The sequence below is a fragment of the Pseudorasbora parva genome, chromosome 17 (assembly GCF_024679245.1).
Source record: "Pseudorasbora parva isolate DD20220531a chromosome 17, ASM2467924v1, whole genome shotgun sequence".
In the NCBI taxonomy this organism is placed as follows: domain Eukaryota; kingdom Metazoa; phylum Chordata; class Actinopteri; order Cypriniformes; family Gobionidae; genus Pseudorasbora; species Pseudorasbora parva.
The window spans coordinates 4420616-4564794 of NC_090188.1; the positions used below are offsets into that span (position 1 = coordinate 4420616).

The window sequence follows — 144179 nt, forward strand, 5'->3', positions numbered from 1 at the left end:
GGTAATTAACAGATGGTTACCGAGTAGATCGTTCTCTGGGATGCGTTTTCATGAAAATCGAATGTAAAGAATTGTATCTCTAAAAACAATTAGCTTATAACACTAGTCTATGGGGCACAGAGTAGTGAAATTAAATCTCTAGTTAATACCACTAACAAGGCTCAAAATAGCCTCACACTAACACGGTAGCATAATGAGGGTCCATACATGCAAACCAAAGCATTAAGAACGTTGTAAGTGTACAAATAGTTTAATAAGAAGATACTTTATAAACATAGGGCATTACGCGTTCACGGTCAGGCGCCATCTTGGAAAACAGTCGATCCACGAGCACTGTTCTAAGTGAGCTGGTCGATAGGAATTAAGTTTGGGAAATGTAATAACATGGACATTTTTATTTTTATTTATTTATTTATTTTCTCTGTTGCGTTCAGTGTTTTCTTCCGGAAACAACGGACCATATGAGATTCCAAGTCACAGTTCATCACTTAGCAGAGCTCTCGTGGCTCGCTGAGTCGAGACTGTTTTCCAAGATGGCGCCTGACCGTGAACGCGTAATGCCCTGGGTTTATAAAGTATCTTCTTATTAAACTGTTTGTACTCTTACAAAGTTCTCAATGCTTCGGTTTGCATGTTGGGACCCTCATTATGCTACCGTGTTAGTGTAAGGCTATTTTGAGCCTTGTTAGTGGTATTAACTAGCGATTTAAAATCACTACCCTGTCGGAGTCAGTTAAAAAACGATACAAATGTGTGACAATTCAGTAGGGCTGGGCGATATGGCAAAAAAAAAAATCCCAGATTTTTTGCCAAAAAATTCGATTTACGATTGTAATCGATTTTTTCCCCCCTCCTACTTAAAATCAATCTGCATGACAAAGAAATTGTTCAAAACAAGTTTTAACTTTATTATATTTAGGTAAAATATTTGCGGCTTGGTAGAGTTCCTACCTGGGGTGCAAAACTTTCAGCATGTGAATAACCCAGACCATTCCACAGTATAAACGGGCACCATATTTTTTGCAATATACAGTATACATATCACAGGTTTATTAATTGATATGCAGATCAAATTAACTTTTATTAACAACAGTAATGTGCAAAAAAAGTATAGGGAATCCTTTCTTTCACAAGACCCCTTTAAACTTTTAGTTTTACAAACCATCACATTAAAAATAGCATATTTTGGATATTTAGAGCTTTGAAGTGCTGGAAATAAGTGCAGTAAGTGTACAAATAATGTACGAAACCATTGGAAAGTGCTTGAATTTCAATCTCAAAAGGTTGTACGAATTTTGAGATAAATAATGACAACAACATTAAATCCATGTGGTTTTACTACAGTAAATCAAGGTGAATGTTGGTGATTTGTGACTGAAACCCCTGACCTTCACTCAGCTCTGATTGATCTGATATCTGTGGTTCATAAGAGAATTCAGCGCCGAACGCTTCCACTAGATCACAGTAGCGATGTTATTAATTCTGTGGTGAATTCAAACGCTCTCTCACTGGATCTCCAGCGCTGTGTATCGTGTCTGTCATGAGATCGGCCCATGTATGAGCTTGCGCTGCATCCGTTGTCCGCGCAGCTCAAATGAGCGCAGCTCCGTTCAGACTTCAAACACACTTTACAGCGGGGTATTGTTAATTGTTCTGTGAAAAACTGAACCAGTGACACTGTATGTTGTTAGACGCTATCCTTGTTGCTTATGTATCTCTGTGGCACTGGCAAACGCGCGGGGGAGGGCTGAGCCATTACGGAAGCCCAGAGGGAGCGTCGGCGGATTTTAAAGAGAAAACCGACAAACAATAAACTACAAACTCAAATTAATCGATAAAATCGATTTATCGCCCAGCCCTACGATTCAGGTTTTGGTTGAGATGTTAAACGAATCGCGATTTAAACAGCAGGGACGCCATATGTGGCTCTCACTTTTATGTGGATATGAGTGACTTCACTTTACAGGCACGATAACAACGAGCAAGATGTAGCTAGCGTTACAGACTATGCTGGCACACTGGTGTGACGAAGAGTGAAATAAACTAATGTTTTCAGTTCATTCATATGGAAGTGTGTGCAAGCACCGTCAAAAAGAAGCATGGCGACAGCGAAGCGCGTAGTTTATATTGACTCATTCAAATCGGTGATAAGGCGACATTTTGACTTCACCTTCCGACGACTAATAAATCACCACAGTGAGAGGCTCCAGTCACCTCCGTCTGCATGTAAAAAGATAATAGGCCAAACCACACTGACCGACGGATCACAACAAGGTGCATCAGTGTTCACAGAGAAAGATAGTAAGATAATAAATGAATTCCAGACCCTTGTATCGCGAAAACGTGTATCGCGATTCGTTTAACATCTCGACCAAAACTGAATCGAAACACATTTGTAACAATTTTCAACCGACTTCATCAAGAGAAAGACCAGCGCGAGGATGTATTTCACAGACTGTAGAAGAAATCTGTGCTGTTGCAGAACCAGTTGTATTTATTTTATTGTCTCTTTCTCTAAATGTGTACATTGATTTTATTTTCAATAACTTGTTGATTATTATGGCATATTTATCTGAATGTGTTCGGTTTTTCTAAAGCGAGTGTAACAATACAAATTATTATTAAAATCTTGCTTTTATAACAATGTTAAACCCCTGTCACTGTTGTAATTAAACTTGACCGCAGGACGACGGTGAAGCAGCTGAAAAAACCTTGTCCCAAGAAAACATCAAATATAATTTTACAAAGAAATATGCATAATTTTGTCTGAGAAATAAACAGACACTTTTATTTTATTTTATTTGTCTTAAAACTCATTTTGTACAAAAAAAAATTAATTGTGAGAAAATAGAATCGTGAAATTATTATCATGTAGTGTTGCCAAAAGTACAGATCGCGATACCAAATCGGTTCTGAAATTTAACAAATTAGCTGTACAGTTGAGCTGTAGTCGTAAACACCTCTGATTGGCCATTGTGCTCACATGCTTATCGGATGTGTGCCTGTGATTGGCTACAATGATCAACGCACGGTTTGAAAGCGCAAGCAGACTTCGACCAGCGAACCGGTAGGCTGATATACGCCTGCTTTCAAACACTCTGTGAAAGCGCTCTGTGAAAAGCGTCATTGATGTATATTTACAGCATGTTTGTGAAGCGCTGGTCAAGAAATTACAGATATATTGATGAGCGTGTGAGCACAATGACTAGTCAGAGGTGTTTATGATTCCGCTTGACAGCGCTCAAAGCGTCACGTTTTTTTACATTTCAGTACAGATTTGGTATTGCGTCTGTACTTTTGACAACAATCCGGTTTTTAATGCTGACCTCACGCGGCAGCGCTTCCGGGTCCAAACGCTCTATCTTACACCACAAGAAAAACTACAAATGGTGCTAATATACACACATAATGTGGTGTAATACTACAAAAAAGTTATAATCATAACCTTTTTTTCCATACCAAAATTCCAGATGGCCAGACAAGTGATTTATCTTTTATAAATCGTTATATTAATGTCTGTAACGCTGTGACCATAGAGACTGTTGTGTAGACTAAGTATTTAAAATGTTTAACTTTTTTAAATGTTTGATGTTTAATATGAAAAAATAGCGGTCATAAACGGCGTCGATGGCATTCTCAAATGAAATGAGTTGAGGCTTGGCCCAAGAAAGGCGTTCCTGCGTCATGACTTAACAAGCAGATAGCATTGTGAATCATATTCGTATCACATCGTGAGTTGAGTGAATCATTACATCCCTATCATATGTGAACTTCAGCTCTGAAATTTGATGGCTTTGATTTTACCCAGGCCTGCAGCACCCCTCTCAGAAACTGAAGCTTTCGCGCGTCGATCGCCCCTCGGTGACCGGTCCCAGTATATCTGCCCCTGTGTTTTCTAATGGAAGCGAGGCAAACAAAACAATAAAATTACACCTCAAATATTTCCCCCCCAAAGTTAGTTTATGCCATTGAAGGCAGTTATCATCACAATGTGTTCATTTTAAAAATAAGTTTAGTTTTAGTTAGTTATTTGATGCTATGAAAGGGGGGGGGGGTGTGACGTCATGATTGACAGCTGAGATCGACGTCTTCTCTAAATGAAGTTGTCACTGAGGCACTAACAGACTTTTTTCGGGATTTTTAGTAGCAGATTGGAGCTTTAGCTTTTATTTCTACATTTCCATTACTGTTTATTTCACACCAACATAATTAATTGTTCTGCATCTGTGAGAGTGTGGGAGGGCTTTTGATATCGTGACTGCACTTCCTGCTCTACTTCCTGCTCTCTACACTGAAAAAAATGACTTTGTGGTATTGTAAAATCTATTACATTAATTCATGTAATTTATACATTGTAAAATCAAGATTAAGTTGGATCTATATATCTTATGTAAAATGTACACAATTTATTAATGTAATAAATTAACTGAGAAGAAAGAGTACATTTTACTATATATTTACAAATAGTATTTAATGTTTTATAGTCAGAGCACATTCACCTAAAAATACTAAGTAAATTTTAATCTGAAAAGCAAAGTGTGTTTGAATCTGCCCGCCCGTTTTTGTTGTTGCTCAAAAAGATCCCGGTTCAGAGGCAGAGATGGTTTGGGATGTCGCTTTTACATGGCTGACTTATTCTCGGTAAGTTCTGACCTTTCTATTTTAGATTTGTGATAACGATGTACTTCGTTTTGATGGTTTGATTATTGCATAGACGTTACGGTTTAAAATTGACTAAAAGTGAGTTTTAATCACAATAACGGTAGCTAAAGCTAAAGCATTATCCACTTCTATAAAGTTGAGACTGGTGTTTAGTCAAAGATAGAGGGGATTAAATGTAGTTAGCCACGTTCTTGTAGATAAAGTCACCCTGTCTGGTTAACTTCAAAATAATTTAATGTTAGCTGGCCATGATTAAGTGCTGGCTGCCTGTGTGTGTGTCCTCTAGCTAATGTTAGCATTTTTTTAAAGTGTCTAAGTTAGTTGTTTTTATATCCACTGAAAATTTCACAGCAATTATTATATCAAAGCATAAGTTAGTGTGCACTCTGCACTAAAGAAGGAAAGTTTGGATGGCAGGTGAACTCTGATACCAAATAAGCATTGATGTATAACGTTAGCAACAAGTGCATGAATGTCAGCAATTCTATTTTAGTGAGCTAACGACATGAAGGTCTGGTCACCTTTTTAATGAAAATAAAATGTAATGTTATAAATGTAATTCTATTTCTTAAATGGAATTGTGTTCTTTCTTTCTTACAAACTGTATGCAGGAGGACAGTCGCAGTGTTGCCGCTGAACATATCCTTAAGATGGTCGTCCATGGAGCTGATCGAGAGGATCCAGTCGATGAATGAGCATTAAGGAAAAGTGACCATTCTGTTTCAGCTGGACTATGCATGTGCTCGTCATTAAAGGGTTAAGTTAGTTCAGTTCAGTCAAAAATGAAATGTCTGTCATTAACTCCTCTCCCTAATGTCGCTCCACACCCGTAAGACCTCCGTTCATCTTCACACACAGTTTAAGATATTTAATATTTAGTCCGAGAGCGTATGCAAGTGTATGCACACTATACTGTCCATGTCCAGAAAGGGAATAAAAACATCATCACAGTAGTCCATATGAGACATCAGTGGGTTAATTAGAGTCTCTTGAAGCATCCAAAATACATTTGGGTCCAAAAATAACAAAAACTACGACTTTATTCAGCATTGGCTTCTCTTCACCGTTTGAATCTTTATTTGAGGATTGAACACAAACACGGAAGAGAAGACAATGCTGAATAAAGTCGTAGTTTTTGTTATTTTTGGACTCAAATGTGATACATTTCATATTTGGCTGAACTAACCCTTTAATGTTAGTTATGCCACTGTTGGCTGCTGATGTTTAGTTGAACCATACATGGTTAATTCTACAGTTATTGTAAATTATAATGAATGTACCTTAACTACTTAATCAGTTGATGTGAACATTACTGATTTAATGGTTAATTGTAAATTTTGACATAATAAACTGTTCAACTTTATTGTATTTATGTGTGATTTGTGATACATGTATTTGATGCAGAGAAAATTATTACATTTATTTGGTTTAAAATAGCAACATTTACATAATAATAGTGAGTAATATAAATTAATTCAACTAAGTAATTCAAAATGTCAAATGGACAAACATTATAAAATCTACTTAATTACTTCATAAGAGTAAATAATACAGATTTATAACATTTTCACAATAGTTATGCTCCTTTTAAAATTAAATTTACTTGATTACTTTTAATAAATACAACATGCGAAGTTAAATATAATTAAGTAACATTTACTTAATGTCTTTGCAAATGTTACATTTATAGTTAAGTACATTTTACTTAATATTGGCAAGTAAGTTGTACTTGATATCGCAGCAGTAAATTTTACTTAGAAAAACTGAGTGCAAATTGTTACAAAGATTTTATCAAGTAAATCTTACAAGTTGTTTTTATCAGTGTACTGCACAACTCCGGTCCCAAAATCACTACTGCGCAGACTCGGTCCCAAGATCTCAGCGCCGTGCAGGCCGCCTGAAAGCTTTAACTCGGGCAAGCGGGTTTTTCCATATTTTTTTACGGATTTATGGTTTTACCATATCAATTCAAGTTTGAGGAAGTGCAGCATAGTGGATTTGCTTTTGAAGCGTCGACATGAATACAAGCTAAGCCAAACTCTTCCAGTCTCAGCTACAACTACAGTGTTTGAGGGCGGGGCAAAGCAGACGTCACGGGCAACCAAAGAAGACCATAGGCTGGCATTATGCAAATTTAAAACGAACCTATGTAGGTTTCGTGCAGGAAATAAAACTGGAATTACTTACGACTCGGCTGTTCAGAATCGATTCTCTCTTTTAGGTGACAATAACTTTAATTGTTGTGCAACACCTAAATTTTGCAGACATTCACAAATGGCTATATTGCACACTGCATGAATAGTAATAATAAAAAAATAAAAAATAAAAGCATAATAGGGGCAGTTTAACCAGGCAAATCTGCAACCAAACCACTTTTCATGGAAATAAGCATTCTGATCTATCTCTATGAAATAAAATAGAATATGTCTATGAAGTATAAAGGCTTTCCAGGTGGTTTTCATCCTCAGAGACATGAACATCTAGGAAGGATTTTCACCTGTCCGTGCACCCCACATATTATGATTGATACGGCTATAAAGAAAATGTGTTTATTAACCTTGACACTGCACCGCACAAGGACTCGGCTGTGTAACTTGTCTAATCAAATGTGCAATTATCTGACCATAATCGGATACACGCTGGCTGTTCAGAAGACAGAGAAAACACTCATACTGAAGTCATTTGAGTGGCACAGCACAAAGACTCCTGTATTAATATCTACACTGTTCACTATAGCACTTCTGATGATTTCTTTGTTAGAGCAGAATCAAAAAAGACAGCTCATTATTAACTAAGAGGCTGCTTTTCCTTCCCTTACAAAGACATACCATATAATGGTAGAGTATTGGTTTCAGATAATATGATACTTTGATATCACACAAAAAATTAATTTACATAGTGCATGTAAAATACCATGAAATCACCATGGTAAATGTTCAAAATCATATGGTTTGCATTACAGGCATTTTTTTACAAAAGTAAGTGCTATGGATAAAAGCCTAGAGCAGGGGTTTTTATACCATGCCACAGACCCACAAATATGATCATCCTTGTGCAAGCGTGTTATTCAAAAACCTAAAACATAATCAAATATCATGCGCAATTAAGTATGATTTAATATCAAGTATCAAGTATACAGTCTGTCATTTGTCACTCAAGCACCACCATACATTAAAAAAACAAACAAACTTCTAATTCTGATACATGAATGGGTAACGTGGTACATATTTTCACTTCAATTGTGAACATTTGACAATCCCATCCTCGTGCAACTGGACTGTTGATCCATAATATCATTCAAGAGCCCTCTAGTGGATTTCTGACAGCCTGTGTTTAAAATCAACTTTATTTTGACTGCATTTGTGTTATTTAAAACACAATCCATGAACCTGGTAACTCCACAGTCCATGATAAACACAATATACAAAATGACAAAGTGCATGTGTCTGATGCATGCTTATCTTCACCTGAGTTCTCAGTAGAGAGCATAATAGACAGCAATGAGAACCTCCCGAACAGAAGGACTTTCTGAGTACCTACTGAGTTGTCAATCAAACTTGTCAATCGTTGACAACAACGAACGCGCCCAAAACGACCAAACCTGCTGCACGCGACTATGACGCCTAGACAGCTCACTAGGCTATAAGTCATAAAGTAAGGGTTTATAGGACCAGAACTGAAACATATTTACTGAACTTAAAGAAATTAAATCACTGTAGTTTTTCAACGGACGCTATTCTCACAAAAATCACAACACGACGTAACGTTAAGTGAGTGAGTAACGGCACAAGTGAGCCTACCTTCAGCATTCCGAGTAGAAGAAAGTCCCATAATGTTTAGATAAACACCAGTCTAATTCCTTTAAAATACAAAGCCAGTGATTTGATTATATTCCATACAGAAACACTCGGATGTTGTCGGAGCGGTTGGTACCTTCACCCTCCACTCACTCAATCCAAAATACTGCCGTTTGTTCGTTCGCGTGAAGCCGGTCTGTGGCCCCGCCTACCGCGGCAGGTGATTGGTCGAGCTGTTGCCAAACTCCGCCCACGCACTTGTTCACAGAGTGGGCAAGAATATATATGTACTGTAAATAGACTGTAAATAGACTGAAAGTATTTCAGATATCTTTATAGTTTTCACGCCAGGTCCTTTAAAATGAGATTGTTTGCTGTTTGGGTATTTAAGGATGAAATATTCTTGGATATCAGTTTAATAACAACCATGAACTGAACCTGGAGTAATAGGGACCCCAACTGGAAGACTGAGGTAAAATATTCTGTACAGATTCTCGTCTTTGTCCCAAATTAAAGTGCAGTGCTTGAATTAGTTACCAGTCAACAGGTTGTAAACATTACTATTTTTAACATATTCTCTTCTTTGTCTTAAATACAAATTCGTATTTTGAAACAAACCAAATTGAGAGTACAGTGCTTGAATCAACAGTTTGTTTTAACATATAACAAAATATAACAAATAAAAATTACTTAAATGATCTCTGAAGGATCATGTGCCCTTGATGACCCTTGAAGACTGGAGTAATCATGCTGAAAATTCAGCTTTGATCGTAGAAATAAATTATATTTGAAAGTATATTTAAATTGAAACTATTAATTATATTTTTCTGTATATATATATATTCTTTTATTTATAAAGCAGATTTTTTATGCAACCAAGGTTGCCCAAAGTGCTGTGCATTAATGCTAATCAAAAAACACAAAAATAATAACAATAATAATCTAACAAACAATACAACATGGGGAACATTTTTTAAAAACAACCACATACCTAAAAATGTATAACCCGTGGAATTAAACATGACATGTTTTTGTGCACATTTCAAGAATTGTAGAATTTACAATTAAAAATGTAGGAAATGAATAATTAGATTAACTGTACATTTCACCATATATTGAAATGCAAAAAAGACTAAATAAATAACGATTCACACTGACGACAGGTCTATGTGTATCTGCATTAAAGCCTAGGCTACTTTTCATGCAATATTATTAATAATGAATGGAACATTTCTAATAGGGTTGTTCTGTGGTGGTTGTTGTTTTTGTTTTTGTTGGATATGTTCCATCAGAATAAGTAATATATATAGGCTTTAATAGCATTTTACTTCTGAACAAAACACTACAATATTATTTCAAAAACCAACTACATCTCCCAGAATTCCACGGTGGCAGTGACGTATCAATCCTGAGACGATGTCGTTGCTAGGAGATGCGACGCTCTCAAACTCGCACACTCGCTTCCTGGACCAGTTTCATCTCCGTTAAAGATAACCCCGGCCTTTAAAATGTCTGTTTATATATGAATACGTATAGGAAGGAACATGTCAGCGCAAGAAACTCTCTTCTCGCTGGAACTGGTGATTGATTACATACGCTTTGATGGATCACGTGGCAATGTTTTGGTGCCTGCAGTAGGTGTCCGCTTCTTAGATTTCCCCACACTGCTCATTTACCAATCAGGACAAGAGGATCTCTCATCTAAACCAGGTCATGCTGACCTGTGTCTGTCACCTGAGGCTTTATCTCATAAGCATCTCTTCCATAAAGGCAAATCCTGTCTTTTTAAGATGAGTTTAGACTCGTTGCACGTCCATCTGCTGAACACTCCTCTCTATGCAATGGTGTTGGATGTCAAAGATGAGATTCCCAAACTTATAGGAAGCTCCTTGATATCCCTGGCTAAAGCGGTGGAGAGGATTAAACTAGATGTGGATAAACATGGCATTAGCACTCCAACCGCACATGGAGAGAGACTGTTCACACAAATCTGCAATCTGATGGGAAGCAGCATCGGTGCCATTTCTCTGGCTTATAAGATTGTAAGTCTGGGAGCGAATTTAATTCCTCATATCCCAGTTAGCAGCGTCTGTGAAGTCGCCGTGACCCGTGGAGAAGGTGAACAGCAAAAGTCAGTGGATGCAAAATATAAAAGTGTGGTGTGTAGTGAAAAAGAGGAGATGCCACCAAAAGTGTGTGAGGACCGAATGAGCCTTGATGGACAGTCAGCAGATGTAGTGATATCAGAAGCGAAGCAGTCGGGGCTTTCAGCTTTCACTCAAACCGAGCAGAGTGTCCTGTGGTCTGAAGATGTGCAGGAATACACCGCATTCTGCCCTCCGCCTCTGTTTTACAGCTCCGGCCTGAAGAGCCAACAGGAGAGGAAAAGTATGAAGTTTACTATACTCTATTATATTTGATAAATGGGTTAAATTATCAACATGATCCAGGTACCACAGACATGTCTTTGATTAAGCCCCAGTTCGATAATTAGGACATGTAAGCTTTTATAAACGTGCCCTAGGAAAAAAACATTACTGGTGTGCATCTTGAGACAAAACAATGGCACTGATATATTTTAAGATATTCCAGTGCAAGGTGCTTTCAGTTTAGGCTCTAAGGGTTAGTTCACTCAAAAAATTACAGTTATATCATAACTTATTGACCCTCAAGCCATCCTAGGTGTATATGACTTTCTGTTTTTAGGCAAACACTATCAGAGTTATATTAATGTAATATTAATGTAACGCTACCAAAGACTTTATATAGAGTTCGAAAGTTCACTCCGATTGCTTATGAATAGGAGAAAGTGTAATGCCCAATATGGAGAATAAGCCCCGCCTTCTAAATGAAAGAGCCAATCGTTGATTAGTAAAGTCATCGCATCACCACAGCTGCAGTTGGAAGCTCTGGTTGCCATAGAAACAGGTGCTGAGATGCGCTTTATGACTGCATATGTGCATTAGCTTTGTTCAGGCTGAAAAATTTTGGGGGGGGGGGTTGTCATGATTCAAGCTTTTAGAAACAAAATGCATGAGACAGTTGTCAGATTTCATTGGTGATTTCAAATATGAAATTAAATCGTAAACTTGGCGAACAGTTTTGGAGAATTTGATGTTAATTCATTTAAACTAGGAGCTGCTCTGGCATTCGAAATGAGACGCAGCCTTTGGCACTACTACATCCTACGCCATACGTCGCTTCAGGTCACTATTATAGTTTAGTAAGTTATAATTATGGAAATTTTCTTAGATAAACACATGGCTTTGCTTCAGAAGGCCTTAATTCACCCCCTAGAGCCGTATGGATTACTTTTATGATGGATGGATGTGCTTTTTTGGGCTTCAAAATCTCAGGCTCCATTCACTGCCATTATAAAAGCTTGGTAGAGCCAGGATATATTTTTTTATATATAACTCCAATTGTGTTCTGCCGAATAGAAGAATGTCATTTACACCTAGGATGGCTTGAGGGGAAGTAAATCATGGGATAATTTTCATTTTTGGTGAACTATCCCTTTAAGTCTTGTCTGTGAAACTGGGTGCAAAAAAAAACAAAGTAAATGATCTCTGATTGATTATTTTTAAGCAAGCAAAAGCATTTTAGTTTAATTGTAAAAGTGTTCAGGTCATGGTACGTGTCTATTAACACTTAGGCTTACTTGATTTTTAAAATGTGTAAATACATCATTATTTATCATGTGAGAATTAAATATGATGGTACAATTACATTAAATTGAATAATTCTAGCACTTTTTAATTGAAAAGTTGATTAATAATTGTTCAATTATCTTAAAAAAGGCTTAACATTATTTTTGAGTGTATGTTTTAAAACTACAGCGTTTTGATCATAAAACTAAGCATTTAAATATCATCTTAAGACATTATTGGCAGATATAGAGTGATGACCGATATTTATATGCGTTTTATGGAAGTATCTGCTACTGTTATAAAGATCTCACTTTATAATCATCAGTATTTCATCTTTTGGCTATATAAATATCAGCACCGAATTGCAACCCGAATTTTTGTTTAGTTTGGGCCTCTTTTCCTGCCATAGTCTCACTATATCATATCATACTATATCGGAAAAAAAAGTCTCTGAATTTAAATAGGCAAATGCTTAAGAGTCAATGACTGGATTATTATCCCAGTGATTATTATGTTTCTAGTATGTTATATGTTTGACAACAGTTCTTCTGACCCTAATTGATGGAGTGTGTAGCTTTTCATTTCTTTAACATGTAGGAATACGCATAATGGCATATTCCAGGATGACAATGTCAAGATTCATCAGGCTGTGAAAGTATGGTTTGGGAGGGAGATGAAGAATCATTTTCACACGTGAATCGCCATGTGTGTAAATGGTGGAATGATAACATGGTGGAAAGAACATCACAACATTTATTTCCATCAAGAGGTGCCTCAAGATCTTGTATTGCCAATGGAAGAGTCCAGACCTCTGTAAAGTCTCCTCCATCACATCCCAAAGACTGTCAGTGAATTTAAGCTCTGGACTCAGAGGAGACAATTCATTGTGAAAATGATTCTCATCTCTCTCTAGGGCTGTTTCGAATGCCATTTTTTGAGCTTCGAAGCTTAGGTGGCAATCAATATCGAATATTCGAAGCTTCGGTGGGTGGGGCTAAATATATAATAATAGTGTAAGGTTTGCATTTGTATCATCTTTCACGACTTCACGTTCACTCTTCGGCATCGTAAATGTGTTGCGGCAGACCCAGTGGAGTGCAGTGTGTTTGGTCCAGTGCAGTGTTGTACCTGTGGATGTACCTATAAACAAATTATTATTAGCCTGTGCTGCTGTATGTTTTTAAATAGTGTCGTATTTGCAATTAGCCTATTTATCATAGCAAATTAAGCGCATAAAAGCAGTATTTATTTATTTTTTGCCACGTGCTACTTACAGAACTCAGGTGATTTTTCAAACTTGTGGTGCTGTTGTGGTAGGCCAGTTTCAAATCGCATATTTGACACACTACCTTTGTCTTGTCATCCTCACTTAATTTAAAGTGCTCCCAAACAGCTGAGGTCTTGGGCATTTTGTACCTATTCAGTATGAGATGAAATAAATCACTACGTTCGCCAACGGGTGGTTCAAGCATGAGTGAGAATGAGTCCGCGACGGAAGTCACGTGTTAAAAAAAAAAAGAATATTCGAATCTCAAAACTGAAAATCGAATGCCACCTCACCGAACGAATATTCGATTATTCTAGTACAGCCCTATCTCTCTCCCAAACCATTCTTTCACAGCCTGAGCCTGATGAATCTTGACATTGTCATCCTGGAATATGGCCATGATGTGTCTTCCTACATGTTTAAGAAATGAAAAGCTAGACATCAATTGGGGATAGCATAATAATCACTGCAATAATGATCAAATCATTGACTCTTAAGCATTTGCCTATTTAAATCCAAACAGAGACTTTTTTGGGGGGCGGGCAGTGTATATGAGCCATAAAAGCTGGGTGCATCCAATACAATTTTTGCATTTTTCTGACTATTATTTCATTTGTCAGACTTTACAAGGTTTCATGCAGCAATGGAGAGTCTTAATCTAGAGGATTCAGAAGATGGAAATAATGAATCATCTGCCATGCATGAGTTTCCAGAGATAACAGCTGGAGAGACGGACAGATCGAGAAAGTTGACTTCAACTCCAAAGTCACAGCATGAAGAGATGGATTCAGCTCCGCTTGGGAACGTTATCAGGCAGTTACCACTGCTCAATGCTTTACTAGTTGAACTATCACATATTCAGGGACAGATGCCTCAGCAGCCGCTATCCATTCATCCGAACCTGGCGTGGCTGTACACACCAGCACAGGATCTGTCAGCGCATGAGGATCAGAAAACAATCAAAGCTAGTCCCGAAAAGAGATCTGGCAAATGCAAGAGAAAGTTATTGAAGAGTGCAAGTGGTGCGAAGAAAAATGAACCTAAGAGGACTCTTAAATACGGCTTGACAAAGACGTTTTGTCTCAGACTCAAGATGGTCCAACCAGGTCTAACCAAACGACACAAATGCATCGAATACCAGACCATAAAACAGGACCAGCCAACGAGACCGGCGTCGTCTGACCGGAAACGTCTTCGGAAGTCGGTTTACAGAGGTGTCTACTTAGATGAAACTTTTAAAACATCAGTTAGCAGTTCTGAAATAGATCCAACTGCAACAAGACCAAGTTCAAACGAAAGTCTTGCGAAACATGTTGCATCCTTCACAGAGACGACTTTGACTGAGCGAGACAAAAAAGTAAAAATTAATATTCCAAGTGCTCTGAGTGACCCGAGTGAGCAGATCTCAGGTTTGAACGATCCTGGTGTCCAGAGTTTTAAAGAAAGCAGCAGGGAAGATAGTCGAGCAAGCAGCCGTCCTCACACGAGCAATGGCTCTTTAGAACAAGAAGAGTATCAGGATGACTTCACGAGCCTCAACACGACTGACGGATACTCACCTGACCCGCTCAGCAGTCCAGAGCCAAACAGACGTCAAACAAACAGTGCTTCGAGTGCTTCAAGTGCTTCCGGTCAAATTAAAGATCTTCCTGTTCCTGTCAAAGCAGAGAAGTCTCCACAGCGTTCTCTCAAAGCCACACATGTGATCCGACCACGTCTGCAGACCTCGGCTCTGAGTCTGTCTTCAGACGACCGCGAGGATGAGATGGAGTCCTCTGGGAGCGGCAGATACGCGAGGTCAGGGTCGCAGAGCAGTGGGCCAAACGCTCCATCTGTCCTGAGGACGTTCGGAAGATCACAGAGCTTTGACAGTGACTCTGGTGGTAAGGGCATGACAAAGGACTCAGATAATAATAACCCGGTGCTAAACCCCATATCAGACGCTGAAGAGGAACGGGACAAACTGGGCTCTCTGGGACTGGACAGGAATTGCCATCACATTTCAGAACTGGTCTTCAACAAACTTCCAGGATACACACTGTGATTAGACCAGAAAACAGCAAACATCGTTTTTATTACTCAATGCAATATGAATAATATGTTGTTACATACTGTTCAAATACAGCTTTTGATTAGATACGGCAATAATGGTTTTATTATTAATTTATATATTTTTCAGCATTTATTGCAAATTCACAACGAGTTTGACAGCAATAAACACAGCTGTTTCTAAAGCCGAACCGTGAATAGACCTACATTAGTACATGATTGATGAACCAGTGCCAAGACATTTAAGATGGATGAAATGAGAATGTGGATTATATTGAATGAATATTTGTTTTAAATGAGATGCTTCATGGTTTTTATATAAAAATGATGCCCTGTATGCTTTAATATTAAAGCACAACAGCAATGTTGTATTTGATAAATATATTAGTACTGTCAAATCAATTAATCATAGTGAAACATAAAAGTTTGCTTTAATAAAATGACTGTGTGTGCATATATATATATATATATAGAGAGGCATCAGGCATAACATTATGACCACCTTCCTAATATTGTGTTGTTCCCCCTTTTGCTGCCAAAACAGCCCTGACCCGTCGAGGCATGGACTCCACTAGACCCCTGAAGGTGTGCTGTGGTATCTGTAGAGAAGTTTGTCCATTTAAGGCTACAGTAGAAACATGACGGCGCAAAATGGCGATTTCACTGTAAGGGGACCCGCAGTGTATGTAGATTGAAACAGCTCATTCTAAGGTAATACAAATATAACGGTTCATAATGTAAGGTCTTTATACTCGACTGAAAACATAGTTATGGATTATATTTCATTTCTGTCAAAAGACCCTCTTAACTATTACACACTGAATCTTTAAGTCCTGTGAGTTGTGAGGTGGGGCCTCCATGGATCAGACTTGTTTGTTCAGCACATCCCACAGATGCTCGTTTGGATTGAGATCTGGGGAATTTGGAGGTCAAGTCAACGCCTCAAACTAGTTGTTGTGCTCCTCAAACCATTCCTGAAGCATTTGTGCTTTGTGTCAGGAGCATTATCCTGCTGGAAGAGCCACAGCCACCAGAATACCGTTTCCATGAAAGGCTGAACATGGTCTCAGCAATGCTTAGGTAGGTGGAGCGTGTCAAAGTAACATCCACATGGATGGAGGACCCAAGGTTTCCCAGCAGAACATTGCCCAAAGCATCACACTGCCTCCGCCGGCTCGCCTTCTTCCCATAGTGCATCCTGGGGCCATGTGTTCCCCAGGTAGGACACACACACACACCCGGCCATCCACATGATGAAAAAGATAAACGTACACCACACACACACATATATAATTATATAAACATAAACTTATATGCAATTAATCTTGATTAATCGGTTTGACAGCACTAATAAATATACATTATACATATACTGTAGATTTATTTTTAGTTTTTTTTTACAGCCTGCACAACAGGATTGGACTGTAGAGCAGGCTGTAAAATAAAATAAAAAATCTACAGTATCCACATTCTCTATTCTATAACTCGAAATAAGATCACAATTCAAGTTAAACTGATTTGATTTTGTTTGGGTTTTTTAACAGCATGAATTTTTAAATATAAAATACAAAGTGCAGATAATCAGATAAACCAAACCTTAAATTAATATAGTATTTAATTTTGTAAACAGAATACATATAATGCATGATTTCTCCTTTTCTTTCATACCTCTTTCAGAATATATGCTTTCAGAGTATAATAAATCTGGCTTTTTGTCATAAAAATAACAATGATTTAATGTTCCTCGTGGTAAAGAAATAAATTATTGCACAAGATACTTTTTTTTCCCTTTATTTTATTGATTGCAAACAGTAGAGATGACATTAATGATATACAATGTTGTATAGAATACACACAATGTATCAACATGTTCAATGTAATCAGAACATACAGGAGAGAAAGAAAGAAAAATGAATAAATAAAGGAAAAATAGGAGAAGATAGAAAAAAAGATAAAACATACACATTATTTTATACATCAGTTAGAGTGTGTTAAATTAAAGTCATTACGAATTGAAGTCATTTTACTTGCTTATTTACTCAGGATGAAATAGTTTTAAGGTACATTTTAAATTCTTTAAAAAAATTATAAACAATAAAAATTGGTTTGTTGTTGGTGAATTAACATTTATGGATACATAATTTGCCAAGAAATTAAATTGATAATAAAGCAAGCTTTGTTTTTAGTGTGGTCAGAGACTAGTCAAAGTCTCCAAAAATATTTTTTCCTCATTTATAAACTCGAGTCTCGAGCATGGTCTCGAGCGGGTGACTCCCTCTGCGCATGCGTCAAAGTCATGCTGCCGGAAGTAGCTTTCATATGGTATGAGCGTACATGTGTAGGATCCTGAACTAAAGCCACTAAAGCAGCAAAAATCATCTGTAAATGATGAAGCACGTGTTCCTGACTGGCGTTCCCGGTAAAATGCATCATACACTTACCAAGTAAACACAAAAGTTGTGCATCTTGTTCTGCGTGCTATGGAAAAGTGAATATACGCGAATGTAATACTAATTCACACTTATAGAGCATGATTTTAGAGATAAGGACTCGTTTTGAATGTTTTTTAAATATGAATACTGTTATTATTAGTACAAACCTGGCACTTACCTGACTACAGCCCCTCTGAGCTTTGATTTTGAAGTCAGAACTTTTGAAAGAATTACCACGGTACAGTAATGATATGCAAATTTAATATTTAATATCAATTTAACATGCAATTATTTATATTGATATTAATCAATCACAGCATTCTGATCACTGAACCAAGCAACCAATTTCATGCATTAGTGTGCTAGAATATAATTTCACAGCATTTTCCTTCTTACATAAAATAGTTTCTAATCAATATTTAATCAATCAATTAATATGTGCTTGTAGTAATTTATCTGTTAAATAGCCATGCAGCAAGATCATTTACAACAGAGCCCCTAAGGGGACATGGTGGAGGGAAAAAATATGAGATGGGAGGAAAAATAAGTCTTTTAAGTCAAAAGCATTGCCATATCATTTTTCAGACTGAACTCATGAAATGTATGACAAGCCAATTCGTATGCCATTTTGGCGTGCTATCAAGACGCATAATCGCTTTTTGGCCTCCCTTGACTTACATTACCTTGCGATTGCGTGTTAATTTAAACACACACATACACGCACACATGCTGTGTTTTTGTGAATTGTGGGGACTTTCCATAGGTGTAATGAATTTTACACCGTACAAACTGTACATTCCATCCCCCTACACTGCCCCTAAACCCACACACACACACACACACACACACACACTCTGCCCCTAAACCTACCCATCACAAGAAACATTCTACATTTTTACATTTTCACATCATTTAGTATGTTTATAAATCCATTTACATTGTGGAGACACACATACACACACACACAATGGTTCGTTTCGACGTAGACATTCACGCGAATCACACAGCGTAGACATACACGCAGATAGTTCAAAATGCATACAGATAACACGCCACTTGGCTTTAGAAAGTGGCGTGTATGTTTATGTAAAGTCATGTCATGTTGCATTTTTTCTCCCATCTCATATTTGTTTTCTTCACCATGTCCCCTTAGGGCAGCGATCTCCAATCTCGGTCCTGAGGGCCGCTGTCCTGCAGAGTTTAGCTCCAACCCCAATCAAACACACCTGAACCAGCTGATCAATGGGTGCATTTACATGCACATTCTTAAGCCGATTATGCCTAATACTACGTCATGTAAACGCAGTAACCCGTTTTCTTTTATCGGAGTAAGGTCATAAACGGCGTAAGCATAAACCGGTCAGAACAGGTAGTTTTTTGCCTCTCACCCTGATTTCGCGCGGCATGTAAACACATAACCTGCGTTCTGTCGGCTTATTGAATTGCACCTATGTGTGATAGGTGACAAAAACACAAACTTAGAGCAGATTAAAACGCATCCAGACTAGGCATGTGCCGATATCAATTTTTCATGCTGCGATTAATTGATGACGTTTTATCACGATATACGATATTATCACGATATTTAAATAAGTTGCAAAAAAAAGTGTTGCCATAGCATAACAGCTTTAAGAACTATTTTTGTAAGAACAAAAATAACTGAATGTTTAAATACAATAATGTACCAAAAATATATACAGCTCTGGAAAAAAATTAAGAGACCCCTCATTGAGAAATTAATGTTAAGTGGTCTCTTGTTTTTTTCCAGAGCTGTAAAAGTACAATTTTCAAGATTAAATTGCAAAAGAATTAGGCTATAAAGAACAACAGGTAGGCTTACAAATTACAATAAGGTCTCATTATTTAATGCGTTAACTTAGATTGAGCAATAGCTACATTTGGTACAGAAAGTGTAATGTTTTTGTTAATGTTAGTTAAGAAATACTGATCATTGTTAGTTTTATCTTAGGTCCATTAAAAAAGTTATTTTGATTTTGATTTTAATGTTATTAAACAGTAACTAAGAAATGAACATAGAATGATTAATTCTTTATAAGTATTTTTCAATGAATTAACATGTTAACTAATGAAGTCGTATCTCAAAGTTATATTGAACAATAACAAATAATTAGAACAGTTCTAATTATTAGGGTTGTAGTCCAGATTAAAACATAAAAATGTTTAAATTTGAAAATAAATAGCCTATTAAGTCTTTTAGTATTAAGTATTTGGTGCTGTGATGAACAACATTGAAGGCGTTTCTCAATGTCAAGGAAGGATCCTCGGAAGCCAGAATTCTAAGGATGCCACGTCATCGACATCCGACGAAGGACTGTTCCAATGTCGAGGATCCTCGAATTTCAACCAAGGACTGAGTCCTTCGTTCGAAAAATATGTCATATACAGAAAAGGATGCATATGAGTAGCCTTCGCGCACTTCGCGTTCTCAAATCACCCACAATCCTATGCGCGCAGCTTCGCTATCTTCTGACGTTCCCGGAGTCGGAGCGTGAACGGGGCAAATGCTTGTATCGGAGTTTGTAGATGGGAAGGAAGGAGGCGGGAACCGGCGAACGTTCAACAACTTTATTATAAATAATAAACAAAACGAAAGTAACACGGGGAAAACCCTCACGGGCGACTGCCCGCACACACATAATAAAACATAAACAAACCATAACATAAACTCCAGGCCTAGTCCTCTCTCGTCTTCCACGCTCCACATTTATACTCCAATCACTTTGCCGCGAGACCGGTGTGGCGGCGATCAGCTGCCGCTCATTATCACTCCATCAGCCGGCTCTCACGGTCCCTCACCTCGCTGATTGCCACAATGCTTTTATTTACGTGACCAAACATGTGTTATAACCGTAGTAAATATACGTAAAGTTTAACGTTTAAATGCCAGTACAAATTACTACTGTATTGATATAAAAATATATACAAATAACGTTACACATAATGTTATTGATGGCCAACGGACCTTTTCACTGACGTAATGACGCAATGACGTGCACTTGCTAGCCTGTTCCATTTGCGTGTTCTTCGAATCCTAATGAGGAGCCTCGCCTAGCCTCTGAAGGAAGTGACTTGGAAGGATCAGTCCTTCCAAGGAAGCATCCTTGACATTGAGAAACACCTTGAGATTACGAAAACGAATGGCTGTTTTAAAAACTACACGCGTTTTTTTGTTTGTTTGCTGGTTTCCGGGGTAACCGTGGCATTCTGCAGTTCATCAGCGCCCTCTGCTGTCACTGAGCGGCACTTCAGCAGCGCGTCTCCTTCACCGGTTCAGTCATGTGCAAACATTGGGCTTGTTTATATCTGAGCGCGTCCCTTTGACGCAGAATACAGCAGTGTTGAGCATTTATACGGTTGATGGGCAAAGTATTCTTGAGTGCATTATAAAAAAATTATAAATTGTTAATAAATTATTATTTACGATATTTTTAAGTGCCCACGATAACAATATCGTGCATATTCATTATCGTGATAAATCGCCTTATCGAAAATCGGCACATGTCTAATCCAGACCGAGCGAGCTAGTGTTTTACATGAAATAAGGACATACCGGTATATCACAAATGCAGACTCTTTTAAGACCCAGAAAATTGTAAAGATGTGTTCTCATCTCATGCAGCAGAAGTAGAAGAGGTTCAGACAAAACGCTGCATCTGTAACTGCATGATGTCACTACATGGAAATAACCCAGTTTATTAATAAAGTCACGTAAACGCGGTTTACTTGCGTTGTCAGTTTACTGGTTTGCATGTAAATGCACCCAATGTCTTACTAACTAGGGCCTTGTTGAAACAGTAAAGAGCTGGTTCAGGTGTGTTTATTTGGGGCTGGAGCTAAACTCTGCAGGACAGCGGCCCTCCAGGACCGAGATTGGAGATCCCTGCTTTAGAGGCTCTGTAATTTACAGTCAGATGGTCATTATCACCAAATAAATCCATTCAAGGTGATTAGCCCAGAATGAAGTGTTTTTCTGTACCAGGTGTGGGCAAGACGACTCTGGTGAAGAAAGTGTGTGAGGCGATGGCGTCCGCCGCGGTCTCTGTCAGTGGCTTCTACACAGAGGAGGTCCGAGAGAGAGGCAGGAGAGCAGGCTTTGATGTGGTCACACTCACAGGGGATCGAGGACGTCTGTCCAGGCTCAGGTATCGTCTCTGTCTCTCCATCAGCTGCTCTTTTGTTTTAGTGCTGTCAGATCCTCTAACACACACACACACTCTCTGTTTGATCCCAGCACTGAATCGGCCGCAGGTGGACGTGAATACAGGGTCGGACAGTACGTGGTCGATCTTCAGTCGTTTGAGAGTCTCACGCTCCCTCTTTTCAGAAACGTATGTATGGCTTGATGATATAAACGTATGTATGGCTTGATGATATAAACACCCTACATACTAATGGGCTCATAATTTAGTGGATTTTCTTATCTAAACTGATGCATGATATTCAGTCTTGCTCAAAAGTTTACACTCCCCTTGCAGAATCTGTGAAAAAATTGCATGTTATGTTTTATTTATTTATAAGATATTTTACATAAAAGATGTTTACATATAGTCCACAAGACAAAAAAATAGCTGATTTTATAAAAATGAACCTGTTTAAAGGTTTACATACCCTTGATTCTCAATACTGTGTGTCGTTCCCTGATGATCCACGGCTGTGTGTGTGTGGTGATGGTTGTTCTTGAGTCTCTTGTTTGTCCCGATCAGTTAAACTGCCAAACGTCCTTCAGAAAAATCCTTCAGCTCCTGCAATTTCTTCAGGTTTCCAGGATCTTGTGCATATTTGAACCCTCTCCAGCAGTGACTGTATGATTTTGAGATCCATCTTTCCACACATTTCTTTACAAGATTGAACATTTTTAAAATGGGCGATTATAAAGTGGGTCCGTTGTGTTTGAGTCCCTCAATCGTAAGTGTGAAAAGATGGATCTCAAAATCATACAGACACTGCTGGAGAGGGTTCAAATGTGCAAATGCTGGAAAACTGAAGAGTTTGCAGGAGCTGGAGGATTTTTCTGAAGAACGTTTGGCAGTTTAACTGATCAGGACAAACAAGACACTCAAGAACAACCATCACAAAACACACACACACACACACACACACACAGCCGTGGATCAACGACACACAGTATAGAGAATCAAGGGTATGTAAACTTTTGAACAGGTTCATTTGAATAAATTCAGCTTTTTTTGTCTTGTGGACTGTATATAAGCCTCTTTTATGTAAAATATCTTGTTCAGGACAGTTCTAAATACAAGAAATACATAAAAAAAACTTCCATAAAAATGCACTTTCCATAATCTCTCTTATTTTGTTAAAATGATTCCCATTTTATAGATTCTGAAAGGGGTGTGTAAAATTAAGACTGTACAAATAGTTACAAAGAAACTGCATGTAACATTACATTTTTGTGAAATTTGTCTGAAAAAGTCCCTGACCTGACTTTGAATCTTTGCCGTCTTTTAAATAAAAAAAAGTGGGTGTGGGGGCTTTTGAGGTCCAAAAAAGCACCATAAAAGGAGTCCATACAACTTCTGTGCCATATCCAGAGTGTGCTGAAACCACACAATAGACCTTAATCATCATACATCATACCGTTAAGACCCTATTCCTCGTCTGGGATCGTGCAGAGCCTCTGAAGCCCTTCTTTTACATTTAAAATAACCAAATCAACTGCAGTGATTTGGACCTTAAACCAACATTTTGGTTGCAACTGAAAACCAATTATGTGAAAAATCCTGGAATGTTTTACTCAGAATCTTTTTTCGACTGAAGAAAGTAAGACATGAACATCTTGGATGAGATGGGGGTGAGTAAAATATCAGGACATTTTCATTTTGAAGTGAACTAATTAAACCTTTAATTGCGCAAAGACCTCTAATATGTCAAAAGATCATTCTGTCATGGCCTCTTTAAGTTCTTGTTCATTGGAAGCGTGTGATAGGAAAATGTATGAGTCAGTCATTTCAGGTTTGAACTTCCATATCTTCACCACTATGCTACCATCATACACAAACACATATTTCATCAGACTGTGAGCCATAGTCATGCATTCCTGACCGACACATTTAGTGTGTCTGGAGCCAGAGCCTTCATGTTCATCATGCCAGTTAGCGTAGGATGAGCCGTGTACGAGCCCTGGAACCTCTGAATGAACTTCAGTGTTATTTTAGTATCATTATGACAGCATTTATTTTATTAATATTTTGAATTGGTTTTTATTTTATATTTTACATTTTAATTTAAGTTTTAGTAATTAGGTTTTGCATTTTTAATATTTTTTATGATGTCTACATGATTTGTAATAGTTTTAGGGTAAGAGAAGAGTAGTTTAAATGAGAAATATATTTGATTTCAGTTAACATTTATTTTATTTTAAATAACGGAAATGTTTTTTTTATGGTTTTAATTTTAGTTAATTATAATAACCCTGCACTATATAAAAAAAGTTGCCTTAAATTAAGTACAGTCCACTTGGATGTTTAGGTTGTTTCAACCTAAATTACATCAAACTGACTTAATGAGTATTAAAATAAGTTATGCAATTTTCAACTGATTTTTGTGAGTACAATCAGTGTAAAAACATGTTGTCATAATTTATTGATCATATCACGACTGTGTGATGCATAATAGAAGTAATACCACTAGTTATTAACACCATGAAACGTTATGAATAAAGAATAATTCTGGCATTTCAAATATGACAAACCCATCATGCATATTAATATTAACTCTATATGAAGATGGAATTGTGAAAGTGAAAGTTGTGGAGGATGGGAACTTTATAACACAAATAATACATTTCTTTTATGATCATAATGTTTTCTGGAGCTTGGTGGCCACCGGTCACGGTCTGGTTGAAAATCATAACGGTTTGGAACAACATAAGGGTTACTAAATAAGTGCCGCTGTAAAAAGACATGCAGAAAGTTTGTTAAACATGTTGAGATTTGAGTTTCATTATCCGGTGTCCTTATCAAACAGATGTGTGAGGGACGCGAGAGGGTGTTTGTCATCGATGAGATCGGAAAGATGGAGCTGTTCAGTCAGGCGTTTATCCGTGCGGTGAGACAGACTCTGGACGGCTCCAGCTGTTCAATCCTGGGCACCATCCCTGTTCCTAAAGGAAAACCTCTCACGCTGGTGGAGGAAGTGCGCAGCAGACAGGACGTCAAGATATTTATGGTAAAAATATGTTCACTGGAATTTTCCATGCAAACATCCTTGGCACCTTTCATTTACATGCAACACTTAGAGTGATACTGCAGATGAAAAAAAGAGACAAAAAATACCTATGGTTCGTTCTTGTTCTTTTCCTTCTTAAAAGATTTTATATGACCTTAAGGTTCAGTCAAAAAACATTTCGGCCTATTTTGTTTAGGATTTATGTATTTGATTTGCATATACAATTTTCATCCCTTTGAATTACACACTATGTAACTTTTGGCCCTCTGGTTAAAAAAACTAAATTGCATGCATTTGTGGAAGAACAGTTTTGGTTGAGCTTCGACTGCAGATAAAATGAGCCCTCACAATAGATAATGCTTTAAAATGAACTGTTAGAGAACTTCATGACAATTTATCTGTTCAATAAAATACTTTACTTATCTGTTGAGTTATAAAAATGTCATCCCCATAGCCCTATTTGGATGTAATTGTGTCTTGTGGGGTCGTAAGGTATTTTCATCTTTGACAGGGGCTTGTCTGTGATTTTATTGCCGTCTGAATCCAGAATGTCAGTGTTTTTCTTCCTCCAAGAGGAGGGAGGCGTGGAGGGAGAAAAACACTGACATTCTGGATTCAGATGGTAAAAATCCATCTGCGTAAAAATCTCCAGCCGAATGACCTCCTGTTTTCTGACAAACACCAAGGTCGTGTGGTGATTTAATTGCCATCAGAATCCACATCTCTGAGTTTTCAAGAATATATCACTTGTATTCCCTGTTTATATCCTTTTTGACCCCTGCAGAGCACCGTTGGGCATCTGTAATTTGGATGCATTTTAAAGAGCTAGACTTATTACTGAAATTCTGGCAAGTATTTAAGAGAAATAGATTTCACCACCGCTCAAACAATTAAAAGAAGAAAAGCATGTAAACATTTGAAATGGGCCAATATTACAGCAGTTATTATACATGTTAAAATAACCTAAGCATTATGTTTACCTGATGTATATAAGAGGCTGTATTCCACTCATTTCCATGTGAAATTTAATGACATCCTTTATTTTGAGATGAAATACAAGACAGAAAATATGTCTTATTCTTATTTGTAACAAGCATATGACATTTTATTTACAGCAGACAATCATGTTATTGAGCACATGAGCAGTGTTCCCAGGTGCGCAGTATCACAAAACTCGTTACTTCACCATTAATAAATGGCCAATGCATCCCAATGCACGAATTATCAAGCCAATGTTGATTCTTGTTTTATTACGAACTCTGTTGCACTCTCTTCTCCAGCAGACTCGTCTCTGTTCTGCTTTATATAAAGTCCCCATGAAATCAAAGTACATTTTTTTGGCTTTTAGTATAAATATGCTTGCCTTATTACTGTTATGCCTTAATGTTGTCTGTAAGCTCCAAAACAATGACAAAATTTAGAAGATATAAGCATTCAAAACTTCTCTCACCTCTCACAATGATTTTGATGGCATCACTGCACTTCAGTTTCTCATCAGATTTTCTGTCCAATCAAATGCTCTCTAGAATGGAGGAGATTAGGAGGAAACTGCGGCTTTACTGAAAGCTCAGCGAGAGCTGTTGAGGTGACATAAACAAAACACTATTGGCCATTTTAAAAAAATGTGTGGAGCTGTTCGATATGTACCGCCCTGTCTTCTTGTATCGGTGGAAATTACATCAACATGCTGAATAAGGCTCTGCGTTTCAAGGCACTTCTGTGGGACTTTAAAACTGGTGATTCTCTGGAGGTTGGAGATCTAGCTGCGCCCTGTCAACTTTCTCACTTGTTGCGATAACAAACCTCTGCCACTTTCACACCAGACACGCGGCATAGCTTTATGCCATTTACTCTATTTACGGATATGACAAGACCCGATCGGGCGAGTGTTACAGTTTCCCGCAAAAACCATCCCGACAGGTCTAAAATATACACTCGTATAATAGGCTTACCATAGTGGATCAGGGTAAGACAAAACCTGTTTTGTAGGAAGGATTGATGTAAATTTTGAACAGAAAAAAAAGTTACATAGTGTATCGTTAATGTAATGCATATTTGCCAGTCTGAAATATTTCATAGCACGCATAAGTCAATCAATCAACTTTATTTATATAGCGCTTTTACAATCACAATTGTGTCAAAGCAGCTTCACAGTGTCAAACAGGACAAAGTCTTACATTTACGTCAATGTTTATTTTCATCACCAAAAGTGGAACGCACAAAGTTCTTCAAAAGATATATTATGCATGCTGGCCTATACAAAAAGGAAAATGGAAGCATGGCTTTCCTCCGCGAGTCATCGCCTGTGTCTAGACCAGTTGGTGATGAATCCAGGCGTGTCTGAACCCCAGTGCAGGTTTACATGTGTTGTGCTGAAATGATCATTGATAACACAGATTCCTTTACATTGCTTATTGTTTGGTCTGTAAGGAATCTGTGCCCACATCAACAGAAGCTTCGCAGAAATCAAACGTTCATTGTTCATCAAATTCTAAGCATTCCACAATTCCTTGAGTTTATTTATTCAGTGTTTTGAGAAAAGTATTTAAAGGGGCAAACATCTTTTTACCTTTAAACAAAGAACGAACAAAAGCCTCGAGTATATCAGAGCTTTGAATGTCCACACTATCCACCCTAAATAGTATGTGAGATTAGAATAAGTGTCCCAAGGCATATTTTGTTGAAAAGAGTATGTCAAAAGTCCCCAGATGGTCTACTGTTTCCAGTAGATTTTCGTAGTGTGGATCTGTGCACACGCTAACTAATACTGCCCATAACCCATTGCGCTTTGGAGGAGGATTTGGTTCAGAAATCCAAACATGAGTAAAAAGTGTTTAAAAAAAACATGGCGAATATGACCAACCAACGGTGAGAGGTTTAGATAAAGATTTAAGTGATAAATCAAAGTTGAACCTACTAAAAAAATAGATAATTTTATGTTATCCGTGTTAAATTTCATCTGTAATAGCAATGTGGACTTTTATAAAGATTAGTTTGGCCATTAACTTTTAAATGCATCGTTATGCATTAATATGAGAAGTACTTCATGTGTAGATCAATGTGCTAAAAAAACAATTCTCTCCAATATGAAATTAACAGGCCCATTTACATTGACAGGATGCGACAGAGAGCAAACACATAACATAATAGTATGATGCAATTAGGGCTGGGTTTCGATTCAAATTTCAAGAATCGATTCGATTCCGATTCTCAAGATCTTGAATCGATTATCATTATATAATTCGATCCGATCTGATCTGATCTTCGAGATTTAGATAAGTGTTTTTGAAGAAAGCATTTTTTCCAGCTGTAACCTGAATTACAGGACTGTAGTTATGCAACATATTGATACTATTATTATAGACATTCAACTGCAAATTAATGGAGTATTGATGGTCTTAAAGAACAATCCCCCTTCCAGGCTGCTCTAGTCAGCAAACGCGCACAGTCGAGCTGTGATGTCGCGCGCTGTCATGACAACGCAGCCATTACAACTTCCTTGGCAGTAAGAGCGCGCTGCAGTGAGAACCAAGGGGATAATCTAGCGCTTGGAAAGCGTTCCACCTCTAGGGGCGGCCATTGCTAACCAAGCCATCACCTGCTGTTAGCATCCCATTGACTCCCATTCATTTTTGCGTCAGTTAGACAGTGAATAACTTTACATCTGAGACGTTTAAAGACTCCATTTGTCCATTGTTTATTTCTAAAGAAACACGACAATGCATAAAAGGCTCCATTACCTTGTATCTTACACTATCGCCCCGCAGAAGCTGTTTTTGTAAAAATAGGCTAACGATTGCGTCATAACCAACGCGACTCTGTCGCACAGTTGAGAAATTACTGTATAGACCTGAGGAGACGTTCGCAGGCAATCTTTTACTGTCTATGAGACAGTCGGGGGGACGTGGAGACATAAAGTCTGATAAAGTCAAGGGGGAAGAATGGAGAGAAGCCCATAGTGAGCCAAAAGCAACGGGAGAAAATATTTAAACAACGGGATTCAGATTTTACTTTCCACAACTACTAGAAGACCTACAGCTGTCCGACAGGAGGCTCACGTCACATCTACGTCGTCAAGCTCAGTCTGAGCCTGCGCAGTTCGCTCAGCCATCAGAAAATGAGTGGTCCTTTACTGACATCACTTTCGGCCGTTGAAGTCAATGGGATAGCTCTGTCCATTTCTTTTACTGTCTATGGTGAGAACGGCTGTGTTCTTCAGCACGGTGACAGCGGTATAACGTTAGGCCGTGTGTCCACCAAGGCGTTTTTAGCCAGCTGAAAACGCTAGGCGCTCAGCTGAAAACGCCTCGCTGTGAGCGCTTGAGAGCGTTTTGGCAGGCAGCGTTTTTTCTCCTCAGTTGGACTTGCTTGTTGTTATGATATGGAAAATCCGCGGAGGTCTTTCTAATTTCACAGGTAGTTTGTTCCTGTATTGATTCTATATAAAATTGCAGATACAATGTAAAGTATTTGCTCTAGCATTTTTTTTAAATCATTTTGTTTCGTTATTATTGCTTGTTGTCATCTGATGACGACACACAGAATGTGGAAGTTGGTCTGTTGTATTTGTCCCGCCCCTCCTCCACTGTGATTGGACGGCTGGGTGAAAAGTGACAGTGATGAGCGCTGCGTTTTACTCAAAGTTGAACATGCTTCAACTCTCGGCGACCAGTAAAACTCGCTGGGCGCTCAGCGCGTGAGCGTGAAATACTCTCTCAGCGCCTCGGTGCGCTCCAGGCGTTCTAAAAACGCGGCGCTATCATTGAAAACAATTGAAAACGCCAGCCAGGATTCTCTGTCCGCGGCGGTTCTGGAGTTTTCAAAGCTGCCATGTTCGTTGTGTTAATGTCCTTCCACCTCGCGCGCATGCGTGAATTCAATGACGCGGCAAATTAAAATTCAATGTAGGCCTATTATTAAATCGATCCTCTGAGTTACGGATCGATCTTTAGAAATTAATATGAAAATCGATTCAGAATTGGTGAATCGATTTTTTCAACACAGCCCTAGATGCAATAGCATGTCCCAAAGCTTGTCTACTCCTTTTCTTCACAAAGAGTTCATACTTCTAGAGCGTAGTATAAGTAGGTGAATTGAGACATAGCAGTTCAGTTTTTTTTGTTTATTACGTGTGCACGAGTGTGAGCATGAGCATTACGTTTCTCGCTGCAGTTCACTTAACAGGCCACCGGTGTCATTAATAACAAGTGTTTCTGAATTTTACATATAGCACCTTTAAATTATTAAACAGTTCTACTTTCACTTTATAATGCTGTCTGCCACCCATATATTCAATAAAGACCTGACATTTTGTTTTATAGATCGCTTCTGCAGAATTCTACAGACAACAAGCAAAAAAGACATCATTTTTATTTTTAAAATGTAATTTTTCAATTTCCAAGCTTGGAAAAGTCTGATATATATGCTTTTCTCTTTTAGAGTGTAAACTCTATGAAATGCTATTTAAGTCTTATTAAAAATCACAAACTGGGGAAAATCATGGAAACTTGAGCTGGGAACAGTTCAGCCCTTATTTTTGCTCATTTTATAATTGCTCATCTTTTCCTTTCTCGTTTTCTTTAAAAAAAAAGAAGTGAAATTCCAGTTAAGCTCTGCTGTCTGTTTTTCCTCCCACAGGTCACAAAGGAAAACCGAGACACGATCTTTGATGACATTGTGTCTGCTGTACAAGAGTGCCTGAAGTAAATGAGGAGGAGGAACTGATAACTACTGAGAATATATTTCACAAGTCATTTTTATTTGTTAGTCAAACCAGCCCTTCGAGCGCTCCATTCTTTCAATATAGTGCAGTGTGTCACGGGTGTTAAATACATGCATGTGAATGAGCATCTCTCTCTCAAACACGTCTCATAATGGATCGACCTCTGCATTATTGATTGGGAGCAAGTGCACTGGAGGAATTGAGCGTGAGAGCCACGGATACTGTGGATGAAGACGAGATGATGCCCCTGTGAACATTCATCAGGATAGAGAGGCCACTAAGCGCCGACCTTTCCTCTTGCAGAGACGTGCACTTCCTGTATCTACGGTTCCCATTAAACAGGAAAATAAATGAATATTTGCGAGGACAACACCGTCAGGCTTCCAGATGTTTTATTTATTAAAAGAACTCCTCATAATTCCTTGAATATTGAAACGTGTGCCTTAAAAAAAAAAGTCTGTCGTTTTAAGAACACAGAAGGACAAATTTTACTTTTATGATTTTTGGAAATAGGAAAATACTTAGTTGTTATTCACTAAACCTTCCTATGTGCAAAATTAAATTTCAGAGCTACAACTCTTGAAAGAATAACATAAATATTGATGGAATGACACCATAAATTTGGCTTTTCCTCACATTAAGCTTTAATATGACTTGTAGTCAAATGAACTAATTATATGTTTTTTTGTTTGTTTTTTTGACAATCTCTGGTCAATATATGCTTTTGCCGAGCAATTCTGTGTTAAATAGAAGAAAGATGGACAGGTTTTGAATGATTAAAAAGTAGATTACAGAAATTTCTTTTTTTTCATGAACATAGAACATTTCTTAAATGCAAAAAGTGTTGACAGTAATGCATACAGTAAAAAATTAAGAGCAAAAATCACGTTCAGCATGATCACATAACCAATGCAATGCTATTAATCTAACCACAACAACTATGTTAAATATATTTAGGCATACTGACGTTACTGTTGGATAATGCTAAATAAAAAATGATCACAGATGACCAATGCAACTATTCAACCTCAACAGCCCCCACACAACATTATAATTTATATCACATTAAGCACTGTATTTAAAATAAAAAGAAGGAATTTAGCCAGGTTGTGTGCTTGTGTTCAATCAAATAAAAATTTAATCTACCATTGCATTAACATTAATTAGTGAAGATGTCCTCTTACATATGCTGCGATCAGACCTTGTCTTCAAACAAGACTCGACTGCTTTTGTCGGCACATAAATATAATTGTGAGTATTTGCAGGACTGAGGTCTAGAGATGAACGGGCCAAGGGTCAGTTGGTCAGTTGCTTTTCCAAAAGCAAAGGAAGGAGAAAAGGGACGCTGCCAGCCGAGATGTGCGTCACAGACGATTCTGTGCCAGTTTCATCTCTGCATTGACGTCCAGCATCAGACTCAGGTCTGACTCATGAATCATCTGGTGAAGTCTGTTTTAGTGTGTATACACATCAAAATTCCTAGTTTTTGCTCTTATAGTTTTCAACTAGCATGTAAGGGGTCACAAAAAATTCAAAATTGAAACTGACATGACATTCACAGCCTATTTTGGTTTCTGTGCTGTATCAGTTAGATCCCGAGTCCAATTAATGACAGTAAAGATTTTTTAGATTTTCGTATAAATGACAGACAAGTTTGATTTTCATCGATATTTAAGGAACACTGGACATAAAGGTGGTTGTGTTGCTTTTTAAAGTCACCATTAAAATCAAAATTCTCTCATGTATTGCAGGCAGGATTTATTATAAATGATTTATCTGTGCACATCATTTTGTTAAATTCATATGTCTCGTAATCTTTAAAGGTGCACTATGTAGTATTTTTGCATTAAAATATCCAAAAACCACTAGGCCAGTGTTATATATTTTGTTCAGTTGAGTACCTACAATATCCCAGATGTTTCCAACTATTTGTAAATTGTGAGAAAATTTCTATTTTAACTAAGGACAGGGACGTTTCAGCATAGCGTCTGAGGGAGTCGCCTGTCAATCGCGTCATATCTGCGTTACCCTCGGCTTCCGGTTTTATTTGGCAGGAGCGCTTTACTCTTAGCAGTGTGAACAAGTGAACGCACAGAGTAACATCATAACATCATTTTAAACACACTTAAATGTATCTAATATGATAAACAAAGCTGCATTACCTCATAATCATAACCGGAAGAGTGGATCAGTGCAGGCGCCCGGCGACTGTGTCCCGTCCCGTCATAATAAAAGTCCCCCCGCTCACACTTTGCGTCATCAAACTACACATTTGTTTTGAATAGGCGCCCTCCAGTGGACGAAAAGTTGCATAGTGCACCTTTAAAGAAAATAACTTCCCCTTGCTCCTGTAGTGACATCTCTTCTTTTCTCTGATGATGATGGTGGGGCAACTCCTGACCTGTCACTCACATCAGATCCACCAATAGCAAACCACGACCATCCAACCATCCAATCAATTCCAATCATCCATCAATTCCCCATGGACAAAAATCAACCCCCGCTCAACATTTTTCTTGTTCTAGAAGCCGTTTAACTCATATATAGTCACAATAGGGTAAAAAAGACTTCAATTTCATGCTGACTTTAAAAGCGATGTTTCAACACTTTTTAGAGGGCCGTTCACAGAAGACGCATTCTTGAGTTACTCGCGACAGATATGCGACTAAAATAGGCAGTGAAAATGTTTCTTGTTCGAGAAGCCATTTAATTTGGATATAGTCACAATGTACGTCATTCATTGCTTACGTTGCACAAGTGCCCAATACTGGCAGAGCCCTTGAAATGCGTTTAAATGTAAAGTCCTAAGCCCTTGATCACTTGGAATCCGCAATGGCACTGATTTATTATTCATCATTTGTTTCCTGAAGTGTATATGTTGAGGGTCTGTCCAAATAAACTTCCCACGCCCACTTGAAGTTGAACGCACTTCAAAATGGCAACGGGGAAGTGTTTAGGGAAGTTCGCGAGTACATGTCTAAAAGTGGAGTTAAACGCAGCCCAGGTCATTTGAAGGTGAAGGGCTGCAGAAGGCCAGACAGATTGAGATGAGGCTTGTGCAGAGTTGTGGCTGTCAGGGGACTGGTGAGGGTCACCCCGTTGCTATTCTCTTCAAGGCAGTGCCAATCGCCTGGAGCGGCAGCACAGATGGATTATATAACAGTGTGAGGTGGGCCTTGCCAACGCCTGTCCCGTACCTCACACACTGTGACGGCCATCTCTGCCAGAGACCACTGACCCAATATGCATCTGTGTTTTTCCCTTTATCTAGCCCTGCGATCTCTCTTGACGCCAATACGGAAGTAATGTAAACTGCAATTCATCGACTGGCCTGGGACAGGCTTCAGAAGGAGCAGAATCTCATTGAGCCCCATGTTAAAATTTCAGTAGAAAAAAACATGTTTACAGCCTGGTACAAATTGTGGTTTTGGTCTATACGGCTAATTTTGTCCTTCATGACAACTGTGAGGGGGGTGAATTTTTTTATAACTCATTCGTTTACGTTATATAAAGCCTTAAAATTCTGCATAATTAAGGGCGTGGTTACTTTGAGTGACAGGTAGATAGACATTTATCCGCTGTCTATAGCCATTAGGTCACTTAAGCTCCGCCCACATCCCACCTCTTTGCCCATTTTCTGTTATCTGGGAGTGACACGCGATGACTCGCTCTCAAGATGGCGACACCCAGCTCGTCTCTACAATTCAGAACGGCTTATTGGAATCCATGGGTGACGTCACGGACACCACCTCCATATTTTTTTACAGTCTATGATCTAACCTCATGTCTTCTTGCATAACAAACCAGTGAATAACAGGTGCCATGGGAAATAGATTTAACCATGAATAAAGGAACATGTTTCACATGAAAGGGCAATAACATTTTGTTAAGTAGACAAATAAAGACTAATTTTCCAAATTAAGACTATATCTTTACTAATATTAGACTATATCAAGCTGATATATCAAGTGAGAGGTTTTTTGCATGTTGCCATGTGATTGCTAGGACGTTTAAGGGCTGTGTCCAGGGTGTTGCTGGGGTATTTTGGGTGTCTGCATTGCTAGGATGTTGCTATGCAGTTTCTAAGACACTCTGAAGGGCTGTTATTGTGTTGCTATGTGATTGCTTAGAAGTTTTAGGAGGTTTCCAGGGTGTTGTTATGCAGTTCATATGGTATTTTGGGTGGATGCATTGCTAGGACATTGCTATGCAGTTTGGTAGGGTGTTTTGTGTGGTTTCCAGGGTGTTGCTATGCAGTTGCTAGGATATTTTGGGTGGCTGCATTGCTATGCTGTTGCTAAGGAATTCTGGGGGGCTGTTAGTGTGTTGCTATGTGATAGCTGGGTTATGTATTCTAAGTGGTTGCATTGCATTGATGTTTCTGCTAATTAAAATAAAATGGCAAAATAATTCCACATTTCTATGACATTCTGGTCTCTAGAATCTGTCACTCCTTCAATATAGGCTAAGTAAGATCTGTTTAATGGTCTGATTGCTTAGAAAAGTAATCGCATTATATTTAAGGAAATATTAGACTACTAAGTTTAAACTGCATAAACGTTGACTCATTCTCTTTTAGTTGGACTAATAGCATTTAACACCAGAGCATCATTACACTCAATGATTTGGTATACTGTTTTTTTATTCATTTTCCTCTAAAATTGCTTTCAGTGCCGTTCCCCTGTGTGCACTTTAGATGAGTTTAGCCTCAGCGAAAATGGACAAAAGCAATTTCTAGAAGTCTACTTTATCTTAGCTTGCAGAACAGCCTTGGTCAAAACCATGAGCGTCTGCCCATAAGAGCCCCTCCATCCGGTGCCAACACATACAGATGGTGAGGAGTGTGTGTACGTGTGTATTTCTGCACTCACTGACAGAGCATCAACACAAAGCCTTACTGAATAAGCATGTTTGGACGCCTTCGAATCGGCTTTCATTTCCATATCGCTGACATGCATTCAGAGAGGGCAGACGCTAAATGTCTAACCCCTCCCTGAATGAAGCCGGGGGGGGTTTTCAAAATCTCGGGTTTTTAGAAAATAGCGAGGGTGCTTTTGTGAGCACCCTTTTAATATATTATAGTGTATAACAAGCTTCCTCATTGAGATGAATTACAACAGACAGGCGTGCTGCCAATTAACCACTGGCTCAGAATACAACAAATGAGAGATGCACTCTGAACAAAGCAGAATAAAGAGTGAGACGGCAGCATATATTAGTCTGAGATAATGAATTAGTAAATGCATAAAAGATAGACTTCGGAAATTAAAGCCAGCACAATATTTAGTACAAAAGAGTGGGGTCTTGAAATATGTAGATAAGTGAAAGTCTTAATGTTAATGATAATTAAAATAAAAGAATTGTATTTGTATGCAATATACAGTGTGTACACAATATATTAGACATCCAAAAATGATTTATAATGCAATGTATTTGAAGGCTTTTCATTTAACATTTAAGGGCTTCTTTTTTTAAAATAGCTTTTTTTTAGTTTAACAAATAGTAAATGCAGTTCATTTGTTCATTTATTGACAGCTCATATACGGGCAAAACTGCTTATTACTTATATCATAGTTACACAATTAACCTTGTTTGCGTGTTGAAATTATTTCTGATTAGTTAAATTATAATTCAGTTTATAAAAAAAAAAAGCTTGACAGAACAAATAAAAGGCACAACTGCTCATCAGGAGCCATATTCACAAAACATTTTATTTTACCACTAAGTTCTCCTAAATCCCAGTAAAAGTTCTTAGTTAAGAGTTCACAAAGCTGCTGGGAGCTACTTTAACTTAGGAACAGAGAAGTCTTAAAGGTCTCATGGCATGGATTTTTTATTATTATTTTGTAATGTTTCCTGAGGTGTACTTCTATTGTAAGTATGGTTTTTATATTAAAAAATAATTGACGCAACAGCCACAATATATAATTGCATATTATATATATTTTTTCTACAATTAATACATTTGTTTGCATAACCTTTAACCTGAGAGCAGAACAAAAGTACAGGCCCGACCACAAGAGCAGATCTTCCCAGTAAAAGCGCTGCGAGGCGAGCCGTGATCTAAACACACGTGTAGAGTTTCACCTTTGAAGACACGGATCAAAGCCGCTGAGGAAGACCACGGTAACGAGATATAAAAGCACAGATCACTGGAGACCGAACACAACCACAAACACTCGATACCAGTCACCGGTTCATGGGCAACACACTCTCACGGCTATTCAGAAAAACAGTTTAATAGTTTGATGCGATAAACCATCATGGTGCCGCTTGTGAGAAGATCTCTCAATATATTACAGGAGTGGGGGCTACGCACAACAACCTTCCCTATTCTGTAAAACAGGTTGTGGTCTTTTGTATGTGCGTCATTAAATATAAAGCCATTTTACTCAAGATGCCTTCAGAGCAGTGACTCATGAAGTTTCCTGTTGCTCAAACAGAGAACGGTTGCAACACCAAAATCATGGGTTCAAATGACTAGAAAATCATAACTGAAAAAATGTCCACTTAGATTAAAAGTATCTGCCAAATGCATGAATGTGAAATGATGTGTTATAATCAACAGAATTGAGACAAATGCTCCACTTTAACAGAATCCTTATGAAACGTTTGCTTCAGTAAAGAGCTCTTGTTTCTCAGCATTCATTTGACAACACATCCTTAGTTTCCTAAGACGGGATATCGTATTCCAGCCTCCTCGTATGAATCAGTGAATAATGAGAGAGGTCGTGACCTCTGAGGCTACTGACCACTGATGACAATAACAAGAGAGATGGTCAGAACTCAGAAACGGCCCTCGGGGACACATTTAGACAGAGTTTCCCATGACATCGGGTCAAACCCTTCAGCTCGCGCTCAGAGTAAAGAACAAATTACATTAACGAGAGGAATCTGTTGGCCATGCATAAGATTTAACTCATCACCACCAAGATGCTTTGCTTATACCACTAGAAATATAGCATGAAATACTACTGTATATATTTTCATTCAACCACGTTGGTTAATGATGTCAGGTAGTGGAGTAATAATAACGTTTAATGAATCCGTTTGAGATTGAATAAATGCTAGATTTTGTTGCTATAAGTCACAGACATGCCATCTGAGGACGAATTCTCATTTTTGGATTCTCAGATGGTGGTCTTGTGGGTTAAACCACTGAACTGACACGCAGAAGGTGGCAGGTTCGATCCCAGCAGTGTGTCCTTGCTCAAGGACTCCATGTTGCTCCAGGGGGATTGTCCCAGTAATAAGTGTACTGTAAGTCACTTTGGATAAAAGTATCTGCCAAATGGATAAATATAAATAAATATATTTCCAGATTCAATCACAGGCTCGTTCTTACATACTAGAGCACGTAAACACTTCAAAAATGGCACTTTAAATCTCTTGACAAAACTAAGACATAAATTAAATTTTGTATATTTTAAATAAAAGATATAGATTGCACTCAAGAAAGATTTGCTCAAAATAAGGATTTATTAAGTCCACATGCACACAAAAAACGATATGCTTGAACTGCAGGTCTAGAGATGTTCAGACACTCAGCTTTACGATGCTGTTTGCAAATGTTTGTTGGAATAGTTTTGGAAAACACAGACTCGTTGAAATATGCGGATAACGACAGAACTATTTTTTATTGTTTTGAAAGAAGTCTCAGTCTCATTAAAGCTGTAGAGTACAGTAAAGTACAGTAAAAAAAAAGCAATATTGTGAAATATTATTACAATTTTAAAATAAATTTCTATGTGAATATTAAAACAATTTATTGCTGTGATCAAAGCTGAATTGATCATCATTACTCCAGTCTTCAGAGTCACTAACCTGACAAGCCAGACCCACATCAAGATGTTTGGTCTGGAAACTCACCATTGACAGCTCAATCTGTGGGGCGGATAAACGGTTGTCTTTCAAACTCCCTCTGCACGCGATAGGATAGCGCTACACCAACCAGAGCAACGAATGTGAAGCAGAGCTTGTTGATTAAACATTCGCCGTATCCGGTCGGCTAAACTCCGAACACATCTTCCCTTTTTAAGAATGACTTCAGTGCCGTTCTTTGTTCTTTTCTCAGAGAAAAGCTTAACTCTAAGTCTTCCAGAGTCGCAGTCAAAGCTGATTCAAAAGACCGCCGTTCGGCAGTTTCTGTGTTTACTAGAAGCATGAGCGGAACTGCTCAGTGTTCCCGTTTCATATTTTTGTGGAATTTCAAAATATATTAAAACAGAAAACAGCTATTTTAAATTGTTCACAATATTACGGGTTTTTGTCCCTTATGTTGTGTTTAGGTCATTTTGACCCAGAATGGATTTTCTTTTTTTTCGTTAATGTTAATGAATTGGACTAAAACTTAATGACTTTGCTCACACAGATTACAACTACCTCCCAATTTTTTGGGGATAATGTTTGTAATTTTGTGGGATTTTTTCCAAACTTTGTTTCACTTTTGAAACGGACTGATTGTAGGGCTAATTGATCTGAGCTGATATTGGTCAAAAATGACATGCATGTATGTTCATGTTCACATATGAACACGTGTGCAGTAGGCTACTCGCAAAGATAACGGCCTCTGACCTGCGCATGCGTGGACACCCCCCCCCCCCACACACACACACACACACACACCCCCACACACTATTTTGAGTATTTAGGTTATTTTTCATAGATGAACTTTATCCTCATCAGTGAGGCCTACAACCAATCAGTTTCAAGAATAAATACAAAATCTGTCCTTTTTGAAAGAAAAGTTTTACTTAAAGCTAATTGAACAAGCGATTTACAAGCAATTTTTAAGAACAAAAAAGTGTTATGTTTTCAACACGAGAATAAATGTATTCTTTCAAATACATTTTTATTTGCTTTTAATTGTCCTTGTTTTTATTTTAATTCTTACACATGGCATTCTTATATCTTATGTTCTCACTATTATAATTAATTTCTATGTAGAGCACTTTTAATTACCACGGTGTATGAAATGTGCTATACAAATAAACTTGCCTTGCTTTCAAAAACGCTTTCATAAACTCTTAATAATTCTGGTAGTGTATATAGAATATTCCATTTAATTTAAAGGAAGTGTATGTAAGATTGTGGCCAAAACTGGTACTGCAATCACTGTCAAATGACTGTAGAGCGGTGTATCCCCCTCCCCCTCCCCCTGACTCGAGGTTGCCAGATTGGCTGCAGGATCAGCAGGAGCGTTTGTAGATCTGCAGCTGTGGTAACTAGAGCAGATCTGGCAACCCGGATTCAGAAACACTACTGATTTCGTGATTGATCGATAGGTGGAGGGCGGAGCTTCAGGCCAAAACACAACATGTCAACATCAGTTGAGCGCTGCAACAACAACTTTTAAATGACAATATCCCGGACTACTGTTGTCAGTTATAGAAGTGTTATGTCTAGTGACATATCAGGGCCATTTTATGATTCATTGAAACATTTTTTACATACAGTTCCTTTATAATTATAAGTGTTTCTTTGGTTCAGGCAACGATATAGACTATTGAGAATGGGAGACGCCTGTTAGCGCACATTGATTTCTTCTTTCTTGTCCCATAGTCAAGTGAGTTTGACCTGTGACGTGATCAAGTGTTGACAGCGGGACAGGCTACAGGAGCGGGTCATGACCTCTGTAAAATGGGCAGTGGAGGTGACATGCCCCTCTGCCCTTTCATTGACCGGGTACTCTCCAATTCAGCCCTTCTGATGACCGGCAGAGAAAGCCTCGATTGTTGGCTTTCATCAGTGTAATTGACTTGTGGCCACCAGTCAATGGGCTTTTTAACCCGCTCTGCTCATTTATCAACATCATGGAGTAAAAGTGACAGCAGGACCGTCAGAATGAGACTGATGGCCCCAGACTTTTGGACCTATGACATTTACATATTGATGTTTGCCCTAAAATTCCTTGAGAGAAATAAAAATCAATAGTTGCCACACAGTCAGAGCTTTAGCAGCTCAGACAGATTCACTCCATTTTCTGTATTTGATCTTTGAGATCTCATTTGTGATTTTCTTTCCTGTGGGATGTTTTTAATGACCACAGACGAATGTTTTTAGTGAAAAGTCCTTGAAACTAGAGAGTTTTTCATTCTTCATTGATTCATCATGAGCACCAGGGATCAAGCTGGGGTGAGATGTGAACGGACAGGAAAATAGCAGAAATGCTCAACTTTGCTCAGTGTAAACGACTGACTCATTGAAATAATGAGTCTTTGACAGAAAAGTGGGTTTAATTAATGCCCTCTCCCCTCTCGCTGATGTCACATACAGCCATACACAGGAATAAATTACAATACAAAATAGCTATTGTAAAAGTATCATCTTGCTGTTTTTACTGTATTTTTGATCAAATAAATGCAACCAAGGCATTTCTAGGCACGCAGAGGTTTTCTAAGTGGTTCTAAGAACACAGAACATTCATAAATTTGGTTCCCAAAAAAATACCCAACTGGGAAACATATGGCACTGTCAATAAGACATCAATAAGAGCTGGGTGAAAGCCACAACTTTTAAAAATGACCTAATGCTTTTTTTTATGCTTTGTGTGACCTATATTTAGCCTTTGTCTTTTTTACTCTATCAGAACCAAGTAAAAAAAAGTCACACATGACTAAAATACTGAATTTTGTATTGCATGTAGTAGGCTTATGGCAGGCCGTTTTAACATTAAATCCTTAAAATGTACCACTATCTATTTTCATTCTACTATTCTACTTTTTTTTTTTTTTTTTAGATACGAGTATGTATTCCATAAAGTGCTAGTACAAATTTATTAGACACTAGTACTTATTTCTTAGATGCTAGTATCTTTTTTAATTGTATCTAGAAACATTTCTTATCTTACTAGATAAGACTGCTCACAGCTGCTTTTTTACTTGTCTTATGTTATGACTAGTCAGAATGGCCATGTTACCATTTGAAATAAAATAGTACCTAATAAATAGGTACTAGTATCTAATGAATAAGTTCTAGTATCTATAAAATCACTACTAGTTTATTGTAATAAGTACTAGTTTCTAAAAGATAAGTAGTACCTAATGAATAACTTCTAGTATCTAATAAATATGTACTAGTCACAATTGGAATCCATACTAGTCAGAACTGAATAGTTGATATCTAAATGACAAATCCCCATAGAAAGTCAATTTGCAAAAATGTAAAATGTGTTTACAAAAGAATAGTTACTATTCACTATCAAAATAAGTACTAGTATCTAATGAATAAGTACTAATATCTAAAAATAAGTAATGCATTAATAAGTAGCCTACTAGAATCTAATAAATAAGTAACTATTAGTACCAATAGGCAATCTAACGAATAAGTACCAGTATATAAAAAAATAAGAATTAGTATCTAATGAATAACTACTAGTATATTTTTAAAAAGGTATCAGGACTATCTAAATATTATGCACTAGACTAGTACTTAAATAATAATCACTAGTAGCTAACGAATAAGTACTACTTAATGGAATAGATACTAATTAGTTTTAAGCATTACATGTTAAAACGGCTTGCCATAGTAGGCCTACATTGGGGCCACTGCTGAATGATGCTACACGGTCCATTAGAAAAATCTGTCCATCCCTTTGCACTTGGCACATTTCGAGTACTTAATGCATTCTAATCCGACATTGACCATGTGGTGAAAGCCATTGTTTGAGCACTTTCACCCCCCGCTGTCAGCACTCTCAATTGAATCGGATTTACCACGGATCCTCTTTTGTTTTGTATCTTTTCGCGGTTCATCTCGAGTGCCGACTGCACCGTCTCTTATCATTTCAACATGAAATACTCACCAATTATGTATGCGCAGACTCTTTGAACGCTTAAAGGGATTGCAGGGGCATCCAGCTTCCAGCCATAACAGCTTTTCATATGCATACGCACGAGCGAGGCATCGACCTCTGAGGGTTTGGGCTTGAGCCGGAAGGCTCAGATCTCCTCCGCTGTTTTAATGATTATTGTGGAGGATTTCTAAGTGTTTGTTTGTAGTTGCCGTATCAGCGCTTTTGAAATCTCCATCGGAGAGGGAAGGAGGAGGGTGTGTTGAATCGGAGGTGATTGTGCCCAGTGGATCGTTAAAACAGGCATCAAACAAACATCTCGTTTCCTTCACAATGAGAGAAGCTGCGGACTCTGATTTATCCAAGAGACAAGGGGAAATGTCCTTTCTTTGCCTATAGGAGCACATTTTACAAATATATGCGATCATATATTGTCAGTCAGATAAACACTCCCTCTCCACTACTGGCCTCTCTCTCATACAGAGATACAGATCTAGCAAACAGGCCTACTGTTATTGGGGTTGACACCTTGCGTGTGGCAAAATTAGGTGCACCCATTCTGTTTTGCAACAAAATGCCATAATGCAAAAAAAAAAAACTCATTCAAATTGCTGCAATGACATTATTTTCTTACAATGCTTTTTAGGGATGCACCATATCTGTATCGGCCGATATATGTCATGTTATTGTTATTGGGTCAGTAAGACAATTTTGCCGATATATTAAAGCTGATGAATAATGGATTATTTCCTTCAGCTGAGACACTTCAGATGCGCACTGTTCATCATGATAGTTTTCAATTGCGTAAAATATGACTGGAATCACTTCAAAAAGGAAAATATATGCAACATGTGCAGCGCAAATCTATCATATAGGATTCATAAAGTTACGAGAGCGTTTTTTTAACTGTGTTTTTATGGTGAGACTTTTGTTTTTGTTATCAAATTTATGTTATAAAAAATTGGATTTAGATTTATTGGTTATTGGCTTTCAAATATAAATAATTATCGTATGGCCAAAATGTTCATATCAGTGTCACAATTATGTTCTGTTTTGTCATCACCTACATTTACATTTACATGTATGCATTTAGCAGACGCTTTTATCCAAAGCGACTTACAACTCAGGAGAACAGGAAGCGATCCGTCAAGAAGAGGCAACGAAACACAAAAAGTGCCCTAAATACCACGATTTGTACACTACTCAGAGTAGCAAAGACCAGAAAAGGGAAGAAGAAAGGAGAAATAGAGGAGGAAAGAGTTTTTTTTTTTTTATGTAAGATTAAGTGCTCGTGGAAGATCACCTATGCTTGTTTGTCTCTGTTTAGTTTGCTATCACCACCTGTATCTTAATCGTTACGTCCTTCACCCTGTGTATTTAAACTCCCTGTTCTTTTCAGTCCCTCGTCGGTTATTGTTTGTACACGTGTGATTTCACGTCTGTCGTGAAGATGCTGTCCTTGTGAATTAAAGACTGTGGTATCCTCCTCTACTGCGTTGTGCGCTTTCTACAGACTCAACTTGTGACAATCAGTGCATGCCTTTTTTTTCTACACAAACATATCAGAATAGTCCTAGAATTTTTTCCACAGTAAAATGTTTGAAATTATGCATTACATGTTTCAAATTGTGTACAAATGTTCATAAACACCCAGGCGACACAGTTGACCCAGACTGTAAAAACACTTCTTCCTATAAAGAAGTACAGGACACACTGCATTAGTTTAAACACAGAAAGCAACACTAGAATAAGTGAATCAAATGTTTAGTTTGGAAACACACGTGTTAAAGGTATCGTTTGCCAAAAATAATTAAAGTGAATGACAGAATTTTCATTTTTGGGTGAACTAACCCTGCACAACCACACAGAACTCAAACAACACAGAAGAACATGACAAATAATATGTGCCAAAACCTAATAAAAGATAAACAATGACTGGACAGATAGAAACTAAATTACAATCCAGGGCAAAAACAGACCATACATGAAGTGAAAGCACATCAGACCACCTCAACTGGAATGTGGTGGGAAAACTCAACACATTAGATATCAAGAGTCTCATATCAGTAGATTCATCATGGCAGCATGTCCACAGCAAACTTCACTCATTAATGCACATTTAAAACAACAATGGCAAACAATGAACTTTTGGCATGGGAAAAGGGAAGAATTCATCCATAAATGAAACTCAACTCACCCTATGGATGTTGCAAACTCAAATATCTCACTCTCTTGCGTTCCCTTTCTGCAGAATATTCAGTCTGGATGGACACTTTCCTGCAGAGTTTCTCCAACCTTAATTAAACACACCTGAACCAGGCAATTAAAGGATTAGTTCACTTCTAAAGGCGGGCGTACACTGTGCGAATTCGGACACTCGGAAGGTCGTGAGATATTGCAGACGCTACGAGTCATTTAATTTGATCATCGCATCAAATCAGCTGGTACACGGCACGACTGTTTGCACCGCGAGCCGGCCGCGATCACACGAGTTTTCATGTAACACAGACACCGGACTCCGGAGCTTTCAATGTTGCTGCTATAGCTTTAGATACAAAAAATAAAGAAAAAAGGTGTGAAAATGATTTGTTGAAAAGCAAAGAACAGCCATTCCTTTTAACCGAAACAACCAGAGGGAGAGAGAAGAGTGCACGTGAGAGAGAAAGTGTGTGTGTGTTTGTGTGTGTGTGAGTGAACGCAGTAGGCTATGTGGCAGCCACTGAGCTAATAATAGTCATATAGATTGAGCGTGTGACGTGCTTGTGCATGATTTGGCAATAGGGGACAGTCATGCTGGTAAAAATCGGGCCGACTCGCCGAACTTTTTAAACATGTTTAAAAATTATCGTAAGGTCGGGAGGTGCTCTTAACGTGCTCGGCTCGTCTCGTATTTCCTCTCACAAGGTGCGAGCCGCGACGATAAGAGCATCCATGTCCACCGATGTCCACGCGATTTCTCCCGAGAAAAAAAAATCGTCTGCGAGTTCGTACGACAGCAAAAATCGCACCGTGTACGCCCGCCTTAAACGAACATTTCCTGATCATTTACTTACTCACCCCCAACTTATCCAAGATATTCATGTCTTACTTTCTTTCTTCAGTCGAAAAGAGATGAGTTTTTTTGAGGAAAAGAGTCCAGGATTTTTTTCCACATGTATTTCAATGGGAACCAACAGTTGAAGGTCCAAATCAATCCAGTTTCAGAGGAAGGGCTTCAGAGTCTCTGCACGATCCCAGAGGAGGAATAGGGTCTTATCTAGACAAACCATCAGTCATTAAAAATAAAATAAAATAAAATGAATAACCTTAATTTTAACCTCAAATTCACCACTTTTGTGTTGTTCTTCTTGTCACATCTGTGACGTATGTGGAAGTTGATTCGGACCTTCAACCGTTGGTTGCCACTGAAGTACATTATATGGAGAAAAATCCTGGAGTATTTTCCTCAAAAAACGTAATTTCTTTTTGACTAAAGAAAGACATGAACATGAGATGGGGGTGAGTGAATTAACAGGAAATGTTCATTTTGAAGTGAACAGTAAGCCGTTCAGGATTACTAAACACATCCATGTGGGTGTGATACAGCAAGTTAAAGCTCAATTTTGACCCTCCAGAAGGATTCAACACCCCTTATTTAATGAAAGAGGTCAGTCAAGCTCTAAAATGACAAAAAAAGCACCAAGGGAAGATTCACAGAGAGAAAAGGCGTGAGTCTGTTTCTCACACAAAGCTGTTTTATGATTTGAGAGCAAGTGAAATATAGTGGACACATCATATGCACAGTTTTTGTGGTGCTTTTCGTCATTTTGACGCTTGACAGAAGTGGTCATTATAACTGTTATTCTAGAGTTTCTTCTCTGCATTTTCTCCTCTGGTATAGTATATGATGAATATCACTGGCTCTGTGATGATCTGCTTTTGTTTCTCTTTGGATAAAAGCGTCTGCTAAACGCAAAAATGTAAATGTTCCATGAAAGAAAGAGTCATATTGGTTTTGAACAACATACGGATGAGTACATTTCCTGTTTGGCTGAACAAGCCCGATATCAATATGGTTGATAAGTGAGAAGTTGAAGGAGTGAATATTAAACAATCATACAAGATCTCATTTGAAAATGATAAGAAATGATTCTCGCCACCATAAGTTCATAAATAAATTGTAAGAAAAAAGTTTTTCAGAAGAGTTTAACTTGTGTCCTGCACATGTCAGTCGGGGTCTTTGACACAGAAAGTATCAGTCACTCCTTTTTCCCAAAGATCTTCCTGAAGACGGATTTGTTCCGTGGCCGCGGGAGACTCATGTAGCTTCTCATGGGCAGATCGGACACGTCGCTTGAATCGGCCATCGCTGTGCTTTTACAGACCGAAGGCATCTCTCGATCTCCGATGAATAAAGTCACAGAGTAGCTGGAGCTGCTGTCCTGGCCTTTGCCTGAAGGGGGCGCTACAGGCTTTATCCTCTGATATGTGGCTGTGGACAGAGATATCAGTGTTTAAAGTTCATATAGCCTACTGTACATAGATTACAGTGGATGATATCCAGCCTAGGGAAGTTGACATCTTCACGCCTTATTTAAAAGCTTGGAGTCAGTTGTTTTAGTTCAGATTATGCAATGAAACATGCCAAATTGTGCGAGACACGTTGAATGCAGTGCAAGTCGTTTGGATAAAAGCATTTGCCAAATGCATTAATGCAAATCTACAGTAAAGGGATGTCCGGCGGGGATATTTGTTTTTTATGACCATACAAGTTTGATTAAACCATCAAAACACAAGGTAAATATTTTATATTTTGATATATTTCAAATATGAGGGAAGAACAAAAGACTAAACTTTGTAAATGTATTTATCTGACCCAAATATTTGGCACAAAAAAAGTAAACTACAGCTACAAGGTTTATTTTACAATGGAAAAAAAATAAGCATACATTAGCCCTATTCGTACAGTGATTGTTTCTTGTGGGGTCATAAGGTATTTTCATCATTCACAGGGGCTAGTCTGTGATTTTATTGCCGTCTGAATCCAGAATGTCAATGCATGTTTTTCGCCCATCACCTGCGTAAAAATCCCCGGCCGAATGACTTCCTGTTTTTTGACAAACACCAAGGTCGTGTGGTGATTTAATTGCAGTCCGAATCTACATCTCTGACTTTTCAAGAATGTATCACTTCAAAATTAACTTTTTATATCCTTTTTGACCCCTGCAGAGCACCATACGATTACCTTTCAAATAGGGCTATTGACTACAACATAATCAGTTGTTAATATTTCATTGGTTCTCTCTTGTTTTAGCATGTGTTCATAATTTCTTTGTATGTCAGCCTGGCCAAAAATGATGTCTGCTCAATTTGGCATGTTTCACAGCGCTTTCCAAAATAAAATTATTGACTCAAAGCCCAACTACGCAATATGCTTGTTTAGCATGTTTTTAATAATATTTTAATACATTTTCCCACCCCGGACATCACTTTTGTTCACTACTGTATTATATAGCACCGTTTCATAAGAATGACCTGTTTGCATGACAAATGCTGTGACTGTAGAGGCTGTACCTGAGGTAAAGGAGTGTGAGCGTCTCTTTTCACTGGTCCAGCCCTGAATGGAGGACACAGAGGACAACTTCTGTCTCAGAGACTCGCCATGAGACTCAAACTCATCCTCTACAGAGAGAAAAAACACAATATGAATCATTCAACCTCTGCAGTACAAGGGCAGACAGTATAATAGAGTGACAAAGTACTGGAGGTGAGAAATAATGTGACCAAGGTGGAAATGACAGAATCCAGAGAGCTAGATAAGAAGTGCTTCTACCGAAATAGAAAGCCACTGACGGCAAACAGATGTGACCATGCCTCATAATGTCTGTGTGAAGCTCGGCTCATAGCAGAGTCCTCTACTGCCCTCTTTTGGATGAAAACATTTGTCGTGCATATTATTCATTTATTAGTATTATTTCATTTACAAGTATTATTGGCCAGTGTTGAGGAAACTACTGTCAAACTAAAGCTAAATTTATCTCATCAATGCTTTTAATTACATTATACTTAAGATAAATTACTTATTTAATAGATATTTATTTTAAAAATGTATTCGAAAACAAGACAAAATACTGATAAAGATTTTTTTAACTACTTTGAAGCTACTTATGGAGGAAACATCTAAAGTTATACACATGTATTATAAATTATACATTTTATCACACTCCGAGACATTTTTCTGGAACAATAACAATGAAGGTTTATGAAATACTATAAACTTGAGTACTTTATAATATATTCGTAATGAACAGCAGCATTTAACTAAATGGACTTGCTGTAAATGGCAATAAAAATACATATTATATAGATAAATAGATGGACAGATGGACAGAGACAGAACGACAGGTTGAACAGAAAGATGGATGGATGGGTGGATGGATGGATGGATGGATGGATGGATGGATGGATGGATGGATGGATGGATGGATGGATGGATGGATGGATGGATGGATGGACGGACAGATTAAAGACAAACAGATAGATGGATTGATGGACATAGATGATAGATAGATAGACACAGACAGACAGACCGACAGATAAAAGACAGACGGACGGATGGATGGACAGACAGAAAGACAGATAAAAGACAGATGGACAGATGGATGGATGGATGGATGGATGGATGGATGGATGGATGGATGGATGGATGGATAGACAGACCGACAGATTAAAGACAGACGGACGGATGGATGGACAGACAGAAAGACAGATAAAAGACAGATGGATGGATGGATGGATGGATGGATGGATGGATGGATGGATGGATGGATGGATGGATGGATGGATGGATGGATGGATGGACAGACAGAATGACAGATAAAAGACAGACGGAGAGACAGACGGACGGATGGATGGACAGACAGAAAGACAGATGGATGGATGGATGGACAGACAGATAAAAGACAGATGGATGGATGGATGGATGGACAGACAGAATGACAGATAAAAGACAGACAGAGAGACAGACGGATGGGTGGATGGATGGATGAATGTGTGGACAGAACAAAAGATGAAAAACAAACAGATGGACGGACGGACGGACGGACGGACGGACGGACGGACGGACGGACGGACAGACAGACAGACAGACAGACAGACAGACAGACAGACAGACAGACAGACAGACAGACAGATAGATAGATAGATAGATAGATAGATAGATAGATAGATAGATAGATAGATAGATAGATAGATAGATAGATAGATAGATAGATAGATAAATAGATAGATAGATAGATAGATAGACAGACAGATAGATAGATAGATAGATAGATAGATAGATAGATAGATAGATAGATAGATAGATAGATAGATAGATAGATAGATAGATAGATAGATAGATAGATAGATAGATAGATAGATAGATAGATAGATAGATAGATAGAATATTTACCAGAATGACCTGCATTTGGGAGTGAGGGGAGCAGCAGACCCTGATGTCTTTGGTGGATCTGAAGGCCGTCATTGGTCTGCACTATGATCTCTTTGGTTCGGCCTGAGGCAGGCTGACTCTGTGCTAAAACGGTGGTGGTGACATAATTTCTCATGGAGCAGTGACATTTATCTCCACACTGACAGTCTGTGATAGGAGGAGAATGTCTGGAGAGCGTCGCTGAAGACCCATGACATGTCGATCTGTTCACTACAGGACCACTGGAGGCTGTAGAGAGAGAGGATTTCATCTGAATATGACTGTAAAAACAGACTGCTAAAGACAGAGCGATAGTAAATGGTATAATACCAGTGTGTGCTTGGATTCTAAGGATCCATTTCTTCATCATAAATCGGGAAGAGGCACTAAGAAGATACTCAGATCCATCACGCAATCTGAGAAAAAAAAAGGTAAAAAAAGTGATTCAAAATACATTCACCTATAACTAAAACAGCTCTCTAGTTGTCCATCATTTACCTCAAGCAAAAGCAATTGGGTTTTTTGGTGTACTCCGGCGATGGTTCACACACTGCTCCGATTAGGTTCAGAGGAAGGCTTGTCACACAGCTCTATATGGGGTACAAATATAGACTCGTTTTGGTTAACTCATATCCTTAGCTTGCTAACAGCTGCTATTAAATGTAATTCAAATCCAATTCAACCTTGCAATATAAGTTAACTAATGATGTCTGTTTACAATAAAGGAACAAAAAGTCTTCAAGCTTACGCTGAGTGTATCTTTCCTGTCCTGATAGAAACATATTGTTTGTTTGTACAGCACAGCATGACAGGAGTTCCACGCCCTGCATGGAGCCTGAAGAAAAAGCACATTTATTGGTTACATAAAGAACAACCTAAAATACACCATAATAACTTCAACTGACATCTACCACAGGTAAAAGCATTAGGCCTGTGGCACAAAATGCTCATTTGTCTTGGTCTGTGTAAGGAAGATATCTCTAATTGGGATATTTACCTTCTTTCCACCCAGCTGTAGTTTGTGTTTCCTCTCCAGAGTACCTTCCATAGACGGCAGTTCCAGTTCTTGTCTTCCCCTCTGAAAAAGGCCGGTTCAGAATAACCAACTAATATTTCACACTGAATAGATACAGTAATGTCTTTTATTATTTTGAAGAACTTTTAAGCAGAATTGTAAGTAAATCTCATATACACTTCTGCAATGGTCTATCCAGTGCAATTTAACTTCTGTGTACCTGGATATCAGAGTCATTGGCGCCACCCAATCCCATATGGACAGACAGGAGGCTCATGGACTGGTCCTGTGAAGAGAGGAGGACACAAATCAGTGCATTCAAAGACAGATTAAATGTCCACTAATAATACCTACAACAATACGGATATTGATATGAAAAGTGCTTTTCACAGTTTAATTTGAAGTTAAAGATTTCCAAATAAAACCCTCAATCCTCCTGGGAAGATCCTACTTTACCCTTTTAGTGCAAACGCAACAAAATTAAGAGCATTTTATTATGTATTTTATCATTCTTTTGATCCCACATCAAATAACGGGAAATGTAACCGGACACCTCATAAACCAGCCAACCAAGGAGTACTTTCTGGCCTTAAAGATAATCCTAAATTTCCGCTACTACTGTGGTGGCGCTCATGCATGCTCATCTCATTAAAATCATTCTGAAGGCAGCATTAGGTAACAGCTCAACTACTTAAACCAGGTCCAACGTCCAGCAGAGTTTCCCAGCAAGCAATTTTGTGTTTAAAAGACGTCTAATAGCGTTCCAAACACACCCCTGACGTCTAGGCTAAAACAAAGCAAAAACTGACCTTTCAATGAAAATGTATTGGACATCTAACCATTTCCCAAGAATAGACTAGTCAATATATGACATTAACATATCAAAGAAATTAATCCAAACACCCTGCAATCACTGCTGACTTTACTTACATGATTAATATCATATATCTCAAAAAGTAAGTTACTCATAGCCGGAATATCTCAGGTCTATAGATAAACGAGACTAAAAAATCTGTGAAAGGACAGCTATTGCTTGCTGGGATAGCTCTTATTTGACCCAACACCTTCCCTGATGTTTCTAGTAATCCTGAAGACCTTGATTTTCTTAATTTGGATTGGAGCTAACTTCTGCAGGACACTGGATTGGATTCCCCCAACTTTCTAAACCACAGGGTTTGACAATATTTATTGCCAACTTGTAGACCTCACCTTTAGAAACCCTGTTTCCTCCTCCTCTTCCTCCTCCTCCTCCTCCTCCTCCTCTCTATAATGGTAGATATACTTTTGCTGGTCCTCTATTTCAGGTAGTTTCACCAGATCTGAAGCGGTTTCATTAATGGCCACCTGTTTGTAAACCTGTTCCTGTTGAGTGAATGCAGCCCAAGACCTCCTGTCCCCTTTATTTGGAATTTGCCACTCTTCCATTGAGTTCTGCTGCTTCCCACAACCCACCATAGACTGGATAGATGGTGGAAATCGAAACTCCGCCACAAGAAGGTTGGGTGCGGAGGCTGTGACCAACTTCCTGTAGAGTCCTGCTTGCTTTTTGGGTGAGGGTTCCCTGTGCTGGTCTGGAGAAGAGGTGGCTGTCAAAGCCTGGTAGCCATTATACATGATGTCAGAGTTTAGACTCTGTCTGTAGCTGTTGGTGTGGTTCCAGATGTCCTCCAGCTCCTCCTCTTCCTGCTCAAACTGTTGGTGGTCAGGGTGAACCGGATCCTCAACATCTATAGATAAAGTACGGCTTTTGTCTTTGGAGAAGTCCAAGTTCCTGTTGGAGACTTCTGTATCCAAAGATGGTACCTTTCCGATTGTCCTCTTAGGCACTGGACACTCTGAGGAGTCTACGTACAAACCCTCTGAACCCAACTTGAAGCTTCCTGAGCTGGAGTGACCAGAGTCCACTGAGTCCTCTCTTCCATTGGCTCTGAAGTTCAACACCACCTGGGATGCTTGGTTTGGACTCATCCGTTGAGTCTTTGTTGGCCTTTGTAAGATGTGTCCATTAAGATTGTGAACCAAGGTATGGATGCTAGGACATACATGAATCTCTGCTGTAGTTGAGCTGTGGCTGGCTATCCCTTGGCTTTCATCTTCTGGAGAACTTCTATAGTGGTTTTCTTTGTTGTCAAGTTTAGTTCCCATTGTATCCCAACTAACCACCTCTTCTTTGGGCATTGTACTTATCCAAGACAGGTGTTTTTGTTGGAGTAATGAGGGGTGATTCTCCTCAAAAGCGATGGCTTCAATGACTGGAGAAGGTGGAGGAGGGAATTCATCATCAGTAAATGAAATGGTGTCAACGCTGATCCTTTTGGAGTCTTTACAATCAATTTTAAGGATTACTTCACCTGGAGAAGTATGTTTGGACTCTTCTTTTTGCGTTGGAGGCGAGCGGGCTGTTTTAAAGGTGCTCAGAGGTGTTGGGCGATCAACCTGAGAGTCCTGGTGTTGAGAGTCTGTCTTCTTTTGCTCGGGAGGGCCAATTGTAATGACATCTTGAATGCTAGGGATAAGGCTCATATCTTTGGGAAGGTCAAAGCTTAACACAGAGCCCAAGGACAGAAATCTACAGTGGTTCTTCACATGTCCTTGGGTGGCAACCTCTAAGGTGTGGTGAACTGGCGATCCAACCTCTCCGGAGCATTCTGCATCTATGTCTTTCACCAAAGGGTTTTTCATATAGTCCAAGACCTGAGTCTCTTCGCTGTTTGGTTTCCTTGCATTTTTCCGCTTCTTCCTTTCCTTCAGGGGCCAAGTGTGTGTATCGTATATAACCGGTTCATGTACAGGTGGCAAACCAGCCTCTTCTGACACCTCTTCTCCCATGATCTTCTGAATGGTGTGTCTACGGTCGTCTTTCTTCTTCTTCTCCTTCTTGCTCTTCCTCTTAAGGCTACTGAAGATTGAGATGTTGCCGTTCTTTGGCAAGAGGTGAACAGAGGGGTTTTTGGCCTGCTGAAGGGTGTCTTCTGTGGAGGACGAGGAGTATGGAGAGGTGCAAGGGGAGGAGAAAGCGTACAGGGAGGTCCTGGGAGAGGAGGAAGAGGGCCTTGGGGCTTTGTCTTTGGGTAGCGTCATACTCTCATACACTGGGGCTACTGCCATGTTGTTTTCCATAACATGTAAGTAAGTACTTACCTAAAACAAAAGGAAAAATAGTTTTAGAGTGTTATTTCATTACTTTTTTCTCCCATGCATTAAGGGTGTAGCATGCATAAGTATCACGCTTCAATACATAGTTCTAGAGGTCGATCGATTGATCGGTTTTGCGATTAATCTGCACTGATAACTAGGGATGAGACGAAATATCGTTTGACAAAATATCGCGATACAAAACGTGACGAAACGCATCGAGGTCGAAAAAAATGGATCGCGAAATAAAGATAGATGGCACTGCTGCATGATTTGCGTAGTATATAAATAATTTAGTGTATTATATGTGTGTGTGTGTGTGTGTGTGTGGCAGACATAACAAAATACAGCGCGCATTTTCTGTTTGATCTGAGGCATAGCCCGTAGTTGGAAAAAGTGAGAGCAGTCAGACAAAGGATGTAGCAGCAAACATTAATAGGGAAAGAAAATGGTTGACATTAGCATTAATATTCTAGACCAAAAATGCAGTTATTGCCTACATAAACTACCATATTTTCTTTTTAACTTTTATTAGACTCCAGAAAGAAAAGGTTTTTTTTTCACTGAGCACATTCTCTGCAGTCTGAGCGCGATGCACTGCAGCTCACTCTCGCTCATGTCTGAGGTAAATCTTTAACACCATCACCCCGCTTACAGTACACGTGTTTTATTGAACTAAATACATTACAATCGGCTAAAACGAATGCACAGGTTACTTTCCTGAACAAGCGCTCTCCCGAGTCGTCCGTGTTCTTCACACTGTCCACGTGAATCGCGGCCCATTTCGGCGCGCACACGCAAAATACCGGCAGTTCAATACGGAATGCGGATCTCTTAAAGGGGCCGCACTATATTCCTCCTCGTGTAATATGGACCTCCTCCAGGTATGGTGTGGTTCTGGTTCGCTCACTGGTACACTTTAACAATTTTTCATACAAACTTTGCCCTAATCTGAATTAAACTGCCAGTGTAAAAACTCCCTTTATATTGTTAAAATGAGAGAAATCACTACTTACTCATTATTTTTAAGTTTACGCTTAAGAGACATTTCTTAGATAAACATATCTATGACCTTTGATATGTCTAGTCTACATGCTGTATTGATTATTATTGAATAAGTATGGTTTCACTAATAATAAATGTACATTTGCATAAAGCATGCATATTTGTCCATACCTATGTTGATTAGAGTATTAAAAACTTAATTTAAACTTAATTGAAGATATATTTACAATTGCTAAAAAGGTGCGATTAAATTGCGATTAATCACGAGTTACCTCATGACAATCATGCAGTTAATCGCGATTCAATATTTGAATCGATTGACATCCCTACAGTGCCCTCCACAATTATTGGCACCCCTGTTTAAGATGAGGTCGCAGACTTCTAAAAATTCTCCTTTTTTTTAAACAACATAGAACCAAAATGCAAAAAAAGAGAAAAATCCTACCTTTCGTTTAAGTACATTACTTAGGTGGTAAAAAAAAACAGATTTGGAAAGAAAAATATATATTTTGATATCGTATCGTGACGTATTGTATCGTAACCCTGGCATATCGAGTTGCATCGTATCGTGTGTTTAAGTGTATCGTCCCATCCCTACTGATAACTATTGCTGGAATAATTGGTTATCGGCAAAAATCCATTCCAATAGTTTTTCTGGGTCGTGTCCAGTACGAGAGTGGCCTCTAGAGGCTAAATAAAAAATATTACTGACACCTGTGGAGTTTGTTTTGACACGTGAGGCTTCACTTTAGAAACAGATTTAAAACAGTCAATGAAACTCTACGTGTTTTCATATCATTATTAAGTAATTTATTTGTTGACTAGATGCTGCATTAGTGGAGAACAACAGTATGTTTGCCGTCGAAGCTGAGAGGATGCTAACTTTAGTAACTTACCTCAAGCGGTTAAAACAATGTGACAAAAATACACTCAAGTCCGACCCAAATGTTTAATCTCTGTTCTTAGGCTCTGTTCTTGGACCACTTCTATTTAATATTTATCTGCTACCATTAGGTCACATTATCCGTAGTCATGGTCTTAGCTATCATTGTTATGCTGATGACTTGCAAATTTACATTTCAGCCCGCTCCATCTCCACTCTCCCCCTGGACTCATTGAATACCTGTATTACTGACATTAAAACCTAGCTTCATAGAAACTTCCTTAAATTTAATAACGATAAAACTGAGGTCACTGTATTTGGTCCTTCATCCATTCTAAAAAAGTCTGAACTGAGTCTACTTATTGATGGGTCCTCCGTAATTCCATCTCACACTGCTAAAAATCTAGGCGTAACATTTGACTCTGCTCTTACATTTCAGGCTCATATTAGTTCAGTTACCAAGACTTCATTCTACCACCTTCGTAACATCGCCCGACTACGACCAGCTCTCAGCACTAAAGATACCGAAACTCTAATCAATGCTTTAATAACCTTACGTATTGACTATTGTAATTCACTGCTTATTAGGCTTCCCGCTAAAACTATCGCTAGACTACAATATGTACAAAATTCTGCTGCCAGAGTCATCAGAGTCAAAAAATCGGACCACATTACCCCTTTGCTCTATAATCTTCATTGGCTACCTGTCTCTGTCCGCATCCAATACAAAATTCTACACATCTAACCTTTAAATGTCTGCATGGACTTGCTCCCCATTATTTATCTGAGCTCCTGCACTGGTATTGTCCTCCACGTACTCTCCGGTCATCTGACTCTAGACTACTCAATGTACCTCGTTTCCGTCTCTCTACTATGGGTGGAAGATCATTCAGTGCTGTGGCCCCGAAACTCTGGAATTCCCTCCCCTTTTCTCTACGCGACACTGTTACTATATCCTCCTTCAAGTCTCAACTAAAAATATATATTTTCTTACAATATTTCCAATCTTTCTCTGCTTAGAATTGTTTTTCTCCTCTGTATATTTGTATGTTTATGTCCTATATTGTGTATGTATGTATATTTTGTGTACAGCGACCTTGAGTATGGGAAAGGCGCTATATAAATAAAACTTATTATTATTATTATTATTATTATTATTATTAATGTCACAATTGTTACCATCTATTTGCATTAGTTTATATCCAGCTGGTCAGTTTAAAAACGGTTGATTATCAGTTATCGGACAGTGTGGGCCAATATAGTTATTGTTATCGGTAAAATCCACTATCGGTCAACCTCTACAAAGTTCACCCTTTAAAGATGCATCATGCTTATTATCTGATGTGCAGTGGTCCAAAAATGATTTAAACAGTTAGGTCACACACAAAAAATGCATGAATGTCATTGCATTACATAGCAAAAGTTATGAAGTGACATCTGCAAACAACTGTTGATGTTGTTCACCAAGTCATTTTTCATGCATATATGAAATGAGTTATTGTTGAGTTCACACAGGTGCAGCTCATCACATTAATTATCAACATTCACAAATGTTTTACAACGTCTTCATTTTGGACCATACTTGTGTTATCTTTATAATAAATGTTACTTGGTTTGATATTTTATCATCTTATGCAATGGCATATTTAAGTCTCGCTTAATTTTCCAAAACTTTTTATGGCCGGTGCAATTCATAATTCAAACACTGCTGCACAAAAATTATCATTTGTATAATCATTTGTGTAAATAAATGTGTTTTAGTATCTGAGTAAACAGCACTTCTGTGAGTGTTTGGCTCAAGCAGACAGTCCATTAGATTTACATAACAACATGAACACACACAAAAGAACACTAGCAAGATTTTTCCTTTTTTTACTCCGGGATTTAATAAGAATCATCTGCTCTTAAACATGTCGTCATACACAGCTGTAATGGCTTGACCTTTGACCTTATGACTAATCTTGTGCTGCTCTGGCATCCCCAGACCATAAATCACACAGGCCAGTCAAGAGGGCCTTCTAGAAAGTTCACAACAAATTTCTCCATCATCCCCCTCTCCTGCTGGGAGCCATTTCTAAACTCAGCGATCATGGGAAGCGAAGGGTGAGGTCACATCTCAACACAGCGCTGCTGTCATGAGTGGGTTTACATCAGGCTTAAAGACAGCTTACGTAAGAGTGAAAAACTCCACTTCATGTATCTAATCACCTCTCTTATCATCTGCTTCCTCTGTCTCTATCCGTCCATGCATATCTGATTAAAACAACCGATTTGCAGAAAATCTTTAGATCTAACAAAAGCCCCTGGCCTCTGCTGCCGTTTAAAGAGAATACATAAAATATTTGCTTCAGAAAACTTAAAACACTCATTATAGTGTATATTTATGGTCTTAAAGGGGCAGTGATTTCTGAGAAACGCTGTTGATACTGGAAATCACCAAAACAAACGTGACGCATTGTGATAGCCTCGCCCCCAAATTCACAAACACGCTATGCAACACAGGTACCTCCCCCCTAATGAGTGGACACGCCCCTTAGTGCTGAGTGGCTACAAGTGTGTTTTGGTGCTTGATCTGATCCAATTTCAACACAGTTTCTCAGAAATCACTTACTGCACCTGTAGTTTAAAGATGTGTTTTCTGACTTTGTGTGATCAATTGCTCTGATCTCTGTGGTCTCAGCAGCATATAAATTATGCTAAGTTTTTGTATAAGTTCAGAAGACTTGAAACACCCAGTATAGAGTATATTTTTTGTCTTAAATGTGTATTAAGTGCTTTCTGAGATTTGCTGTTGATATTTGAAATCACTAGCAGGGCTTGACATTAAGCATGTTCATGTGCTTGTCTTTTGGACAAGTAAATAATTTATTCACTTGTCCGAGTAAAAAATGTGCTTGTCCGGAAAAAAGCTCGATTTTTATTTAATTTGTGTGTGTGTGTGTGTGTGTGTGTGTTGTAAATATAATTTATTCTGAAGCAATATTCTTACCAATGTTCAATCAGCTTTGACATATTTAAATCTGCATATTTGTGAGATATAATTGTTTTTTTTAATCATTTCAAATTTGTGATATTTTTATCTTTTATAAAGGGCATTTCCCCCAATCTTATTAAATATAGACTATGCTTCAGGTTTAATTTTGTATTGTTAAATTTGATCAACACATTAAATTAAAATAAGACACTATAAGGGCTGTTACCAATCAAATTAAATAAGTTACACTGAAAAATAACAACTGCGTTAAATAATTTTTTGGGACTTGTAGTTTTGAATAGACAAAAAAGAAATGTTGGAAAGAAATGTTTAAACATGAAACTAAACCTCCAGTAGGTGGCAGCAGGTGGGTGTCTTAATGAGTGAGTCATTGAGTCGTTCATTCAAACGATTCATTCAAACGCTGAATCGTTCAGTAACACACTTGTTGCTGTGGGACGCCGTACGGTTCTACAAATGAACGACTTTCGCTGCTAAAATAGAACAAAACACTCAATATTGCATCTAAAATGTAAGTGACGTTAAGTGAATGTTAGTGAATGTTAATTAATTGTTTATGAAGCTGTCATATGAAATCAGTCATTTTCAGTCGTGATGATATTCAGGAAACAGCTTAAATGCTCTAGTGTTGTAATTTCTCCTCGAGAGGCTGCACGAGCATCAACAGCGTGACCTTGTTATCGTCATTTCATCATATATATTATTATCCACCACTATCGATCCCCACTTACACTAAATTAATGCACAATCACTCTTGCATTTTGGTGATTCGCTAGGTATTTTTTTTGTTTTATTCAGGCTCTTGTCCGTTGGGCAAGTAAAATTCTTTTTCACTTGTCCCTTCGAAAAACCCACTTGTCCCGGACAAGCGTTAATGTCGAGCCCTGACTAGGGATGAGCTGATTTGTACATTTTGGCTGATAAGCAACATATTGGCCAATAAATCCAAAAGTCTCACCATGAAAAGCCTAATCGGACCGATACAATAACATAAAAAAATGAATATATTGTGAAATAGAAATAACCAAAAAAAAACACGCCCCATTTTGATAGCTCTGCCCCCAAATTCAACACAGGTACCTCCCCCCTAATGGGTGGACATGCCTCTTAATGTTGATTGGCTATAAGTGGGTTTTGGTGCTAGGTCCGATCTACTTTCAACAGTTTCTAAGAAATCACTCACTGCACCTTTAATTTAAAGATGTTTGTTGTATGACACTATCATTGAAACATGTATGCATTGAGTTTCTCACAATTTCTCTGTGATTATATGCTCTGATCTCTGTGGTCTCATCAGCAGCATATAATAACACAATGATCATTGAAACATATGCATTGAGTCTCACAGTGTCATGAAGCAGCTTTATATGTGCTGAAAGCTCAGAGGACATAAAAAATCCTGCTGACAGATATCAAAATGCATCTAAAATTAGACAGCATGACCGCAGCTAGACAACTTCCCACAAGCTCTAATCCTCATGATGTTTTCAAAAAAAATCTGAAAGCTGTAAACATACAGGAATGGCCAAAATTTGCACAAAAAAAACTTCTACTGACCGAAGTTTACACTTCATAGACCCTAATGTCATAATAAAAGGAGGATACAGTACCGCAAATCCATTTAAGGCTACTATATGCTACTATATTTTTAAGCCCCTGTAACCGTTCCAAGAAACACACACTTTTATTTTTGTTGCAATTACTTTCAAAACTTTCCCAAAGACAGTTTTGTAAACAACCCGAATGTTTGAAATGAGGCTTTATGTGTATCTTGGAAGAGTTTCTAATGCTTCCCATAAACTGGCAGTGGAAGTGGCTATTTCCTCAGTCATCTTTTCGTTACCTGCCTGCCTATACCTGTTTGCAATCTCCCCTAAACCGCAGCGACCCGTCTTCCATCAAAGTCTCTGTTGCGTTTCCAACCACAAAACAAATAAATGATTAGGCCAGAGGCTCTTTTTCAGAATAGCATATTATTATAATACGATTTTGAGATGTACTGCAATGCTTCAGTATTTAAATTTTAAATGATAGGATGAGAGGATTTCTCAACTGAAAATCATGGTGTTAGTCAGTCCATCACACCAAAGTCCTCATGCACACAAACACATTTTCTTTGTTTTCTCATGCAGGGCCACCAACCAACCGTATTTACCTCTTCTGCACTGTGTCGGTAAATCGTTTTCTTTCGCTTTAAACTACCAAAAAGCCCCTGGCAGCGCCTCCAAAAGCTTTTACAGGCAGAAGAGTGAGACTCAGCAGGCTGAAGGAGAATGTACAAGAGAATAAAACAGAGAAGGATGTTGTGAAGGAAAGAGAAGAGAGAGAAGAAAGTGAAAGAGAACACAAACTAGTGCATAAGTGATCGTGTCGTCTTGTTTGCGATGTTTAAATCATTCTCACCCTGTGCACAGGCTCGGGCACCGGCACGCCACCTTCCCTGCCGGGCGCCTGTACCTGGATTTGTGTGTCTCCGGAGTTACTGAAGCTGAGGATGAGGTTGACTGTTCCTCCTACAGCAGAGGGACTGGGATCCTTCAGCACCAGGTACGGTGAATCTGGACTCTCTGAATGACTGCTGTCATCGCTTCCTTTAGGGCTGACGCTCTTCATCACCTCATATTCATAACTGTGCTGCAAACTATCCTCCATGTCACCAGGGGGGCTTGTGAGGCTTTCTTTTCTCTTCTGAGAGAGTTCGGGTGAGGTTTCCACCTAAAAAAGGCAAGACAAAAAAAAGAAATAAGTAAAGTTATATGGGGTTGTTGAATTATTAGAAAAATAATGCACACACTATTGTTTAGAGGATTTATTTCAAGACAGCTCTTGTATGTAGGACTCATTTCTAACGCATCTAAACCCCAGAAGTAATTTTTTAACGGAGGCTTCAGCCACTTATAGCAGACTATTGCAGTTATAATGCAGTTATTAGAGAGAGAGAGAGAGAGAGAGAGAGAGAGAGAGAGAGAGAGAGAGAGAGAGAGAGAGAGAGAGCGAGTATGTGAGTTACCTAATACAAAACTGTAAGTTTATCTGCTTCAAGAACAGCACCGTTATTACCTCTCTAGTGGGAAATGTCATGTAATTTTTAATGGGGTAGTTTACCCAAAAATGACCCCATTATTTACTCACTCTCAAGCATGTCATCCTAGGTGTATATGACATTCTTCTTTCAGATGAATACAATCAGAGTTATATTAATAAATGTCCTGGCATTATAAGGCAGTGACTGGCAGCCCACAATTTGAAGCTCAAAAAAGCGCATACATACACTTTTAGCAAAAGTTGAATACGGAAGGTGGTCCACCGAAAGCTAGATATTTTACTTTATAACGTGTTAAATATGGATATTTTTCTTAAACAAACCCATCGGGTCACTTCAGAAGGCCTTTATTAACCCCCCAAAGCCTTGAAGGACATTCTGCCATTCACTCCCATTATAAAGCACAGAAGAGCCAGGACATTTTTAAATATAACTCTGATTGTATTCGTCTGAAAGAAGAATGTCATTTACACCTAGGATGCAGTGACGGTGAGTAAATCATGGGGTAATTTTCATTTTTGGGGGAACTATCCCTTTAAGTTGTTAAATTATTTTACTGATAAAATCGTCAGAGCAGCCGACAACACTTTTCTCCACAAGTGTGTGTCTGTACTGTATGTGTGTACGGACTGTTTGAGCAGGAGAAAAAGAGTATGTGCTTTCATATTAAAACATTATTTTGTCACAAAAAACAAATATTTTGTTGTATTTATCCTATTTTTATCCTATATTTCTTTGCTTGGTCAGTGTTGCTATGGGTTTTGGTTCTATTGCTGTTGTAGGATCTCTGAAATAACAGACATCATTTGGCGGAGTGATATGGAACTGTAATACGATCAAAACCTGCCTGGAACTACTTTATCCGTGCGTTTCCCTGAAAATAACTGCACACCTTAGAATGTTCGTCAACCAATCAGATTCACGCATTCAACAGCTCCGTAGTATAAGAAATAATACATATCTTATTTTGGGACCATTACGTTGATTTTTATGATAATGAAGCACCATTAATGAAGGGGTTCTACCTGTGGTTGCGAGGTGCAGACCGTGGCTTCAGAGTAAATGGCATCTGTCTGAGGTTCTTCAGCCTTCTGTCTGCTCAAAAGCTGATCCTTCTGAGCCCTCCAGTGGACCAGGATCCATCCCAGCATGCTCCTCAGCTCCTCCATCCTCTCTCTGATCTGCACGAGACAGAGCAATGGAAAAACATTCTATCATTCTTGTTTCTGTCATCGCAGGGGAACCTTTTATTGGTTGTACTACTTTCATAGGAGACGTACTGTAAATTAGTTGTCAAATAGTAAGAGAAGAGCTATAAAACTTGGCAAAGCAAAAAAGCAGATCTTAAAGAGGAGGACATATGCTTTTTTTTTCCATGTTCATCTTTCTTTAGTGTGTGATGTTGTGTTCGAGTCCCTCCAGCAGGAGTTCTTCTCTATATCAGTGTCAGTGTTTCTGAACTCCCTCAAACGCCTCCATGGTAGTCTTGAGTTTTCTTCCTGGAACAAACAAGCTGCAATATTCCTCATTTAAATAATTAATAGGCAGAATAAAGGGGCGGGGCCTGGTTGAGTTAGTTAGTAGTGTTAAAACTGCCGGTTATGGTAAGGGGCGGGGCATTTCCCAAACATGCTCGAATCGCTTGACCAATCACAACATACGGATCCAGCCAACCAATCAGAGCACATTGTGATTTTAAAGGAGGGGCTTCATAGAGACAGGAACTACACAGAGCGTTACTGACAGACAGGGAAGAGAGGAGCTGCAACAATAGAGAATATGGGGGAAATAATATGTTTTTTTGAACATTCAAGATTGAAATCCTTTTCTAATAGAGCCTTAATGCAGCACTAGGTAATTTTTCAACCTTCATAATATATTTTCAAGACTCTTGTGATGATACATCGACTTACAATAGGCTGAATGACACGTCTGCCATAGCTTGATGGGGTCTGTATCGTTTTTAATCGTCCTTTTAAACTTCGAGTTTCGGGTAGTAACCCGAGAAAAAAAAGAACTACAAAATTCGACTGCTTTACGGCATATACGTCACTTCCACCAACACCCACACTTCCGTAAATTCGGACGTGCGAGCCCAACTTTGTTCGTCGGATAATATAGTCATGTCCCAAGCAGCACAGACAAATAAGAACATGTGACCAGCGTTTGCTCGTCGGCGTGAGCTGAAGGAGGCGTGCCCGACCGATGCTGTCCTGCTTGTTATGGTGATTACCGACCACTCAAACATTGAACTGAAGTATCATATAGATTCTGTAAAACGCTAACCAATAGACTACTATAATGATGCTGGCTTGAAAACGTGAGCATCGCGATTATTTGGCGTTTGAAAAAAATAAAACCCATGAAATTATATTCATATGACATGCTGAAACATGCCACTGACTGTACCTGGGATGAAGACATTTCACACGCGCCGCCAGAAGAACACCTGCATCTGAACTCCTCCTGCAGTGTTCAGGGGAACTGTTAGTGCTGCACCAACCCGCGGGCCGCTTTTATGAAGTTATTTGGCCCGCACCGCACCACTGTATATATTTTTACAACCCGCCCCGCACCCGCGACCATTAAATATACATACGGGGTCCGCGGGTTATGAGACGACCCGCGCATCACTAGTTCAGGGCTATCAGGGTTGTCATGTCAACAAATGCACGTGCGACGGCATCCCCTGCTGTAGGATTACAGAGCTTACGACAGTAGTTGAGGACATTATTTTTTCCCAACGGTAGGGGGACCCCCAGGGCAAAAGTTACCAAGTGCTGCTTTAAACAGTTTAAAATGACATTTAAAGCTTATTATGATTTTTCTTTTATTTATGCAAAACATACTCTACCATTTTGTTAAGGTGATGCTCGTCGCCAAAGAGTTTTTCTCCAGCCACGGTGAGCTGATCAAACTCTTCAAACTTCTGTTCAATTTGCCGATCCAGAACCTCAACCAGAGGCTCCTGGTTCTCTCGGCTCTGGCGCAGAGCACTTTCTGAGAAAATGCAGGAGCGGGTGTCTTCTGTCCAAGAGCTGTGGGAGAGAAGATGAACGACAGAGGGATGAAGACAAGAGCTTCAGGCCAATACACACAGCTCAAGATGATGCTTACCAGACCTTTCTCCAAATGCATGAAGAGAACACAATGTGAACAGGCATATCCCATCAATAAACAAAGCATTATTAATAAAACAAACTCTGCAAATAAATTCATAGAACATTCCGGTTGAATCACACCAAAACATGTCCAGGTCACATTTTACCCCGAAATCAAAACAAAGAAATAAAACATTACATCTATTTTAGGACCATTATGATGTTTTGCATTATGCCATTATTTTCAATGACAATTACTCAAATGTTACCAAAATGTATATTACTGTTAGTAATGTGTACAGACATTTCAATTATGCACATTTTTAAAGTTTTTTTTTAATATTTTGATTTGTTATTAGATTCTTATCACTCACCTAAAGTATTTTTTTAAATACATATTAAATAATATTTACCTACTTACTTATTAATCAGCATTAATTAAAAACAGAACAAATATTTATATTTTCTTATAACAAATTACAACTGTGTAGTAATTTTAGGGGAAATGTGCCACGCAAATATCATGATTTGAATTGATGATTTTGAAAGATGGTGGTTTTGGTGTGAATTATGACCTGGACATTATTGTGAGGTGAACCTTAAGAAATAAAGAAGGTCTTATTTAATAGTTTCATTATTTCCTTACATCATCGCAAGGTAGTTCCTAAAGAAATGGCGCAGATGCCCGAACTGCAGGAGTCTCTTCTTGTTTTCGGCCACACTCCTGCCGAGCTCTCTCCAGGCATGCAGACTGGTCTGAATCTCAGTTCCTACAGCATTCATCCTCTCTGGACACACATCTGACAAACGGCTCGCCAGACTCTTCATAGCCCCGACCTCCTCCTTTAGGATCCCGTATTCAGCCTAGAGAAAGAAAAGACGCCCATGTGTGAGTTCAGAGTGGTAAACTACCTGTGTTTGGAAGTATAAACCCTAAAAGCAACCATATGCTTTACATATGCAATGCTGACATCACTGACAGTTTCTGAACTCAATTAAAAGTGTTAAAGGCTTAATAAGAATCAAGCCGCTCAGTGTTTCAGATCTGCGCCTGCAAAACAAGATTGTCAGATGCCTTGTGCATGAGCGTCAAACTATTTTAGTATGAGCCATTAGGTCATTTCTTGTGCTTTGGGGTTTCTAGACAGCTGTGCGTGTTTGTGCGATGCACGCTATTGAGGTTGCATTGCAAACTAAGCACCCCACAATGCACAATGCTGTAGTCACAAATGAATCCACTGACACATACAAATGCACATCATAAATGCCAAAACTCTCACACAATGGAGTCCTGTGTGCATAATAAAGTCATGTGTGGGCTCACACGTTGAGGTTGACTTCATTAACATCGATTGAACAAAACACGGGTCTGGCGGAGCCTCAGTGGATGTCAAAATTCAACCACAACAGGAAACAGATTCTAGAAACAATGTGCTAAAACAAATGGGAGAAAGCCATTTCCAATAGATCAACACTGCGAGGTCACAGAGTCCCGGCAAACAAGATGCTTCCTGTTCTCGGAGCGCGTTCACTAAGTGCTTTGGATGTGTATTGTTTTGCCAAAACACTTAGTTGCTGTCTGGAATTACTTTTTTTGAAAAATAAACAACCCCACAAAGAGGTGAAGCTCATGAAAACATATCCAGGTCACATTTCATCACAAGTATATACATAAATAAAACAGCTCTATTTTTAAGACCATTTTTAAGGTAACACTTTTCACTATTCACTATGACTTTTGCCTCAATAAACTCTTAATTTACTGCTTATTAATAGTAAATTATTGGATACATTATGACCACTGACCAGTGAAGTGAATAACACTGATGATCTCTTCATCACGGCTCCTGTTAGTGGCCGGGATATATTAGGCAGCAAGTGAACATTTTGTCCTCAAAGTCGATGTGTTAGAAGCAGTAAAAATGGGCAAGCGTGAGGATTTGAGTGAGTTTGACAAGGGCCAGATTGTGATGGCTAGACGACTGGGTCAGAGCATCTCCAAAACTGCAGCTCTTGTGGGCTGTTCCCGGTCTGCAGTGGTCAGTATCTATCAAAAGTGCTCCAAGGAAGGAACAGTGGAGAACCGGCCACAGGGTCATGAGCGGCCAAGGCTCATTGATGAACGTGGGGAGCGAAGGCTGGCCCGTGTGGTCCGATCAAACAGACGAGCTACTGGAGCTTAAATTGCTCAAGAAGTAAAAAAAAATATGAGCTAGGCATGTTCTTGACAGGTTTTGTGAGATTCATCCTAAACTCTTTTTGCTTTGTAAAATTTTTTTTCAGTAGTCCTGCAGCAATGTTCATTGTACCGTACCTCCAGCTGGTCCTGGTACTCCTGCAGGCCATCAAGACCGCAGCGATCCGGCTCACACCTCACAGCCATCTCACTCTCCATCTCAAGCACATCTACGGCTAGCTCGGCACAGCGCCGCAGACACTGCTCCACTCGCACAGACACCATGGCATGCTGGGAAACGAGAAGACGACGAATAGTACAGAGATGGATGAACGCTTATATGCCAAATCTATGCAAAAATGCCAGGTCTGCCTTTTAAACAAACATTGAAAAGTTATTCTGATATTATTAATTTCCGATTTTACACACTCTGGTGAGCAGCTCCTGGATGCTCTGGTCATGTGACTGCGAGCGGCCCCGCTCCCGCGCCGTATCATTGAGCATCTCCACAGCTTCTCTGAGTTCCTTTACAGGGTTTCCAATGGCTTCCATCAGGGGCACATCATGTCCGCTCCTCGGCAAGCCCAGAAGAGACGGTCCAGAGTCAAGTTCACTGCACAGGGGCTGGAGGAACACAATACAAAACCAGCTGAGAAATTAAACAAAGACATTAAACTACTGTAAGTCTCACAGCTCTCTGGAATACTCAATTCTGATTGGTCGACCATGCCATTTAGATCAAACACTATTATAACAATATACTTAATATAAGAATATTTTTAACAACAATTTTCGTTAATAATATTATTATTGCATTTGAAAATTATATAGATTTTTATTACTATAATATAATATAAATTTGACAGCTTTATTTTATAATTTTAGAAATATACATTTTATAATAATCAGTGTTCGAATTATACCGTGGCCTTTGGGGGAGCCCACTTTTCGGGCAGGGGGGTTGTGCGAGTGGAAGAGAGGACGTGTATATTCCTTCACACACAGACGAACGGGTCAATCTATTGCTTAATGCATTGCGGAGACTTTTAAAATACAATTTACAATTATTGAAGAACATCTTTGATTTTAATGAAGGAAGAAAAAAAACAAGAATTGATAGGTCAAAAAGCCCACAAATAGTCTATTAACAAAGCATCCGGCTGTCTTTGAGTTCACATGAACGGTTGAAGTTACTCGTCAGGCTACAGAAGAAAACCATAATTCCTCCATTTAACTAACGTTAGTCTTATAAGGACATTGATAGTCGCGCAGACCTATATCAACCCAGCCGCAACACATAATTGGGGATAACATGCCTTAACACAGAATCGACCACAGAGGCTTGGGGTCAGCTTCCTTTGCTGTTCTTCCAGAAATCTAACCCTGCGTCTCAATCAGCACCCTAGTTCACTAGTCAGGGCACTGTTCAGGACATAAGTCAATGGGCTGACTCCCTGATCAGTGCCCTGACTAGTGAACTAGGGAGCTGATTGAGCCGCACCCCAAGATCAAGAAGTGGATATTCGTTTTTGTTTTTTCTACGAATCTTTGCGTTGACATGCACTAAACATGAGTGGAATTAGCACCGCAGCGCCACCACACCTTGATGGTCATGACAAGAACAGCATGCATAGTTATCTTTATTGAAGTCAATTAGATTTAAATTGCCATCATGCATGAATTAATTATATATTTTTAGAAATTTTACATAGAATAATCCACGATGATTGCATTACACAAAACTGAAATTGCACCTCAAAATAACACAGTGTCAATATTTTTGAGACCCCCAAAAATTTCTCAAATCACGTTTTCAGGGCCCATGTCTTATTTAGGGGAGCCGAGCTCCCCCGTAGTTAGCACCCTGATAATAATATTATATTAATTAGGCTGGACTGGCATCATGCATCTCTCTAGAATACTCTGATTGGTCGATCATTCCATTATGATCTAATATTTTTGTATAATGACACTAAACTGTATACAAGTCATATTTTGGGGCACTTTTGCCTTATTGGCTAGTACAATCAAGGGACTGTTTTCCTACACATCTATGCTAGTCTCTTTTGTTAAAATCATTTCAACTCAATTATTTCATGTCCATATTCATTTGCTCAAAGTGGTGGAGTTAATTTAACCTTTTTACTTATTTTGAATGTAATATAAAAAAAATCTAATCATGAGTTTTAAAAATGCGATAAAAATGATAGATTACAGAAGTTTGACATTAGCATGTAGCTAAACTAAAACTACATGATACTATAATCATAATACACATTACACACAAATATTAGGGAAAATATCCTATATTTGTATTAAAATATGTATGTTATTGATAATGTAAGTTATTGAATGAATACTAATAATATTTATTCTAAACTTAAAAGTTTTGATAAGTATAAGTAACTAAGTATACTTGTAATAATAAAAATAACTTAAATTAAATGTAATAATTATATAATTTTTTATAATAATATGATATGATAGATTTGATAATACTGAATAATAGTTATATAATAGTGAATAACAGTCATTTTATGATAATTTTATAAATATGTATTTGGTGCAATTGGTTATTATAAATATAATTTGATATTATTATTATATAAATATAATGCTGTCATTATCAGAGTTCAAATGCAATGGCAAGGTCATGGGTTCGATTGCCAGGGAATGCATGAACTGATCAAACGTATAGCTTGCAATACAAGTCGCTTTGGATAAAAGCATCTGCCAACTGCATAGATGCAAATGAACTGCAAAAAACCGAACCTGTCCCAAGGTGCTGTAGTGACTTTCCTCAAGCTCCACCCTCTCCAGGAACTCGGTGAGCATCCGCGTGTCCTTCAGCTCCGAGCTCTGCTGGGTCAGGGCCATCTGCACACTGCTGAACCTGGAAGAAACCCCACGTTCATACATCTGAAAAGCTTTTCCAAAAGCTGTCTCTTTACTGAACTCTGACCCAACTCCCCTCATACATGGCTAACTCTCCTCTCCCCCCTCACATCTGCCTTTACTTCATTTGCACTACAGACTGTTTAATACGGCAACATCGCTTTACTTATGCATCTTGTACTACACCACCTTAACTTGAATAGGTTCATTTGCACTATATTATCCATTGCTACACTGCTCATCTTAATCTAACTTATTGCATATACTGATTCTATGATCATATTCATAGTACATCTTCACCTGTAAATTCGGTTTATAGTTATCTGTATATTATATTCACATAGTACATATTAACCTGTGAATTCTGTTTATAGTAATAGCCATCTCTATTTATATCAGTACATAACCATGCCCTGCACTTACTCAAACGCTGTAAATACTGCACTTTCTACTATAGCACTTCTGGTTAGACCTAAACTGCATTTCGTTGGCTTGTACCTGTACTTGTGTAATGACAATAAAGTTGAATCTAATCTAATCTGAACCAGTGTAAGCGACATGTGTCCGTCTTGAACTGGCAGCACATACTTCTCCTCCACGTCCTTCAGTCGGGCAGGAAGCAGCTGAGTGTGAAGATGTCTTTGTTTGCTCAGCGTATCCACCTCCTGTCTGAGGTTGTGTAGCTCCAGTCCTCTGGCCTCCAGCTCCTGCTCCAGCTGACAGCTCTCTTGCTCTGCCGCGCTCACAGACTCCGGGTCTCCAGCCAGTGACGCCTGCCTGATGGACAGCTCCACCGCCTCCAACCACGCCTCCAGACTGGCCAAAGCCTGCAGCATCCGCACCACCTGCCCATCACCGTCACACAACTCAATGATCATGGGGACACTCAAATTATGATCCAAGTTATTCAGCTAAATATACAAATAAAATTAATTAATTAGGTCTCATTTAATTCTATAAACTATAATACTGATCTGCCAACATTGTCGCTCTATGATAAATTTAAATAAGCTGATAACATCAGTGTTTTCTCCAGAACGACTGTACAGCCAAATCAAAATGTGTTGCAATATTGTCCTGTTTAACTCTGTGAAGCTGCTTTGAAACAATCAACATTGTAAAAGCGCTATATAAATAAAGTTGATTGATTGACTGATTGATTGATTGATTGATTGATTGACTGATTGATTGATTGATTGATTGATTGATTGATTGATTGATTGCTTGATTGATTGACTGATTGATTGATTGATTGATTGATTGATTGATTGATTGATTGATTGATTGATTGATTGATTGACTGATTGATTGATTGATTGATTGATTGATTGATTGACTGATTGACTGATTGACTGATTGACTGACTGATTGATTGATTGATTGATTGATTGATTGATTGATTGATTGATTGATTGATTGATTGATTGATTGATTGATTGATTGATCAATAAACACAAAGTGGCTGTGCTCTGTCTGGACGCATTTTTAAACTGTAAACATCCATTGCAATGCACAAATCACATACACTCATGAGGGAGAGCAGACTTTTGGTATGATATTTTGTATGTATATTTTCTTTGATCAAAAATATATAAAAAACAGTAATATTGTGTATAAAAACATTATTACAATTTAAAATAATGATGTTCTATTAAAATGTAAATTATTTCTGTGATCAAAGCTGAATTTATCATCATTACTTCAGTCTTCAGTGTCACATGACCCTTCACTAATCATTCCAAACTTTTGACAGCGGTATTGTACATACTACACGCATTTGTCAAATTACAATTATTTAGCATTTTTTTTATTTTGTGTGTGTGTGTGTGTAGATGTATGGTTTTTCTAGCCTTTCTGGGTAGGTTTAGGGGTGTTTATATTTGTACGGTATAAAAACCATTATGTCTATGGCAAGTCTCCAGAAAGATGCACCAGACATATATGTGTGTGTGTGTGTGTGCATGTGTGTGTGTGTGTGTGTGTGTGTGTGTGTGTGTGTGTGTGTGTAATATCTTTTGGCAGTGAGATAAGGTAATGAGTCCAAAGGAAATACGTAAATATTTCTGGTGTTTTTAATTTAAATTTGATTCAATGTAAGTGTTATTTTATACTTTGCCCCTTTTATGATACTTTCAGTTTAAGTAGATTTTTGTGTTCGATATCTTATATTTTGGCAGTCTAATGAAATAGTTAAACATCATGCCAATGAGTCCAAGTGTTTTTAATTGAATTATGTTTTTTAATTACATTCCTTTTTTGCCAATATTATGTTACTTTCTTTATAAACTATTTGTGTGTGTGTGTGTGTGTGTGTAATATCTTATCTTTTGGCAGTCCAATGAAATAATAATGTCCAAAATATTTAAATCTTACAAATATGTCCTAAAGTTATTTTATATTATTTATTGTTGCCCATTTTATGTAGTTTTTTCAGTATACTTTGCAGGTATAACTGTTTCCCTGACGTGTTATTTATATTTATTGTAAAAAACTTTTGCATTGTGACATTATTTTTATGACAATTAAGCACGCAAAAAATAATATTACTGTGTAATATTACTCTGTAATATTACTGTTACTACTATATATTGTTTTGTAATTCCCATTACATTATCATAGCTGCAATAAAGTAAATATTAAAATATTAACTGTGACAATTGTAGCAAAACAATTGTTTTTATTTAGATTTGTAAAGTTTATTAGCATAAATAAAATGTGTCATTTAAATAAATAAATGCACACACAGATATTTAGAGAGAGATTAAATGTTTTGAAAAAATACTGAAGGCATTAAAATATGCTTCCTTTTCTTTATGCAAACCAGAATATAAACAAACACATTTTTTTGAAATAGTATGTGAATAGTATGCAAAATTTAATTATCAATATTTCAAACAGTAGTATACTTCATTTTCGTTACATGTCCTTGTTATGTTGCATATTTAATACACCTCATAAATGTTTTTTTTGCTGTTATTTTTTAGTTTCGTGTACATTGAAACTTTTGATTGATTTGCAATCAAATAAAAATAAAGAGTCGTCATGATTGATCATATTTCCTTCATCACACTGGAAAAGGATTCTCAATGTTGTTTCATGCATTGCATTATGGGATACGGTTCTCGGCACAGTGTGCTCTAGTTGTAGGCCGTGCATTATGGCAAATGTAGTAAGTTATCTAGGCATGCTAAGCTAAATAAGTGGCATATTGTGCTCAGTGCACATAGTGCATGCTACTTTCTTGCAGGAGAGTAAGCAGGAGGTAAGTCATTCCACACATTCAAAGAAACACTTGATGTACCCTGTAGTTGAGTTCCTCTGAGACCTTCAGGACCAGCCCATTCCTCTCATGTCTTCTCTTCAGCTCGTCCCACAGGACTTCCAGCTGACTCAGAAACTCCTGAATCTTGACGCTGCCGGGATGCTGAGCTCTCACCAGACTGTGACCCTCCTGGATCCAAACAGATGCTCTTCACCAACATACAATATACCGAATAGTGTGTGGTTTCAATCTATGGAGCCCTATCATACAGCCGACGCAATGACGCAATTAGGGCTGTCCTCGACTAAGGATTTAGACAATCGAATCAGAATTGTCGAATCTCTCTATTGTCGACTGATAGTCGAATCATCTGTGTGTGTGAATGGGTTGGGGCACGACACTGTCAGCAGAAGGGTAGCTCAGCGCCGCGACACGTCTTTAAAATATTGAGCACCCCCATATTGCCAAAATGGTATGATCCTTGTTTCATAACACCCGCGAAGATTCGACCGTGAGATCGGTGGTCGAATCAGGCTCCGCATATCGATGCATCGAATCTTCGACTATTCGGGGTCGCTCCTAGATGCAATGCAAGTTTTTTTGCTAGTTTCAGCCCGACGCAGTTATCATATTCACGTCCAGCTCCACGTTGTTTAAATAGCAAATGCACTCGCGCTGTTCACCCATGGGCATCTGGTCTGAAAACCAGGTGTGTTCAGGTGCATTGTTGGTGCGTGGCTATTTTGAGGAACTGAAAACGACTGCGCCATTGACCAACAAAAACCTGCTCTCAAAATACTGCGAAGTATTTTTTGTGTTATTTAAAGGGTGTGTTAATAATATGATCCTAGGGGGTGCACAACGCACACACACTCTGCTTATTATACACACATGCCAAATAAAAGGATTCCTCTCTGGAGAAGCGTTCAGTCTTTCCTCGTGTAAATAGTGAATCCGTCATGGCGCGAACGCAACTGGCTTTTGAAGGAAATGGAAGATGAGACTCTGATTGGTTTATTGTACATTACGCCCAAAACACACCCATGACTCATTAAGAGATTAGGGACAACCCTTTTGGTCCATGCGCCAGGCGCAGACTGTTTTTCCTGTCGTTTAACTAGCAAAAGTGGATTCGGACACGCTCTAAAAGCACCTGCACCATGAGCTTTAGACCATGCGCTCTAATCGTTAAAATACGGCCCGTGATACGTACAGGGAGTGCAGAATTATTAAGCAAATGAGTATTTTGACCACATCATCCTCGTTATGCATGTTGTCTTACTCCAAGCTGTATAGGCTGGAAAGCCTACTACCAATTAAGCATATTAGGTGATGTGCATCTCTGTAATGAGAAGGGGTGTGGTCTAATGACATCAACACCCTATATCAGGTGTGCATAATTATTAGACAACTTCCTTTCCTTTGGCAAAATGGGTCAAAAGAAGGACTTGACAGGCTCAGAAAAGTCAAAAATAGTGAGATATATTGCAGAGGGACGCAGCAGTCTTAAAATAGCCAAGCTTCTGAAGCGTGATCATCGAACAATCAAGCGTTTCATTCAAAATAGTCAACAGGGTCGCAAGAAGCGTGTGGAAAAACCAAGGCGCAAAATAACTGCCCGTGAACTGAGAAAAGTCAAGCGTGCAGCTGCCAAGATGCCACTTGCCACCAGTTTGGCCATATTTCAGAGCTGCAACATCACTGGAGTGCCCAAAAGCACAAGGTGTGCAATACTCAGAGACATGGCCAAGGTAAGAAAGGCAGAAAGTCAACCACCACTGAACAAGACACACAAGCTGAAACGTCAAGACTGGGCCAAGAAATATCTCAAGACTGATTTTTCGAAGGTTTTATGGACTGATGAAATGAGAGTGAGTCTTGATGGGCCAGATGGATGGGCCCGTGGCTGGATTGGTAAAGGGCAGAGAGCTCCAGTCCGACTCAGACGCCAGCAAGGTGGAGGTGGAGTACTGGTTTGGGCTGGTATCATCAAAGATGAGCTTGTGGGGCCTTTTCGGGTTGAGGATGGAGTCAAGCTCAACTCCCAGTACTACTGCCAGCTTCTGGAAGACACCTTCTTCAAGCAGTGGTACAGGAAGAAGTCTGCATCCTTCTAGAAAAACATGATTTTCATGCAGGACAATGCTCCATCACACACGTCCAAGTACTCCACAGCGTGGCTGGCAAGAAAGGGTATAAAAGAAGAAAATCTAATGAAATGGCCTCCTTGTTCACCTGATCTGAACCCCATTGAGAACCTGTGGTCATCATCAAATGTGCGATTTACAAGGAGGGAAAACAGTACACCTCTCTGAACAGTGTCTGGGAGGCTGTGGTTGCTGCTGCACGCAATGTTGATGGTGAACAGATCAAAACACTGACAGAATCCATGGATGGCAGACTTTTGAGTGTCCTTGCAAAGAAAGGTGGCTATATTGGTCACTGATTTGTTTTTGTTTGGTTGTTGAATGTCAGAAATGTATATTTGTGAATGTTGAGATGTTATATTGGTTTCACTGGTAAAGATAAATAATTGAAATGGGTACAAATTTGTTTTTTGTTAAGTTGCCTAATAATTATGCACAGTAATAGTCACCTGCACACACAGATATCCCCCTAAAATAGCTAAAACTAAAAACTAAAACTTCCAAAAATATTCAGCTTTGATATTAATGAGTTTGAGTTCATTGAGAACATGGTTGTTGTTCAATAATAAAATTAATCCTCAAAAATACAACTTGCCTAATAATTCTGCACTCCCTGTATATATTTTTATAGTACTGCAAAAAAAAATTTTACACTACAAAAGAGGCCTGATCATATTAATAGAATCATGCATGCATGACAAACCATCACTTCACTTCTACTAGTTGGAAAAAATATTTTTGTTATCTTGATTTTTATTTGCAAAATTTGCAGTGGACAAAACAACCCTAGGCATGATAAAGTGAGAGTTAGAGTTAGATGAGGTCTCTCTGCACACTTGTTGTGTAAAGCCAGAGAACATCACAGCACTAACACACTCTGACAGTGCTCACCTTCTTGACCAGCTCAATCCTGGCTCTGTTGGACAGGATATCCTGTTCCAGTGAGGCCTGACGCCTCTTGGCTGCATCAAAACCATTCGGTCCGGCCAAGCTGCACATATGAGTGGCCGTCGCAACGCTGTCTTTGAGCCACGAGAGAGTCTGTGGAAAAAACAGAGAACATCAACACATAACACCGATAGCTGTCTGCTCCCTATATAGACAACCGTCATCCTCAAACAAAGTGTACAAAAGACGAATGATAAAATGATTACAATTGTTTGACATTTGCATGTTGCGAAGCTAGCAAAACAATACTCTAATAATCATAAGACACAGCACACACAAATATGTGTGTAATATGGGTGTACCAATATTTTCCACTAGAACTATTTATTATAATAATAAATGAATAATCATTCATTTTACATTAATATTAGAATAATCTGAACTATTAGAATTATTAAAATAACCCGTAAAAATTTATTTTACAGTCATTCTTACACGTTACATGTAGTTAACATATTAATAACAGTAAATTATGCATAACTACATGCAACTAACCCTCAACCAAAGCCTATTTCTACCCTAACACTATAGTAAGTATATGTAGTGTTCATTATTATTACTCAGTTCTTAAATATATAATTATACTGTAACAATGACACCTTAAAATAAATGTAACCACATAATCAAAATGAAATAATTAAGTATTAGTATAATAATATAAAACTAAGTATAATTTGGTAAAAATATTTTAATATTATACTAAGTATAATATTAATAATAGCAATTTTTATTAGGATTAATAATTATTACATATGAATCAATATAATTGATATAAATATAATTCAAATATAGTTTATATTTATGAATTAAATCATTTTATTAATTTTAAAATTAATTTTGTCTCTGATTTTTTCAAATTTATTTTCCTTATGATTATTGACTTATTACATTTGATAAGGATATTCATTTTTTAAATATTTATCAGTACAATATTTATCTCCCTTATACACAATTTAATAGCCTATTCATATAATTTATATAAATATAATTCACATATAACTTATATTAATGAATACAATTATTTATTTATTTTAAAATCTGATCATGTACATTTACTTTAAGTCAATGTTATATATAAATATATAATATAACCTATTTAATTAATTAAAGTATGCTTTCTAACTGATATTAATACATTTGTAATAATTTTTAATAATTATGTTTTTATCATTATAACTGATTATTAACAAATATTAAACTTGATTACATTTTATTACATTTATCAGTATCATAGAAATGAGTTTGTATTATATATAAATATAGCATATATATAATAACATTGAGAAATCAATGTTAAGTCGTCTCTTATTTTTATAATTGAATATATATATATGTCAAGAGCAAACAGGTCAGAGGTGTCACATTCCATGGAAAAAATAGGAAGACATAAGAGTGATCCTTATCTAAGAGAAGTCATGCCTGAATCTCCTTCTATTGCATTCCGGAAAGCACCCACGATTAAAGATAAAATAGTATGAAGCTATCTTCCCTCCAAGAAATCAAACACCTGGCTAAATTTGAGTACAGGAAATTACAGGTGTGGCAACTGTAATCACTGTAATAATATGATCAAGACTAATACATTTAGAGATGTTACCTCAGACTTAGAATTCAAAATTAGATCATTTATTAATTGCAATACTTCATTCGTAGTGTATAGGTTGGAGTGCCCATGTGGCTGCTTTTACATAGGGATGACTACAAGAAAATTAAAGACAAGATTATCAGAACACAAAAATGCTATTCGAGTCTGTAACCCTCTGTATCCTATGGCTATACATTATAGAGATACAAATCATGGTAGCCCAAGTACACTGAAAATAGTTGGCATTGAGCATATTCCTAAATCAATAAGAGGAGGAGATAGAGTTAACAGGCTTTTAAAAAGAGAGTCTTTCTGGATCTATACACTAAAAGCAACTACATTTCCAGGCTTAAACGGAGAGCTAGATTTTGTACCATTTTTGTAATATAATTTAGTTATTTCTAGTAATATTATTGAACGTATTTGAATTGCATTGAACTTAATTATATGAATTACTTGACTTATGTATTGCTGTTTTACTTAATGTTATTGTGGAATATATACAATATTGTTTGTTTTTTGTTTTTTTCCTTCTCATTTAATATGTATGTATGTGTGTGTTTGCGTATGTGTATGTATGTATATATATGTACAGTCTTGTTCAAAATAATAGCAGTGCAATGTGACTAACCAGAATAATCAAGGTTTTTAGTATATTTTTTATTGCTACGTGGCAAACAAGTTACCAGTAGGTTCAGTAGATTCTCAGAAAACAAATGAGACCCAGCATTCATGATATGCACGCTCTTAAGGCTGTGCAATTGGGCAATTAGTTGAATTAGTTGAAAGGGGTGTGTTCAAAAAAATAGCAGTGTGGCATTCAATCACTGAGGTCATCAATTTTGTGAAGAAACAGGTGTGAATCAGGTGGCCCCTATTTAAGGATGAAGCCAACACTTGTTGAACATGCATTTGAAAGCTGAGGAAAATGGGTCGTTCAAGACATTGTTCAGAAGAACAGCGTACTTTGATTAAAAAGTTGATTAGAGAGGGGAAAACCTATAAAGAGGTGCAAAAAATTATAGGCTGTTCAGCTAAAATGATCTCCAATGCCTTAAAATGGAGAGCAAAACCAGAGAGACGTGGAAGAAAATGGAAGACAACCATCAAAATGGATAGAAGAATAACCAGAATGGCAAAGGCTCAGCCAATGATCACCTCCAGGATGATCAAAGACAGTCTGGAGTTACCTGTAAGTACTGTGACAGTTAGAAGACGTCTGTGTGAAGCTAATCTATTTTCAAGAATCCCCCGCAAAGTCCCTCTGTTAAAAAAAAGGCATGTGCAGAAGAGATTACAATTTGCCAAAGAACACATCAACTGGCCTAAAGAGAAATGGAGGAACATTTTGTGGACTGATGAGAGTAAAATTGTTCTTTTTGGGTCCAAGGGCCACAGGCAGTTTGTGAGACGACCCCCAAACTCTGAATTCAAGCCACAGTACACAGTGAAGATAGTGAAGCATGGAGGTGCAAGCATCATGATATGGGCATGTTTCTCCTACTTTGTTGTTGGGCCTATTTATCGCATACCAGGGATCATGGATCAGTTTGCATATGTTAAAATACTTGAAGAGGTCATGTTGCCCTATGCTGAAGAGGACATGCCCTTGAAACGGTTGTTTCAACAAGACAATGACCCAAAACACACTAGTAAACGGGCAAAGTCTTGGTTCCAAACCAATGTTTGTACAAAATAGTTTTGAGTTTGTACAGTCAAAGGTAGACACTGCTATTTCTTTGAACACACCCCTTTCAACTAATTGCCCAATTGCACAGCCTTAAGAGCGTGCATATCATGAATGCTGGGTCTCATTTGTTTTCTGAGAATCTACTGAACCTACTGGTAACTTGTTTGCCACGTAGCAATAAAAAATATACTAAAAACCTTGATTATTCTGGTTAGTCACATTGTACTGCTATTATTTTGAACAAGACTGTATATATGTATGTATGTATGTATGTATGTATATATATATATATATATATGTATGTATGTATTATATAATTTTGTGTTCTTTTTTTTTTTCTGTCTCTCTCAGTCTCTCTCTCTCTTTCGCTCTATCTCGCTTTCTCTCTCTTTCTCTCTCTCTCTTTCTCTCTCTCTCTCTCTCTCTCTCTCTCACACACACACACACACACTGAATGACCAGGTGTCTGTAATTAGATCAATTAATGGCTGGTTAGAAATGAGCTTGAGATGTTGTTTGTTATACACACCCTGACGAAGGCATGTAAAGCCGCAACGCGTAGGTGTCTCTGTCACCAATTTTTAAATGTTTAAGCCATGAAAAAATAAAGGCTTTTTAACTTTCTCAATACACCCATCGAGTGCCTTGGACTACTTTTGCATTTTAATAGGAAGACATATTTCCACTAGAAAGCGAGAAGAAATCCTTATTTAGACCTGGCTGACCTCTGAACCGCTGGCTACTCGGGCCAGACTGGGTTCAGAACCCGCTGGCCAGGTCTTCAAACCAGAACAATTCCTGGAAGTCACACTGACCAGCGGAGACCGACACTGGTGTCAAACAAACACACAATCCTCAAACAATTAGAAACAGACTCATCCATCAACCTTTCATGGCTTTATTTTGGTGGAATCCAAACTCTGAGCAGAAGTGCAGTAAAAAGACGTCGGCTGGAAGAGCTTCTCAGTTCAGTCTGATTGGACACAGTTGGTCTTTTCGAAGCATAAACGATTGTGTAAGGATTGTGTAATAGTACAGTAATAAATGGGCACCTTGTCTGCAGACACGGTGAACTTCTGGAGCTGCGTGTGGAGCGGTGGGTGGCCGATGGACTCGGGCCTCGGAGCGGTCCCGCTGTAAAGCCAAACACAGGACCTCTATTTAACATGCTTCTCTAATTTGCATGTGTGCAAAAATGTTCCGAAGAGGAAAAACACAAGACAGGGCCGTGCTAAATGTCACCTTTCAGTGGCTGTCTGGAGTTTGACGATAATATCGCTGGCACAGACACGAGCTGGAATCTCTCCGGCATCTTGGCTGTCTGGAAGCTTCCCGTAGCGCTCGTCGTCTCTCCCACCCTGTGAAGTCAAGTCAGCTTTATTTATACAGTGCTTTAAAGTAGGGGTGTTCAATTCCAGGTTTTTTGGAGTCGACTCCGATTCCCGACTCCCACTGTGGGAGTCTATAGAATCGACTCGCCGACTCCATTTACTTTACATGAAAACAGGGTTAGAAATCAGACAACATTTCTGTTGTTACACACTTAAAGGGGGGGTGAAACACTCAGTTTCAGTCAATCTTGAGTACCTATAGAGTAGTATTGCATCCTTCATATCTCAGAAAAGTCTTTAGTTTTATTATATTTAAAAGAAATATAGGCTGTACCGAGTCTTTCCGGAAAAAAACGAGCGCCTGGAGGCGTATCGTGTGGGCGGAGCTAAAGAATGACGAGCGTGCACAAAGCGGTGACGTCCTCAAGCGTGGAGAAGAAAACGTTACTCTAATAAACTATGGCTATCAGATTCAACTAATACAGATATGATCCAGAATCAGATCTGGAGGCTGAAATAAATTGAAAAGGAGAAACAGCAACATCAGGATGTCCGTCTCTGTGGTATGGACTGTATTTAGGGGCCTGTCAACATTTGTGTGTCTTTACTCGCAGTTTATGAGGACATGATTCGGTTTATGGACTATTGTATGCTACTAAACCTTAGCAGTAGCAAGCAAAACGGTTTTGCACGTCAGACTAGTGTAACGTTATACAGAGAACAACAATGGAGTAACCGTTGGTGGTGCATTTGAATGACGAATCACGCTTTGTGAGAACGCTAGGTTTATGTTTGGGTGGTTTTCCAATAATCAAACTGACACCTATAGTGGTCAGCTAAACAAATGTATTTAAACACACACCATAGATCGCATGCTCCATTGATAAATTAACTAATGTTATACACGATCGTGTTGTTTACTGATGTTTACTCACGCCACGATAGCCAACAGCAGACATTTGAAGCAGTTTTACTCACCGCCTGCTTCTAAAGTACGACCGCAAACCTTTATCGTCACCGCTCCGTCAAAAACACACTTCTTTGTTAACTGTTGATTTGGTGAAGTCCTGACAGCAGTGACCGTGGAGATCCACTTTTGCGACGCGACTGAAGCGATGTTGTGAAGCTTCCCGTCATTTCTGCGTTCAAATCGTGTCAAATGCAGCGCTGCCTTCCCGGAATGCTGTGCTGAAGCGTTGAAGTCGCTCGACGTCACCCATAGGAATAAAGTGGAGCGCGGCGCGACATAAGTGTTCACAGACGACTGGATCTGCACCTGAGAGACTGTTTACAGCGTGCATTTCCTCTCTCTCGCTCTAGTCACGCGCGCGCGCCCTACCGGGAGAAGAGCCCGTACGGCCCATACAAGGACCTTCCGCTCTATTAACGTCAAGTCGACCCATACTCGAAAAAAACTCTCTGAAACTTGTGAGAAACCGGAAGGAGTATTTTTAACACAGAAATACTCCATCAAACGTCCAACATTAGTTTTTGAAACTTTGTCTATGTTTAGGATGGGAATCCAAGTCTTTAACAGTGTAAAAAGCTCAGTATGCATGAAACAGCATTTCACCCCCCCTTTAAATTATTTCCCCCCGACACAAAGTCCTAAAATCCTCTTATTAAAACACTTTTAGCGTGGCCGTCCAAATTAGACCAATTTAGCGATGACTTACGTGACTAATAACATTTCTCTATCTATTGCAATACATCATTTTACATAGGAAAAGTCACAAAAAAAGACGTTGCGAGTGATGGTGCTAAACACACATGATCATCTTAAAAGGTTAGTTAAAGATACTGTACATAAAATAATGCACACTATTGATGAGTTTCTTCTTGATATTTTTATGATTTATGGTTAGTTTAATGAACACATGGTGGGAAACCAAATCTATGTTTATTGCAATAATATTCTATACCATCAATTAAACTAAAGCTAGCATGGAGGAAGCCTATAATTACAAACTAAAGTCACTTTGATTGTTTTCTATTTCTAAAGTAAGCACTCAAATAAATGTGTGACAAAGTTTCTGTGACAGCTCCATTTCATTCACTTCATTTCACTTCATTTCATACACTCCTTGCTTATAGTGCACTTAACTGCCATGCACTTTAGATGAGAGATTCAGAAAACATTCAGTAAACAAGAGCGATTTCGGACACGGCAACAGAGTCGATTCCTGATCTGAATATTCGATAGATCAGAGGCATCACGCCGGAGACGGGTTTATTGAGGATGCCGTGTCCATATTCAGCTCACGTCAGCTCAGTGTTGATTCAGTGCAGCTCAGTGTTGATGTTGCAAAATTTGTCATTGATGAAATAATTAAGATAAAGCAGCGTGTCTTTTTAAACCCAACAACAAGCCAAATGCGACAGTGGCAAGAACCCAACCTCCCTGTGAAGGGAAACACAAGGTGCATGTTCATCTAGCAGACAGTGATGTGTTTTAACAGCTAAACTGGATCCTCGTGTGCTTGTTTAAAACACGGTGGTCCGTCGTGATATTGACGTGTCTCTGAACTGCGTGGTTGGCGGGATAACCTGAGTTTGAATATCAGCGTGCGGTTGGAGGTACGGACAGTGTGGATGTAAACCCAGAAAGAAAGGGAATATTATATAATATAATAATATAATAAATATAATTTTTTTCTGGAAAGTTACAGAAAGCAGGCTCCAGCATCAGACGAGGAAGCCAACACGGGAAAATATTTCTTCTCTCACTCGCCATCATGTCTTGAGTAGAAGGTCACAAACTCTGTTCGGGCTGAGCTGCTTTTTATATGCACATTACATCAATAATGAACGACATGATCACAGGAATAAATTGCATTTTAAAATATACTCAATAGTTATTTTAAATTGTAACAATATTTGTACTGTATTTTTTCTAATCAGCTTTAGTGAGCAGTAGAGTCGTACCCACCCCAAACTTTTGAACACTAGTGTACTTAAAGCAAAAGTTTACCTAAAAATAAAAAAATCTGTCATCATTTCTTTCTTCCATGCATCAATGATATTGGACCCACTCACTTTTATCGTTTATTAACCCCCTGGAGCCGTGTGGATTACTTTTATGCTGGATGAATGCACTTTTTTGGGCTCCAAATCTAAGGTTTCATTCACTCTCATTTTAAAGCTTGGAAGAGCCAGGATATTTTTTTATATAACTTTGATTGTGTTTCTTTGAAAGAAGAAAGTCATACGCCTAGGATGGCTAGAGGGAGAGAAAAATATGGGATCATTTGTGAATTAACCCTTTAATTGATATAAAACCTGGTTTGATGTGCCTTTAAGTGGCTTCTTCAAATGCAAATTTAAGTCAGTGATTAAAATTTCAATGACTTGGTATAATATAGAGCATGAGTTGGACTACTTTCATGGTGTTTTTCTGGTCATTTTTGGAGCTTGATGTCTCATTTAGTGTTGACTGGGGATGAAAACCCAAAGCCCCGGCTTCAATCCAGTAGGAATGTTAAATCTGAAACATGCATCTGTGCAATTAAATATGCCACTCACATTTCTAGTGCAAACAGAAGACAATTATTTTCAAAAAAAAAAAAAAAAAACAAGTATGCTATGAACACATCTATGAAAGTTTGTTGACCAGGACACAGAGCGTGAAAAAAACCTCACAATAATAACTTAAAAAAGGATTTTGCTGAAAACAAAATCAAGCAAAACTTCGACAGTGTTTTAAACCAGACAAAATGGGTTTTCATGCTTTATGGCAGCGTATGAATCAGAGCCGGGCTTTCTCTGATTATGAGCTCAGGATGAATGAGTCAGAGTTTGGGAGAGAGAAACGCATGATGCCTGAGAGAAAGAAAGAAACAGTCGCCTGAGAAAGTGCCATTTGGAGCGCACAGCAAATTTACAAGGTTTAATAGCATTTATAAACACGCCACTCAAGGAGTGGAAGCCTCCAGTTTAATCGCACAACGGCACGTTATCATGCTATTCACTAGCGTGAAGTGTTGGCGTAACTAGCGTGGCATAATTACATACTGTATAACCATTACAGACGTCTCCTCCCCACATGATCAATCCTGCTCTTATACAAACCCCAGCACCTTTCCTCCATGATGAAACGTGAGGAATTGTGCATTATGTCACAGACAGCTCTGCCCGTTCCCAGCGCTGATACTAATTAGCGCTTGAGTTTTTGGTCGTGTATCATCAGCTCTCGCTCTCTATCTTTCAAGACCTCCGTTTCAGTGTAAAGTTGTGCAGTGATGTCAGCCAATTTCTCTCATGGCATCTGGGAGTCATTAGTCAGAAATACAGGCCTTTTCATCATATTTACCTCACGTCACTAAACAAGAAGTTTGGTTATACATGCTCACCAACGCATAGATGCTGTGCCTCATAATGTGTGAATATATTCATTTAGACATGCTGGAACTGAAGAAAATTTAACCAAGGTACTGACATATGATAAAGTTTGCATATGTGTTTTTTGTTTCATATTTGATGCATCAGGTTTTTATGGTTCATGTAGTTATGATATAGTGAGAATATGAAGGGGGCTGAGCAAAAATATGCAATTGTTTATATTTATATGGACAAAAAGTAAGATGAAATTCTGATAGATTGTAGATCAGAAATATTTTGTAAAAGTACAGCAGATACTTACATAAAACACATTTAAATATCAGTTGTCACACTATATCTGCCAATAATAAGTCTTGATAAGATGATATTTAAATGCTTAGTTTTACGATCGAAGCTCTGTAGTTTTAAAACATAAAATGTAATGCAATACATTGATGATTGAGATAAATAAAACTTCCTCAAAAGCCTGATGATCATTTGAAACTTATATTTGAACATGATTTTTCTTAAGACTGTAAAAAAAAAAAAAAAATTCACGGTAAAATACTGTAAGAATAATTAAAAAAACACTGTAAAAATGTTACGTGAAAAACGGTTAACGAGTTAACAGAAAGATTCTGTACAATACGGAGAATAACTGTAAAAGATCTGACCTGTAATTTTACAGTAAATTAGCATTAAATTTACTGTTTTGGAAGGAAAAAAGAATGTCATTGAATAATTTACAGTGAAAAACCATAAATTGACATTCCCATAGTTACCTGCGTGATACTTTACATTTGATGATTTATCATGTGACCCTCATCACCACTGTTTTTGGTTGTTGTCAATGTCACATAAAGGTACAAATCAGATATTAGTACTTCAAAAGGTTGGTATATATATATATTTATTACACGGCTCTGTGAAATACTTGATTCTGATTGGTCGATCGCGCATTCCAGCGGTACGTTATTTCCAGATAACACCCGCTCATACGGGTACTACGAGTTACTTGACCGGTACTACTTCTGTGCTTAACGCTGGCGCCATCTTGTGGCTAAAACAGCCGTGGGTTACAATGGAAGACATCAAGGCAGGTTTCCTTTATAATGTTTTTAATATAGATCTTTTTCTTACACAAACGCATCGATTTGAATCAGAAGACTCTATTAACCCATCGGAGTCGTGTGGAGCACGTTATTTGACGGACAGCTGCATTTTTATGGACTTCAAACACAACTACAACAACTGCTGGGATTAAAGTTAGCCTGGACTTTTTAAATATAACTCTGATTGTATTTGTCTGACAGAAGAATGTCATAAACACCTATAATGACTTGAGGGTGAGTAAATCATAGGCTTGGTTTCATTTTTGGGTGAACTAACCCTTTCAGCATTCATTTTCAACATTTAGCAGCAATAGATAAAGGCTTAAAGCAGGTTGGAACTGTTTTCCTTCGTGGAAGCTTTGCGTAAGAGCTAATAAAATATTTAATCTCGAGACAATATTTTGTGTCTAATAATTATTTATTTGAGACTAGTAGCCGTGTGATAAGCGGGATAATGTACACCCACCCGGTTGTTATCGCAGAATAAACCCCTTCAGAGTGATGCTCCGCTTCGCGTCGGGGTCCTGATCACTCTGTCGGGGTTTATTCTGCGATAACAACCGGCTGGGTGTACATTATCCCTTACATATATTATCATTATATCAGTTAATGAAATTAATAATATTCAAATTTTTTACTCTAAAGTTAAATTAAATCTGTAAAGCCTAAAATGTTACTTCCATATTGTTTTACTGTACATTTCTAGAAACAACCATTTCTTCCGTTTTTTAACCGTACATTTTTTTTTCTTTTGTAGTAAGAATAAAAAAGTAGTAAGTCCAGTAATCTTGAAATATTACCAAGTTATTTTTACATTTACTTAAAAGGTTTTTACTTGCTTTAAAAGTGTAACCGATTAATCAGACAACAGTTGGCATGTATTAGATTATGTGCAACCGGTTTTTCAGTTTTTCATATTTGATCATGTCGATCATTTAGAGGCCTTAGAAATAACAAATATAATAATAATATAATAGAAATATAAAAAATGATACAGTAGGATTTATAGGGCTAAAGCAGCAAAGCCCAGCCAGTAAACCATATTAGGCTGGTTTAAGCTGGTTTCAGCCTTGAAATGTTGTTGTAGTGGGTATTAGCACAATTCATTAGCTCTTTCTTCAGACATTTTTCTCTTTTAAGTCAACTGCACTCATGACAAAACAACAGTTTGAAGAGAATCTTACTGAGAATATTACTTGCAGTGTATACTCAAGCATTGGTGTGTTTGTGAGAGCCGGTCGGTTAGAAGGATTCAGACCGGTGCTGCCATCTGGCATCTCGCTAGTTTTGGGGATTTGCGTCTTCCAGTAAAAGTCTCCATAAAGAGTAATGAGTGCGGCTCCCATACACGATACACCCAGGTAACCTCTGCTACCAGCGCTGACACAAGTGGCCATTGTTTCTAAACCTGCTTCGGTCCAGAATGTCGCCAGCATTGTGCCAATGAAACCAAAGGCAGAGAACCACCTGATGCAACGCAATTAAAACTAGTCCAAAAACGAAGCTGGAGACAATATGGCGCACCTGGACGAATGCTCACGTGCCACTGTTGGTGCTTTCGGCGGGTTCAGGGGTCAGCATGGGCACCCTGACTGGTCTATGCCGCCCCATACACAACACACTGAGATGCTCTGTGTATTCTGACACCTTTCTATCAGAACCAGCATTAACTTCTTAAACCATTTGAGCTCCAGTAGCTCGTCTGTTTGATCTGACCACACGGGCCAGCCTTCGCTCCCCACGTGCATCAATGAGCCTTGGCCGCCCATGACCCTGTGGCCGGTTCTCCACTGGTCCTTCCTTGGAGCACTTTTGATAGATACTGACCACTGCAGACCGGGAACAGCCCACAAGAGCTGCAGTTTTGGAGATGCTCTGACCCAGTCATCTAGCCGTCACAATCTGGCCCTTGTCAAACTCACTCAAATCCTTACGCTTGCCTATTTTTACTGCTTCTAACACATCGACTTTAAGGACAAAATGTTCACTTGCTGCCTAATATATCCCACCCACTAACAGGAGCCGTGATGAAGAGATCATCAGTGTTATTCACTTCCCCTGTCAGTGTGTTATGCCTGATCAATGTATATATAAATATATATAAAAATAGATTTATTTTGAAATTATATTTTTTTTTATTCTTTCGTTGAACAGTGTTAATTTGAAATAGAATCTTTTGTAAAATCATAAATATCTTTACTGTCATCTTGCCGAATAAAAGTATTCATTTCTTTGTTTAAAAATCTTACTGAACTGAAAAATGAGAATGGAAGAAAAAACATCCAAGAAAATCATGATACACACACACTGAAGCTCTTCTTCAGCACTAATGGCCTGTAATATAACAAATGGTTTAAGTTGCTATTTTATTAATCCAATGAGTGTTTTCCTCTATTTTCTGCAGGTACGTCCAAAAGATGTTATTTCAGCCATAATGTCAGCGGATATGAAAACGTCTAGATTTGGGAGTTTTGAGAGAGAACGCCGTTTGTCCTGGCGGCCTGTTTCTGCCCTCGCAGCACAATCGAAGCGCGTCATACTTCATGGAAACGTCTAGATCTGTCGTGCCAGTTTCAATAACACCTTGAAAGGCTTTTCCTGAATGTGGTGTCTCACAGACAACGGGGCTTTGTTAGATAGAGAGGCTGTCATAAAATAAATGACAGAAACTGACTCATTTACATCCCATCCAAACCGACAAGCAGGAAAAGAGGAGCCTCAGATTTTGCCTACTTAAATAACGGCACATCATCCGTGGAGTGAAGCGAGTGTGTTTGTGTGGCTGAAAGAGGAGCCAGACCCGATGTGTCAGAGGTCATTTTACAATCACAACTCCAGCGACTGCCGCACACAATCAGCTCTATGCTGCTGGAATTAACACTTGCTCATGTTTAGCATCGGTTATGTAATTACAGCAAAGTGCTGGTTGCCATTTTAGCGTCAAGCAGTAAAAACACTCAAGGTTCTTTCACATGACTCACAAAAAAAAAATGCTGCATCCCATTTTGTCTACTTATACTACGCCATAAAAGTAGCCTATGTACTGTTTTTGTAAAGAAAAAGTAATTACTTTTAAGTGTGTAGCAACTTTAACAAACAGCTCTGCTGCTTTAGTTACATGCATCCCGTCAGCGTTTAAACTGCCCTATCAATCATCGTGTCACATTTAAAATCCTCCACAATCAATTTAATCTCCTTCTGTTTTGGACACTCCCCTCATGTATTATGCAATTTGAATAATAATGCATTTAAAAGTTAATGACCAAACGTGTCTTTTTATAAAAAAGTTTACTATGATGTTGCAGATAAAATATAATGTGGATAACTGAATAAATATCTTTTCGTCAGGTTCAATACTTATAATTATTAATTGAAACCCCTTTATCTAAACCTTTTTACTTAACTGTCGGACTCACACATTCGCCATTTTTATAGTTTTTTTACAATTTTATTTTGTGTTTGTAGTTCTAACTGAATCTTCGTCCAAGGCGCAATGGGTTGTTGGGCAAAAGTAGTGTGTATGAATCTGCTCTTCAGATCCAAACCGGGATAATTGTAGACCATCCGGAAATCTTTGGATCTCTCATTTCAACATTTAAACACAAACTACGATTTGTGACACACTAATTCTCATTTTGAATACTATTTAGGGTGGATGGTATGTGAATTGGGATGCATATTAGTGTTGTTATTGCTAACTTAAACTATTAAAAAAGTTTTAATTTAAATAATATATAAATATTATATGATAAAACACAAATTTAAAAAAATGCTGCCTTAGAAACTAACTAAAATAAGTGCAAGTTGAAGTGCTAAAATTACTAAAAATAAATAAAATCTAAACAGAAATATTTTTTAAAAACATAAAACTAATAAACATGACAAAAGCACATAGCATTACTAAAAATTTAACTAAAATTAAACTGAAAACAAAAAACGCCAATTCAAAGTATTAATAATGAATATAATAGTATGACATAAATAATACTAAATAACTCTGCTAAAAACTCCTCTCAAACCAAACGGCATGAGTGATTTTATCATTTAACCCATAAGCCTTTCATTTCCACAGAATATTTAATGTGCATAATAAAGGGGCTTAGTAATCATCATTACAACTAAGAGGTTTTTTTATTATTCATCCCCCCTTTTTTTTTGTATCCGTCAGTCACATAAAATGACGACTAAACAGAAACTATATGAAAATCGTTTTAATCAGCTGTGGACTGAACAAGAAAATCTAAAAATCAATTATCATGTGATTTAATAACTATAACAAACGTTCTAATAATGCACCATCCTAAATGAAATCAATGAATCACATAACGTCTACTCTATGGCATTATACTTCAGTGTTTTGGGAGTCATGTGAAAATTCTGGTGCCATGTATGCATTTCCGCTCAGAAAGAGTACCAAAAAAAGGAAGAAAGGAAAAATAAGCAGCATAAGAAAATTGTACAATTATAACCGAATCAAAGCTGCATACCGTAAACCCCTTCAGACGGTTTTGTTCCTCTTTAACCTCCTTTCCCATAATTCTGTGTGGGTCTGTTCCCACGCTGCCGGGCGTCTCTTGGCTGGAGGTTTCAGGGTCACTGCCTTCCCTGGTTAACGAGGGTAGTTGAGCAGGCTTTTCGTTCCTACAAACACAAACACTCCGCCATCAAATCAACCTGCCAACAGCACTGGAAGCCCAAGCCAAGAACACAGAAGCTCCATCCCCGATTCTAATTATACCGACGGTGGATTCTCATTTACTGTCACTCTATGGAGATGGAATATGGTGACTGTGAGCGACTGATGATAGCCGATTACACATCTGGTATTTGTCACTTCCAAAATGTTTTCAAAGCACAGCCACTAAGATGGATGACTAAACACATCCTGTCTTCTACATCATGTCTTAAAATAAATACACACATGGGAATAAGCAGATTCAAGGGATGTAAAGCATGAAATGCTAAACTTTTGGAGGATAACACACACAAATATACAGACACACACACATATATATATATATATATATATATATATATAATATTATATTATATTATATTCACTAGTTCTTCCTTTAGAAAATGTGAATGGTGTTTGAATGGTGTACAAAACACCACTAATAAGGAATGAATAGATGGAACAGCATTATTTACTGAAAATCAGACATACACCAATCAGACATTACATTATGACAGCCTTCCTAATATTGTTTCCGATCCATGGAGGCGCTCTCGAAGCATGGACTCCTCTAGACCCCTGAAGGTGTGCTGTGGTATCTGTCACCAAGATATAAGCAGCAGATCCTTTAAGTCCTGTAAGTTTTGAAGTGGCACCTCCATGGATCGGACTTGTTTGTTCAGCACATCCCACAGATGCTCGATTGGATTGAGAATTCGTGAAGCATTTGTGCTTTGTGTCAGGAGCATTATCCTGCTGGAAGAGCCACAGCCACCAGAATACCGTTTCCATGAAAGGCTGAACATGGTCTCAGCAATGCTTAGGTGGGTGGAGCGTGTCAAAGTAACATCCACATGGATGGAGGACCCAAGGTTTCCCAGCAGAACATTGCCCAAAGCATCACACTGCCTCCGCCGGCTCGCCTTCTTCCCATAGTGCATCCTGGGGCCATGTGTTCCCCAGGTAAGACACACACACACCAGGCCACCTTCTTCAATTGCTCCTTGATCCAGTTCTGATGCTCACGTGCCACTGTTGGTGCTTTCAGCGGGGTCAGGGGTCAGCATGGGCACCCTGACTGGTCTATGCCGCCCAAATACACAACAAACTGTGTATTCTGAACCTTTCTGTCAGAACCAGCATTAACTTCTTAAACCATTTGAGCTCCAGTAGCTCGTCTGTTTGATCGGACCACACGAGCCAGCCTTCGCTCCCCACGTGCATCAATGAGCCTTGGCCACCCATGACCCTGTGGCCGGTTCTCCACTGGTCCTTCCTTGGAGCACTTTTGATAGATACTGACCACTGCAGACCGGGAACAGCCCACAAGAGCTGCAGTTTTGGAGATGCTCTGACCCAGTCGTCTAGTCCAGTTTTCCTGCTTCTAACACATCAACTTTGAGGACAAAATGTTCACTTGCTGCCTAATATATCCCACCCACTAACAGGAGCTATGAAGAGATAATCAGCTATTCACTTCACCTTCAGTGGTCATAATGTTATGCCTGATCGGTGTATATATGTAATAATAGAATCTGTTTTTATATTATGATTTTAAACTACTTACGAGTAACTGGCTGTCTTTGTTAATTTCCCTTAAACGTTCCTCTCGGCTATGAACTTTTACTATGTTTACAGAACAGAACGAGCTGCTTGTGTATTATTTTACCATTAGTAACTTTTGCCATGAATTCATCTTGATTAAACATCTGCTTTGCCCAAATAAACTCTTACGCATTTAATATAAGAAATAAATTCCTCTTAATTACAGGGATAGACATGCTTCATCCTCAACCAAAGGCATAAGGAAGAGATGGCAATCTTTCCGCAGTAAGCACATTATTTATTATGACTAACTGGGCTCGGGAGCAGGAATCGCAGACTTTTAGACCTCAAACGACAATGAAATCAATACGGACGCCTTAGATGATGGAGCAATAAAATACAAAACAAGCTCAAACTTGGATTCAGTTGCAAAATTGCAGCAAACAAACAAACAGGGTAATTCCCAACAAAATTTGATATTAAACGGCTTGGTTTGGTGTTTAGCATTTTAAAACATTACGCTAAACAGAGGGGGAAATTCTGATTGGTAATAGCTGACATTATGAAAATAAGCAAATATTTTTATATGCATCTAATTATCATTTGGAAACGTTTTCCCTGGCCGTGCACCACACGGCTTGAGGAGGGGAATATAAATGCAACAAAAACAGGATTATGGAAAGCGCCTTCGGCTCTGTGGAAAGCCCAGAGTTTGCCCATTAAGGAGGGAAATGGCTTGTGTCCCCGAGAGGACACCATAGGGTTTGTGCGGTTTATAACTATGGTGGTTTGAGTTACCTGAGAGTCTTCTGGAGGACAGCCCAGTAGTCTTTTAACTCGCTCTGCTTCTGTGTGACCCGGGCCGCCAGCGCGGGGTGCAGGTTGGATAGCTGGGAAACAGTCACATCCAGCATCTGAAACCACACAGACAGACACAGGAAAACAAACACGGGCGTCAGGATGGTGTTTGACAGACAGCTGGACGGTGAACTAAAGCATTCAGGGCACAGCAGCTTGCGTAGCTATAATGGGATATGAATTTTGGATCGCACACCATAATTTGACTGGCAATGTCCCGAATTTCCCCATCTCTGCCGGTTTCCTCTCCACTGCTTGGAGAGAGGCTTTTTCTCTGGATGAGAAGATAAAAAAGGAGCAAAACCATAAATAACACGAATGGATTACATCAGCACATCCCAACATTTAGTGCAGCAGTGGGGTGTATATTCATATCAAAGGACACGTCAAAGCATACTGTCACAGATATTGGCCTTCCTGTGGGGTTTGAACTGAAATAGCACTGCTGATGGAACTATGAAAGAAAATGATTACCATGTTATTGATGGAACAGACAACATTATCTGCCTGCTGGTAGAAGGATGAGACTTCGAGGGCAAGCTGAAGATTTTCATGATATTCTTTCAAGTGCGACTGGGCCTTTAGCCACCTAGCCAACAAATAATAATGAGGGGGGAAAAAATTATTTACAGTACATACATACATACATACATACATACAGGGCCTAAAATGAGTACACAGCAAGTGCCAAATGCGAGTAAAAATCAGTGTTGGCGATCATATGAAAAGCTGTCAATCGGCAGTTGGCTGGTAACATTTTCATGAATTATAACCATGCAAAATTGTGAGAACTTGAAAAAACAAGGCCGATGAGATGACGGGCCAGTGTTGCATCATCACAAAAGTTTAAGCTTTGTCAATTTAAATATTCAAGCTCAAAAAGAGGCGAAAGGGAACTCAATTCGATGCTCAGAAATCCACATTCCAGACAACGCACGAATACTGAATCAAGCTCTTTTTCACGTCTCCTTGTGTTTGAACAAAATTATTCAAACAAAATTGTCAAAATACCGGTCTTGGCAAGTTTCTTTGTAAACATAGTCAGTTATGTCTTAACTGAATGTAAACAGTTGAGAAATAAAACGCATGTGTAACAATATATTGGAGTATATAAGTGCATCCGCTCTTAAAGTGACAGCAGCCTAACATTATGTCTTTATGCATTCTTATTATTGTGTGCACTAACATTTTGTTGATGTGTTTTCTGCGGGTTGAGATGGTCTTTCCTTCAGTCTTTCCCTGTTTTTCCAGTCTGAGGGCCATATGATTGATCTCCTCATGAAGATTATGATAGAGCTGCTCATCCTGAAAGAAAGTTAAGCACAGAAGATTTCCTGAGCTGTAATGATCTCAGACACATTTTTACCAGGTGCTTGGATCACATTTTTGGCACTGGTTTAATATTCCCAACCCTGGAAGTACAAATGACTGTTTCAATTGGCTTGAAGGATGCTAGTGAATCAATGACATCTCTGAGTAAGTAATAAAGGAGAGTATAACAATGAATAGTGGCCTATATGTGCATGAACAGAAGCACTTACTGACATACAGGTTACCTCAAAAAAGCCAAATGTTTTCCAGTACCCATAATTGAGGCCTGCTTAGAATTTAGCAGCAATTTCTGCGGCTGTTGTCTGGACTCACCCACCTGTTTCAAATCCAGTATCTTCCTGGTAAGCTGCATCTTGTCAGTGTTTTCCCCAAGGATGTTGGCCAGTGATTGTTCCTGCTCCTGCTGACACATATAAAAGCTTTACAGCCCTGAATTGTTGTAGCCCAGCGATTGTTTTCTTTGAATACGGCTACTGTTGCTCTAAATGAGCCTGGCTCCCATGGTGAGACGTAAAACAGACTTGTTAAGTAACACCTCGGCATCATGAACGCAGATGCAAAGCAGGCAGACCATTAATGAGTGAAGAAAAACCGTCAAAATATGACCAAAATCACAGAAGGAACACATATTTTAATTAAGTTTTAAATGTATATGGCTCTGTGTTACAAACCAAACACTGTAAACAAAAGAAAGACTGCCTTCAAATCAAGCTAATTTAAAAACATTTAAAATAATTGTCTCACAGTACGCCTAAAAAATCTTAGTTTACCTAGAAATAGGCTTCAAATTCTTTATGTAAAATTTTGATTTGTCTCTTTTGAATGTGAATGTTTATCCTAACATAGAATCACCTCCATGTTCTCTATATAAACCACTAAGATTACTGATTTAGGACTAAATCCAAACACAATCGCATTCAGAGGCTTTGTTAATCAGTAAAACTAGGTTTTGTGGTGTATTTAACCTTCTCTTTGATCCATGCCTCCAGACGGTCCACCTTCTTGTTAAACTCCTGAAGAGTCTTAGCTCCGCCCATCGCCTTGATTTGATTGGCCGCCGTCTGTTTGAGCGCGTTCCATTGGTCGCGGATCTGACCCAGCTGTTTCTTCACCAGGTCAGACGTCGGGTTAAGCTTGCACATTAACTGCTCTCCCATCTGCACAAACATTCAGCAGCATTACACAAGCTACAAAAGAACACTCTGATGATTTACAGTCCGCTAAAACAACAGCTTAATCATATCAGCGCACTTGAAATCCACCCAACTCCTCGTTCCCCTTCTCTTAGACAACAGGAGTTCCGGTTTTGCAACCCTCTGGGGATGTGTGTCAGGAGAGGTTAATTATTTGCAATGTGCTATTTCAGAATGTAGGGAAAAGAGGACAAATTTAGCTGTGCTGGGGGGAAAAAATCATTTTGGATGTTTGGAAGCTTTTTGAGGTTCTACAGGTCTCGTTACAGTTAAACTGTTAAAAATTGCTTTGACAAATCAGCATTAATAGATTGTTACCATAACAATTTGTAAATGTTTTGCCGTTTATTTGCAAAAGGGAGAACTTCTTTTGTTGATTTTGGCTGAGGAACCTGTCGAAACCTGACATGCTTAGAACGATGATTCATCAATCTTTTACCGTCCTAATGAAGACGGTTTCTCCTCACCTGGTTGAGTTGTATGACGGTGTTCTCAAAGTCCTTCAAATCCCTCTGGAGTGTTTGGCAAACTTCCTCCCAGTCTGTCAGAGGACATTTTTGGCCGTCCCGCAGGTCTCGTAGCTTTGCTCTGATCCACGCCTCGGCCTGTGGGACACAAACACATGACGATTACTTTAAAAACTTCCAATTAATTCAAAAGGAATCTCATGAGTGGCTGATTTGGAGCACAAAATTGACAATAAAGGCATTTTGAATGTTACAAACTCTTTCTATTTCAAATACGGCATCGGCTATTTACACTAGATTCTATTTACACAAAGTTAAAAAAAAAATTGTATTTTGCTTACAATTAGTATAAATAGCAGCTTTAGCAGATATATTTAGCCTGGATGCCAGCCGAACTTGGCGCCGCCCACACATTTTTTAGGTTCGGGTGGTTCGGTCTGACCTCGATCCATAGAGGAGCAATTATCAAAGCCCGCCCTGATGATTTCATTGTTCCGAATAGTTTCTGTTTGGACCAATGAAATCATCAGGGCGGGCTTTAGACGATGACGGACAGATGATCAACAATAACGTAATCATCACGTCATCAAAGGGGCTTGGGTTATATTTGTTCGAATCCTAAACGGAGAGCATGTTTGTATCTCCATTCACCTTCACTGTTTTTTTTTTTACAACACCGGCAAAGATAGAAAAAAATGGTGTTTGGGGGTAAAATGTGTGTTATTTTGGCAAGGTTGCCTGCTTTATTCACACTCATGGGTCTATATATCACATAATAGTCACTTAAACCCGCGGACATAGAAAACAACCCGTGGAAAAAAACGCGGACTTGGCAACACAGTGCAGTTGAGCTCTATTTGACAATGCGTCGCTTCGTTGCTCTGGTTGGTTGTAGGTCTAGCCAATTGAGGTCTTTCCTGGTTCGGTTGAAACACGCCCCATAATCACAGCCCAATGGAGCAGTTACAGACTCATATTCTGACTAGAATTGAAATTTAGATATACAAATTTAGAATTATCAGCTAATATATCGGTTATTGCCTTTCAAATATAATTGGCCAAAATGATATACAAATGATATACAAATTTGGATTTAGATTTACCGGCCAATATATCGGTTATCGGCTTTCGAATATAAAGAATTAATGGAATTATCATATCCCTATGACACTTCCCTAAATTTTATACTAATAAATAGTGGCCCTTAAAAATTATATAAAAATATATTGTTATCAGTTTTTAAATATAAAGAGTTATTGGTTATTGGTATTGGTCAAAATTTTCATATTGGTGCATCCCTAATTTATACTTATAAATAGTGGCAGATGTTGTTTGCACTTCAATTTTGTACATTAAACAATATGCAATCATAACAGTGTAAATTATTATATTTATTCATATTAATAAATGGATGCCGCCTTATTGGGACAATAAAGCCCACCCTACACCTAACCCTAACCGATAAACACTTTATTCTTAAACATACGTAAGACACTTTATTTCCACTTTTCAAAATATTTTTTCTTCATTTTTTATTGAAAATCAATGCGATCCGATCTAATATGTGATGAAAAAGGGACGTAAGTGAGTTTGGCAATAGGCTTGGTAAGGCTTAGTTCTTTTAAAATATTTATATCCCTGAAAAAAAAAAGTATTGCTGTTTTCCACAAAACTGTTTTCAACATTGATCATAATTAGAAATGTTTCCCGAGCAGAATTTCATCATATTAGAATGATTAGTGAAGGATCATTTGACATTGAAGACTGGAGTAATGATGATTAATTTTAGCCTTGATCACAGGAATAAATTACATTACATACATATATTCACATAGAAAACTGTTATTTTAAATGATAATAATATTTCACAATATTACTGATTTTACTGTAAACAAATGCATCTTTAGTGAGCATATTTAAAAAACCGTACCGACCCCAAACTTTCGAATGCTAATATTATTGGAGAAATGGCAAAATGTCCAGTTTCTGAACTATTAAGCCTGGATCACATCACAGAGGATATTAGTTTCATCCTCTGTTTTTTCTTTGTGTTTTATTGTTAATGCTTGAAACATGAACACATGTTGGGACACTTAAGGCCCATTTTACGCTCGCTTAGCTTTCTGAGAGCTTTCTGGAAACACAATATTAAGCAAATAGATTTTAAAGGGTTCTTTAAAGTCACAGTCACTCACTATTATTTCACGGTGAGGAAAGACAAGCTCCTCCGTGACTTCTTGTTTTTGAAGAAAACATCGATTACTCGTGTCTCGACTTACAGAAACACTTCAGAAACATCATCGGGAGATTGCTCGCTGTTTCTCAGATATCACGTTATGAGCAGGAAAGGTTTCTTTTGGCTTGAGTGCACAGATTGTTGCATAAGGCTTTTGAAACCACCATTTCTGGCCATGTTTGCACTGCGCGAATAGAAAACAGGTGGCCGAGCCCAGATAGGTCTTGGACGTGTTTATTTGGTATGAACACAATGTATGACCACTGGCGGTCTTCAAAAAGCCCACCCACATCACCGCCAACGAAAGGACTGTTAAATGAACTTGTCATTTCTACACGACTAAACCCAGCGGTTTGCGTTGTGATCTCCAAAGCTAATAAAACCAACAAACCGGGCTAAATATAAGGAGACGGCTTAGTGCTGCTGGCTAAAGAAACCATCACTATTGCTACAGTGCACATTAAATAATAATCTCCGCCTCATAATTTGTCCCGCACCGACAGATGTGATTGATTGCTGAGGACACGTCAATTTTGTTTTCCACATTTTTCAAAAATTTGTGGTCTTGAGAGTACAAAGCCAAATCGCTCTCACATCAAAAACACGGAGATTCACATCACATGTGGACTAAAGGAGGAGAAAAAAAACACCACAATTCCTGGCAAGATCTCTCAGTGCAGATAAAAAATAATATGATGTCACTTCTAATAAAAGATCAGCCATTATTTTTAATGGCTTCCCACAGGCTCAAAGGTATTTCTATATTGGAGGCCTGTGTAAACAGCTCTATCGCCTCGTTTCGGCCCCACCGATGACTTCATACAGGAGGACAATGCCTTTGTTTCTTCCGCTTCCCTTTAGAACAATAGTGTGCTTTTCAAAAAATAACATTCTGTAAATCATACCAAATGTTTTGGTGAAATGATCCTGCTATAGATGTCATCAGCGTGCCTGAGGTCCTTAAAGTGATAGATCACCTAAAAATGAGAATGTGATGTTTATCTGCTGACCCCCCAGGGCATCCGAGATGTAGGTGTGTTTGTTTCTTCACTAGAACTCAAATGAAGATTTTTATCTCCAGCCGTTGCTCGTATAATGCGTGTCAATGGGGTGTATTTCTATGAGAGTAAAAAACACACAGACATACGAATTAGAGTGCGGATCGGGCTGCATTTTTCTGTCCGAGCCTGACCCGCGTCCGACAGAGCAGTAACCGAACCCGACCCGAGCCCGACAGGCATTCAAATATTTATGTCCGAGCCCGACCCGAGCCCGACAGTTAAAATCTATTTTTTCCCGTTTGTGTGGAAATCCCGCTTTTATTAAGCAACTGTAAGGAAGGCATTCTGAAATGTTTACAGACGAGCGCATCAGCGCGCACACGGGGCATCAAACGTTACACAGAGCCCAATCAAATAGCCAACTGAAATTAAATGAACAAAGGTCTGCTAAAAATGGCCCAAGCTAACAGAACAAAACATTAACGTAACACAATTTAAATGCTTATTGAAATGAAAGTCATCTTACCAATTTTCTCAAACTGTGGTTCCTAAACTGCAACATGGGATCTATTTACATAATCTATCCATCAAAGTTTAGGCTAATCGAGGTTTTATGTAGAAAAAGGATTGCATCAACTGCGGATGGCTTCAAGGCTGTCCTGCTGCCAGCAGCGCTGAAGTTGCGCTCACTGGAATGACAAGGATGCCGCAGGCAATATGCACGCACGTGTTGCGAGTTGTTGTCACGGCGACATAAACAAATTTCCGCATGCAGGAAGACGGATGTTAGGGTTATATAATGCATGTATTTTAATCACAAAAACAAACCATTGCATCAAGTTAAACAGGCCCATTGGCTACTTGCATAATAAGCAGTTTTAAATTTAAAAGGTTCAATGCCTTTTCGCGCTGACGTGACCGTGACCGAGCCCGACCCGAACCCGAACCCGAACGTCATTTCTAAATATCTGTCCGAACCCGGCCCGACCCGTCGGGTACCGTCGGAACCCGTCGGGCTCGGGTCGGGTATCCATCCTCTAATATGAATCCATATTAAACCCTGTGGCTCGTGGAGACACATTGATGTCTAAAGACACGAAACGATCGGTTTCTGCGAGAAACACAACAGTATTTGGGTTGTTTTTTTTACCTCATATCAGACAAATCTCATTTAGTATTTCCAACGCCATTACTTCCGTCGAATAAGGTCAAAATCCCGTCACGATCATTTCTATGATAGATTCCTCATTACGCAGCATTCACACATAGGAGTTAACGCTTGACGGAGGGCGAGGCTGCAGCTTGGTGCTGACACGATCGTCATAGTGACAACAGCCAATCACATTAACTTACTTGCCGCTTGGACCACAACACAACACAAAAAAAGCCTTTTTATGACAGCTAGTCTGTGAGACGAAATGGATGCCGATTTGTTTGTTTGTGCAAATGCGATTGCTGTTGAGTACATTCAATCCTGAAATGTCCAGGAGCTGCATCTGGATGGTTCACTGTTTGAGCAGTAATGAACGCAATTGGCTAGCGTCTGCTGTAGGATATTTGCATACGCCGATCGGATTGGATGACGCCTGCGCTGGCGCTTGAAAAGTTGAGAAATCTTCAACTTCTGCCGCTTGCAACGCGAGTGAAGCGCCGCGACAGAACCCACAATTCAGTTTGGCAACGGATGATGTCACCCATTCAAAGTAAATGGGAAGCGTTAACGCTTATGCCCCGTGTGAATGCGGCGTTAGTTTCTGCGTGGATCGGTTGAATGAGGCATCTATGTAAATATATCTATGATCAGGCTAGTATTTTGACCTTATTCGACAGAAGTAATGGCGCTGGGAATACTAGATGAGACTCGCCTAATATGAGGTAAAAAAATAACAAATACTGTTGTGTTTCTTACAGAAACCGATCGTTTCGTGTCTTAAGACATCAATGTAACGCCACGAACCACAGGGTTTAATATGGATCCGTATGTCTGTGTTTTTTACTGTATTATGTCTGTATTTTAAAATTACACCCCATTGACACGCATTATACGAGCAACGGCTGGAGATAAAAATCTTAATTTGTGAAGAAACAAACACACCGACATCTCGGATGCCCTGGGGGTCAGCAGATAAACATCACAGGTTCATTTTTGGGTGAACTTTCCCTTTAAGGTTTTCCAACTTCCTTTGACTAAATGAGCAAAAAAGACTTCTTGTACTGTGACATTGGGCCTGTTAACACCTGGTATTAAGATGTGTTTTGGTCGAACAGTAGATGAGGCAGACGCATTATCGTTTACACCTAGTGTTTTAATCCGTCTCTTTTGTCCACTTTTATCCACTTATAATAATATTTTTGTGAAAACAGTGATACATTTTTGTTCAGGGATAGAAACATTTTAAAAGAAAATTTATGTGAAATAAAATCTTTTGTAACATTATACTTGCATTTCCTGTCACTTTTGATCAGTTTAATGCATCCTTCCTGAATAAAAGAATTGATTTCTTTCTTTCAAATAAAGCCCTGTCCTTTAATCATTATCAGAGTAGTTTGCAATCCATAATTTGAATCTAAATCTAGCTTCTTTTAATTGGTACATAAATTTAGAACTAACACACATTTTTAAGTGGATCCCTATAGAATACACAATATTATGCTTTCTAAAAAAGGGTTTTACGGTGCGATCTCAAAGAGCGCTGGAGGATGTGTTGACTTTCACCTCTTTAATTTATCTTCATTTGGGATTTCTTAAACAGAGGCCCATTTCCACATCCTCACTAACAGGGATTCATCGGTGCTATCTATCGGTCAACTGAATCGCTCAAAGAGATGGAGAGAGGGTTTGCCCAACACGAACGTACGGGTAAATATACATCCAAAGGCCTAAAATATTGGCAGCGGTTCTTTAGCCTATCAGGATTAACGACGCGTTACACTCATCTGTCGTCTACAACGGGTTTTCAAACTGGGGTCTTCCAGATGGGGCCGTTCAGAGAATGAAAAGACAAAGCAAAAATGGATAAAGTCTACTGATCATTCTGTTTATTTTTTAAATGTTTCTCTCTTTTCTCTTTCCAGAATTGTAAATGTTTGCTTTGTATCTTATCTTATCACTATAGTCCCCTTTATCATGCTCACTGGCGTTGTAAGGCGGTATTCTTAAGGCAGTATGTAAGCTGCTTTTATACATTTAATGTGAAAGTTGCTTATTTAAATTATTTCGAATTGAAAATATTCTTCTTCAGGTTTAACATCCAACATTAAGTAAAGCCAATTTAATTTTGGAAACAATATGTTGTATTTATTATGTCACTCTAACTTTTTATATAACAGTTTAAATGTTGTTGTTTTTTATACATAAAAATATATAGATTAGGAAGGGGGTCCTTCATAAAAGATTCATCATATTTGGGGGTCCTTGGCATCATAAAGTTTGAAAACCCCTGGTCTACAACACTGTGCTGCCCACTTTACGGTTAACAGGTAACATGTGCTGTTGAAAGTGGGACCGGAGATCAGCAGCTGCGTCCTGAAGCAGAAATGCCCTTGTATGTCAGAGCGAGTGTGTCGATGGGATAACGCGGCTCGGTTTTGCCTCAGAAGGCCAGAGGCGTGAATAGACAGGGCCAAACAATGATCTCATCCCAAAATAATTGCTCCTCTTGTGGCTGTTCTCGTTCCTCCCACTCCCCTGTGCTGCCCGCACTCCAACTTCAGACAAAAAGAAGCGAAGAAAAGAAAGAGGGGCTAGAACAGGGTCAGAGGGCCAGGATGGCCTGTTTCTACCTTTATCACACTGCTTTTTTTGTCTTTAAACTGCAAGTGTAATTTTCCACTTTAGTGATGCAAACACTCCACCAATTCAATACTTCTTACACCAGTTTAGTGGGAAAAACCATTAACAATAAAGTGACCAAAACACATCAACCTCTTCAAAGAGACAAAGTAAATATACATAGCATAAAAAGACATTCTGATTTCAATGATATTAACTTTCAAGAACAGGACAGATTTCACCCCCAAATCAACAAGAATGAAATAAGAAATTACATTTGGATAAAGCATAGTTTTAGGCTCCTTAATCTATCCACCCATTCATCCATCCATCCATCCATCCATCCATCCATCCATCCATCCATCCACCCACATATCTACGCATCACCCACCCATCCCTCCCTCCCTCCCTCCCTCCCTCCCTCCCTCCCTCCATCTTTTCACACACTCGCCCACCCATCCATCCATCCATCCATTCATTCATCCATACATTTATCATCCATCTATCCATCCATCCATCCACTCATCCATCCACTCATCCATCCACTCATCCATCCACTCATCCATCCACTCATCCATCCATCCATCCATCCATCCATCCATCCATCCATCCATCCATCCATCCATCCATCCATCCATTTCATTCATTCATTTCATTCATCCACCCACATATTTACGCATCACCCACCCATCCATCCATCCATCCATCCCTCCCTCCATCTCTTCACCCACCCACCCACCCACTCATCCATCCATCCATCCATCCATCCATCCATCCATCCATCCATCCATCCATCCATCCATCCATCCATCCATCCATCCATCCATCCATCTATCTATCTATCTATCTATCCATCCATCCATCCATCCATCCATCCATCCATCCATCCATCCATCCATCCATCCATCCATCCATCCACCCACCCATCCATCCATCCATCCATCCTATATATATATATATATAAATACCATTTACATTTCTCTATTATGCTTGCATAATTTGCACTGCATAATTAGAAAACGAATGTAAGCGTTGTAAGTTTGTAATGTAAGTATGTAAGTTTTGAATAAAATAATTATTGCCATATTTTTTTATTGTTAAAATAAATTGTTACAATGAAAAAAAAAGAAAAAACGTAATGGTCTTAATTTTCTTGCAAAAAAACAATATGTTTTCCATTTGAGTTTGGTGTGAAATGTGACCTTTTCACCATAAACAGCAGCGCTGAAAACAGGGGTTTAATTCCCAGGAATGCATAAAATGTTTAAAGAAATATTATGTTTTTTAATGGCTTGAACGTAATAAAAATCATCTGCCAAGTACATAAAATGCCACTAGTGAACTGTTTCATTTTTGTGAGAATAATTCCTTTAAAGCAGTCCGTCTTGATTTTTTAAATACATGTCCAGTGATCATACCTGAGTGATCTCCTTGTTAAAAAGGGCGTTTTGTTGGGTTAAACTGTGGTCATTCTGCACCGATGAGGCTTTTGAATCCGAACACATGTCCCTGTGCTCACAGGATGGACTGTCCACCGCAACCTTTTTGGGTATATGGGTCTGTGTGGGGGAAAAAATGAAAATGTTACTTATTCATGGGGAAAAGCGGTAATATAAACGAGCTAAAACATCTGAGCATGAGATGTTTGTGTGACGTCATTCTGAGTTTATATTGAGAGTAAGACGCTTACAGAATGGAAGGACTGCGAAAAACAAGTCCGGGCAAGAAACAAGGTCATTTCAGATCACTGGGACACAAAACCACAAAGTAAATTCCCACAGTGATTATGTCATTGATGACTACGAGTGAGGAAGAGCAGCTCGGCAACACTCGTGTTTAAATATGTGGAAAATTATCCACACGAGCACATGGAAGAGAATGAGAAAACACATTGGTAAACCAAACATGTGTTTAAAATGTCTGTTTAAATCAGTATATCATATGACTACAACTAAACAACAACTGGAAAATGATGCATTTCTATAATTATATATAAAATGCATAAAAAAACCAACAAAACCCTGAAAGTCTCAGTAATGTCATGCTTCACCAGAGTTAACTGATTATGAAGTGTTAGTTATCATCACTAACATAGGGGCAACAGTAATAGTGATGTTATTGGTGATTTGCTCTATGATATCACCCATCATATCAAATGATGTGTAATTATTATGGTCTGGAAACGTTTGCTGTGAATCAGGAGGATGGCGTGTAAACCGTACATTTGAACAGATGAAGACACGGTTACAAAACAGAAAGCCATTGCAAACTCGCGTCAGACAGTCTTATATAACCAAAGCCACCGTCAGCACACCCGCTGACAATAATGGTGGTGAGGACAAATTTAAAGCGCTCGAACAATTTAACAACGTGAATAAAGTCAGGAAACATCTGTGCCGATGCTGGGAAAGGGTGGCCCGTTACTTTATCACATCATCACAATCAGGAATAAAAAATGAGAGCATGTGTTTGTGTCCAAAAACATTATACTGCAAAAAAACGAAAAAAATATTTTGTCTTATACAAGATACATTTACTTCAGATGTTAATGGAACTTATCAATTATTGTTATTACAATAATTATTTACTAAACTAATAAATAAATAGTAAAAAAGTATTATTAAATTATTAAAGTAATTATTAAAAAATAATATTTATATAGGCTATAAAACTATACTATATTGCATATTATATATAAGTATAAAACATGTTATATCATAATTTATCTGTTCTTTTTTTTAAATGAATGCTTAATTTTAAAATGGTCATAAATTCAATAAGCAAATTTTGTTTCTTGTTTTAAGCAAATATATAAAATTCAGGTTATAAACTACACATACATTAAAGATATGCCAATATTTGTAAGAAAAACACACTCTGAATATTTTATATATATTTTTAGTGTAAATAATTGTTATAATCATTATATTTTTATATATATTACATTATATATATATATAATGATTATAACAATTATTCACACTAAATATATATATATATATATATATATATTTTATACTCTGAATATTTTACTCTATATACTCTATATATTTACTCTATATACTCTTTATACTATATACTCTGAATATTTTGCATATATTTTTAGTGTAAATAATTGTTATAATCATTATATAATTATATATATTACATTATATATATAATGATTATAACAATTATTTACACTAAAAAATATATAAAATATTCAGTGTGTTTATACGAGTCCATCTCAAAAAAATTGCATATTGTGATAAAGTTCATTATTTTCCATAATGTAATGATAAAAATTAAACTTTCATATATTTTAGATTCATTGCACACCAACTGAAATATTTCAGGTCTTTTATTGTTTTAATACTGATGATTTTGGCATACAGCTCATGAAAACCCCAAATTTCCATTTACCATTTACCAAATTCCTATCTCAAAAAATGAGCATATCATGAAAAGGTTCTCTAAACGAGCTATTAACCTAATCATCTGAATCAACTAATTAACTCTAAACACCTGCAAAAGATTCCTGAGGCTTTTAAAAACTCCCAGCCTGGTTCATTCCTCAAAACCGCAATCATGGGTAAGCCTGCCGACCTGACTGCTGTCCAGAAGGCCATCACTGACACCCTCAAGCGAGAGGGTAAGACACAGAAAGACATTTCTGAACGAATAGGCTGTTCCCAGAGTGCTGTATCAAGGCACCTCAGTGGGAAGTCTGTGGGAAGGAAAAAGTGTGGGAAAAAACGCTGCACAACGAGAAGAGGTGAGCGGACCCTGAGGAAGATTGTGGAGAAGGACCGATTCCAGACCTTGGGGGACCTGCGGAAGCAGTGGACTGAGTCTGGAGGAGAAACATCCAGAGCCACCGTGCACAGGCGTGTGCAGGAAATGGGCTAACTGAAATATTTCAGTTGGTGTGTATTGAATCTAAAATATATTAAAGTTTAATTTTTATCATTACATTATGGAAAATAATGAATTGTATCACAATATGCAAATTTTTTGAGAAGGACCTGTATATATATATATTATATATATATAATACATTTATATTATAATTTAAAAAAATCAATAGTCAAAAAATCAATTGAAAAAGTCAATATTTAAAAAAAAAAATTAAATGGTCGTAAATCTAATAAGCAAAATGTTTTTGTTTTAAGCAAAAAAAAGAATGTGCATAAAGGAATTTTTATACACTCCACAAACAATTAAAAAAAAAACATACCAATGTGGTAAGAAAAACACGAAATTAAACGGACTTAGACAATATTGCTCCTCAAGTTGTTTTATGGACGTTTGGATATTTTCTACTGGAAATCAAGACAAAAGCACAGATAAAGAAAATGATTTTTGCAGGGTGTAAATCTAAACCGTCCCATCACTCGGCGGGGCCTGCCCGTGTCCAGCGATCCCGAGTCTCATCCCATCCTGTGTGACCTCATGATTTCCCCAGTGAGGAAATATTCCCGATCTCAGGAAGACTCGGCCCAGAGGCACTCAGACCAAAACCAGTTTGTTTTGAATGCTCATTTCTCTTAAAGGGTTAGTTCATTACTATATTACTTACTAAGTATTAAGTATTAATTCCTTATGTTGTTGGACACAACAGTCAGACGTGAAATCCGATGTCTCAGAAAGGCCTTCATTGACACCAATGTCATTTCCTCTCTCAAGACCCATAAAGGCACTAAAGACGTCGTAACAAAGCCCATCTCACTACAGCGGCTCTACAATCATTTATGAAGTGATGAGGAATAATTTTTGTGTACAAAAAAAACACCTAAATAACGACTTATATAGTGATGGGCTGATTTGAAAACAAAGTTTCGAACTGTAATGAATCAGTGAATCGATTCATGATTCGGATCACCAATGCAATGTGATTTCAGCAGATTGAAACGCGATCGAATCATGAATCAATACGCTAATTCATAACCGTTCGAATCTTTGTTTTGAAATCGGCCCATTACTCTATATAAGTCGTTATTTAGTTTTTTTGCGCACAAAAACTATTCTCGTCTCCTCATAATATGCTTGTAGAGCCGCTGTAGTGAGATGGGCCTTTCTGGCCTTTCTGAGCCATCGGATTTCAACACTAATATCTTTATCTGTGTCTGAAGATGAACGGAGGTCTGACGGGTGTCGAACGACATGAGGGTGAGGAATTAACGACAGAATTTTCATTTTTGGGTGAACTAACCCTTTAATGCTGCAAGTAAACATTTATTTCCGAGGCATCAAGCCCTCGCTCAACAGCTCTGAGCGCAGGTGGCCACGACCGCAGCCGCGTCTCATCAAAGAGCGCTCCGCGCTTTAAGGGCCTCAGCTCATATTAACCCAAAACGACTGTAAAAGTTTCACCGCTGCTTTTTCCTCTGCAAAACCCAACTGAACACTTAAAATAATAAGTCGTTTAGGCTTGGCCTGCTGCGCCACTGACATCACTTCCTAAATTCCAAGAGCCCATTATCTTATATACATCTGGCTACGGCTGAACACAAACCACTCAAGAGGAAACTCACGGACAAGATGTAATTCTGCTGCTCAGAGGTTTGGGGTCAGTCGTGCGTTTGAGACATTTTTACAACGGAAGAGGAGCACGAAATACAAGATCTGCAAACTGATACACCAACAGAGATGATAGAGTTACAATACCTTTAAAAGTCTGCATAGACTGAACAAGTTAGGTTAAAAATGTTTTAAGGTGTCAGTATTAAAGTGTAATTATACATTTCAGTACTGAGTAATAATTAACTACATAAGGTTAAGGTTATGGGGTAACACTTTATTTTAGTGTCTGTTACACATTACTGTACACTCTAAAAAATGCTTGGTTGTTTTAACCCAATGTTGGGTCAAATATGGACTAACCCAGCAATTGGGTTGTTTTAACCCTGCGGTTGGGTTAAATATTTCCTTAAGACAACCCAATTGCTGGGTTAGTCCATATTTGACCCAACATTGGGTTGTTTTTTACCCAGAATTATTTAGAGTGTAATAATAAATGTAAAGTATGCATAATTACATGCAATTAACCCTAAAAATCCTAACCCTAGAGTACATGTAGTTAATTATTATCAATCAGTACTAAAATGTGTAAATACACTGTAACATGAACACCTTAAAATGTGTAACCATATTAGGATTAGGTTTGGTTTTCCGCTTAATTATGCACAATTTTGAGTAATTATTATAGATGTAACATGTGTAACAAGGACACTGTAAAATGCTAAAATGTTACCACAAATTATTAATTTTCTCCTTAGAGAAACATATTTTTACAGTAACAAATGTTTGAGCTCTGCGGTTGTTTAGTCAAGATATTTGCTTCTTTAAGAGTCACCAAAAAATTAAGGAATAAGCATAATTTATATACTTAAAAAAAACTGCAATAAGCATAATTTACAAATGAGAGAAGTCGCTGTTACATGAAAAAAAAGGTTATTATAGTTAACTAAAACTAACTGAAATTAAATAAATATTAATTGGAATAAAATAAAATGTTAAAAACTTATTTTTTTGGCAAAACAACCTTTCTTCTACAACTCCTAAAACTAAAAAGAAAAAAGAAAAAGAATATATATATATGTATATATATATATATATATATATATATATATATATATATATATATATATATATATATATATATATATATATATATATATATATATATATATATATTTATTTATTTATTTATTTATTTATTTATTTATTTAAGCACTAAAACTTTCAAATTAAATTGGAAAACATAAAAAAAATCAAAAAATAAATAAATTGTCTCTCAATGATAGCAAAATAAAATTTACTAAAATTTAAACTTGATTAAATATATACCAGAATATTTTCCAAAATCTTACATTGTTTACATAATAAAAATGATGTGAATATCTTTATAATAGTTCACTTGTAAAAAATGAGAATTGTTGTTGTGATGCATCTCAGATCTGGTTGGTTTGGTTCACAGCTGTAATGAAGATCTCTATGATGAAAATCAATATGAAAAGCAGCCCTAACAAAGGTTTTTTCATCACCTGGGATAAAAGAATCAAGGAACGCTTGATTGTAAAATCAAAGACCAACTGAAAAAGAAACACACCAGTTGCATAAACTGCTAGGACTAGTCTTACAAGTTAGTCTTCACAGTTTTTTCTTTAAGACGTTTTTAAGTTTTAAGTCACATAAAGGTTACATTAAACCGCAGCTGTAACCATGTCTTGAACATTGGGAGGGGACCAATCTTTAAATTCTTTATAAAGCTTAAAGAAACAGAACAGTGAATTAATTTCTAGGTCTAATTCTAGTTGGGAAATACCTTTTTGGACTAATGAATAAATACATAGATCCGCTGTAATTCCCAAGTGGTCTAGTGGTAGAAATTTTGTAAACCATGTCAAAGGTTCTGGTTCTACTCCACCCTCATATAGTTTTTTTCTCCTTCATTAAAATCAAAGCTCTTCAATTATTGTATATTAAGAGCAGGGTCACGTTTGTGTACATTTTGTTTTGAGATTTCACCGGAAAGAATAGAGTCTCCGCAACGGCATTAAGTGATAGATTGTGTGAAGACGAAGCTAAAAGAGAACGTAAACTCCACCTACTTTGATTTGATTGGCCATCTCAATCAATTTGACATTGACGAGCGGCGCTAGACCTGAGGCAGATCAGACTAAAAAATGCAACTTTAAAACCTTTTTGTCATCCTAACATACAGAGGCTGTGTAATGAAGTGCAGGAGGGCTTGTCCCTCAATGTCTATGGTGGTTACGGCCCTGACGTAGATTAGTCTCATTTGAAACCTAAAAGGCCTAATCACTAGTTGGTCATACTAGTACTTATGCAACTGGCCCCTAAATGATGAAACATCATATCTTAAGCTGTAAGTCACTTCAGAATAGAGTTATGGATCTGGTAAATCATAAGGTTTACCTGTGGAGAAGAGGAGGATTTCTCTCGGTCGGCACTGCACTGCTTTTCACCATCTTTACACAGCAACACCTAAACACAGACACAAACAACGAGCTCTTATGATCCATACCTGTTATCTGAGATGTTAGACAATATTGTAGGTTTTCATAACCAAAACCGATTATTTCGTTTAGTACACTAACATACAATAAAAACATACCATTTATTTATTTATAAGCATATGTAAGGCTGTAAAGGTGCTATATAAATTAAACATGTATCATTATTATTATTATTATTATATTTTTATTGTCTTTTTTAAATAATGTATTTTATTATAATATTATATTCGTGCTGTCAAATTGATTAATCACATCTATTTGATTTGACAGCACTATTTTATTATATTATATTACCAGTATATTATATTACATTACATTACATTACATTACATTACATTACATTATATTATATTATACTATACTATACTATACTATACTATACTATACTATACTATACTATACTATACTATACTGTACTGTATTGTATTGTATTATATTATATTATAGGAGGCCAAACAGGAAATAAAAATATGCAAAAAAATATGTCTATTTTCACATAGTTTCATAATATAATATAATATAATATAATATAATATAATATAATATAATATAATATAATATAATATAATATAATCAGATTTATATCTATATATTCACGATTTGCAATCATTATGCACATTATAATTATATGTAATTATTTACTGTTTGGCCCCCCATATTATTATATTATATTGTATTGTATTGTATTGTATTGTATTATATTAATATAAGAACAAACCAAATACTAAGAAATCATGAAAATTCCAAAACATTTCAAAACTTTTCACTGAAACGGATAGTGAGATAATACAGTTTGTAATGAATTAAAAATGAGAGAATATAGGACCTATTTTACTAGTGTTCTCAGACTTCTGGAGCCCACAGTAAACTCTAAAAAATGCTGGACTAAAAACAACCCAAGTTGAGTTGAAAATGGACAAAACCAGCAATTGGGTTGCCTTAAGCAATATTTAACCCAACCGCTGGGTTAAAACAACCCAAATGTGGGGTTTAAACAACTCAACTGTTGGGTTAAAACAACCCAATTTTGTTTTTAACCCAGCATTTTTAAGAGTGTATATCTGTGTCTGTTATAGTATAAACACACAGAAGCGTTTGTGAAAGGAGTCTCCTGCTGACCCATTGACACTGAACAAAACCTGAGCGAACACACACTGAATCCTGAGAGTGTATCGCAGTAGAATGGAGCCTTTGAGCCGGAGCTCTGACATCATCTGAACTTGAGCAGTCCTTCCAGGAAGAGCAAAGTTACATAATACACACATCATCTGCAGCACAACCACACAGCTTGTGTAAGATACTTAATAAGATGAGCCTATCAGTTCATGAACGAATATTAAAGCTGAACGACTGATGACATCATCACGAGATCTGGTTCACTGGAGTATTTGTGTGCCGTTTCCATGACAGCTCATTATGTTTAGATTACAGAAGCTTTTGCTAAACAATGACAGCATGAGGAGGCTCCGAAAACAAGACTCCTCCACACCGGGACCAGCTATGCTTTACGGCCTCTTTCAATATTTATATAATATTAACTATATTAAAACAGATTTGTTGACTGGCCATTTTTTTTAACTTATTATTACCCCCATAATAAACAGTAATAATGGGCATAAATTTCACCCCAAAAAAAAACAAAACAAAAAAAAACATGCTGTTCTGAATATCAATAGTTTTTACTTACACATTATGTAATATTATATTGCCCTAAAAAACAAATTTGTTGATTGTGCATTTTTTTACTTAATATCAACCCTAATAATAAACAGTTAAATAAGCTTTTTATGCATACTCTTACATTAATTTAATGTTTCTATAAAGCGCTTGTTTGTTTAAAAAGAATACCACATGCTTTATAAATAAACACTTCATCATTAATAATGGTACAATGAGAATGTATTTCACACTTTAAAAAACGTAATTGTTTTTTTCCGGATAAACAATAGTTATAATAATAACAATAGTTTAAAAATAATAACAAAAGTCATTATTTTTAAATATTATACCGTTTATAATGTTATACTGCCCAAAAAAGATTTTTGTTTAACGCATGTACAAGTTAAGCATTTTTGTCTTGATAATAATTCATCCTAATAATAAACATTTGTACATTCATTTTTTGTATAGCTATAAAGCACTTCTTTATAATGAATATTATGTGCTTAATGAATAAAATGTATGCTAATGATAAAATGATATTACTGATTGCATTGTTCTCCCAGACAGTTATGATTTTTCTTACACATTATATAATATTATATTGCAAGAAAAAGACTTTTGTAAAAATTCTAAGCATTTTTGTTTAATCATCACATCACATAAAACATCTTTTTACTTCAGCCTTACACAAGTATATAATATCATTCTGATAATTATCATTTGATAAGTAAACAAATACTTTTAGATTTTTGTTTTAGGCAAACTTTTATTCAAACTGCATGACTTTTCTTTGACACAGATAAATCAAATGCACGAAAGCAAGCGTTTCTTACCTTCAGATGTGAGTTGGGTTTATTCTCACAGCTGACGCCCACTATTTTAGGCAGCTGTGTGTTGGAGGTTGTGATGTTGTTGTTGTTGTTATTAATATTCTCCGAGTTGGCTCTTATTTTCTTCAGCTCCATCCCTGGAGTCAGTCTGTCCTTCGCAGCCTCCATCCGGCTGGAGATGGTGATCTTGCGGATGGATCTGGACGCAGCGTTCGGGGAGGTTGTGTTTCTGTTCAGGTGGTCGTCTTCACGCGGATGCTTCGCCGGGATCGATCCGCAGCGTCTATCGCGGCCGAGATAAAGAGACACCTGTTCGTTCAGGTGCCTCAGTTTGCAGTTGTCCGAGAACGTCCGATTTGGCAGGTACCCATCTGGAACCAAGTCCGAGCACTTCGGCACGGCTGGCGCAGAAAGTTTGGTCCCGATGGTGAAGGGCTGGATCTTCCTCACGATACTCTCCGACATGGTTAAGTTCAGCACGGAAACATTTGGGTGTCTAAATTAAAAAATACACATATGTATAAAAAGTCCAAAGAAATGCAAGAAATCTAGTTGTCCACTTTCTTGTGCATGTTGAGAATGCACAGGACGCAGCCCAGGATGGCCTCCTTGGACTCTTGGGAACTGATCCGCTCCCAGATGTGGCGCAGCACGGTGCCGAGATGGCCAGCCGCCGCCGTCAGGCTTCTGCGGAGGAGCTGCGCGGCTGAGGCTGCTAATCTGCTACTGAAGAGACTGACAACCAGAGAGCGCAGCAAGAGGAAAACGGCTGGCATGCTGCCTGACTGCGAGAGAGAGAGAGAGAGAGAGAGAGAGAGAGAGAGAGAGAGAGAGAGAGAGAGAGAGAGAGAGAGAGAGAGAGAGAGAGGGAGGAGGAGGGGAAGCTTTCGTGAATGAGGGATGAAGTCACTGGACTTCTGTCAGAGCATGTGCAAAGCGCAGGCGGGAGGTTGTAAAGTCTGGCTGTCAAAACTTCCTCTCTGACTGAGAACAGAGGAGCCTGGCGATTAGAGCAGTACGGCAGGAGACCCCTGGGTGACCCAGAATGCAATGCAAACAGAAGCGCTTACCTTCGAAACCTACTGTAAATATTTAAAAATAGCCGATCTGCATGCTTTCTGAGGGAAAATACGGACTGAGAAAAGCAAAACAGCTCCACGTCCCAAAGATGAAGATAAAATCCCAAATCAATTGAATTTAAAAAATGCTATTTTTGCTTAAAGGTCTCCACTGAAGATGAACGCTGGTGCTGTGCTCGCGTCGCTGCCTGCTCTCAAATGAAGCGCTTCAGACTTTCTCCTCGCGTCTTTGTTCTAGGCCTCCAACAGTTGTTGCAACAGGTTTCCTGCCCAATGAAAGTGCACAAGCTAATTTAAGCCGAGGAATGACATGTGTTCTGAACAAATGATGACCTTCCACCCCTTGACAGCAGTGATATAAGGACATGTGTGGAGCTGAGTAGTCACATTTACAACAGCAGAGAAAACAACATGAGAACGCAGACAAAGAGGAAAGTTGTTTTACAAAACTAGTTTGAAGTGCTTACCCGTATAACATCTTGCTATGTATGGAGCACCCTAGCAACTACACTCTGAAGCAGCAAACATGCAACTCCTACATGCAAATGACCTGCAATCACCAAGAACACCCTAAAAAAATGCTCCAGCAAGTAGTAACTACTCTTAACACCTTTAGATCGCAAGCCAACAACTAAAATCATTTAAATCACCCTAGTAACCACATACTAGCAGCCTAACAACCACCCCATCAATTACCTAGAAACACCCCAGAAAACCTTAGGCATAGCAACACCCTAGCAACCATCTAGAACACCATAGTAATGCCCTTAAATCATCCAGATAACTCAAGTAACCGCAGGGCGACAGCCAAGCAACCACCTAGAGTACCACAGCAATTCCCACCCAGAACACCTTATGCATAGCCACAACCTAGCAACCACCTAGATTCTAGGCATTGCTAAAATGTTCTTGGTACTAGAACACCCTAGCAATGCTTTAAAAAATCCAGACCACCCTAGCAATGCCTTAAACAATCCAGATCATACAAACTACCACATAGCAACACCCTAGCAACCACCCAGAACACCCTAGCAATGCCTTAAACAATCCAGATCATATAAGCTACCACATTGCAACACCCTACCAACCCCCTTGAACACCCAAGCACTGCCCTAAATTATCCAGATCACCCTCATAACCGCAGGGCAAGCAACAACCTAGGCCCTAGAACACCCTAGCAATGGGCTTAAATCATCCAGATCACCCTAGCAACCGCATAGCAAAAGCTAAGCAACAGCCTAGAACACCATAGTAATGCTTTAAACAATCCAGATCACACAAGCAACCACATAGCAACACCCTAGCAACCACATAGAACAACCCAGCAATGCCCTTAAATCATCCATATCACCCTAAAACAAAGGGAAGATATATTGACGCGTAGTAGTGTATCTATGCAATATTTTATTGAGTCGTTTGTTTTAAAGAGTTAGTTCACTCAAAAATGAAAATGTGATGTTTATCTGCCCTGGGGGTAAGCAGATAAACATCACAGTCTCATTTTTGAGTGAACTTTCCCTTTAACAGTTTAACATTTCAGTTCCTACATGTGAAAAACAATACGATATCAAGTCCAATGTTGTGATCTAACTGACACCCGGTAGAAAGTAACCCGATTTACAGCAATAAATGCCGGCAGCAAGATAAAGTAATTTTTTTTGAGAAACCTTAGAGCTTTATCTAAAGATCAAGCATAATAACAGGAACAACGAATCATCTTGGAGAGTTTTATCTTGGGTCGTAACCGAACGCAACATGCAGTTTAAAAGCTGAATGAAAAGGGACTGAGCCACAGCGGAGGGAAACATTCACGTGAACTTAAATTTAATGACTTATATTCACCTGTACTCACATTAAACTATGGGATGGCTTCAGAACACTTATAATATAGTGCACGAAGCGTTGATGATGCTTTACAAAATGTGTTTTTGAGCCTTTTGTGGGGCACTGGGGCTTAACAATAACACAGAATATTATACGCACAGTATCGAATTTGGATCGGCCCTGTCTGACTGTACCCGATCTGGCAAATAGCATAATGGTGGATCGGAGCCCATGCTGAGATTGGTGCGTCCCAAATTACAATGCTCTAGAAAACACCCAGAACACCGTAGCAACTGCATAATGACTGCCTAGAAACCACTTATAACATATTACCAATGCCCTAAAAACCACCCAAATAACTGCATAGCAATGCACAGAAATCCACTCACAACTCTTCAGCATGGCAACACTCTAGCAACCACCCAGTATGCCCCAGCAACCACATAGCAACAATTTACAACTACCCAAAATACCTGACCTGGATGCCAGCCAAACTTAGCCCCGCCCACACAATTTTTTGGTCGGGCAGTTCGGTCTGGCCTCGCTCCACAGAAGAGTAATTTTCTCCGAACAGAAACTGTTCGGACCAATGAAATCATCAGGGCGGGCTTTAGACGACGACGGACAGATGATAAACAGTAACGAAATCATCACGTCATCAAAGGAGCTTGGATTATATTTGTTCGAGAGCTTGTTTGTATATGCATTCACCTTCACAATTTCTCTCAAAGATGATGATCATGTTGGGTAAGTACTCTGTGTATCATTAAATTATTTTATTTTTTTACAACACCAGCAAAGATCGTTTATTCCAGCGCGTGTGCAGACAGGGTTGCCAAGTTTTTACAACAAAACCCGCCAACTACTAGCCATAAACAAAAGCTTCTCGGGGGGTTCTCAGGAAGAAAAAAAAGGCGTTTGGGGGGTAAAATGTGTATTATTTTGGCAAGGTTGCTGCTAAAATTCACACTCATGGGTCTATATATCACATAATAGTCGCTTCAACCAGCGGGGGAAAAAAACGCGGACTTGGCAACACAGTGCAGTTGAGCTCTGTTTACATTTACATTTAATCATTTAGCAGACGCTTTTATCCAAAGCGACTTACAAAAAAGGGGGAGAGCAATAGAAGCAACGAAACAGACAAGGCCAACAACCTGTAAGAGCTGTAAGAAATCTCAATTAGCACAGTACACAATTTTTTAAATTTTTTTATAGACATCTACAACAAAAACTCACGTACGCAAAATGCCGAACACTGGATTTTGATAGCTATGATAACAACTGTTGACGTCGCTTCGTTGCTCTGATTGGTTGTCGGTCTATCCAATTGAGATCTTTCCTGGTTGGGTTGAAACACGCCCCATAATCACAGCCCAATAGAGCATCAGTCTCATATTCTGACTAGAATTGAGTATGACCCCGTCAGGCTACAAAATACCCACATTTTTTACAAAATGTAAAAATCTCATTACCTCTGCCTTTTGACCCGGCCGTCACACATGATGTCAGTTTTTAACGAGGAGTCGTAACAAAGGCAATAAATCTCTCACTCGCTCACAGTAAACGTGAAGAGACCATGATGAAGGGTTCTGAAATGAGAGAAAACAATATTAGCACAAAATCATGATGGGCACAATTCACGAGATCTCTGAGCAAAAATAGCTTTCCTTTAATATCTCAGTTTTTCCAGTAAAGAGCCAGAATAGAGAGGAAAGATGAGACTTATGTTAACACCTGCCAAAGCTTTCAGAAGAGATCTCAAGTCAAAAGTCACTTATAAGAGTAATTTTAAAATGAGAGGAGATCGGGCTTTTTTTGTAGTAGGTCCGAAGCTCTGGAATAGTCTTCCACTCCATGTGAGGTCACTTCCTTCAATTGCCATTTTTAAGTCTTATTTAAAAACATATTTATTTTCTTTAGCATTTGATTAAGTAATGTTTGCTTGTGTGTAGGCAATATTAGCTACATGTTGATTTTAATGTTTTATTTCTGTAAAGCACATGGGGGCAACGGCTGTTGTTTAAAAATGTGCTATATAAAAAAAGTTGCTTTCTTGCTTATATGTCGTTACTTTAGTTTAAACTCTCAATTACAGATGTATCGAACAATAATCGGTATTGGCCGATTGTTTAAAAACAGCTGAAAATCCGGTCCGATCCTGATGAACAAACCTCTTACGCGTTTGGAACGACATGAGGGTGATTAATGACAGAATATTTGGGTGAATTATGCCTTTAATGTGTGTCAGCGATTTCATTCAGGTTTCTCTTAGCGTTTTCTGAGACATTTCAGCTGAGACAAAGCAGATGCTTCTATGAAACTCAATGGAGAGCTTTTCTCTTGAGCTTGGGGACAATCACCGTGTTCATCCAGGTTATTTCACGCCTCATTAAACACTTAAAAACGATGTTTTAACATTAATAGTTTAGCATTTCACCCATACTTCAGGATTAGACGTCTCATTTAGCGGATCCATCAGTCGGCAGCATGCCATATGTTTGCGTCGGTCCTGGTTATGACATGGTTAATGACTGTTGTAAAAGGCTCTGGTTTCACTATGAAGTCATCCACAGAGAGCCTTTAATGTGTTGCAGCTTGAACATCAGAGATAAATCCTATACATGAGGACGGGCCGTGAGGGAAATGGGTGGAGCTTTGAAAACACTGGATCTTTATTTCACATGATGCCGCACCTCAAAAGCCTCCGCTGTCCTAATATTACACTTCTCAGGAAAGACATATTTGCAACACACCAAAACATTTATCTGCATACGCATATACTAATAAGTCTTAAAGTTATTGGTTCAAGGAACATTGGAATGAGGACTTGAAATTCAACTTAAGGTGTTTCCTCAAATGTTTCAGTACAGTTTCAATATATATACAAGGCTAAATAATTATCACAAGACAGTCTGCATAAGCTGGGATTCATTAGCACTGACTTGGAGATGGACCTGAGAAATACAGACAAAAAAAAAAAATTCACAGAGGCTTAAAAGTGTAGGACTTTTTAGACTAGGGTCAGTAACCTAGCAACACCCTGGCAACCACGTATAACATCAAAGCAATACAATAGAAAAGGATTTCCGATGTTTTACACGAGAGTCCCAGAATAGAAAGTTTTTTAGAAAACCCCGTAGAAACTGTATAGCAACACCCTAGCAACCACTTACAGCACTCAAGCATTGCCGCTGTGAGTGTAGCACTTTTAAGTGTTTTTAGAAAATGCCAAATCTTAGGCTTAATTTACTCTGTAACAGTTGCATAAATGTATTTTCTTCAGAAAATAAGTTTCTTAAATCAGCACTAGGTAACTTTTCAACCTTCATAATTATATTATATAACACGTCTGCCATAGCTTGATGGGGTCTGTATCGTTTTTAATCGTACTTTTAAACTTCGGGTTTCGGGTAGTAACCCAAGAAAAAAAAGAACTACAAAATTCGACTGCTTTACGGCATGTACGTCACTTCCACCAACACACACACTTCCTTACATTCGGACGTGCAAGCCCAACTTTGATCGTCGGATAATATATTCATGTCCGAAGCAGCACAGACAAATAAGAAAGAAAAGGTTTTGTTGGAGGAAAGCAATAAGAGGAAACGAAAAAGTGATGGGATTAAAGGCAGGACGAGGATCAACATGTGACCAGCGTTTGCTCGTCGGCGTGAGCTGAAGGAGGCGTGCCCGACCGATGCTGTCCTGCTTGTTACGGTGATTACCGACCACTCAAACATTGAACTGAAGTATCATATAGATTCTGGAAAACAGTAACCAATAGACTACTATAATGACGCTGGCTTGAAAACGTGAGCATCGTGATTATTTGGCGTTTGAAAAAAATAAAACCCATGAAATTATATTCACATGACATGCTGAGACATGCCACTGACTGTACCTGGGATGAAGACATTTCACACGCGCCGCCAGAAGAACACCTGCATCTGAACTCCTCCTGCAGTGTTCAGGGGAACTGTTAGTGCTGCACCGACCCGCGGGACGCTTTTATGAAGTTATTTGGCCCGCCCCGCACCACTGTATATATTTATACAACCCGCCCTGCACCCGCGACCATTAAATATACATACGGGGTCCGCGGGTTATGAGACGACCCGCGCATCACTAGTTCAGGGCTATCAGGGCTGTCATGTCAACAAATGCACGCGCGATGGCATCCCCTGTTGTAGGATGACAGAGCTTACGACAGTAGTTGAGGACATAATTTTTTCCCAACTGTAGGGGGACCCCAAGAGCAAAAGTTACCCAGTGCTGCTTTAAGAAGTTTGACCAACTAGCAGCACTTTTCGAAATCAAATTAGACCTGCATTCTTAAAGGGTTAGTTCACCCAAAAATGAAATTGATGTCATTAACTCCTCACCCTAATGTCATTCCACACCCTAAGACCTCCGTTCATCTTCACACACAGTTTAAGATATTTTATAGTTAGTCTGAGAGCGAATGCAAGTGTATGCACACTATACTGTCCATGTCCAGAAAGGGAATAAAAGCATCATCAGAGTAGTCCATATGAGACATCAGTGGGTTAATTAGAGTCTCTTGAAGCATCCAAAATACATTTGGGTCCAAAAATAACAAAAAGCATTGTCTTCGCTTCCCTGTTTGTTTTCAACCCTCAAATAAAGATTCAAACGGCCATGAATCAGCGTATTGATTCATGATTCGGATCGCGTGTCAGACCGCTGAAATCACCCGACATTGGCGATCCGAATAATGATTCAATAAGCTGATTCATGGCCGTTCAAGAGAAGATAATGCTAAATAAAGTCATAGTTTTTGTTATTTTTGGATCAAAATGTATTTTGGATGCTTCAAGAGACTCTAATTAACCCACTGATGTCTCATATGGACTACTGTGATGATGTTTTTATTCCCTTTCTGGACATGGACAGTATAGAGTGCATACACTTGCATTCGCTCTCGGACTAAATATAAAATATCTTAAACTGTGTGTGAAGATGAACGGAGGTCTTACGGGTGAGGAACGACATTAGGGTGAGGAGTTAATTACATCAATTTTATTTTTGGGTGAACTAACCCTTTAAGTGACTTTAATATGTTATGAACTTCCTTGAAGAAGAAGAAAAATAGATGAGTAACTTGTAAGACAAGTCTAAGGAGTTTACGCAACCGACCACAGGCCTTAGTAGTCTTAAAAGGAAAATATTTGTATAAAGCAACAGTGAGGCAATGCACCAAAACCCTGGACCGTAAGTGTCGTCTCTAGCATATGAAATCAAGAAATGTGCGGATGGTTCTCATTTTAATAAATATTTTGCTCATCTCTTAACACGATCCATAGCGGGGAGCTGACGCTGGGCTAGATGATATCATGCCCTCCCAAGATGATGATAAAAGACATGCAGCTCAAACCCCAGGCCTGGCTGGCAGAAGGTGGGCTCACATGAGCTTTACTGCAGTCAATAAACGCACCAGTCTCCTCTGAGATGAGCGCTGATGTCATGCCGTGACTGCTCTCATCCAAACGTGTGGTTGGATGTTCTTTTCTCTGCTCTTTGATTGCTCTCCCTCATCATCAGGCTTTGGTTTAGGGGTACGAGGCTTTATGATTACAGTAAATTAACTTTGTGCTCGCTTATTAGCTCGCATTTCTCAACTGCATTTACCCCCAAAATCCCCATTACAGTAATGACAAAAAATATCATTACTGTAATGTGATTTTTTTCTTGAGTTTTTATGCATCACGAGTATTTATGTAACATATAGTGACTTAAAAAATAGTGCACATTTTACTCTATTACAACATTGAGAATAAATTACTCAAACAATAATAAAATATTCGAATTTTGGGAATTAAAATCGGGGAATCTATCTATCTATCTATCTATCTATCTATCTATCTATCTATCTATCTATCTATCTATCTATCTATCTATCTATCTATCTATCTATCTATCTATCTATCTATCTATCCATCCATCCATCCATGTCCGTCATCTATCTATCTATCTATCTATCTATCTATCTATCTATCTATCTATCTATCTATCTATCTATCTATCCATCCATCCATCCATGTCCGTCCGTCATCTATCTATCCATCCATCCATCCATCCATCCATCCATCCATCCATCCATGTCCGTCCGTCATCTATCTATCTATCTATCTATCTATCTATCTATCTATCTATCCATCTATCCATCCATCCATCCATCCATCCATCCATCCATCCATCCATGTCCGTCCGTCATCTATCTATCTATCTATCTATCTATCTATCTATCTATCTATCTATCTATCTATCTATCTATCTATCTATCTATCTATCTATCTATCTATCTATCTATCTATCTACCCATCCATCCATCCATCCATCCATTTGCCAAATTTAATTTAAAATCAGTATATTCTGATAAAATATTCTTTACAATCAAACAATATTTTTTTCCACTTTTTGGAAATATTATTTTCAATTTTATTTATGGATCCATTAATTATTAATTACCTCACGGTCATGCATTCACAAACTACGGCACAAAACCTTAGAGCGGAAGCAAGTTTTAGTAGGCCCAGTGAAGCTGCAATAGTGGGTTGATGTTAGTATTTGTTAGTATAAATCAACGGAATGTCTTTTATTTACACAAACGAGCACAAACCACATGTGCCATGCATGATAAATACGTCTAGCCACATCCGTGCCACACACGCAGCGTATATCAAGGGCCTCATTAGAGGAAATTGCAGCTCTGCATGGAGACAATGGGCCCATTTTCCTGACAGGACGCAAGTATCACATCAGTACGATCTCTTTACTCGATGGCTCTAAATAAATGGAGAAGCTCGAGACATTCAGACGATACGACCGCAGAGAAAGACAAACCTTCTGATGTATCTGATCACTGGAAAAGCATGCGGTGCAACTGCTGCTGATTTATACTGAATGACTTCAAAGATTCCCCACACGATAGAAAAATCACAAACTTTACATTTTCTGAAGGAAACTTGCTGTTTGCATGGGCTTAGAAAAATAACAACAGGCTTATCCTCAACGCAGCTGCAGGATTTAAGGCCTCCTTCATGTCTCTACAAGTCATGAGCCAAAGTTTAACGCTTAGATTTGGGGGTTCCTCAAATCTCTAACCTTGTGAGCAACGATAATGACTTCTCTTTTTCATCTCAAGTGTTTCTCCTACTATAGAGATTCAGCAAGAGCCAATAGAAACTTTTGCTAGTGATTTTCAGATTTTCTTTCTGAGTAAAAGACCTCACATGTGTTTCAGAAGAAATCTGAGCATGTCCCAAACTGTGCTCAAAACAGTCAGACGTCCCAATAGGAATTTAATGCACCTTTTTTTAAATTATAAAACAGAGATCTGAAAAAGGTCTCAAACTGTTCAAGATAAACAATTTACAAGCAATAGACTTTTGCTAACAAAAATAATGCTAAGCAAAATAAATAAATAAAATTAAAAATATATATTTAATCACCAAACATAATCACATAAAACAAAAAATATAATAAAACAAAATTAAAAATATTCCACCACCAAAGATAAATCACAAAAATATTTATATTTTGATGTTGCCACCATCCTGATGGTGATGCTAATACTTGCCAGGGGTTAACAAAAATAATAATAATAATTATAATATTTAACCAGGAAACATAATCGCAAAAATATTTATATTCTTCTTTATGTTGCCATCACCATGATGATGTTAGTACTTGTCAGGGCTTTAAAAAAATTATATTAATAATAATAAAAAAAGACCTAACATGTGGAGTTTCAGAAGATATCTGAACATGTCTCAAACTGTGTTCAAGATAGTCTGCAATCAAAAGTCAGACATCTCAATATGAATTTCATGAACAATTAACGTACATTTATTTTGAATAAAATAGAGATCTGAAAAATAAACATAAAACTCGGTCACTGTTTCCCATGGTGTACGTTTTTAATCTATATGCTTCCTCTCGGTCAGATCATCCAGCGCCATGTTCTTAGTTTCCACAGTTATGCAGATGACACACAAACCTATCCTACCCTGTTTTTCCTCCTCATTCCTTCACTTCCTTTCTATAAGATCTCAAAATATAGATGGCTCAAAACCTCTTACAGCTGACAAAACAGAAATCCTGTTAGTAGGCCCTATATCCCTTGCCTTTTCCCAACATGACTTCTCCATTCATATTTATTAGGCCTGTGCAATATATCGAAATTAGGGCTGGGCAAAAAAATAGATTTTTGGTTTAATTGTTTTTTAAAATCTGGTCGATTCAGAATCGATTCTCAAAGGCCACAAATCGATTTTTTCCCCATATTTATTTCCGCTAACATTGAACATAAGATAAACGTAAATCTAATTACTAGTCTTCTCCACTAGATGTCACCCATTTGCCTTGAGTGATCCTACAAAGGAGCAAGAGGCGCACATCATTCATCCATTCAGTGTTTAAATGGCAGCTTCCGGTGCGTTGTCGCCTTTTATAATGCTGAGGTGAAATGCTGTAGGATCAAACTTGAGCAGTCACTTAAGCACGTACGTTAGCCATTATAGACATATTCAACTTAAAGTCCACATACAGCACAGGATCAATAATTCAAACCTTAATAGCTTATATTATAAACATATTTCCTCAAATAGTCAGAACGTTATGGTATTGTTGTCTGTTACCACGGCAACTACTCAATTAACCATAGACTGTAAAAAAAATAATGATATAATAATAACGTGTTTCTCATGTATGAAAAGTAAATGCACATATGATGAGCGGCAAAATCGCAAGAAAAGCTTGTCGTGTACTGAAAATTGCTAACAATTCATCCAATATTATTTTTATGTTTAAGAATAAATGTATCAAAACATCCATAAAATACTTCTCAGATATTTTTTTTTAGAATAAAGTTGCATCAAAATAGTATTTAACAATTGTATGGATTTGAAATATAGAGATGCGTTCTGTTTTAATGTACTCAGGTGTACCTAAAATAAAGTTTAATATACAGGTTTGTGGCTCTTCATTTCTTTTTAATTACCCATTTATGTTCACTGTTCTTTTTTACAGATACCTATAGTATTTGTATTAAATCTATATTCATTTGAGTTTAATCGAGAATTGAAAATCAAATCGAAAATCGAATCGAGAATCGAATCGATTTGAGGGCTTGTGAATCGAAATCGAATCGAATTAGAACATCTGAATCGATACCCAGCCCTAATCGAAATTATCGAAATATCGCAAATGTACATATCGCAATATGCATATCGCAACGGCACGCAATATCTGAATGATTTTAATAGGCTGCTTCAACATTGTGAAAAGTGTCTGTTTTAGGTCGGCTTATAGCAGAGAATAGACCGGGCACACGACTGTTACGTATTTGTCAACACACACAGTAATGTCAAATGTCTTGATGAGTATTCATGTAAACTCAGTCGGGTATGCTTTAAGGGTAACAATATCAGAAAGAAGCCAAATATTAATATTAACTAAATATTTGCATTATATTTTTTGTTTGTTTACATTGGTGTTAAAATTATTTTTGCTAAAACACTGCTGGTCACTTTCAGAAGTTGCAGCGATGCTTTCTTGTCCCAGAAAGAATGTGAACCACATAAATAATATCATTCTCAGTTTTTAAATACTTTTAAAAATATAATTTAAAGGGGGGGTGAAATGCTGTTTCATGCATACTGAGCTTTTTACACTGTTAAAGACTTGGATTCCCATCCTAAACATAGACAAAGTTTCAAAAACTAATGTTGGACGTTTGATGGAGTATTTCTGTGTCAAAAATACTCCTTCCGGTTTCTCACAAGTTTCGGAGAGTTTTTTTCGAGTATGGGTCGACTTGACGTTAATAGAGCGGAAGGTCCTTGTATGGGCCGTACGGGCTCTTCTCCCGGTAGGGTGCGCGCGCGCGAGCGACCAGAGCAAGAGCAAATGCACGGCGCTCATAAACACTGCTCTCACTGCTGTCTCAGGACTTCACTAAATCAACAACGTCACCAAAGAAGTGTGTTTTTGATGGAGCGGTGACTATAAATGTTCACAATCGTGCTTTGGAAGCAGGCGGTGAGTAAAACTGCTTCAAATGTCTGTGTTGTTGGCTATCGTCGCGTGAGTAAACATCAGTAAACAACACGATCGTATAGTTAATTTATCAATGAAGCATGCGATGTAACTTATGGTGTGTGTTTAAATACATTTGTTTAGCTGACCACTATAGGTGTCTGTTTGTTTATTGTAAAGCCACCCCAAACATAAACTTAGGTGACGTTCACACAAAGCACATTCAAATGCGCTACTCCATTGTTTTTCTATGTAACACTATAACACAGTCTGACGTGCAGAACCGTTTTGCTTGCGATTGCTAAGATTTAGTCGCATACAATAGTCCATAAACCAAATCATGTCCTCACAATCCACAATAAACAAATGCAAATGTTGACAAGCCACTAAATACAGTACATACCACAGAGTAGAGGTCTTCATGGGTCCAACCCGAACCCGAAGAGACCCGCAATGTTCAACACAGATCCGACCCGGACCCGTCTATTATTTCAAAAACTGGACCCGGACCCGTCCAGATCTGAAAAATGACCGACATGGACCCGTCTATTATTTGATAGCTGGAAACCGCCGGGAAGACACAGACCCGACTGGATCTGATTGTCTCATATTACACAATAAACTGCTGTTAACAAGTTAATAAACAAGCTGCGAAAAAAAACCTCAGTCAGCCTACCTAACAATAGCCGCTGTCTCCCTTCCTTGTACCTCAATTGTGATGTATTACAATATTCCTCTGTAATTGTTCCAAGCATGCTTAATTCACTCATCATTTCAGCTGTAGCTCAATTTTATTTCACAGTGACGGATTTATGAGTTAACTCGCATAATAACTTCGACTGTTTGCCCTTTTGAACTAATAACTATTGCTTGTTCAGTGCCATGGCCGCTTGCGTTAGCATTATTTATTTGCCATAATCTCTCTGAGCCGAGTCTGACTAGCAGAACTTTAAGATTAAACAAGACGGTTCATTCATATTATTTTTAAAGTCATTACAGTCACTGCGGAAGCTCGGGTTGCCATAGAAACATGACACGCGCTTGAGACTGCACTCGCGCGTCAGCTGGAGCAACCTGAAATATGAGCATCACAGAAAACATTTATGTGACAGTTCACCTGAGGTCTTGTTGCTGATTTGAAATATATTCTTGGGTACATTATTACCGCGCGCATGCATTAAATCTGCCCGCTTTCTAAGCGGCTGAGGGAGCGCGAGCGAAAGAGAGAGAGAGAGCTTGTGTTTTTGTTGTTGTTGTGTATTTCTAAACCTAATTTCCCGGCTCACACTTTTCTTATCCTAATTTAGCAATTTGTAATTTACACAAAACACACAAGCTGGCTGACTCTCACGGCCAGGTGTTCTCCGAGTCCGATTGACATATTATATAGGCTACAACATTAACAGACCTGGGACCCGAAGTACGGGTCCCGGGTCGGATCCCGGGTCTACGGGTCTCGGGTGCCCCGTGAAGACCTCTATTTCACCCCCCCTTTAAATAGATTTTACACGCTAATAGCAATATCATATCACATATCGAATATCGCATTATTTAACAAGATATCGCCTTAATATTCATGAAGTTATAGTTCATCCATCTATTCAAAATCTTGGGGTTCGATTTAAAGGTGCACTGCAACTTTCCGCTAGAGGGCGCCTGTTCTAAACAAAGGCGTAGTTTGATGACAAGTGTGAGCGCAGCATCTTGGGACATGTGGTCTTCACATCACAGCCGGTGGGAAATAGGACTCGGGCAGAAATCACGTTCATGGATGCGGTTATTAATGTTACTGTAGTGTAAAGCAGAGCAGGACCGAGTGTTGTGGGGCTGAGCACGGCCGCTGGAGTGATTGGTTATTAACGTTACTGTAGTGAAGCAGAGCAGGACCGAGTGTTGTGGAGCTGAGCACGGCCGCTGGAGCGATTGGTTATTAACGTTACTGTAGTGAAGCAGAGCAGGACCGAGTGTTGTGGAGCTGAGCACGGCCGCTGGAGTGATTGTTTAACCGGGACTTTTATTATGACCGGACAGGACACAGTCGCCGTGCTCCCGCCCTTCCGCTTTTTCCGGTCATGATTATGAGGTAATGCAGCTCTGTTTATCATATTAGATACATTTAAGTGTGTTTACAATGATGTTATGACGTTACGCTGTGCGTTCGCTCGGCACTGCCGTGATATGTTCACACTGCTAAGAGTAAGAGAAAAGCGCTTCTGCAGAATAAAACTGAGGGTAACGCAGATATGACGCCATTGACAGGCGACTCCCTCAAACGCTATGCTGACACGTCCCGGTCCTTAGTTAAAATAGCAATTTTCTCACAATAGTTGGAAACATTTGGGATATTGTAAGTACTCAACTGAACAAAATATATAACACTGGTCTAGTGATTTTTGGATATTTTACTGCAAAAATACTACATAGTGCACCTTTAATTCTGAATTATGTTTTGAACCCCATATCAGCCAGCCTGTTAAATCCTGTTGTTGACTCACTTGGGTTTTTTCCCCCAAAGAAATTACAAGAGTTGAAACACAACCGAAACTTCAATGAAGTCTTGTGAGCTTTGAAAGAGCAAACTCTGAGCAATAACAGAAGGGCTGAATATACTATTCAGTGTCACATTTATTTGTCTTGCTGAAATACAAGGCAATTACTATACAAAGAAAAAATGTGCGTGTGTACTAAAGGAAGTAAATGTGTTTGGCTTTGGCTGTTCTCCTACACTAATACAGCAACATTACCAACGGCTAAGGTCAGGCTCACCCACTCGTTTCATTGTTAAACATGAAGGAACTGACAGCGCGGTCTAAAAAAATGACAGCAAGTGCTGACACAACATCACAGAACGAGGCAGCTTATTTGACACGTCAAGCTGTGAATGACTTCAGACAAGGAGAAGTTTGTGAAAACAAAGGCGAGAGTAAACCGAGGCCAAAACGCTGGCAAAGTAATGGTGAAGTCATAAATCTGCGGTGCGAGTATCTTGTTTGTCTTGAATTCCAGAGCCGTGAGCTAAAGCTCTGGTGTTTCTGTCGCCCAGACGCTTGACCTTCACTGGAATCTCGGCCCCCGAGATTCTGTCCCCGCAAAAGTAAATAATGCACATTCATTTGTTTTACGCCCCAAGCATGCATATTTAAAGGCGAAACACAACACGATATACTGTTTAGCGCTCTGTCTCCGCTTTTAAGGAACATTAACCGTCAGAACTGGCCCTCTGGCACCCAACAGCTATGACTTCATCCCTTTATCATTGATTTAATATGCTCAGAAATGTGCCAGAGATATGTAGCGCGTTACATACACACACAATCTGAGAGGAGTGCATGCCTGATGGCTGACGTCTTCATACACCTGGAGCCGTGTGGCCTGGTCATGTTTCACTGACCCCCGAGAACAGCTCGTCTTATCAATGCAGCGAAACGCAGCCAAAACACACCATGATCACCTCATTCATCACACAAACTACAGATCACTTAGTCAAGAGCTCAGTGCCACTGAACTGGACAGGAAAACATGCAGGACAAGTGTGTTATATACGCACCACCACCGTTTTTTTTTAGTTCATTTAGATTTCATTTATAGACCTTATAGACCCACCCTTTTTCAGTTCTCGTTTTTTGATGTGCTCTTTTTTAAAATGTACTGACATTTGTTATGACGTCAAACATTTCAATACCCATGATAACTTTCCTTAACTCTACAATGAGTAAATCCACTTCAGCAGCTGATTACTCTTCGACAGTGACGACGTAGAAACATACAGAGCAACCGCAATTGTTTACACACACATTTCTAAAGTTTTCCACTTGTTTCTCTGGCCCATAAGGTCTATATTGCACCTTTATATAGACTCAAGGTTGCTTTAAAACAAACAAACAAATAAATATTTAAATAACCACCAAACATAATAACAAAAATAATTGTTTTGTTACATTGCTATTACGATGAAGATGCTGGAACTTGTGTGCAATATGCCAATCCTACACTGTAAAAAAAATATGTTGGTTTTTGTTGGTTTAACTTAAAAAAGTAAGTAACCTGGTTGCATTAAAATTTTGAGTTTATTGAAATTTTAAATTTGAGTTGATACAATGAAGGAAATTTGTTTAATAAATAGAAACTCAAAATATTATTGTATCTGAACCACATAAAAAAAATTATAAATCACGAAAATAGCACTATTTGGCATGTTTCACTGCGTCATCAGAAATAAAACACACACAATTACCCAATATGCTTACAAAATCTTTTAATAATCTTTTAATAAAGGTTGTAGAATCTCAAAAAAATGTCATTGTATTAACTCAAAAATTTAATTTCAATGAACTCAAAATGTTAAGGCAACTAGGTAACTTTTTTCCTAAATAATTTTTTACAATGTATAAAAAAAAAAAAAACATAATTGCAAAAATATGATGTTGCTACTGCCAGGGCAATAAATAAAATAAATAAACAAATTTATTAAACCACCAAGCATAACTGCAAAATGTAATTATATTTTTACGTTGCCACCATGATGGTGATGTTGATACTTGCCCGGGCAATGCAAAGACATTCAAATAATTTATAAAATGAAATACAATTTAATAATAAATAAAGAAAAGAAAAGAAAAGAAAAGAAACGAAAAAAGATTTAACCACCAAACAATTGCAAACAGTTTAATTTTTACGTTTACAGCAGTGGCATGTTTCACAAAAACCTATATGGCATGAGTCCTTCTACAACAACAACCTGATTGACCAAAATGATCACATTAGCCTATATCTAAAGAAAATGTGGACAAAAATCCACTAAAAGAACTTATCAACAGACTTAACAAGAATAAAAAAATCAATGCAAATACTGAAACAGCTCAGTGTCCTAACCAAACGTGATTTTTCATGTCAGTCCGAGTGTTTTGGACTAACCAGCCACAGCAGCGGTTCACAACGATTCTGTTTTTTATTTCTGCAGCGCTGTGGCTGGAACAACATACAAATGACGGGTGCAGATTATTTCATTTTTCATGACCTTTATAGCCTTACTGAAAAAAACAATGGATAATTTACCTCAGATCTCGAAAATAAATGAAAGGAAAAAACTAGGCTATGAGGGAACTGTCAACTCATGGTGAACACACACGTGTATTCGATGATTCAGTCACTCACTGTGTATGTTTAATATGTATAATGTATTAATGTAATAATGTATGTAATACAGTCCCTGACAAAAGTCTTGTCGCTTATCTATTTTCTAGAAATACCTGATATTAACCTGACTTTTAATTAATTAATTGGTGTTAGAAATAGCTCATATGAATAGCTAAAACCCTCCCAAATGATGTTTAATGCACTGAAATAAATCATTTTCATAGAAAAAATATTTATCATTTAATCAAGACAGACAGGTCAAATTTTGGCAAGACAAAAGTTTTGTCGCCTATACAGAAATTGAACAAATTAACTGCAAATACAAAAATATGTCAGCAAATTAAGTTGTGGTGCTGTGAGATCCAAATTTAATATCTTGTATGACTTCCATGAGCTTGAAGGACTGCATCCATGCGGTTTGGCAAGGATTCATACAATTGATTGATGAAGTCATCAGGAATAGCTAAGAAAGCAGTCCTGCATGCCTCCCAGAGTTCATCAATATTCTTTGGTTTCGTCTTCCATGCGTCCTCTTTCATCCTACCCCACATATGCTCAATGATGTTCATGTCTGGTGACTGGGCTGGCCAATCCTGGAGCATCTTGATCTTCTTCGCCTTGAGGAACTTTGATGTGGAGATGGAAGTATGCGATAGAGCACCGCCCTGCTGCAGAATTTGGCCTCTTTTATGGTTGGGATTATAAGAGGTAGCTAAGATTTCTTGATATTTTAGACTATTGATGTTGCCTTCCATCCTGCAGATCTCTCACACACCCCCATACTGGATGTAACCCCAGACCATGATTTTTCCGCCACCAAACTTCACTGTTTTCTGGGTGAATCTCGGATCCATTCTGGCTCCAGTAGGTCTCCTGCAATATTTGCGGCGACTGTGGTGTAATTCAACAGAAGATTCATCTGAAAAATCCGTCTTCTGCCACTTTTCCAGCGTCCATCCTTTTAGCAGGCTGTGGGCCTTGGCAAATGCCACACGGTTTTTCAATTGTCTTTTGTTTAGTGCTGGCTTCTGGGCACTGATTCGACCATGGAGGCCATTTCGAGACAGAATCCGACAAACAGTTCTGGTTGACACAGGGACTTCAGGTGACCAGGTCTCGTGGAGCTCTGCTGCAGTGGAAAATGGGCTGGCCTTGGATTTTCGAGCCAACAAACGGTCCTCTTGAGCAGTTGTCTTGTGGGGTCTGCCTGACCTGGGCTTGTCAAAAACGTCTCCAGTCTCTTCAAATCTTTTTTTTATCCTCTGTACTTGACGCTGAGACAAATTGAAGGTGTCTGCCACATCAGCAGTGGATCTGGTCTTCAGCCTCTTGATAATCAAAACTTTAGTCTCAGGGTGAATCTTAGGCATGTTTGCAGAGGTCTAGTTGCAGTTGATGTGAAGGTCTAGTGTACTGGGGTTCTTTTTATACACACTTGAGACCTAATTGATCCATTATTAGTCAAAGGTGAAGCTCATATGACAAGGTGACAACACTCATGTCTTTGCAAAAATTGACTCAATGGGCTTTACCAAGCTGTGAATATTAGAATACTTTTTGAAAGTTTAGTTTTTCACTGAAACATTATCACAAAAGCTGGTGGGATTAAAATGAGCCATTTCTTGTAAAAAAAATCTTGATTAGAAATATATTTCAGCGGCACTTTAGGTCAATTTGTACACAAGCGACAATACTTTTGTCAGGGACTGTAATGTATTTTCGTGCTAAAAGGGTGTAAGATTTAGGAATTTGATATTGTACTTATCCACTTCATTGCGAATGCAGTCAGTGCCCTTGCAGAGAGCCACCCCCCCCCCCCACCCCACACACACACACTTCTGATTAGCTAAGACTTCCAATTGATTGATCTTGGGTCGAATCTGGTTTTCCGAAAATCTTGTTGCATCGCGTCTCTGATCGCGTATGGTTAGGCTGTTTAAATTTGACATCTTTTTAAGGCTGTAACATAAGTAACTAGCAGCATCATGAGCTGTTACTACCATCCTCTGCCATATGTTAACGCCACCCCTGGTTTACAGTGACACTGGTACTTGCAGGGCATTGCTATACAGTTTCTAAAATGTTCTGAGAGTTTGTAGTAGAGCTAGTGGCGTTACGAATGCCAAGGTCATCATGGGTTCGGTTCCCAGGGAAAGCAAGAACTGACAATAATGTAACGTGTACCTTAAATGCAATGTAAGTCACTCTGGATAAAAGCGTCTGCCAAGTGCATAAATGTAAATGTAGTATGTTGCTAAGGTGTTTTAGGTGGTTGCTAGGTGATTGCTTACTGGTTTCCCAAAATAATGATTGTTGCAATCATCTTTCCCAAACGCTCCTCCTTCTCCTTCTGGTCAGAAATGGTGGCATCGCCCTAAACTCACTCCATGACTCTACTATGAGATCTCTACTCAAATGATATCAGCCGGTGTGATGAAGTGAAGCGGAAGCATTAAGCCCGGTGCTACTGTAAATACACCAACTCTATATCTGGCTTACTCAGGATCTCTATACGTAACCCTGCTCATCATTTTATACACGTAACCCACTCATCATTAGGAGTCTCAGTAACACTGCTGCTGATTACTGGACATTTTCAAGATCTGGGCAACCTTTAGCTGCTTATCCATCACTGAGAGGGAAAATACAGACAAGATATAGAAGATGTCAGCAAGGATTTAAGACATCAATATGTTTGAGAAATCTGCTTGAAACTTGAAACGGCTACTTGCACAGATTTCTGTCCTCTTCTTCCTTTTGAAATCCTTCCAGTTAACAACATTTAGGGCCAATATGCTCAAGTGTGTGATTGGAAACATTTATAGATATGCAAACTCGACTGCATTATAAATTATCATAAAGCAACGTGCATGCAATGCATTACATTGGACATTAAAGCAAACTGTCCTCTTCTACGGTCCGTTTTCTCTTCATGTCATCATGGACCAACTGTTCTGAAGAAATTATTGCGGAGAAAGACTTAAATTGCGTACTTACAGGGTTTGCATTCAAGTATTTTTCTGTATTAATAATTACTAAAAATGGTCCTCAAAAGGCTAGCTTGTATAAATGCAACACAAATAAATGCTGTCCAAAAACTTTTTTGTTTTTTTATTATTTAAAATGTGTCCTTTGTTTATCGCAAAAGTAAATAATAGACTTATTAGAGGCACTCTAAAATAATAATACTAGAAGTAATAATAATGGTATAATATTATTAAAGATAATATTATTGTAGGTTTATTTACCGAAATGCAAAACAATAAAGCATGCAGTTATTCCTGCCAAGGGAATTTAGCTTTTGGAAAATTAAATAAAATTAAAATAAAAAAAGTGGAAAATATTTCAAAACTACTGGCTTTTGATCAAATAAAATGTAATTAAAATGTGTGTATATATATGTGTATATATATATATATATATATATATATATATATATATATATATATATATATATATATATATATATATATATATATATATATATATATATATTTCAAAACATACTGGCTTTTAATAAAATAAAATTAAAATAAATCAATAAATAATAAAAAAAAGTAGAAAATATTTCAAACATACTGGCTTTTGATAAACTAAATAATAATACAATTAAATAAATAAATTAAATAAATAAATGTTTCAAAAGTACTGGCCTTGCTGATAACCATCTTAAACGACTGAAACGAAACATCTGTGAGTCTCAGAATTGCCAAATGACGAAATGCTCTACTTTTGATTTGTGGTCAGACGCGTAGACATTTCTCAAGATCGTTCTCTCAGATCCAAATTTAAAACAAGAACAATGTGTCCATTTATAATCAGCGGCACCAGAGGGGAAGAAAGCAGACAGCAGGGCTGAAATAATGCAGCGCTCAAGCCTGAGCAAGTAAAGTACAGTCAAAAGATCTCTGTATCGCAAGAACAGGGCTTGTGTGTTCCTCACTGAATATCACGACTATATTCGCCTCAATCGGAAGTCAGTCGGAGACATTCGGACCGGACCCATACCCCCCACTGAGGATTTGCCCCCCATTGCTATTCTAAACTCTCAGACTTGACAATTATAAATGAGTGAGAAGATCCTACGTTCACACTGCAGAAGAATACGGTTATCAGTCCTGTATTTGAGTCCTTCACGGTTACGTTCACACACACTTCAGTTAATTATGGGAGTGACGACCGCATTCACATTCTCACACCCGCACATTTTCAGACTCACAACCGCAGTTTATAAATTTAAACTGTCATAAATGCTTTGGAGAACAGACTTAAAGCTACACTGTGTAACTTTTTTAGTTTATTCTTAGCTAAAATCACTTAGTTCTTTCAAAAATATATGTGCTCATTAATGTATATTTACTTCTTTCAAGTAATAATGCATTCTCGTAATATTATAATATACCATTGAAAATGCATAAGTGTTAGGGGTTCGGATGGCGGTCGCCATGTTGCTCCTCCATCTTGAAAGTACATTTGCCAAAGAGGGACATACCCGTAAATTCAAGCTTCGCTTTTCGCGTTTTTACACTCGATGGCACCGTGTCGAATGTGAAGAGGAGGATTGCTTGAGGCTGCTATATGATGATGGAGGATCACTCTTAAGCCCCTTTCTAAATGCACTTCGGACCCGCAATATTCCCGGAACATTCTGTGTGAAAGCAACCACGTCCCGGAATTGATTACCGAATTCGACCCGGGTCGGGGACCTAGTAGCATTGCTGGATATGTATCAGAGTCGCCAAGGAAGCGGAAAAGAGAATTAAGACGGCAACGCAACGGGCAAATCAACAAGACAAAAGTAAATATTGGAGTGGCCTTTCCAAGATGGAAAGAGCTCATGAGGAGCAACGATTTTAAAAAGAACGCCGACGTTTCCTGCTTTCTTCTCGACAGGTAATATTAATTCAGCCTATTTGTGTATATTGAAAGTTTTATTGTTGCTTGGCTAATTATATCATGGTGTGCTGAGCATAACACTAGAACGACGTCTAGGATAGTTTTCCTCGCGTCAATGATGAAAAAGTATTGTTTACCTTATAACATAAATCAGTGTTCTATGACGGATAACATGAGATTAATATTTGAATTGCATTATAATTTGTTTGCCTTACGCTAGTGATGTCATATAATATAAAGAATAACGATAGCACTGATAAAAAAAGTTCCTTTACTAAGAATAGCTTGCATTCGTCTGGAACCTGATAGCTGATGTTAGCAATGAAATGGTAAAAAATAACGAAAACGTAAAACTATTATTCATTTTACATATATTAATTTGATCATAGATCATTTGGCAAATTAAATAACTGCAAATTATAATAGTTTTCAAAAGTAACCTCATCACTTGCAACACTCACCGAAGAGGTTGAACTGGAAGCCATGACTAAATCGGCCACCGTAGGAGTTGAAACGAAATCGAAATTAAGAGGAACAGAAACTATTATACACTGGATGGTCATATACCGTTTCACCACTAGATGGGGGAAAATATCACACAGTGTAGCTTTAAAGGGATAGTTCAACCAAAAATGAAAACTATCCAATGATTAACTCACACTCAAGTCATGCTATGTGATATTCTTCTTTCAGACGAACACAATCAGAGTTATATTAAAAGTCCTGGCTCTTCAAAGCTTTGTAATGGCAGTGAATGGTTGGGTCATTTTTGAAGTTCATAAAAGTGCATCCATCCATCATAAAACTGCTCCACATGGCTCCGGGGGGATAATAAAGGCCTTCTGAAGTACGTTTCGATGCGTTTGTGTAAGAAAAATATCCATATTTAAAACTTTATAAAGTAAATGATCTAGCTACCACCAATGAAGCTTGTTTCATAATTTAATGAACTTTGCACAATTATAGAACTAACGTGAAACAAAACGGGGTTCAATTCATAACTAATGAACTTTGTAATATTAAACTGAACTGAAAATGACACTACTGTCTTTTTAGAGCTGCATTCATTTCATAACTTTGCCACATTTATTATTTTATATTGTGAAGCTGCTTTGAATTGAATTGTATTGCATGAAGCGCTGTAGAAATAAAGGGGAATTGACTTGATATTTTGAATTACATATTCCATTTTCCTTTTAGTACTTTTCTTGTGTTTTTAACATTTTTAATATTATATTTAAAATCACCAAAATATTTTACACACTCTAAAAACAGCTGGGTTGTTTCAATGGGTCAAATATGGACAAACATAGCCTGATGTGGTCATACTCAATTCTAGTCAGAATATGAGTCTGATGTAGCCTAGAAATCTCGACGCACATGAAACGAAATCTGCCCGCGAGTGTCGTCTAGCAACTCTCAATACCCTTCTGAGCTGTATTTCCCTTACTCTTGCCGGACCAATCACATCGTGTATAGAGTCGGTGGGCGGGGCAATAATGACGACGGCCGAGTTGCGTTTGCGTGCTTCTAGTAAGCACAGAAACTGGCGAACGGCGGCGGTCTTTCGAATCAGCTTTGACCGTGACTCTGGAAGACTTGGAGTTAAGCTTTTCTCTGAGAAAAGAACAAAGAACGGCACTGAAGTCATTCTTAAAAAGGGAAGATGTGTTCGGAGTTTAGCCGACCGGATACGGCGAATGTTTAATCTATCAACAAGCTCTGCTTCACCTCTGTTGCTCTGGTTGGTGTAGCACTATCCTATCGCGTGCAGAGGGAGTTTGAAAGACAACCGTTTATCCGCCCCTCGGATTGAGCTGTCAATGGTGAGTTTCCAGACCAAACATCTTGATGTGGGTCTGGCTTGTCAGGCTAAGTCTGATGCTCCATTGGGCTGTGATTATGGGGCGTGTTTCAACTGAACCAGGAAAGACCTCATAGTCAAATGTCAACAGAGCTCAACTGCACTGTGCTGCCAGGTCCGCGTTTTTTTCCGCGGGTTGTTTTCCATGTCCTCGGATTGAAGCGACTATTATGTGATATATAGACCCATGAGTGCAAATGTTAGCAGCAACCTTGCCAAAATAACACACATTTTACCCCCCAAACACCATTTTTTTCCCGGAGAACCCCCCGAGAAGCTATTGTTTAGGGCTAGTAGTTGGCGTTTTTTGTTGTAAAAAACTCTGGAACACACAATCTTTTTTGCGGGTGTTATAAAAAAAGTAACAAATAAAATGATACACGGAGTGCTTACCCAACATGATCATAATTTTTTTGAGAGAAATAGTGAAGGTGAATGCATACACAAACAAGCTCTCCGTTTAGGATTCAAACAAATATACAGGTCCTTCTCAAAAAATTTGCATATTTTGATAAAGTTCCTTATTTTCCATAATGTAATGATAAAAACTAAACTTTCATATATTTTAGATTCATTGCACACCAGCTGAAATATTTCAGGTCTTTTATTGTTTTAATACTGATGATTTTGGCATACAGCTCATGAAAACCCAAAATTCCTATCTCAAAAAATGAGCGTATCATGAAAAGGTTCTCTAAACGAGCTATTAACCTAATCATCTGAATCAACTAATTAACTCTAAACACCTGCAAAAGATTCCTTAGGCTTTTAAAAACTCCCAGCCTGGTTCATTACTCAAAACCGCAATCATGGGTAAGACTGCCGACCTGACTGCTGTCCAGAAGGCCATCATTGACACCCTCAAGCGAGAGGGTAAGACACAGAAAGACATTTCTGAACGAATAGGCTGTTCCCAGAGTGCTGTATCAAGGCACCTCAGTGGGAAGTCTGTGGGAAGGAAAAAGTGTGGGAAAAAACGCTGCACAACGAGAAGAGGTGAGCGGACCCTGAGGAAGATTGTGGAGAAGGACCGACTCCAGACCTTGGGGGACCTGCGGAAGCAGTGGACTGAGTCTGGAGTAGAAACATCCAGAGCCACCGTACACAGGCGTGTGCAGGAAATGGGCTACAGGTGCCGCATTCCCCAGGTCAAGACACTTTTGGGCTACAGAGAAGCAGCACTGGACTGTTGCTCAGGGGTCTAAAGTACTTTTTTCGGATGAAAGCAAATTTTGCATGTCATTCGGAAATCAAGGTGCCAGAGTCTGGAGGAAGACTGGGGAGAAGGAAATGCCAAAATGCCTGAAGTCCAGTGTCAAGTACCCACAGTCAGTGATGGTCTGGGGTGCCATGTCAGCTGCTGGTGTTGGTCCACTGTGTTTTATCAAGGGCAGGGTCAATGCAGCTCGCTATCAGGAGATTTTGGAGCACTTCATGCTTCCATCTGCTGAAAAGCTTAATGGAGATGAAGATTTGGTTTTTCAGCACGACCTGGCACCTGCTCACAGTGCCAAAACCACTGGTAAATGGTTTACTGACCATGATATTACTGTGCTCAATTGGCCTGCCAACTCTCCTGACCTGAACCCCATAGAGAATCTGTGGGATATTGTGAAGAGAAAGTTGAGAGACGCAAGACCCAACCCTCTGGATGAGCTTAAGGCCGCTATCGAAGCATCCTGGGCCTCCAGAACACCTCAGCAGAGCCACAGGCTGATCGCCTCCATGCCACGCCGCACTGAAGCAGTCATTTCTGCAAAAGGATTCCCCACCAAGTATTGAGTGCATAACTGAACATAATTATTTGAAGGTTGACTTTTTTTGTATTAAAAAAACTTTTTTTTTTATTTGTCGGATGAAATATGCTCATTTTTGAGATAGGAATTTTGGGTTTTCATGAGCTGTGTGCCAAAATCATCAGCATTAAAACAATAAAAGACCTGAAATATTTCAGTTGGTGTGCAATGAATCTAAAATATATTCAAGTTTAATTTTTATCATTACATTATGGAAATTTTTTGAGAAGGACCTGTAATCCAAGCCCCTTTGATGACGTGATGATTTCGTTACTGTTGATGCCCTGATGATTTCATTGGTCAGAACAGTTTCTGTTTGGAGATAATCACTCCTCTATGGATCGAGGCCAGACCGAACTGCCCGACCTAAAAATTGTGTGGGCGGGGCTAAGTTCGGCTGGCATCCAGGCTAGGACAAACCCAAATGTTGGTTTCAATTTTTAAAAATTACATTTTTACCCAACGATTGGGTTTACCCATATTAGACCCAAACATGGGTTGAAACAACCCAGTTTTGTTTAGTTATAGGAACTGTAGTAAGAAATGTATTTCAATTAATCATAAAATGGCCCTGATATGTCACTAGACATTAAGAAATCATGTTAATTTCAAATACTTATATCACTGACAACAGTAGTCTGGCCAGGATATTGTCATTTAAAAGTTGTTGTTGCAGCCCTCAACTGATGTTGATGTTGTGATGTTGTGTTTTGGCCTGAAGCTCCGCCCTCCACCTATCGACCAATCACGAAGTTAGTAGTGTTTCTGAATCCAGGTTGCCAGATCTGCTCTAGTTACCGCAGCTGCAGATCTACAAACGCTCCTGCTGATCCTGCAGCCAATCTGGCAACCTCGAGTCAGGGGGAGGGGGATACACCGCTCTACAGTCATTTGAAAGTGATTGCAGTAACAGTTTTGGCCACAATCTTACATACACTTCCTTTAACAAATATGGATACCAAAAGAAACATTTGTTAAGAACCAGAACCTAAAAGCATATTAAGATGTATTTAATATCTGGCAACCTCGAGTCAGGGGGAGGGGGAGGGGGATACACCGCTCTCCAGTCCTTTGAAAGTGATTGCAGTACCAATTTTGGCCACAATCTTTCATACACTTCCTTTAACTACAATAACCCTGATGCAATGCATTAAAAACCTCTCCGAGTATAATCTTCATCTCAATATAAAGTCCGCCTCGGGTGGCAATCAAGCGAGGAGGAAATGGACCAGCATGAGGTCATTCAACATTCAGTCACGTTCTGCGGCGATCCATGCAATGCTGGACTTTTCACCCCCTTCAATCACTTTGATAGAGGGTTTAACCTCTGACCCGTGATGTCATCGGCCGGTCAGGTGGCTTCAGCCTTCATTAGGAGCTGCTGATGGAGCTGAGAGCTGGAGGTTTAGAAACACTGAGAGGTTTCCTTAAACACACAGACACAGCTGTCGAAGCGCAGCGTGTTTCTCACATTCCTCACCCAACAGGTATGACGTTTTAATCGCAGGAAATGTTTACAGCCTGTTGGCTCTAATCAGACACTTTCTGTGTGAAGTCGTGCCGTTCTCTAGATGACGCAAACTGGTACGGAGCCATTTTGGCCAAAAGCATCCTCAACATTCCTATTAGTCTGTGTCCGTGTGTTTTTACAGCACAACGGTGTTTGATAACACTTCACAAAATATTTAGATTTACAATAGGAATATCCAAATATTCTTAAATCAAGACACGTTTACTTGAGAAGCTAAATGACTTATGACATTAAGTATTGTGTCCTGGAAAATGAAGTGAGTTTATGCTGGGGTCAGAAAAATAATCTTGTTTTCCATTTGAATTATTATTATTATTATTTTTTTACATAAACCTATGAGGCATGAAGATATCAAGGTAAGCATAAACATCATGAGTTACTGTAAAGCTGCTCTGAAACGGTGTGTATCGTGAAGAAGAGCTGTATAAATACCACACAAACGGCTCTCTCGGGTCTCTGAAGTCTATGAAGTTAAGCGCAAGTTCTGCCGGGAAGACTCAATCGTTACGTCACTAATTACCTTCTCATCTATCCAATCACATCCTTTACCGGAGCATATAAAGGTTGTACTTACTCATGTTTGAGTTCGCAGATACTACTGCTTCAGCATGGTGCGCACATGCTGACGCCGACAGTTAGTTGACGGTCTCGTCTCGTCTTGTCATGGTCGATCAATGGGTCTAATATAAAGTAACAACTCGCAATACAGTAGCGGTTAAGTCCTCGTCAGCAATCATTTCCTTGGGCTGTCGCGGCAATAGACGCTCGTTCCTTCTAAGGAGAGCAACTTGCGTTCTGATTCAGACAATCACATTCACGGAAGTCTATCTGTGCATGTTATCTAAAGATATGTCTGCGCTCTTCATCACCATTCTGGCGTCCTACATCAGCATTCATCGCTGGGATATGGTTATGTATTTTCAAAGACGATCTGGTGTAGTATCACTCTCTTTCTCATTGTTGCAAGCATGCATTTCAGACGCACACGCATAGGACGCAGCACCTGCTCGCACAACGCGATCAGTCCTGTTGTGGCTTGTTTATGTGTAAACTGATCATTTAATGCCTCGAAAACACTACGCACAGTCTATCATTAATAATCATTTAGCTGAACAGAACAGATGGCACTGTATATCCCCTATCAGTCTCCCCACGAATGTGTGGTAATCTCACGGGGTTTAAAGTAACATGCACCTATTTTATCCGGGCTTCAGGACGAACTAAAGCAAGCCGAATCACGGATCGGCTCAGCATTATGAGATTGCTGAGGTAAATTAACACGTAATGTGCTCTGAGTAGTTCTTAAAAGTACAGCACCGACATCACTACATGGATATTCCATCTAACGTTACTTCGGTTCTTGCAAGCAGTAAGTGGCATACAACACACAATTTTAACTGATAAAATACTGTCAGGTAATTTGGGCTGTCATCCTGTAGTTCATACAGACATGTTTCGCTCAAATTTTCAAGGGTGTTGAAGAAAATGTCTTGCATCATTTACACTGCTTTCTTCTTATGAGGAAGAAACATAGCGAATGTGCTCCTCGAAGATGCTCTTTATTGCTTTATAAACGTACGCATCCATTAACCTCTTATGGTCCGCCAGGATGTGGTCGTGCTGAAGCTCTCTTTGCTTGTATTAGCTCAAAATTACTATCAGATGTAAGTAATTACCTTGACAAACCATAAATCACTACAAAGATCTAAGAATAAAGTTTACTTTAATTTCACCTC

At 38.3% G+C, this 144179-nt stretch overlaps 4 protein-coding genes across 13 annotated transcripts in view; 2 read left to right on the forward strand and 2 right to left on the reverse strand.

Annotated features, from left to right (window-relative positions):
• LOC137044573 (signal induced proliferation associated 1 like 2) overlaps positions 1-8630 on the reverse strand; it is a 175711-nt gene extending 167081 nt beyond the window's left edge. For 2 of the 4 annotated variants that reach the window (XM_067420635.1, XM_067420633.1), the window contains exon 1: positions 8463-8629. The gene's annotated coding sequence lies outside the window, so the exon portion shown is untranslated. Of the gene's footprint in view, positions 1-8462 lie in introns of all 4 variants that reach the window. The other 2 variants (XM_067420636.1, XM_067420637.1) reach the window with 2 other exon arrangements.
• A 1205-nt stretch (positions 8631-9835) lies between these two features.
• On the forward strand, positions 9836-16767 carry map10 (microtubule associated protein 10). Its single transcript, XM_067421254.1, has 2 exons — positions 9836-10847; positions 13997-16767. The coding sequence occupies exons 1-2, from the start codon at positions 10004-10006 to the stop codon at positions 15418-15420; spliced, it is 2268 nt and encodes a 755-aa protein (XP_067277355.1). The 5' UTR covers positions 9836-10003; the 3' UTR covers positions 15421-16767.
• Positions 16768-17784: 1017 nt separating this feature from the next.
• Positions 17785-31152, forward strand: ntpcr (nucleoside-triphosphatase, cancer-related). 2 transcript variants are annotated; one of them, XM_067422008.1, is made up of 5 exons: positions 17785-17869; positions 21858-22020; positions 22110-22206; positions 24860-25060; positions 30698-31152. In XM_067422008.1, exons 2-5 carry the CDS (start codon positions 21899-21901, stop codon positions 30764-30766), a joined length of 489 nt encoding a protein of 162 aa, XP_067278109.1. In that variant the 5' UTR covers positions 17785-17869; positions 21858-21898; the 3' UTR covers positions 30767-31152. The 2 variants fall into 2 exon arrangements, with proteins under 2 accessions (XP_067278109.1, XP_067278110.1); XM_067422009.1 differs by having other exon boundaries at positions 17790-17844.
• A 13169-nt stretch (positions 31153-44321) lies between these two features.
• LOC137045694 (spectrin beta chain, non-erythrocytic 1) lies at positions 44322-114861 on the reverse strand. 6 transcript variants are annotated; one of them, XM_067422552.1, is made up of 33 exons: positions 114259-114861; positions 111663-111731; positions 105161-105301; positions 96734-96871; positions 96039-96230; positions 95390-95473; positions 94928-95046; positions 94216-94330; positions 93938-94015; positions 93682-93797; positions 91151-91304; positions 81146-81261; positions 80956-81037; positions 76572-76721; positions 73573-73722; positions 70860-71116; positions 70149-70269; positions 67806-68000; positions 67515-67667; positions 65847-66064; positions 64954-65137; positions 63125-63280; positions 61460-61771; positions 61212-61319; positions 52248-54179; positions 51259-51324; positions 51021-51101; positions 50772-50858; positions 50522-50613; positions 50354-50439; positions 50015-50272; positions 48127-48234; positions 44322-47044 (listed from the first exon to the last, which is right to left on the reverse strand). In XM_067422552.1, exons 1-33 carry the CDS (start codon positions 114718-114720, stop codon positions 46812-46814), a joined length of 6813 nt encoding a protein of 2270 aa, XP_067278653.1. In that variant the 5' UTR covers positions 114721-114861; the 3' UTR covers positions 44322-46811. The 6 variants fall into 6 exon arrangements, with proteins under 6 accessions (XP_067278653.1, XP_067278652.1, XP_067278655.1 ...); XM_067422551.1 differs by having other exon boundaries at positions 50006-50272; XM_067422554.1 differs by lacking the exon at positions 61212-61319 and having other exon boundaries at positions 50006-50272; positions 61514-61771.
• Positions 114862-144179: the final 29318 nt, after the last annotated feature.

Coding starts and splice junctions, on each gene's coding strand:
- map10 (XM_067421254.1), top strand. CDS start 10,004: ATGTCAGCGCAAGAAACTCTCTTCTCGCTGGAACTGGTGATTGATTAC. Junction 10,848..13,996: donor GAGCCAACAGGAGAGGAAAA/GTATGAAGTTTA, acceptor TTCATTTGTCAG/ACTTTACAAGGTTTCATGCA.
- LOC137045694 (XM_067422551.1), bottom strand. CDS start 114,720: ATGTCGGAGAGTATCGTGAGGAAGATCCAGCCCTTCACCATCGGGACC. Junction 68,001..70,148: donor ACTACAGCACCTTGGGACAG/GTTCGGTTTTTT, acceptor GTGTTCCTCCAG/CCCCTGTGCAGTGAACTTGA. Junction 63,281..64,953: donor AGCATCACCTTAACAAAATG/GTAGAGTATGTT, acceptor TGTCTCGTGCAG/ATCAGAGAGAGGATGGAGGA.
- ntpcr (XM_067422009.1), top strand. CDS start 17,811: ATGATGAAGCACGTGTTCCTGACTGGCGTTCCCG. Junction 17,845..21,857: donor GTTCCTGACTGGCGTTCCCG/GTAAAATGCATC, acceptor TTTCTGTACCAG/GTGTGGGCAAGACGACTCTG. Junction 25,061..30,697: donor AGGACGTCAAGATATTTATG/GTAAAAATATGT, acceptor TTCCTCCCACAG/GTCACAAAGGAAAACCGAGA.